The sequence below is a fragment of the Chelonoidis abingdonii genome, chromosome 1 (assembly GCF_003597395.2).
Source record: "Chelonoidis abingdonii isolate Lonesome George chromosome 1, CheloAbing_2.0, whole genome shotgun sequence".
NCBI classification, from domain to species: Eukaryota; Metazoa; Chordata; order Testudines; family Testudinidae; genus Chelonoidis; species Chelonoidis abingdonii.
This window is the reverse complement of record NC_133769.1, coordinates 255672286-255800583: the sequence shown is the minus strand read 5'-3', so window position 1 is coordinate 255800583 and position 128298 is coordinate 255672286. Positions and strand designations below refer to the sequence as shown.

Genomic DNA, 128298 nt, shown 5'->3' with positions numbered 1-128298 from the left:
AATATCAGCCCTAAAAAGTGAATGTTCAGGACATTATGAACATGTTAAAACAAAGCTTCATAAAGGAAACTGCTTTGCACCATCAATTATAATGGTTGCTACTGGTGACAGCTGTAATGCAGTTTGCAAAGCACTACCTGTTTCACTAGTAAAAGCTGCTTTTAATTCTATCTATTTATAGCTCAAATTATTAAGTAAAACATATACTTAAAACTGTTTTGCACTGTTGAATGGAAGGATGTTACTGCTACCAGGCTTCAACTACAGCATGGAAAAACAGAAGGGGAGAGATGTTATGTCAGCATGATGAATAAGCTCCTTATGTTTGCTCCTGTCACTCAGCACGGCTGAGCTTCTGTTGAGAAGCTGGTGCTGAATTATGCAGGGGAGAGCGTGAGAGGAGGAAATAATGACCATGCAGCAGGTCTTGGCTTCACTGTTAAAATTCCCCTGTCAATTATTGCCTGATAGCAGGGATGTTTTCCCTTCTCCAGACTCATTCCTCAGGCAGGTCACAGGGTCACTGTTATCTGTTTCTATCTAAATGTAAAATAACCCTTTTGTTTAATTGAGACATTCTGTACAAATTCAGCACATACTGAAAGTTCAGTATGCAGTTTTGAAATTCTCCTCTTTGCTAAATCGGGAAAGAAGCTCTAATAAGGAGTTTACTTTTATGATTGTTCATTTATTCAGTAACTTTCTAGGCTTTGCTGCTGTTTACTCCACTGGCTTATTGTCACAGGGCAGTCCCACTTGAGGTGCCCTCGGCCCTTTTGTTATCTAAGAAAGGTATTGAAAAACGCTGTTTAAAACTGCACTAGTACCCATTTAAAGAGTTAATATTGTCAATTATTGCTAGTTCCTACAGGGAGGTCCTATGTTAACTGTAGGAGAGAACTGTTCTAATGTCAAAGATCAATGTATTGTAACAGTGGCAAATTCTGACTCTAATGGCAGTCATATGATCTCCCTGTTCTATAGGGACACTGCAAATTGCAACATTCCAACAGGAAATCTAGGAAATACAATTTGAGTAAAATATATAGTATCTATGATAAATCAGTGACAAATTTATATCCTGCTCCTGGCTGCTCTAATCACCAATTGCATATAGCCCAACAATGATAGGCACCTGACCAAGGTATAGTGCCATACTTAGCAATGAGGGTTGCAGCAGTTTTTGACCTGCATATCAAAGTGAAAGGCATATTGCACAATTCATTGCTTAGTCTCTAAGACTGTGTCTACACTAAAGAACGGCACCCGTGTGAGTTACAATGGTGCAGTGCATCCACCCCCAGCATCTTTTTTCATGTGGGCACACAGAAATATTATAGGGGCTATGAATGGTTGCATCTATCTCTCAATGCCTGGCATTCCAGGAGCAGGGGCACAATGTCTATGAATATTCTTAATGCAGTGTTTCCCACCGTGTGAGGAGTGTCCCCTTGGGAGGCCATTAAGGAATATCCAGGAGGTGCAGACAAACTTTTCAATTGTGCTCCAGAGTCCAGGTTTTCATTTTTAAAGCAACTCCTTAGCAGTTTTGGTTGTGGGGAAATGTGAAGTGAGAGTAACCAGTGCAGCTACAACTGCCTGAATTTGCAGAGAGCCTGAAAAATAGTTCTAAGGTGTGAACTGCCCCTATTCATTTCAAAGGGGACTAACTGAGATGCCACTGATTCTTTAAATGTCAATGTTAACTATTTTACTGCTCATCAAATCATGTAAGAAAGAAGTATCATATAGTGATAATCCACACAGTCTACTGTGAGTAACCACTCATTTTGTATGGGCTTTTCACCCACAGCAGGACTGAAGTGAGGCATCATTGGTTCAGGTTTCCTCGAGGGAGGCTCAGCCTTTGCAGAGTCTTAGAAATGTTGTTATAATGTCTGTTTATACATTTCTGTTCACATTTGCAATCTGCTCTGTTGCCTGTTTCAAATGGTTCTGTCCTGCATGTAGATTGTCGCCTGCATTGTGAAGCAAGGGCTACATCCTTCTAGGCCCTCATACTTTCACACCAATGGCTGGGGAATCAGCAGCTCAGACTGTATCATGTGCCAACCACTTGTGGGACTGCAGGAGTCGATCAGTGTTGTGATGAGCTAGGGCAGTTTTGAATGACTGTAATCAAAGAGGTAAGGAGCAAAGCTGGTCAAATCACTTGAAACATTCAAAGTTTTGATAATTATTTTTCCCATGGCACAATTTCAGAATTTTGCCTCCAACTCTAATAAAGAGCTTACTTTTATTATGTTCATTCATTTATCCTGTAATGTTAAACCCTTTGCTGTTTACTTTTCTGGCTTATTGTCATAGGGCAGCCCAGCTTGAAGATCATCTGCACCAAACCACAGCACAGCTAGTGAGTCTGCTTCAGCTTCCCCTCTAGGGTAATTCAAGGACTGCATGTCTGTCTGTCTGTCTCTCTCACACACCTCCAGCTACATACTCCTTAAAATTCCATGATGCAACATACCACATTCTGGCATCTTCTGCCACTCCTAGGCTACTCATTGGCCTTCTCTTGTCCCTCTGCCAGGACAGCTACCTGAGCCCTTCCAACTGGCTTGCAATCCCACTCTTGGCAGCAAGGACCCCCAGAGCCTCTCTGCTGGGAGATCACCCTTTCCAGAGAAGCCTCCCTCGCTCCCCCTGGGCTTCTTGCTGTTGTGCTGGGTCCAATTTTTCAGTGGGGAGATGTCAGCCAGTAAGCCCCTTCACTGCTCCCCTGACTTCAGACCTCTCTAGTTTTAGAGCCAGCAGGCACCTCCCTCTGCTGCTTCTCCCATCTTCAGCCTTCCAGTCCAGGCTTGGAGGGTTCACCTAGCAAATCCTTCTTGCTGTTCCTTTTGCGTTCAGCCTTCCCTCAGGAAACACTTTCTGGCTCTGGCAGCTCTCACCCGCCCCTTTTCCCAACTACAGCCTCAGTCTCACTGGGTCTCTCTGACTCACCACGTCTTTTCCCTCTCTGATTCCTCCTGGTCCTTTATAACTCCCAAGTGCTGCCCAGCCCTCTTAATTGACCAAAAGGGAGCACCTGTTCTGGCACAGGGGTGCAGAACCTACTTCATTTACTGGGGCCAGCAACCTTGTGACCCTTTTTGCTTTCTTTTGTAGCTGAACTAACAGTTTAATCAGGATTTTGGAGAGACATAGGAAAAAAAGACAGCAATGACCCAGGCCTGGGTCCATAGAGCAGACATACTTCCAGCAGGGTGATGTGTTTTCCTTTAACCTTTCCCATTTTTTCCTTATTTTTTTTAATTGATTGCTGTTTAATAAATTGTATTTGCTTTGAACTGTATGCAATGATCAGTGGCTCAGGGAATTATCCAGTGCAGACAGAGCACCCCAGAGTGGGACACCCTAGCCCCTGCCCTAAGTGACCATGACAAGGTTGGGGGTCAAGCCTCCTAGCAATCCTGGGCTCAGCCTTGTTGGGGTTACAAGGACTCTGCCACACAGGAGAGTGGAAGAGGAGTCCTCTAGGTTAGGCAGGGCTCTGGGTAAAGGAAGTGGGAGCGAGGCCTCAGATCCTTTTGCTAGCCCATTTCACTGGGGTAGTGAATAAGCCAGGAAAGTTCCCCATAATAGAGGAATCATTTCCCCGCTTACATTCTTAGTTCCTACACTCCTTTTCCTCCCCTGGGTCTGACCCCTTGACTCTCACAAAGAAGCATCAGGACACAGGTAGCTAACACAAGAAGCAGTGGCTGAGCAGTAGAATCAGTAGAGAGCCTACAGTGACTCCATGCCAAGGAAGCCAGAAGGAAAGGTGGTAATACAGCAGGTTGGGAGCATAGATTGTTGCCCACTGCAATGAGAAGATACTTCCAATCTCTCTGAGTGAGTTTGAGGGGTGGGGAGTTATTAGGAGATTGCTACAATGCTTGGGAAGAGAGGAGAGATAGGAAAGCAGTTATATTGGCTCCCATCTATTGCTTTAGAATACTAAGGACCAGTATAGTTGTTCCTAGAGTAGACGGGTTAATCTGTTTTACAAGTATTGGTACTATCCCTACACTCAGCTAGCATTGTCTGGGCAGACAATATACCAGTCAAGTTGCAGAAAGATGACGCCATTTATAACTCCATGTAGGTTACTGTGAATGTCTTTCTGACACTATAATTGATACAACACACTTCCACTATTTTTTCCCTGATAAATGGAAGGGTCGGGGACATGCACAAGCTTAAATTTTTTATAAAAATATAAATATTATACATATTAGAGCTGGTTGGGAATTTTCCAAACAAATGCTTTCATCAGGAAATGCCAATATGTTGAAATCAAAATGGTTTGCAGGAAAGGGTCAGCTTAGATCGGGGCAGGCAATCTATGGCACGTGTGCCAAAGGTGGCAAGCGAGCTGATTTCCAGTGGCACTCACACTGCCCGGGTCCTGGCCACCGGTCCGGGGGGGCTCTGCATTTTAATTTCATTTTAAATGAAGCTTCTTAAACATTTTAAAAACCTTATTTGCTTTACATACAACAATAGCTTAGTTATATATTATGGACTTATAGAAAGAGACCTTCGAAAAATGTTAAAATGTATTACTGGCATGCAAAACCCTAAATCAGAGTGAATAAATGAAGACTTGGCACACCACTTCTGAAAGGTTGCCGACCCCTAGCTTAGATGAATCTCCAGATTTGGAAAGGGGAGAAGTTCCAAAAATGACAAAACAAGAAGTTTTGGATCATAATGCCGTTTTGTTTTGAAGTTTTAGCTCGATTTATACTAAAAAATAGTTTAAAAATAACTATAAAAGTCAAAATCAAAATGAAACACTTAGAAATGTTTTCATTCCCTGACCCAAATGAAATGTCAGATTATCGGTTCATGACAATGTTTGAGATTTCAGTTTTTCATTCTGATTCAAGGAAGGAGGGCGAGGGAAATTTCACAATCTCAAATTCTCATGAGATGGGAAAACCAGACCCCACCAGCTCTAATAAATATTATATATCTTGCATGTTCAATAGTGCTTTTCATCTCAAAGTATCCCTATTTGTTGTACAAACCTAGGTCTTGGTCTATCATTGACCCTGGTGCCCATTCAAAACCCCAGTGACTCCACTAGGTTTCCAGGCAAGTACAGAGATGTGCTCTAGCTAGAGGAGGTCAGTGCAGCATCAGAGCCTTAACATAGATGCATGTTGGTTATATAACATTTGTCAATGCATGGGTGATGAGGAATTGGAGCTCTTCATTCAATAAAATAAAATATCTGACATGGGAGCCAGAGGGGCTAGTTACAGCATTCAACTCAAATTACTTTAAGGGTGCATATGTGTGTTTGTTACTAACATACATATTCATTGAAACCTACTGCCTTAAAAAGTATACGTGTTTTTCAAATGTAATATACTATTATGGCCACCCTTTGTTACTGTAGGAGCACTCTAGATCAGTGGTTCTCAACCTTTGTGAACTCAGGAACCATTTGTAAATGTTTATGGCCTGTCATGACCCAGTAAATAGTTTGGAGGTGGACAGGGGCGGCTCCAGGCCGCAGCATGCCAAGTGCTTGCTTGGGGCGGCAAGCTGTGGGGGGCGCTCTGCCGGTCGCCGGGAGGGTGGAAGGCGGCTCCGGTGGACCTCCCGCAGGTGTGGCTGTGGAGGGTCCGCTGATCCTGTGGCTTTGGTGGAGCATCCTCAGGCACGCCTGCGGGACATCCACCAGAGCCGCAGGACCAGCGGACCCTCCGCAGGCACGTCTGCGGGAGGTCCACCGGAGCCGCAGGACTGGCGACCGGCAGAGCGCCCCCTGCGGCATACTGCTGTGCTTGGGGCGGCGAAATGGCTAGAGCAGCCCCTTGGGGTGAAGGCCCTGGAGTGGTTTTGGTCTGGTCCTGCCCCTGGTGGGCTTGTGATCTGCTTGGCACTCACCCCACAGTGGCAGCTTCTGCAGCTCCTGTGCTGTGGAACTGGCTGGGTTTGGCTCTGAGTTGTGACCTCCGGGTTTGCAGTGCCCCTCAGGTTTGACCCCACCCCTCTGAGTGGACCAAGTTTGTGTGAGTGGAGGTGTGACCTGGCCCATGGGATTGCAGTGCCACTCAGTCACATTTGGCTTACCTAGGCTTCCGTCATCATGACGACTGGGCCGAAACTAAGTGGCACTGGGATCCCAGAGGTTGCAGTGCCTGGAGCAGAGAGGTGAGTCCAGCCAGCCCCATGGGACAGGAGCCATAGGAGCTGCCACCTGACCTTTGAAACATTCTCATAACCCAATTTTGGGTCCCAACCCAGCAGCTGAGAAACCCTGCTCTTAGATGGCTTTTCACTTTGCTGAGGTAATGGCTATGAGTGACATCCTCAAATATTAAGCCAAACTCAAAAGGTTATTTTTATCTGCTTTTTAGGGTGGGGTTAAAACAGACACATGCATGCCAGCAGTGTGGCTGCAGCAGTGTTGGAAGCAGATAGCAAAGCTGCTGCCAGTTAAAGATACTAAGGCAGAATTAGTCATCTCCAGCCATTCTCTCAGGCAAAAGGTTTCACCATACACTGAACGTCAACAAACCTGGGCTCTGTTGGAGCAAGAGAAGAGGAAAATTCCAGAGTTGAGGCACTTATACATCAACTACCCTTCCTTTACCCTAGAACCATGCAAAGTAAGTGGCTGGTAACACAAGCGCCTCAGCTATTGCAGTGGTGTGAAAGCACTGATTTCTCAGTAGGAGAGGGGTCTACAAATCCCTCACAAAACGCAGGCTGGAAATAGTTAAGAACCTTCCCTACCTGCAGACAGCAAAACTAGCCCCACACCAGCACACCTGTGAGAAATTTCAGTGATGGAGAGATTATTTGTTTGCAGTGTTCTTGTAGTCGTGTCGGTTCCAGGATATTAGAGATACAAGATGGGTGAGGTAATACATTTTATTGGACCAACTTCTGTTGGTGAGAGAGATAAGCTTTTGAGCTACCCAGAGCTCTTCTTCAAGTCAGAGAGACATACCCAGAGCTGTAGTGTCTGAGGGGAAACTGAGAAAATGGTGAACAAAAGATAGTTTGCCAAATAAGCAACCAATGGCATTATAAACAAGGTGCAGAGTGGAGTTATCAGAGAAAGATGCACCATATTGCATTTTGACCATATTGACCATATTGTTAAGTTGAAAACTGAAATACAAAAAAAAAGCTGAGAAACAAAGGTTTCATCATAGCTTTTTTGAAAAAGCAAATGACATGTTATGGAAGGAAGGTTGATTTTACAAAGATGGTATAATAGGGATATGGGGAAGCATGGATGAAGGAGTTAGAGAATTTTTGAGTAAAAGGACCATGCAGGTCAGAGTTTGGACAGTTATGTCAAATATATATCGAATATTAAAAATGTTACACCACAGGGAGGCAGTATCGGCCCAACCTTATTTAATATTATGATAAGACCTTCCAAAACAAATCCGTGAGGGGGTAAGTGTCACTCTGTTTGCAGATGATTGTGCTTTACAGGTTATGAGCAAGAATATTGGGGGAGCAGAACCGAGAATAACAGAGCATTATGAGAGACTTCAGATGGGGAAAATGCCTGAGGTTGCTAATTCAAAGGATTCCTCTTTACAAAAAGGAAGCTGCAAAGGAATGTAAAATGTATCTTGATGGAGAGAAGAGATAGTTAAAAGGTTTAAATTTCTAAGAGTAATATTTGGTACTAAATTATTTGGAACGATCATATAGGCTATATTAGAGATAAAAACAAAAGAAGGTAAACCTGATTAAAAGTATTTCTGAGAGTAAATGGGAGGCAGATAAGAAAACGCTGCTTATAGTATACAGAGCCTGAATCAGACCAGTTATCCTCTATGGCTGCCAAACTTTTGGTCAGCATCAAAATCAGAAACTTAAATTAGATTTAATACAACCACAGGTACTATGAGTTGCATATAGGGCATTTATTACAACACCTATGTGTGTGCTACATATGGTTCTGAGTGAAATGCCAGTTACATTATGAATGAAACTATTGGACCTACTTTGGCCCAGAAGGTTAATGGGAACTGCAAGGATGAAAGTACCAAACAAATATATGAAGATTGCTGGGAATTCAATAGGCAAACTATAGCATTGTGCCATTCTAATTATGTCAGAATACCACATGCCATTCGGGTTAAAATGTGGATGCAAGAGTTGAAAAGCTAAATGGGAAAATTAGTTATGGACGGAAAGCCACATACACAAATGTGGATTTAGATTTATTTTACAAACTTAAGGGCAAAAAGGAGACCATAGGTCTAAAAAAGGAAGTGTACCAGTATATAGATGAAAAGTGGAGTTTTGTCAAATATATACAGAAGGGTCCAAAAAAGAAAAACAAGAAGAGTACAGACAGTATATTGTATATCAACGTTTGGAATTAGTACATCTAAAAGAATACCCAATTTTATAGCAGTCATGACAGCTGAACTAGTAGCAATAATGCTGGCATTAAACCTGATCTGGGATGTATGCCGAGCAGCAGTGGTCATTTCTCTGGACTCAGTATCAGTCCTCACGGGAATAAAATATGCTGTCTCTGTACACAGAAGTGATTTAATCAATGCAATTCTATTTCTAATAACAGAGTTAGTATGGATGGGGATACATATAGCATTAGCCTGGATTCCAGTGCATATTGAGATAATGGGACTAAATGCCGGACAAACCCACTACAAATGCTGTAAGAAATGGAAGAATTGACATAGAAATATGCTTGAGTAAACAGGAATTCAAAATCCTAATACAGAAAAATTTAAAAGAGGAATGGCAAAAAAAACTGGATCAATGAAAATTAAGTTTTTTGAATTGTGTCCTAGGGTTGAGGATAATGACATACTTTCAAGTTTTGGGGTTCAGCCCAGAACAGCAAGAATCAACCAGCGTCACTGCTTGTTCTGTAACCATGAGCATTGTAAAATGTTCTGCTGCTGTAGCTCCCTGTCTGGAGCCCTAACGTGAATAAGCTATACCAATAGCAGCACCTTTATACCAGTATAACTGCATCCCCACTAGAGATTGGTCTGCTTTAACTATATCCATTTCTAAGTTATAACAATGCAAAAGGTGTGTAGACTAGCCTTTAGATTACTACTTTCTGGGAGCTGGAGGCTCATTCGCTGTCTTCCTGTGCTTGATCATGTTTTTGTTGAAAACACCACCATTTTAAATCTAAACTTTATTTTTTTCAACTGCACCTTTTAAATACTAATTTATTGGCTTGTACAACGATTCAACTGGATGCTGCATAGTGGATGCAATCTGTTTATACTAATTCTCCTATGTCACATTTTCTTTATAGGAAAATTGCAGCAATTAGTGTGGATGGGGCCATATCATCAAAAAAGCTATCCTAGAGCATGATTTGTGAACACAGGGTTGAGAGTTTATTCTGTGCCTCTAAGGCAGGGGTGGGCAAACTTTTTGAGCCGAGGGCCACATCTGGGTGGGGAAATTTTATGCAGGGCAGGGACAGGGGGCTGGGGTGTGGGAGGGAGTGCAGGGTGTGGGAGGGGGTGTGGTGTGCAAGAAGGGGCTCAGGGCAAGGGATTGGGGCAGAGTAGGAGTATAGGGTGTATGAGGGGGCCAAGGGCAGGAAGTTGGGGTGCAGGAGGGGGCTCAGGGCAGGGGTGCAAGAGGGGTGTGGACTGCAGGAAGGGGCTCAGGGCAGGGGATTGGAGTGCACAAGGGTGTAGGGTGCAGCAGGGGGCTCAGGGCAGGGGGTTGGGTGCAGGAGGGGTGTGAGGTGTATGAGGGGGCTCAGGGCAGGGAGTTGGGGTGCAGATGTGCACAGTGCAGGCAGGGGGCTTAGGGCAGGGTGCAGGAGGGGTTCAGGCTCTGGGGTGGCAGTGGCACGCACTGGGGCCAGGGCAGGCTCCCTGCATGCCTACCCTGTCCCCGGCCTTGTGCCGATCCAGGAAGCGCTGCGGCTCCTGGGAGAGAGGGGGCAGAGGGTTCCACGTGCTCTGTCCTTGTCATGCCTCCAGGTACTTCCCCCAAAGCTCCCATTGGCTGTGGTTCCCCGTTCCCAGCCAATGGGAGCTGTGAGGGATGGCGCCTGGAGGCAAGGGCCTGGAGGTCACAGGGATGTTGGGCCGGCTGCTGCTCAGAGTGATGCGGGGCCCATGGCGCCATGAGGAGCAATCCCATGGGCCAGATCCAAAGCCCTGAGGGGCCGGATCTGGCCCATGGGCCATAGTTTGCCCACCTCTGTTCTAAGGCCTGGTCTACACTACAAAGTTAGGTTGATGTATGCTGCCTTGTGCTGACCTAGTTGTGCATGTGTCTACACTTCCTTTATGCCAACATAATAACACTAGCTCCCCAAACAGTGTTGAGCCAAGGTTGACATATGGAAGTCAACACAGTGCGAGTGTAGACATTGCATTACCCTATGTTTACCCTAACTGTCCTTGAGCAGATGTCCCACAATGCCCAACACTGAATGCTTCGGTCACAGTTATGAACTCCACTGCACAGGGGTCACAGAGAACAGAAGCGTCCCCCTCCAATTAAAACCCCTGCAAATTTTTGAAATGTCTTTTCCTAGTTGTGCAGCATGGTGAGCACATCTCTATCTGCTCTCCATTGTTGTGTGCAACTACCCAGCTGACCACAAGATAGATAGGAGATAATGGATCTCCTGGGCCTGTGGGGAGAAGAGGCTGTGCAAACACAGCTGTGGACCAACCCTAGAAACATGGACATCTACGAGCAGATTGCTCAGGGGATGCATGAGAAGGAGTACAACAGGGGCAGCAGCAGTGCTACGTGAAAGCTAAAGAACTTGGGCAGGTATACAACAAGGCCAGGGAAGCCAACAATCAATCTGGTGCCAAGCCGCAGATATGCTACTTTTACAAAGATCTGTGTACCATACTTAGCCGAGACCGCACTCATGAGCCACCCTGCACACCACCGTTAATACCTCCCAGAAGCCTGAGCCACAGACGCGTGGCAGGAGGAATATGGAGGTCAGACGAGCAAGGGGTCCAGCTATGCCACTAGCCAGGGCCTCCTTGCTCCTGGAATCTTTCCCCATGGTTGGTTCACTGTCATGTGTAGCTACACAACCCAGGAAGTTTGGATGAAGCCTGCTTTTCATTGTGGCATTTAGCTACATGTGTAGTACTTGTACTCTACATGCCATCACAAGGGTAAGCAAGTGTTGACAAGGCCTTATTCAGTTCCTCCTCTCTGTTGAGAGCGAGAACCTTTTTAAAGCTCACTTTAGTTCTTTTGAGCTTGTGTGTTCCCAGGCTTTCTCTTGCTCTGGCATTGTCTCTTAACAGTCCTCAAGGGTTTGCGGATAATTGGCTTATCTTGAGCCATTTTTTCCCCTTCCTGCTTGTCTTTTCTTACAACCTCCTAGTATGCTAAACCAGTATATTCAGACAGTAAACATCCCAATAACATGTATTCAGTATTCATAAATTGTGAGAGCAGCTCCAATTCAGTCACAATCATTTTGTATTTATAAACATATAATAAGAGAATCAATGAAAACATGCTATTCGGCATTACTCTTGGAGGAATTCTGCACCATTGTGCGTGTGCAGAATTCATGTCCACCACAGATTTTTTTGCTTCCCTGCAGAAAAATTACTTTCTGACAGGGAAGCAAAGGGAAGCTACAAGAGCAGTCACATATCACTCCCTAGCTGTGCAGGTACATTGTTTCAGGCAGCTGGCAAAGAGGTAAATCACTGCAGGGCTGGGGACACCCCAGCCAGTGGCTTCTATCCTGAGTTGGGATCAGCTGATAGTCCCGGCTGGGCTGGAGGCAGGAGAGGATGGGATTTCATCTTCCCCTGCAAGGAGTGGCTGGGGCTATGTCCATTAATGGCTATTAGCCAGGATGGGGAAGGAATGGTGTCCCTAGCCTCTGTTTGTCAGAGAGTGGAGATGGATGGCAGGAGAGAGATCACTTTATCATTACCTGTTAGGTTCACTCCCTCTGGGGCACTTGGCATTGGCCACTGTCAGTAGACAGGATACTGGGCTAGATGGACCTTTGGTCTGACCCAGTATGGCCATTCTTATGTTCTTATGTATGTCAGAACCACTCCCAGAAATCTCCCCCAGCTGCAGGAAGTTCAGCATCCTCCCCTACTTCCTGCCCCCATTACTCCTCAGCTGCCCTGGGACGGGTCACTGTACAGGGAGCTGCTCCCACATCCACCCAACACCTGTGCATCTGAACCTGCTATACCCAGACACCCCTGTCAAGCCTCACCCCATATGTCCAGAACCGCCCCTAGCCCTCCAAACCCCACCCCACTGAATCTCAACCCCCACATCTGAAGCCCTCTCCATCCAGGGCCCCTGCCTCTGGACTCACAGCCCTGCTCCCAGACCACCCCCATTGAGCTCCCTGAACTTAAACTCCCACCCTGATGAGGCCCACCATCCTGAGCCCCCATATTCAGACCCCCATGCCACTTATCCCTTGTGACGCTGCAGTCTATATGATTTTATAAAAATATGCTAATGAGTGAATATAATGTAACTGGAATATGCTTCATGCAGAAGGTCTCTTGTAAGGTATCATTACAAAGCTTATAATCTACCGAGTGTGATCATCCTATTTGTATAAATGTGCTACTCTTGTATCTGAAACTAGAAATATGAAATATAACTCTGAGGGCCTATTGTAATTATGCAAAGTGTGGGCCATTAATGGTGGTTTGGAATCTTGATGACTCCCGTTAACCAGGACAATTGTCTGCAGATGGGTGTTTTACCTATAAGTCTTTCTGTATACGTGTGTGCTGGCAAGTGGGCAATGAAGTTTTGCAGTGACATGTGATCATGTCACCTAAACTGGAATCCATCTTTAACCTGGTGTCTTTCTATTGAGAAGGAGGGGTGGGAACCCAGAGAGAGACAAAGAATTCCCATCTTATGCAAAAAATATATAAAGGGGTGAAAGAGAACAAAGGGAAGAGAGGAGCCATCATGAAGAATCCCCTAGCTGGAACAAGAGCTGTATCAGGGGAAAGAATTGTGCCCAGGCCTGGAAGGTGTCCAATCGAAGGAAAAAAACTTACTGAAGCATCTCTAAGGGTGAGATTATCTGTACTCAATTTGATTATACATAGATTTGCGCATTTTATTTTATTTTGCTTAGTTACTTACTTTGTTCTGTCTTGGAACCACTTAAATCCTACTTTCTGTATTTAATAAAATCACTTTTTACTTCTTAATTAACCCAGAGTATGTATTAATACCTGGGGGAGCAAACAGCTGTGCATCTCTCTCTATCAGTGTTATAGAGGGCAAACAATGTATGAGTTTACCCTGCATAAGCTTTATACAGGGTAAAACGGAGTGTTAAAGACTAGCATACTTCTGTGAGCTGCTTTCAGGTAAACCTGCAGCTTCAGGGCAAGTAATTCAGATCCTGAGTCTTTGTTGGAGCAGATGGGAGTGTCTGGCTCAGCAAGATAGGGTGCAGGGGTCCTGAGCTGGCAGGGAAGGCAGGGGTAGGAGTAGTCTTGGCACATTGGGTGGCAGCTCCCAAGGGGAGTTCTGTGATCCAACCACTCACATCCCTAACTAGCTGCACCCAGACCCACACCCCACCAAGCCCCACTCCCCCACACCAGACCCTCCACTGAGCCCCAACCACTTTCATCTGGAAGCTCCTGCAGAGTCCCATTGCCCCTGCACCTGGAAATGCCCCCCCCCCCCAGCCTGTGTACATCCAGATCCCCCAACACCTAGACCCCCCACTGAGCTGCCTGCACCCAGATTGTCCCACACAAAATCCTCTCACCCCACAGCTGGATGCCTCCAGTTAGATCCTACCTGGTTTTGCCTGCCTGCCCTATACCTGGTGCGCCTGGCGCAGAGGAGCAGGGCCCCAGGGTGTTTCTGAGACAGGCCCAGGCCTTGTGCTATGTCAGGGTCAGATGCAAGCTCACCACTGAGTCTGTGTCCCAACGGTGGAGGATTAGGGGACTGCAGTGTGATCTCCCACCCTCATGCAGGCAGTGGTCTGTGTTCCCCACTGCCATGCTGGAGCCTCTGCATTTATTTATTGACAAATAAAACTTGCAGAATTTTGCAGAATTTTAAAATATTGTGCACAGAATTTTTATTTTTTTGGCTCAACATGCCCTCAGAAGTATCAACATGTAATAAATTATCCATGGGTCAAGTGGCTGGACTGAGGCCTTGGCTACACTGGCATTTTACAGCGCTGCAACTTTCTCACTCAGGGGTGTGAAAAAAACACCCCCCTGAGCGCTGCAAGTTACTGCGCTGTAAAGCGCCAGTGTAAACAGTGCCGCAGCGCTGGGAGCGTGGCTCCCAGCGCTGCAAGCTAATCCCCATGAGGAGGTGGAGTACGTGCAGCGCTGGGGGAGCTCTCTCCCAGCGCTGGCGCTGCGACCACACTTACACTTCAAAGCTCTCCTGCGGCAGCGCTTTGAAGTTTCAAACGTAGCTATACCTTGAGACAGACTGCATACAAAACTGGTTTTACTTACATTTTTATAATGTTATCAGTTCATCCCTCACTGGGTGGGACTGAGAGGTGAAGTGTTAAAAATACAACTACACCAAAGCTGCTTGAAGTAACTACTGTGCTGCTTGTAGAAAACTGTTATAAATTAGGACCCAGCTCCCCAAAATAATTAGAATCCCCATGTCCAATTTCACTGCTGTTGAAAGTGGGTGCAACTCCATTGAACTCTGTAGATCCTTAATATGAATGCCTTTGGCTCTTTTTCTCTGTCTGTATAAATATTCTCTTCCTTATAAATGGAAGCACTGGGTGTGGATTTCAATAAGGCTCTAAATCCTACTTTAGATCTTTATCCTTTATTTCCTGACATTGTTCTCAGGCCTTTTGTTCTGTTTTGGGGCTTGTCTGTTTGCTTGTGTTTGTAGTGAGAAACATTAATAATTAAAGCATTTGCTTTATGGTATTCAGTGACTGTTTCCTTGTTTCACAACTTTTTATTCACCCTTTTTTCTGTCACTTTCCATTTTTCTTTTGGATTTCACTCTTCTGGCAATGCAGTAATTTCTCCCGGGATGCTGGCATTCTCTGATCTGCTTTCTTGGAGCATGCTTCTGTTGCAATCACCAGCCTAAATATACATTTTTATTTTACTTTTAGCAAGCATTAGTGACTGAGGCCCAAACTCAGGTCCATCCCTATTCAGCGGAACACTTTAGCATGTTTCTAGAGTAAAGCATGTTTAACTTCCATTTAGAGATGGGCAGGAAACAGCTTTCTCATTGCAGGAGAATTTTTGAAATTTTGAAAAAAAGTGTTCTCATGCCAAATCAGGACAAAAAGTCAATCTAAAAAATTTTTGCAAACTGGAAATATGAAAAAAATTAGATTGGGTCAATCAAAACATTTTGTTCTGTTAATTTCAAAATATTTCATTTTCATTTCATTGCCTTTTTTAAAAAAATAAACTTTTTAACTTTTTTACTGTACATCAACTTAAATTTCAAAACAAAAAGTCGTTTAGAAAGAAAATCAGCTTTTTTGTTTTGAAAATGTAAAAATGGAATGTTTCAAAAATGTCAAAACTTTTTTCAAAACAGGAAATTTTTCAGAACCAACCTTTTCCCATGAACAGTTTTAGTATTGACTAATTGATCATTTTGTTAAAATATTCCCAACCAGTTCTAGTCCCAGTGGCTTCAAGCAAAGCACATGCTTAAGTACTTTTCAAAATAAGGATCCACGTATGCATTTCCTTAGATTTGCTAAGAGCTTGGAAGAGCAAATAATTTGTCACATGTGATATTGGGTTTGTTCATAAAAAACTCCTGTAGAGTTAGCATAAAGGTGATTTTATTATATAATTTATTTATTTATTATATAATTATAATTATAATTGTTCATGCACAAATAGCCCCATCTGACACCGAGGAGCTGGATCAGACCCCAGCTGTTTTATTCAGTTTACTTTCAGTGAGCAGTGAGTGATTAATAATACCTTAGTTCCTAGATGAGCATAACAAAAAAAAACCAGCATTCAAAGACAGATAGAAATATTTACATAAATTCTCACAATGATTTGACATATTTTGAAAGTCAACGGAGTTGCTCTTGTTTTCACCAGCAATGCATTTAGCCTTTGATGTGTCTGGTTGTCCAAGTTCTATACCACAGATCGGCAACCTTTGATATGCGACCCGTCAGGGAAATCCGCTGGCGAGCCAGGACTGTTTGTTTACCTGCAGCATCCGCAGATTCAGCCGATCGCAGCTCCCATTGGTCGTGGTTCACCATTCCAGGCCAATGGGGGCTGCGGGAAGCAGCAGCCAGCCCACCTCGCAGCCCATGCTGCTTCCCGTAGCCCCCATTGGCCTGGAACGGTGAACCGTGGCCAGTGGGACCTGCGATCGGCTGAACCTGCGGATGCTGCAGGTAAACAAACCATCCTGGCCCACCAGTGGGTTTCCCTGACAGGCCGCATGCCAAAGGTTGCCAATCCCTTTTCTATACCAACTTAACAAAAATAAAGAGGTTTCCCTTTTGGTTTTAACAGTGAGTTGATTGAAACTTGTAAAGTCATTTAGCAGGCATTCACCAGGTGAGTTTACTGTTTACTTCATACCATAAACTAACTTTAAAAATGCAGCCATGGAAATTTACTTGGCAAAACCTGATCATCAAACACACAATTTACCAGAAAATTCCTAGCCACTTCCTACTTTAAAATTGAAATTTGATGCTGCCTCCTGTCCCCTTTGGCTATAATTGCAAAAGAAAATAAGGTTACACAGAAGGACCCCAATCCTGCAGTCTGGTCCATGTAAGTATTTTTACTCATATGAGTAGTTCTGTTGGAAACTTTAAAACCAAAGGGATTACTCATAAGAGTAAAGTTATGTAATGTCCACAAGTCTTTGCTGGATCAGAGTCCAGAAGAGCAGTAAAAGTATTAACTCTTTAAAAGTGAGCTGCAAAGGAAAAAAGAATTGAGTTTGTGCATTTATTTGCTTGTTTTGCATTAGAAGTTCAAGTCTTGTTAACCCTGTTTTTACTGGAAGACTCTACAGATGAATGGAAAACAACTAGGATTATGACATCACTGATACCAAGGAAGTGAAACCGAATTGATGGGAGGGAAAGACTGTGTAAACTCTCAGGGCCAGATTGTACCCTCATGTGGTAATATGGGGCAGGAAACTCTGTGAGGTTCCCCTGGAAGAACCTCCTTTACACTTCTCCATCCAGGTGAGCTGGGTTTGTGCCCAGGTGGAAAAAAGTAAAGATCTGCCCCAGTAGCTATTCTGAGATCTTCAGGAGGCAGTACTAGGTTTACCATGGCGGCAATGGTACTATGACGCATGGCCCAGAGTCAGAAGGGATCCTGGCCAGCCTTATCCCCCTGCAGCAGGGGTTGGGTGTGCCCTCCACTCACGGGTGCCAGGAGGTGGAGCGACCCGGCCCCAGCTCACTCTACGCCACTGGTGAGTGCTGGGGAGTGGTTTCCCCCTGCCCCCCAGTTCCAAGGCTGGGAGCCATGGGAGCAGAGCAGAGCAGGCTGGGGCAGGGTCACTCCACTTCTCGGTGCCTGGAGAGTGCAGAGCATGTCCAACCCTGCTGCAGTCTCCTGGGACATTGCTCAGGGGAAGGGGTGGGATGGAGATGGGGCTGGGGCGAAGCAGGGATGGGAAGAGGCAGGGTGGGGGAGGGGTAGGAGCGGGGCAAGCTGGCCAGGGGATCGGGCTGGCCAGGGACCCTTCTGACTCTGGGCCTGGCGCCATGGCACCATGGGCTGCCCTGCAATCACTGGGTGGCAGGAAGCGGAGCAACCCAGCCCCAGCCCGCTCTGCCGGCTCATTCGAGGGGGTGGTTTCCCCCATACCCCCCAAGCCTGGGGAGGAGATGGAGCAGTTGGGAATCGGCATGGGATGGAGAAGAGAAGGGGAAAGCGGGGGCCCAGCATGTGGATCTCCTTGAAAGAAGCAGGAGCTCCCCTCTTAAGCAGGCCCATCAAACCCTCACCCTGACAAGCCCCACCTCCCCTGCCTCTGTACCACCCTGATAAGCCTGCCCCAGACACCCTCCCCACTGAGCCCCAACCACCTACACCTAGATCCCCACCCAAATGAACCCTACTTCCCCTGCACCCAGGTCCCCCAGCCCCCGCTGAGCACCAACCACTTTCACTTGGTCCCCACTGCAGACTCCCATTGCCCCTGCACCTGGAACCAACCTGTGAATCCAGATCCCCACTGAGCTGCCTGCACCCAGACTGCCCCACACAGAACCCTCTTACCCCCATCTGGATCCTCCCACACAAGGTCGCTCTGCACTTGGATCCTGCTGCCCGGCTGAGTCTCCCAGCCCACATCTGGTGCACCTGACGCAAAAGGGGCAGGGCCCCAGGGTGTCTTTGGGGCAGGTATGGCCCTTGTGCTGTGTCAGGTTCAGGTTCAGCATCACTGCCAAGTCTCTGTCCCAGGGGAGTTGGGGAGGCTGCAGGATGATCTCCCACCTCCATGCAACCAGTGGCCTGTGCTCCCCCACTGCCATGGTGGAGCTTCCTCATTTATTTATTGTAAAAAAAAATTGCAGAATTTTAAAATATTATGCACAGAATTTGATGCAGAATTCCCTTAGGAATATGGTATGTGGTACAGCTGTGATGGTGGGACTGTGAAGGGGGTGCTAGACAGTAGGCAATCTGTAGGTGTAGGAGCTGGGCATGTGGTATGATGTGCAGGGTGCTTTGCAGTTGTGGTGGGAGGTCAGTGGGAGGGGACTCTGGGCAGGAGGTGCTCAGCATAGTGAGTCCGGGTCATTGGGTGTAGGGATCTGTAGGGGAAGTCTCTGGGTGAGGGGGTGCTGGGCATAAGGGCAGGGCACTGGGCAGGGGGCAGGCCAATGTGCTTTTAGCACTTGTAGGTTTGTAAACAGTGCCCTTGTGCTGGGTTGAGTGCCCCATTGCACCCAGCTGGCCCCTCGCTCTTCAGACCACCCACCATCACATGCTCTATTCCCCCAATGAGGGCCCACAAATACGTTGGGCACCAGGTGCACAAAAAGTTAATCCAGCCCTGTCAGGAGGGCATGAGGCTATCTGTGCAGAGAACTGCTGCCTCCACAGCAGTACTGGCTTCTTGCAGATTTAGCTGTACTTCTTAGCAAGCACAGTTCCACTGGAGCCATGTGACCAGGGATTCCTCTGTTTGCAGCTACCCCAGTGCCGCCTTCATAAAGACCCAGAGGGGTAGGTCACGGAAATATAATCATACTTCTCTCTGTATTACATTTCCAGGTTCCAGCACGGGGCTTCTATCAAAAGGATGCTTCAGCCATTCCCCCTTCTGTTTCTGACACATGTGTGACCTGGTTCCACCCCCAAAATATGCAGGCTCTTGTTGAAGGCCTTCTGTGCTGGGGATATATAGGGGGAAAGGGAGAGTTGTGCTTACTTTATGGCTGCTTTATGCTAGCATGGGCCATAGGATAGAGATTAATTCCCCTCCAGCATGAGTAAGGATGGCAGAATCCAACCCTAATTAAAGCAGTCCAAAGTCACCGACCATAGAAACCTCCTGAATGCTTCAGGGCAGAACTATATCAATTGAAAGTCCTTTTAAGGCTCAGACAAGATAAGAAATGTGCAATAGTAGTGAGTGGTAACTTATTTGTTTGCCTACAGAAATAAGATAGTTACCTCACTGGATCAGGTGAGGACTTTTTTTGTTCGCAGCTGGAAGGTTTCTGTAATCAGTGGTTAAGGATGGCGTGTTTAAATTCTTTGTCACTTCATTCAAACCTGAATATGGAAGATTTTGTATTGGTTCCTGCACATTTTCAGAGTGGAAATGGTATTTCTAAATCTCAGGCAACTCTTTGAAAATGTATGGAGCTGTCTTCTGTTGCCTTAGGGGAAAGATGCTTTAAGAGAAACTGGTGCTTTGTTCATATAAGACTACCAGGCGATTTCTGAAATTGCACTGAGTATTATTTGACAGTATAGCATGTAAGTTTCAAAACACCTCTGGGAGCCTTAAACAATCTTCCTGTTGAGGTTGGTGGGGATAGATTTCTGTTTTCACTCTATGTAAAGAATTTTAACATCTATAGAAGGAAGTAAACTTAACCTAATACCATATACATTGTAATGCCTAGGGGAAACTGATAGAAACCAGGTACATAAGAACATAAGAATGGCCCTACTGGGTCAGACCAAAGGTCCAACTAGCCCAGTATCCCGTCTTCTGACATTGGCCAGGTGCCCTAGAGGGAATGAACAGGTAATCCTCAAGTGATCCATCCCCTGTCACTAATTCCCAGCTTCTGGCAAACAGAGGCTTAGGGCAGGGGTCGGCAACCTTTCGGAAGTGGTGTGCTGAGTCTTCATTTATTCACTCTAATTTAAGCTTGCACGTGCCAGTAATACATTTTAATGTCTTTTTATAAGTCTATAATATATAACTAAACTATCGATGTATGTAAAGTAAATAAGGTTTTTTAAATGTTTAAGAGGTTTCATTTAAAATTAAATTAAAATGCAGAGCCCCCTGGACCAGTGGCCAGGACCCGGGCAGTGTGAGAGCCACTGAAAATCAGCTCGTGTGCCATCTTCGGCACGTGTGCCATAGGTTGCCTACCCCTCTGTTAGGGACACCATTCCTGCCCACCTTAGCTAATAGCCATTGACGGACCTATTCTCCATGAATTTATCTTTTTCTTTTTTGAACCCTGTTATGGTCTTGACCTTCACAACATCCTTTGGCAAGGAGTTCCACAGGTTGACTGTGCATTTTGTAAAGAAATACTTCCTTTTATTTGTTTTAAACCTGCTGCCTATAAATTTCATTTGGTGACCCCTAGTTCTTGTGTTATGAGAAGCAGTAAACACCACTCTTACTGTACTTCTCTCTATACCAGTATTATTTTATGACTCATCATCGCTCTCCTTAGCTGTCTCTTTTCAAGCCTGAAAAAGTCCCAGTCTTATTAATCTTCTCATATGGAAGTGTCTCCTACTCCTAACATTTTTGTTGCCCTTTTCTGACCTTTTTCCAATTCCAAATATTATCTTTTTTGAGATGGGAAACCACATCTGCATACAGATAGTCAAGATGTGGGCGTCACCATGGATTTTAATATAGGGCAATATGTATTTTCGTTCCTATTATATATCCCTTCTTAATGATTCCCAGATTCTGTTCACTTTTTGACTGCCACTGCACATTGAGTGGATGTTTTCAGAGAACTATCCACAATTACTCCAAGATCTCTTCTGAGTGATAAACAATAATTAGACTCATCATTTTATATGTTAGGCTGGATAATGCTTTCCAATGTGCATACTTTGCTTTTATCAACATTGATTTCATCTGCCATTTTGTTGCCCAGTCACCCAGTTTTGAGAAATTCTTTTGTAGCTCTTTGCAGTCTGCCCGGGTCTTAACTATCTTTAGTAATTTTGTATCATCTGCAAATTTTGCCATCTCACTGTTTACCCCTTTTTCCAGATCATTTATGAATATGTTGACTAGGACATATTCCTATTCATAGGTAGGTGGGAAAGAGACTTCCGGAATGTATTTTAGTTATTTGTTTATACCTTATTTATTCTTTTTTTTTTAAACTAATTCCAACCTGTTTATCTATGGACCTGCCTGGCCTTTGCAAATACATGTTCTTATTACTCTTCCCATGTCCCACCTTCACTGTTCATTCTGATTGATTGATTGTTTATATTCACTTGCTGATTCTTGTCTTAATTAGATGGTAAGATTTCAGGGCAACGATGGGTTTTTATTCTGTATTTGTACAGCACCTAGAACATTTGTAGTCCTATTCTGATTGGGGCTATTCCATGCTACCACAATCCACATAATAAATACAAATTAATTTAGGTACTTAATAGTACTTTTTTTCTTTTTAGATTCTAATATTGAAGTATTGAATCAGTTCCCAGAATTGAGGGTTCTGTTTTCGTTTGTCTTCAGAAAATGATAATAACTAGACCCAGAATTTTGCCTTATGAGACACATTATCACTCACATTTTTGTCACTTTCCCCCTATTGTTACAAGTAGAACTGCTCTAAAAAAAGCTCAAACTTCAAAAAAAGTTGAAGAAAAAGACCATTTTTAACAAAAAAAGTTCCCATTTTTTGACCAGCTCTAGCTGCAGGTAATGCCTTATGCCCTAACGGTTTTTGAAAATAAGCCCCATGCAAGTGGACCCCTGTGCCTTTGCAAAACCCCCGAGGGCCTCTGTACTAGCCCAGAGCTCTGCCTGTTCAGAGTTCGTTGCAGAGACGAAAGGAAAATTGTAATATCTTTTTTCCTAATTACGTTATTACTAGCACATGTGTTGGTGCTTTGTGTATCACTTCCTGGTCTTGTGCACTAGCATGGTGGTTCTTTCTGATTTGGTTCTGGGAGCCCAGTGCCCACTGTTTCCTAGCTCACATGGAAGAGTGTAGCAGTGCAGTCTCTCATATTCCCAGAATCCTTACACAGAGCCAAGAGAGGGAAGGGAGAGGCCAATGGGGGCAGACAGGTGCCTTCTCATGAGGCAGGGAAGGCCAGATGAATCCAGGCAGGGAAGCAGATCACCTTCCATGATTCTGGAGAGACAGCTGGCTAATTACACTGCTGTAATCTGATTGGCATCAGTGAAAATGAAAACTGTTCCAGAAATGCTGTCAGTTGTAGAAGCCTTGAGGTCTTCAGGTAGGTAATCCTAAAGATTGCCACTTACTATGATTTTATAGGCAATTGCCCAGTGAAAAATAAAAGTAATCTATTAAACAGCTTTGAGATCTACAGATAAAAAGCACTATATGAGAGCTAGGTAATATTATTTTATTATTAATTGACTATTTCTCTGAGAAAATCTTTCAGTGAGACCTTCCCATTCTTCCCCCTTCATTTTTGCAAGTCAAATCCTGCAATTGGTTCTCCCAGTTATTTTATTGTCAGTTTTGCCTGAGTAAGGACTGCAGGACCAAGTCCTGGAAGGAGAAAAAGTTTGAGTCTATTATATTGATTTATCCCATACGGACAAGTATTTTCTTCTCATGTGAATTTTCCCAGCTTAATCCCTAATGGTCATATTTATTCCTGGTATAAAACTCTATAGCTCTTTGTGATTATACCAAAGGTCAGTTTGGCCCAAGGTTTGTTTTATCTCTATTTTCTTTTCCCTACATAGGAAACAATAAGTACATCAAAACACAAAACAAGGGAAACGAAAATTAATAAGGAAGAATAGTCTTATTACTAAAACACAGGACTGGGAGATAGGAAACGTTAGTTCTCCAGCACTACCACCGGCTTCCGGTATGTCACTTAGAGTACGTCCTTACAGCAAAAAAAATCCCATGGCAGCAAGTCTCAGAGCGCAGGTCAACTGTGCGGGACTCACAGCAGCACCAAAAATAACAGTGTAGGCATTGGGCTTGGAAACTAAACAATGGAGGAGAATCTCGGAGCGCAGGCTTCAGCCCAAGCCGGAATGTCTTCATTGCTATTTTTAGTTGACCCCCTGAGATTTGCTTCTGTGGTTTTGTCTTGCTTTGTTTTTGTTTTTTTTGCTGTGTAGATGTACCCTAATCTTTCCAGAGAAGATTCCGATATGCTCATTCATGCTAAATAGCTAACTTTACACACATTACATTACTCACAAATAGAGCTGGGTGAAATGTTTTGACCAAAAAAAATGTTCACGAAAAAAATGCAGATTCAGGTCGCCTGAAACATTTTGCAAATGTGGATCTATTGTGGCACATTGTTGCAGTCAAAACAAAACAAAAGAATTGCAGACACAAATTATTGAAGAGGGGACTGGAAGCTAGGTGTCCCCTCTCCCAGCTCAGGGTTGTAATCACTGTAGACTCACTCTTATTTCTCTCTCTGGCCCAATAACTTTTCAGGTAATATACACAAAGTGGAACAGCTTCAGCAGGAGAGATTGAGAGAGTCCCACCCCAGACTAGCCAATAGCTTGGCAATTAGGCCCATCCCGTAGGAAGAGGAGGCCTAGGTTCAAGTCCCTGTTTCAGAGCTGAGATTCAAATCTGAGTCTCTCACATCCCAGGTAAGTACTCTAAGTGCTAGGCTATGGGGGACACCCTTTCTCCACCTTGATTTTGTGAATCTAGCCCTTCATTTCTTTTGCTTTTATTTAAAAATGGTTAAAAATGCCCCGAAACATAAGAAACTTTTCATTTGACCCACATGAAATGTTTCAACTCTTTGAATTTACCAAATTTCTGTTTGATCTGAACATTTTTTTTAACTGACTGTGAACCAAAAATCAGTTATTCACACAGCTATATTGACAGAGCATATGAGTAAGTGTTTGCAGTAAGTGTTTGTAGGCCACCCAATGTCATACCTTCCAATTTGTCTACCATTCTTAATGTCCAATTTAAAAACACAATGGAAAGCAATGGTGATTCTATGCCCCTTTATTTTACACCAAACTTTGACTTGAATCAGTTGCTTAATTTTCCACCAATTCTTACAGCACTACAGAAGTCTCTGTCCATGACATTTATCATTGCAGTTATCCTATCTGGAATGCAATATGACTTTATTATTTCTATAATGCTTGTGTCCAAACTGAATCAAATGCCTTCGTGAAGTGGATGAAAACAGCAAACATCCTCATTCTCACTTTTCCCCCCCGCCCATCAACAGTGGGAGCATGAATATCTGATCAATGTAACTTTGGCCTAGTCCGAAGCCACACTGTTCCTTTGCCTACTACTTCCTTTAAATCTAGCCTTAATCTGTTGACAATAACTTTCATCAAGATTTTTCCTAGTATTGATCATGATCTTATACTTCTATAAGTATTTGGATCAGCAGGATCTCCTTTCAGGACCAATACAACTGTTGCCTGTAGCTAGTCATCCAGTACCTCCTCTTGTGCCCACACCTTATATATTTTTTCTGATGCCTGGATAGTCCCACAGGCTTTGGCAGCTCAGCTGTTATACTGTCTGTTCTGGCAGCTTCTCTATTTTTAACTGCTTCACTGCTCTTTCTATTTCCCCTTCTTATGATGGTCCAGCCTGCCCTGAAAGCTGCCCCATTCATCTAGTAAGTGTAGAATGCTTGCATATGGATGACCTATAGCTTTCAGTACTTTGTCAAAAGGCTCTTTCCATGCTTCCAGCACTGCTTTGGCATTTGTTATTTGTTCACTGGTAGAGTTTCTTACTGCTTACATCATTGGCCTGATTGTGTTTCCATACAACTTAACTTTATTTAATATAGTTTTCATATCTTGTTTTCTTGACACATCCTCTAGTTGTTGAGCCTCTTCTTTCCAGAAATTTAGCTTTTCCAGTCTTTCTTTGTGATTTGTTCAGTGCTTTGGGCAATGCTTTTACTTCTGCTTTCTCAGCACTCTTGGTTTGCTTGCACTTTTCCAGTACAGTTCTGCTTATGCCTTCCACTAACTTCCTCTGCCAGGGGCGCCAGAGCCTTCCCAAAAGTGGCCCCACCAAAGCCCTGCCCCTGCCCTTGTCCCCGACCCTCGAGTTCCCCGCCCAGAACAAGTGGAGGAACCCAGGCTCCACACAGCTGCCCGTGAGGCTCTCCCTGACCTGGGTCCCCACAGCTGTCCGCATGGCTCATACCATGGCTGGGCTGTGGCTCCAAGGCTCCGCGCCTCCTCCTCGCCTCCCCGGACGGAGCTAGGTTAGAGAGAGCTGCGTGGGCAGCTGTGGTGAGCCGGAACGGAGTCGTGGATCCCTCCACTTCCACCTGCCCTGGGCTGACACAGGACATGGGCCACGGGCTGCTCTCAGCCCCCCTCATTGTGGGCAGGTAGAGGGTTTGGGTGCACGACTCCCACAATTGCCTGGACTCCCCATCCTGGCTGGGCTCTACACTGACCTGTCTGGTGGGTGGGGCCTTGGGGGGAAGAGGAGGGGAAGGGGGCAGGGTGTGCCCTAGCAAAAAGTGGGAGAGCCAGCCCCATCCACTTTCAAAAAGTGGGAGGGCCATGGCCCCCTGGCCTAAGTTCCCTCTAAGCCAGGGGTAGGCAACCTATGGCACAGGTGCCGAAGGCAGCATGCAAGCTGATTTTCAGTGGCACTCACGCTGCCCAGATCCTGGCCACTGGTCTGGGGGGCTCTCCATTTTAATTTAATTTTAAATGAAGCTTCTTAAACATTTTTAAAACCTTATTTACTTTATATACAACAATGGCTTAGTTATATATTATAGACTTATAGAAAGACACTTTCTAAACAGGGTCAGCTCTAGGCATTTTGCGGCCCCAAGCACGCGCTTGGCGTGCTAGGGCCTGGAGCTGCCCCTGCTTCTAAAAATGTTGAAATGTATTACTGGCATGCAAAACCTTAAATTAAAGTGAATAAATGAAGACTCAGCACAGTACTTCTGAAAGGTTGCTGACCTTTGCTCTAAGCTGTGCAGCCACAAGGCTGCACAGCAGCCTATTAAGTGCACAGGCACTCAGGGCTGCGGCAGGGAGATATGCCTCTCCCCCAGCCTTGGACCTATTGCTTCTTGTCTATCCCAAGCGTTCTGTCATTTCTTTCCAAGTTGGACCCTCTCAACCTGTATGATTGTAAGAGGAAGGGTATTATTGGACAGATATTATTTTTCATAATTGTTTTGTATTTTAATATACAGCACCAAAGCTTTAAAATTAGCATTTATTTATCTTTGTTTACAATACTGCTACTTTGCATTCCTATAGTGCCTTCCGTCTGAAGGCTTTGGCATGCTCTACAAATGCTATACATTTACACTGGTTTCTCTAGAATGCTAAGTGCCAGACATTTAAAAACATGTTTTGTTTTTTAGCAATATACAATTACTTGATCTTAAAACTAATTTATTTTGCTTAAAAAAAACAAAATGTTTTTAAATGTCTGAAAGGCATTGTGCTGTACATTGAAAAATACACTATTATGAAAAATATTATCAGTCTGGTCAAACCCTTCCTCTTGCAGGCTGTGAATGATCTGGCTTTCCCTGTGAGCTGGATAGTGTGGATTGGTCTACTAAGGCCTTTAGGTCTGAAACTTATTTGTTATAGAAACAGTATACTGTCTTACAAGGATTCTGCTCCAGGCCGGATCAAAGCAGGACTAATCCCCAGACAGATTTTTACACCAGTTCCCTAAATGCCCCCCTCAGTGGGGCGGGGGCTGGTGTGGCACTCGGAGGGGGGGCGAGGACTTGGGGCAGCGAGGCACTTGGAGGGGGTGGGGCTTTGGGGGCGGGGCTTGCCATTAGAGGGCCTTGGGGCGCTGCAGAAGCCGTTACGGGGCCTGTGGAGGCGGCGCTGGGCCTTCGGGGGGCTTTGGGGGCGGGGCTTCCGGCAGCATGGCACTCAGGGGGCTGGGTTTTCGTGGCACGGCACTGGGGGGGCACGGTGGGGCGGCACTCTTCTTTTCTGCTTGGGGCGGCAAAAAAGTTAAATCCGGCCCTGATTCTGATGAACTAGTTAGGATTAACACTTGTTCTCTCAGGTTTCAGAGTGGTAGCTGTGTTAGTCTGTATCAGCAAAAACAAGGAGGAGTCCTTGTGACACCTTAGAGACTAACAAATTTATTTGGGCTTGTTCTCTCTTTCTTGATGGTTAATTTTCAGGGTTTGTGATCAAAATGATTCTAAAATCCAGCAAGCTGTAATAGTATTCAGAGGCCAGGTCTACACGGAAAACTTTTGCTGACTAGTTGCACTAGCTCTGGTTTTGCGGGTATTTTTGCACCAGGATCTGGGTTGTTTTTGGTGTAGTAGGAACAGCTAAATATGCTCTTAGTGAAATTTGGGGTTAAAAAAGTCAACAAGATCTGTATTTAATGTTAAGTTACATTGGTTAATGGTGTTGATGAGGTGTAGTCTCTGATGTAAGCGAGACAATAGAAACATATAGGGTGGAAAATTATGCCATCAAAATTGCACTTTTGACGGTAATGCTTATTTTGCACCGAGATGGTGTTGGAATAAGCTGTACAGGTAAAAAGCAGTTTTGCTGATATAAACAGCATAGTTATGCCAGCAAAGTGCAACTAGTATAAACCAGGCCAGATACTGGAGCTGTTGGGTCAGATACACAGTGATGCCTAGGGCGGCAAGTGGGGCAATTTGCCCCAGCCCTCCACAAGAATATAATAGTCTATAGTATTGCAACTTTTTTTTATGGAAAGGGCCCCCAAAATTGCTTTGCCCCACGCCCCCTGAATCCTCTGGGCAGCCCTGCAGATACATGCTGTTAGCCCAGCATGTTTTGGAGTCTGGATATTTAAGGTGCATTACAAATGGTAAAAGAGATGTCTTTAGGCTATGGCTACACTTGAAACTTCAAAGCGCTGCTGCAGCAGCGCTTTGAGTGTGAGTTTGGTCGCAGCGCCAGCGCTGGGAGAGAGGTCTCCCAGCGCTGTGCGTACTCCACATCCTCTACGGGTGTAGCTTGCAGTGCTGGGAGCTGTGCTCCCAGCGCTGCGGCACTGTTTACACTGAGGCTTTACAGCGCTGTATCTTGCAGTGCTCAGGGGGGTGTTTTTTCCGCACCCCTAAGCGTGAAAGTTTCAGTGCTGTAAAGTGCCAGTGTAGCCATGGCCAAGTCGCAGAATGCACCTTTGTTTTGTTTTGCTGGAATCGGACAGCAGCTAAAAGTGCTTCTCCATTTCAGGCGGGTGGGACGCAGCAAGAGCCAGACCAGAGTGTATTTGCAGGGCTGTTGCGGCCGGACGCTGCAGGGTCTGGATTATTTGGGTGTATTTATTCTATTCTCTCCTGCGGCAATAAAATCACTGACGCTGGGACAAGACAGGCTGGCTCCATGGGAAAGACCCAGGGCCTCACAGCACCGTAGGGCGGGGCTGCACCAGGGGCGCGGAGAGGCTAACGCGCCGGGATCACGGGCGCTGGAATTTGAGAGGCCGGGTCCAAAGCAGCCAGTGACCCCTCCGCCCGCCTGCTCCCCAGTGCCAGCGGCGCGCGGCCCCAGCCGTCACGCGGCCCCGCTGTGCCCGCCTCGCGCAGGCGCGCTGAGACACGAGCAGCGCTTCCTCCTTCCCCTGCAGAACACACCTCTCACGCCGAGAGCTACGCCGGCCTGCGCATGCGCCCAGGCCGAGGCTGGGGCAGAAACTGAGTGGTGGAGGCGGCAGCTGCTGTTGCTGCTGCTGCTGCGGGCGGAGTTCGCGCCGCGCGCCCCGCCGGGGATGGTGAGCTCGGGCCCGCTGCTGCGCCTGCTGACCGCCATCAACCGCCGGAGGATGAAGCTGCTCATGGCGCTCGCCCTCGCCGCCTACGTGGCCTGTGAGTGGGGCGCGCTGCGCTGCTGCCCCTCCGGTCGGGGCCCCGCCGAGAGGCTCCGCCGTGCATCGCCCCTCTGCCCTCCCCAGCAGCGGCAGGTTGCACTTCATGCAGCTGTGCCCGGCTGCGCTGCATGCAGCTGTGCCCGGCGCTGCAGCCCGGCTGGGTCCCGCCCAGCCGCTCGAGTCTCCCTTGGAGGAGTTTTGGGGAGCGGGTAGGGGCCCTCCCCGGCCCATGTGCTGCCTTCGAGTGGCGGGGGACGGAGTGCCGAGGGCAGCCCCGGCCCCAGAAGCAGGGCGCAAGCCGGTGTGCCCTTGGCAGGAGAGCGCCAGGCGCGTTTGCCGGGTTGCTCAGCATTTGAAAAATTCAGTGCCCCACCCCCACCCCCACCCCCCGGTGTGTTGTTTTCAGAAGTTGAAGTTGCCCTGCCGGGGTGGGGAACACCTCTCCCTACACACAGCTGATGGTGCAGAACTGCAAACATATGGCTCAGCTGCTTAGTAGTGTGCTTGTAACTTACACAGAATCAAACCCAACAAGAGGTGGCCTAGGCATTGGGGGTGCACCTCTTCAGGGCTGACGAGAAGGGGGACAGTTGTACCAGGGTCCTAAGCTCTGCCCTCCTCGCCCCCAAGTCTAACTCCTGCCTAAATAAAGAAAAGGGAGGGAATGGGACCTCAGCAAACATGGTGTACCTGCGCACAACATTTCTTCTGATGGGCCTGACCCTAATGATACCTGGATTTACTTACTGATCTTAACTGTTATAACATAACTGTTGAATGTTTTATCTTCTCTTTCTTCAGTTATTTTTGTGTTGAGCTGTTTGAATTACTCAGTGATGCCATGCACAAAAAACAGTGTAAGACCGAATGTGTTCATGGCGTGGGGCAGGGGTTCTCAACCTTTTTCTTTCTGAGGCCTCCCCAACATGCTGTACAAAGTCCATGGGCCATCTGTGCCCCAACAATTGTTTTCCTGTATATAAAAGCCAGGGTCAGTGTTAGGGGCTAGCAAGCAATGCAGTTGCTCAGTGCCCTGTGAAGCTAAGTTGCTCAGGCTTCGGGTTCAGCTCCAAGTTGCGGGGCGCTCCAGGCTGCAGCTCCATGTGGTGGGGCTTTGGTTTTCTGCCTCCTGGGCCCCAGCATGTCTAATGCTAGCCCTGCTTGGCAGATCCCGTTATACCTGATTGTGGCCCTCCAGGGGGGCCCAGACCCTGGTTGAGAACCTTTGATGTGGGTATAGCTAAGAAGTTCTCCAGGAGGACAGGGACCATATCTCTGTTCATTTCTGTATAGTACCTAATACCTTTTGAGTGCAAGTAAATAGTGCTCTAACATTGTGTTTTGTGCAGTACTGAGCATGTTGGGTTCTAAGATCCTGGATTAAAGCATAAAAATAGATGGGAGAATATTAAGATAATTATTGAAAAGAACCCAGGTGGCTCATTGGACCTGAATTAAGTTGTAAAGCTCCAGAATTACATGGCCCCTCTTAAGTCGTCTCCTCCTGGCTGCCCAGTTCAGTCTATTCGTTAGTTTTCTGTGGGCAATTTGTGTGTATTTAAATTCAATTTATTTTATGCTAGCTCACATTTTTTTTTATTTTCAGTGTGGTGCAGATCTTCCTGTGCAGCTACTTGTTGTCAGTTATAGAAGTTGGCTGGGATGATGCTGGAGACTCTGGCATTTGGGTTGAGGACAGTTGGAGCTTTTGATACCCACCAGAGAGACAGGGGTGTGCAGGAGGTAGTTTTAGGCCTTCTTTTGAGATGGAATGGGATGTACGCATTTCTTTTTTCCTTCTCCGGCAGAAGTGATTATATGTCTTGGGAGAAAAGATGTTTGACTTCCATGTTCCCCACCCCCACCAACTGTTGGTAGCAACTAGCTGCCCCACTGCATCTCAGTAGCTGCAGCTACACCAGTGAAGCACACAGTTTCAACTAAAATGGGACCATTAAAATAATTCAGTTGCCAACAATAATTATCATTAGGTGCCATAGGACAATTCACATCTCACTAAGTTATTTCAGGTTGCCTGCAAACTCAGGCAAGCATCAGTATGTTGCTTTATATCCATTAACAATTTGAAGGTTTTCTTCATAGTCATAAGAACTAGAGACTTTATTAAAATGAAAACATAATGTCTAGAGCACTGTTAAATAGGCAATGTAAAAAATAAACCAGAATTGGGTGGCAATTTATGTGGCCACATGATTATGTTGTCTAGGGACTCCTGGCTCTGGGTAAAATGTTGGCTAGGTTGTTTTTTCAGCAGTTCATGTCTACCTTCTAGTGCGTGGATTAAAGGGAGAAGAGGAAACAGTGTGAGACTTGCTGTGTGGACCTATAGGATCAGAGATTGTCTGCTCATTTTTTGTGACTCACGTGAATAAGGGGGAAGAGAGAGACTAGTTTCACACGTGACTAAGTGTAGCCTGAAATGAAATAGGTAGCTGTGTAATCCTGCAGGTGGTTGTAAGAGGAGGCTTTTTGCAGGTCTGTCATGTCTAATATTATACTTCTAAATCTTTTGACTGGTTCTGCAGTAAATATGATGATTCTTGCATTTTCAGTATTTTATGACAAGGTGCTCTACTGCACTGATCTGATAGTTTCTTGAGAAACTAAATGTTTGTTGTCTTTACTGTAGAAGGTGTCTATCCCTTCCCTGATTCTTTAAAGTATATTTGTTAGAATATTACTGAATCAATACAGTGCACTGGAGTGATCAGACAATGCCAGACTGAAGTAGTGTGGCAGTTGAGAAAACTGAACTACTTGAGAGGGCGCATGTTCTGGCACAATTTTTTCAAGTACTATTTCCAGTGATTAAGTGTTTGAAGGCTATGGACGTCCTTCACATTTTTTTTCCTATTCCCATGTGTTGAGTTGACTGTTCTTACAAGATGAACCGTATTTGGAATACAGTACAATATTAAAACTGAACATAAATGTTTAATAAGTATTCCAAACATTGTTTATATAGAGTTCATACTTCGTGCTTCACATACGTGTTGTGAAATTTTGGTGGAATATTGCTTGTGGGCGTGTGTGTGGAAGCCCCCCAAAATACTGAGAGAATATGATTCTTCTAGGATGGCTCTACCCTGCAAGACTGTTTTGGCAGCATGTATTGTACATACACACTTAGTCCCCCTCTCCACAGTGTGGGCATATGTAGCAATGTAGATGATGAGGTACAGGTTAAGCCATAGAGCCATAGCCATGCCTGAAGAGTGTGGGTATGTAGCCTGGAGTACATACCCTTCATGTTCTCTACTGGCCCATGCTGTGTCTCCCTCTGCCCTGATATTTTTAGTAGCTGTCCCACTACTGGAGCCTTTCCCTCCCCAGAAAAGACTCCAGCAGTGGGGGAAGACTCTGGCAACAGGGAAGGGCTTCGGCAGCAGGGGGTGACTGGGGAAAGGCTGGGGGAAAGCTGCTGCTGGTGAGCGTGGTGCTCACCCCAGTAAGTGGGGTTGTGGGTAGTACAGCCACACTGGAGGAGCTGCTGGTGTAGGGTGCTGGCTCCTGGGAGCGGCAATCTGGCACTGCGCTTCCTGGGAGAGCCCTGCCGTTCCGCAGATACTGACTTATATCTGTATCCTCAGATATAAATTTGTATCCGTGCAGGGCTCTATAAATCTGCATAATTTGCTTTAATCTCAATATTTTCTTAAATCACCTAGAGATGTCTTGATATGATAAAGTGATCAGATGTTCTTTATTTTCTTTAAGATGCAAGAATTCTGCTTCCAGTATACTGTACTTCAATAATTTTTTGATCATTCACAAACCTTATAATTCTAAGAATGCATATTAGTGGTCTCCCTCCATTTTGCCTCAAAAATGTTAGTAATTTTCCATAGTGAGGTCTAGTATTTCTACGACTTCATTACTTTTGCAAAATATATCACAGTATGTTTACTGCTACAAAAAGCAAGGTAATGTGCAAAGTACATTTTTGGAGGGTATTTTGATTTTTTCCTAGTAGTGTTTGTTTACTTAATTGTTAAATTGCAAAATTAAGTGAATTGCTATGATCACCAAATTTGTGTTAGTGAGACTCTAATGTATATTCCAACACAGCAAATAATATAACCTATAACTAAACCCCTGTGTTTTCAGTTTTAAATGATTTTTTACCAAACCTCCCCCAGGTTTTACAAAAAGTATTATTAGTGTTTTTCCAATTTTCTTTCTACTTTCTTATCATTCAAATAAATATAAATATTTGTGCAGAGAGGCCTCAGAGACAGTCCAACACATAGTGGCAGGATGTAAGATGCAGGCAGGAACAGCATACACTGAACGGCACAACCAAGTGGCTGGCATTATGTACAGGAACATCTGCACAGCGTATGGGCTGGACCCTCCCAAGACCAGATGGGAGATTCCACAGAAGGTTGTGGAGAATAGCAGGGCTAAGATTCTGTGGGACTTCCAGATCCAGACGGACAGGCAGGTACTGGCCAATCAACCAGACATCGTGGTAATAGACAAGGAGCAGAAGACAGCGGTGGTGATAGATATAGCAGTGCCAAGTGACAGCAACATCAGGAAGAAGGAATATGAGAAGCTGGAGAAGTACCAGGGCCTGAAAGAGGAACTAGAGAGGATGTGGAAAGTGAAGGCCAAAGTGGTCCCAGTGGTGGTAGGAGCACTCGGGGCTGTGACTCCTAAGCTGGGTGAGTGGCTCCAACAGATCCCAGGAACAACATCAGAGCTCTCTGTCCAGAAGAGTGCGGTGCTAGGAACAGCTAAGATACTGCGCAGAACCCTCAAACTCCCAGGCCTCTGGTAGAGGAAGACACATACCACCCATAGGGGTGAGAGGGGAATTTTTTTTTTTAATAAACTTATGCAATGTATTGTGTTTTCCTAAATGAATGGGATGTGTATTACCGTAATACAGCAGTCTGTGTATATGCAAAGCTGCCTGTTGAAATAAAACTGTGTATTAGTCTAGATCTAGAAGATGTACACAATAAACAAATAGGCATGCATGCAAGCTCTGACGTGCGTGAGTATCTGAATGTGCAGCAACTCCCCACTTAATGTCCTCTTGCTTAATGTTTTTTCGATGTTACGGCCCTACTCTATTACAGAACATGGTTGCTTAAAGTTGTGCAATGTTCCCCTATCACGTCATTTGGCCGCCTGCTTTCTTCACGGCTGGCAGTCCCCCTGTCTGATACTTCACTTGCCTCTGTCAGCCTTTCAATTTTCGTGGTTTAACAATCACAGTTTTCTAATATTTTATAAGTGATGTGCTTCACACAGCGGCACAGGAGAAAGAATCACACAAATGAGGAGTGACTGACTATATCTAGGTAAACGCTCACCTTGACCATACACATTTCAAATGAACAAAGTAAACTAACTGGAAAAAAAAGTAGATAAAGGTTTTTTCCCCTTCTGTTCCCTTAATAGTAATTTTAGGGGTTTCCCAGCAACAACTGTAGGTTTAAAAAAAAAAAAAAAAGGTTAAAAAAGGAGTGATATTTATGGTGGCTATGTTCCTTCAGTGTTTTTCAACCTGAAAAGTGGGAAGGACTGAAAATCAAAATTAGGATGCCTGAAATGTGGACCTGAAAATTTGTATTGCCATCCTTTGTCTGAAGTATTGTTCAATGCAAATGATTATTAGTGGCAATACTTGGTACAATAAGTCAAATACAAGCACTTTGTTGATGACATTTTCTTTGTAAAGCACCTTGAGATCTTTGGATGAAAAGCATGATATGAAAGTGTTGGGGAAATATTGTTAAATATGAAGTAAGTGTTCCAGTTACATGGACAACTAGCTTGTATTAATCGTTAGATTCCAGGTACTCAAACACTTAGACAAAGGGCCTGATTCTCCACTACTTTCCACTAATTCCACTTAGGCACTAATTTTCACTTGTGCAAAGTCAGTGTGAAACACTGCTAAAATGAGAATAGTGGCGTTTCACACTCACTTGGAAAATAAGTAAATGACTACACAAGGTGCAAGGCAGTGGAGAATCAGACCTGTAAAAAAAGTGTTTGACTATCTGGAGGTTATTAATAAAATCTAGTTCTAAATGACTGAGTTATAGCTCCTCCCCCGCAGCCTCCTGAATGCTGCGAGACAGCTGATGCTGTGGGCAGGAGGTAGGGGGAGCAGGGAGAAGGTGCTGAACCATAGGGTCTGCCAGTGGGTGGGAGGTGTGGGGGAGTGCATAGAGGAGCTCTGGGATCACAAAGACTACTCCATATTCTGTGGGGGTGAAGAGGAAGATGCAGCACTCCATGTCAAGTAGCTAAGACATCAGACTATGGCCACGTCTACACTACACAGTTTTGTTAACATAAGGCAGCTTACACCTCCATATTTAGGTTGACGTACACGCTGCAGTGCTCCTCCCGCTGCTTGTCCCTCGGCCCATACCGCTTCCCGCAGCCCCCATTGGCCTGGAGCAGTGAACCGTGGCCAGTGGGAGCCGCGATTGGCCGGACCTGTGGATGTGGCAGGTAAACAAACCGGCCCAGCCCGCCAGGGGCTTTCCCTAAACAAGTAGCGTCCCAAGTTTGGGAAACACCTCCATAGGAACATAAGAAAATGACTAAAAATTGATGTTGTCATTTAGGGGGAAGATGGAGGGAAGGGGCAACGTGATGGGCAAAATTACCAATGTACAGTTAAATTTCACTTAGACTAGAGATCGTGAATGATTTTTCATAATTCAGAATTGGTGCAGATGTACAGAATGTAATCATTTAGAAAGGAAATCTTTTTTTGTCTAATGTTATCACGGTGATCCCTTTTCATACCTGGAATTACATAACCAAGGACAATCAGATTTCAATTGTCCTTGCAAAGTATTTTAATTGAGGAGATTCCTAAATAAAATATCTGGTTCTGAATTTTAATAATTCTTAAATTAATGTACTGGTTGAAGATTTGAAATTATAAATATGGTGCTTTTAATTCATGTCTCTGATTTTTGTTTTTTTGTTTTTTGGTGATGGTTCTTCTGTTTTTTCATAAAGACTCGAGTCCTCACGATGGACTAAGACTTGCTTTTAAGAAATATTTCGGGGGGAGGGTGATATAGAGAAGAAGGATAAACTTGTGGGTACTGACACTGGCACAGACTTCCTGTGTGACATTCGGCAAGTCATTCTTACCTTCATTTTACAGATGGGGAACAAAGGTAACATTATTTCCTTACTTCACCAGGGCAGTGAGGATTAATTAGTTAATGTGTACGAGGTGCTGACTATGGTGAGGAATGCCTTAGAAAAATCTATAAATAGACAAACAGTAAATGCACTGTGTATTAATGAACTGCAGTCACTCCAACCAAGTACAAAAGAATCAAAACATATGCACATAAATCTTTGTTCTTGATTCCAAGTATTTAAAAAGCTGATGTCTTCTTGCTGTAAACAGCATCTACTCAGAGCAGTGACTTTGGCAAATGTAAGCAGATATCAGTTTAATGGTGGATCATTTTTTAAAGTATGGCATATTTTTCATATTCCAGTTTGAGCGCTAAATTTTTTACCTTTGAGCCTATAGATCAGATGTGGCCTGCAGGACCATCCTGCCTGGCTCCTGAGCCTAGTCCCCGGCCCCTCCTCTGCTGTCCCCCGTCCTCCGTAGCCACACCGCTGCGCAGGCTGCACTCTGGCCCGCCACTCCTGCTGGGCAGCGTGGGGAGTGCAACTGGCTCTGTCCGGGTGTCGCGACGGCGAGCTCCTGCTGCTTGTAAGGGAGTCCCGGGGTGCCTGTCAGGGAGCAGGGATGTGGATAAGGGTTGGGAGGGCAGTCAGGGGACAGGGAGCCGGGGCTGTTGAATAAGGGGTGGGATGCTGGGGGACAGTTAGGGGTGGGGGTCCTGGGAGGGGATGGCCAGGGGATGAGCAGAGGGAGGTTGGGTGGGGGTGGGAGTCCTGGGGGGCTGCCAGGTGGTGGGGATGTGGACAGGGAGCAGGGGGGTTGGATAGGGGGAAGGGGTCCTGGGAGGGGGCAGTCAGGGGAAAATGAGCAGAGGGGGTTGGATGGGTTGGAGGTTCTGAGGGGGGCAATCAGAGGGCGGATGGGGGTAGGAGCCAGGCTGTTTGGGGAGGCACAGCCTTCTCTGCCCAGCCCTCCATACAGTTGCATAACCCCGATGTGGCCCACTGGCCAAAAAGTTTGCCCACCCCTGCTATAGATCTCATATTTAACCCACATGCCCCTCCACTGAATAAAGTCTCCAAACAGCCTGTAATGTTCCTTCAACATAAGAACCAAGTGGCAAGATCTCTGTTAATATGCATCCGTTAGCATAATTACAGAAATGGCTCCTCCAGGCAAATTGAACAACTTATAAAATTCCCAGAGATATCAGCTACTCATTAGAAAGAAAACCATCTTTTGTTGGACTATACCTCTTGGACCTCTCTTGTTGATGGGGGCTTATCTGAATCAGTGTTTATCCGGAGAAGAGAGCCTTTGGTAACTCATCAGATATTACAGCTAAGTGACTGGACTTGCTGTGTGGCCATGACATTAGTCTTGTTTGGGTTTTTTTACACTTGTGGGGCAGGAGGAAAAAGGGGGGTTGTGAGCTGGGACTCATGAGAAACAAGAGTGCTAATATTTGGATGTAAAATTTTAAGCCGCTTGGCTGTGTAGAACTGTGATGTCTTATTTTAGAAACTGCCCTCCTCCCAGTCGCAAGGACCTTCATTCTCACCCCTCATTCCCCCAAAATAGATTAGGTAGGTTCATGGAATGTTTGCTTTTCTGGAAGCCATAGCTTTAAACATATGATGTCTGTAGTATTGATTAGCTCTTGATTGACAGTCTTCAAAGCACTTTACAGTTAATATAGCACCCCTCCGTTTTTTTCCTGAAGGTGAAATAGAGCCAGAGAGATTCGTCCTGGATCAGAGGGAGTCAGAACAGGATTTCAGCTCCTCACTCCTTTGTGCAGTCCATTTAAAACACACTCAAAACACTCTAGAACCTTTAAGTTTTCTTTTGAACTTTAACATTTTTTTTATTTTCATTGTGGAAAACCCACTTAGGTAAATACAAGCTTTCAGTGGGACGCCAGAGACATTCTTCTTTCTGGCTGTTTTGAACTCAGTTAAGGGCCTGAAAAATCCAATTATTTTCTTTCCTTCTCAGGGTACATCTGCACTGCATGTGGGAGGTGTGATTCGCAGCATGGGTAAGCAGACTTAGGCTAGCTCAGCTCAAGCTAGAATGCTAGTAGTGACCGCGTGGACCTTGCAGCACTGCAAGGTGGGGATGGGGTCTGGGGCAAAGCAGCGGGTTAAGTACCTCCTGGGCCCTCAGGAAGCCGGTGCCTATAGCTCAGGTGACTAGCTCAAGCCACTGCCTGTGCTGCAGTGTCATCACTGCTATTTTTAGTGTCTTAGCTTGAGCTGAGCTAGTGCAAGTTTGTCTGCCTGTGCTGGGAATCACAACGACCTACTGCAGTGGTAGATATACCATCATAGGTCACAGAGATACTGCAGGCCAGTTTATGACCTTAGCTACATCTCTGCAGATTCACTGAATGCTACTGATCTGGTCTTTACTCCTTACCTGTGAAATGAGCAAATTGGACTTGAAGCCAATGGGATGAGGTAATCTTGGAACCATAATGGTCCAGTTCTTTCAGAGTTATGTTTCTGTATGTCACTGCCCTTTACATCCCATCAGAATGGTTACGGAACAAAATCCCACTAACTCTTTCAGTAAGTTTTCTGTACTGATGAATCCAGACACAGTTCTTAATTTTAGACTTTCTTATTAATTTACATATTTGTTTATATCAATAGCTTCCTATTTGTGATCTCTTCTCTAATTAATTGTCACAGAATAGCTGCTTATGTGCTTTGCTCAGATCTCTAATTGAGTAGAGGTCCTGTGTGTGTGGTGGGGTGTCTGTCTTCCATCAGTCAGAAACCCGGAGTGCTCTTCCTAGTTTACGTACAAGGGCTTGCTTTGTCTGTCTGCCTGTCTTAGTATCAGCCTCTGGCTAGTAGGTGTCTAATTAGTTAAAAAGCCCTTCTCCCCTCTTTCTCCCCATGATTGCAGGGAAGGAGAAGTTGCTTTTCTTATTCCCCCAGTGGGGATGGGAGGATAAATGCAGATCCTCTTACCCATGTTGCTGTACTCAGCCTCCTACTGGCTGCTGATCTTGGGTCATATATAATATAAGAAATTTTACTAGCTCCAGTTCCTTACTCAGCTGCCAGTGCCTTTCTCTCCTGCATGTTTCCTTTCATACTGTTCTGCAGCTGAATGGGGAGTAATTCATGTTTTTGGCTGCCAAGTTCTGTACAGCTCAGTGTGAGACACTTCTTGATGGTGAGAACAAATCACTGAATAGCGGGACAGTTGTGTGGGAGATGAATCTGTTCTCACATACTGGTGGGGATGTTGGAAGACGTAGGATCAGCTGAGAGGGGCCAGGTTGACCATAAGGAAGAAGGACTGAGGAGCAGGCATGACCAGAAACCTGATTAGAGCATTGGGTTGTTGGAAGGAAACTGGAGAGAAGTTTGAGAGAAGCTAGGAGAGCCTAAGGCAGCCTCTCACTTCAGTCTACCTCTGACTCTTCTATTACCTGCCTTTCAGCCCCTGTCATCTCCCTGTAGCCCAGTGGCTCTCAAACTTTTATTACTGGTGACCTTTTTAACATAGCAAGTCTCTGGGTGCGACCCCCCCCCCCAAAATTAAAAACACTTTTTTATATATTTAACACCATTATAAATGCTGGAAGCAAAGCGGGGTTTGAGGTGGAGGTTGACAGCTTGCGACTCCCCATGTAATAACCTTGTGACCCCCTGAGGGGTCCCGACCCCCAGTTTGAGAACCCTGCTGTAGCCCATACCTTCTATCCTGCCATGCCCTCCCCCACACCTCTGCAGTGTTCTCTGCACAGCTGACTTCCACCACCCCCTGTATTGTGTCCTCCTGGGGTTCAGCAGGGGTAGCATTGAATGTGAAGAGACAACCTGGCTGCCTTTGATTAGTGCACTTCAGCATCCTCCTCTCACTACTTCTCCCCTCCCCCTGCTCCTCCCCCCCCCCCAAAACCCCAAACAACAAAGCATCTGGAAAGAGGACTACTAGGGAATTCCTGTTTGTCTTGCCTCATTGCTGGGTGAGGGAATCCAATTCGGATGTGTGACAGGTAGAAACTGTCTGAAATTTTTCAAGACTGAAATTTTGGCAAGCAGCAGCAGCCAAAAAAACCAAACCAAACACCACCACAACGTTTACCCAAATGTATTGCGTTTTGACCAGCTGTAGATATCTCCCTGTGAACAGTCATGACACTGGACAACCTGGAGGGGGGAAGTGATTTTGATGTAATATGTAACATTTACCATAACCTCAAATAAAGAGAGTAGTTTTTTGACCTGAGACGGTGTTTGATTCTCAAAATGAAAACTGTATCTTACTGGATGTTGTGTACAGCACCTGAAAAAGTGCATAGACACAAACAAAGTCCTTACTGAGAATGTGAATGTACTGTTTCTTTTGTCATTTCTAGCAACAATAACTTGCCTTTAGGGAAAGTGAACCGTCCTCAGAACTTATAAAGATAAAGTAGGGTCAGGCATTTGTGTCGATGTCGGATTCAGCCTTTATTGGTGTTATGGCAGACTCTATACCAAGGAGCGCCTAGTTTTTTCCTTATGAAAAGCGTGTGAGATTAGGAAGGAAGTGCTGAGTGAATTCATTGCTTGCTCAGTTGTGTAGTCTGGAGACCTTAGATTTCCCCCCCCCCCCAATCAATTGGTTAGAATAATAGCATGAATTAAATGCCAACTGTGAATTAGTTTCAAGCATATGGGATTAACAGATAATCAGTTAGAAAAAATAATAGCCCAGAGTTCAGACTTTCAGAGAGTAAGGAGACAAATAACCTTAGTTTACTGTAATGTACCATTCCACTGGCATCAGTACACTACTTGGCATTGTGAAAAGTGTTTATGTAAATATTTAATTGTTCATCTTGAGGTGGGGGTGGGGGGAAGCTTACTAGTGGAAGCTCAAGTCTGGTAAATTCAGATGGGGCATCTATTCTGGGCTTAGCTGTGGACCTTTCCTGGCAGTGATCAGGAAGTCATTTACAACTCTTATTCTGCTCAGTTGAAACCAGAACAAGCCAATTCAGGGAAGAGGTTAACTGCCCTTCAAGGACAGATGTGAGAGGCTTTGTCTTGTGGAAGACCTTAAATCAGGGGTTCTCACAATAAAATTTTTGGTGGCCTCAGAGTGCAGCCACCCACTCTTGCTGGTGGCTGCGCTGACAATTTTTCCTAAAATACTTCATTAACTTTAGGAAAAACAAACAAATATGCACATACGTATTTGCAAATCATTGTAATTTATTGCATCTTTTTGCTGACTCAGTAAAAATCATATACAGTTGTCTATTGTTTACTGGACCTAAACAGAATAGAAACACAAATAAGGGGCTCAGCAGGTTCTTGTCTTTTTTGTTGTTGTTTCTTTTGCCTCTTTTTTTTGGTTGCTTTTTTAAAGACTTTCTAGCTAGTAAGTCTGCTGCTGTGAAAAGTGAGCCCGGGGACGAATTAAGCCTTGGATAGGGAGGTCAATAGGGGGAATGTGGGGGCTGGAGGGGAGGCATAATGGGCCGGCAGAGGCAGTAGGGGCCAGCGGCGATGTGGGGATGAGCCCCACCGCTGGGGCTTGTAGCCCTGTGGTCAGAGCCTGCTGCCTGCCACCCCAGGGCTGGAGCCTGACTCTACGTGCCCAGGAAGGTGGGGAACTCACTGCCTGCTCCTCCAGCATTCCGCTCTCCAGAGGGGGGCATGGTCCAGCCCCTGCTGGTGGCCTGGGGGAGGGACCACTACTTTGCTTTTCCTCATACCACTGCCCAGGAGGCTGTGGCTGCAAGAAAAGCCCCTGGTGGGCGCATGTGGGAAAAGCTGCACTTAAAGCCTTGTAAATGTTGTTGTAAGCTTTGTCTTCTATATATCTCTGTAAAGCACCCGGCACACACTTGGGTACTGTAAACAAACAAATAAGAGTCCTAAGGAATTACATACAAGCTTGAAGCTACATTTTGTTATACTTAAGTGTCTTTTATTTGGCAGACTAGTTTATTAACCACCACTCTAGGTCTGAAGCAGCCTCCAGGCAATTGAGATTACTGCAGAAACTTTTTGTACTCCATAGCATATTCTAATACCGTAACTGAACAAGACTTTTCTCCCCCTTAAGAATGAAGGAATTTATGTAATTACCCTGAGGCTTGTTGTGCAAGGACTTCTGGAGAGACTTAGACTTTATGAGATTCTGTGTCTTGCTTATTAGGCAACTCGCCCTTCATGTTCAGCTTTCCCACAACACCTACAATTGCCTAGTGCCTAGTTCAGTCCTCTTAATAATTGAGGGATTTCTCTTTTCTCAGTTCATCTCACTCCTTTTCCTAGTCAAAAGTATTAAGAAAATATAAGGGACCTGACACTCTTAATATAATCACATAAGCACTGAACAGGTTCAGAAAAACAATTTGAATAGTGAATAGTTTCATCAGACTGATATTCCATATCTCTGTATCTCACTATAGAAATGGAAAAGCTGACATCTGTTTGTTTACTGTTCTGCATTGTATTGTGGCTTATATCCAAAAAGAGATTACTTTAAAAACTCTCTCTCTCCCATGTTTATATACCTGTGCATATATGTATGTATATAAATAAAAAGAGGGTTAAGGTTGCCAAGGAAAGCATTCAGAATTAAGAAATGCCACTTGTGATGAATCAGTCTTCTCCGCATGATACAGTCTTTAAGTGATCATGTGCTGTTTTTAATGCAGGATCCTTTCCTCATCCAGTGCCCTGGTTGGATACTGCTGTAAATAAGGCAGCTTATTGTTCAGTCTTTGTCTTTGACGTTCAACAATGGTCAACTGCCTCATTCACTGCACACCACCCAACCCTTCAGGCTGGGGTCCATAGGACCCCTTTCTTGCTCACTACACATTGTCCAGTTTCTTTAATGAATAAAGCATTATATCATATCCACTTTGACAAATCATCATTCAGTGACTGCTGACATGGTTTACTCTATTCTATAATGGTTGTGGGATTGGTATATAGAAGGGAAGTATATTAGCTGATCATCCTTTCATATAACCGCAGATCTGTCTGTTTGGAGTATCTCACAATCTGATGTACTGAATGCTTGTTGTTTGTTTGACACGCGTTATTCAAAATTTTTCCCTTTAATAGCGCAGGAGAGCCTCATCTAACTTCATCAGTTTTGTTTGACTCATACACAGGGTTCTGATCACTTGGCATGTGACCTGTTCTTAGAATAAATAAGTTTTTAATATAGATTTAATGAAGTCTAATTTTGTTAGTTTTAAATTTCTTATTAGGATGACATAAACATTGAGAAATAAGTAATGGTTTGTTAAATGGCACTATAATGTTCTCTCTCTCTCTCTCTCTCTCTTTTAGCTGTATGGGGCAACTTTATCAACATGAGGTAATACATTATTTTGTATCAGTATCTTTATCTGAAACAAGGTTATTTCCACTACCATCCCATCACGCAACAATAGGAAGAAATCAGAAAAAGCAGCTCACAAAGTTGTTGAAATGTCAGCTCTTAACAATGGTAGATGTAGAATCCATTCCTGTATTAAAAATGCCTTCAACATCAGAGAAGTACCATAGAGCTGTGGATGTCCTCACTGGCAGGGGACAAGAAATGCTGAGTTTCTCTTCCTCATTCCACTGGAGTGGAAGGACATTCCAGGATAACCAGCAAAGGATTTATACCTCCTTAACCCTTTGGAGATGCCTTAACTGCAGAGTTAGATGAACTATTGACTGTAATGCACCTTCTGTTCACACAAGGAAAAAACGTCTATCTAAGGCTTGAGGGTGCTTTCAGACTAGGCTAGCAGACATGTCTGAGGGTATAGGCTTTAGCTTAGGTTTTTTTCAATGCAGGCTGGCAACCCACCTGTTTTGTAATAAGACTGCAGGCAAAGCAAGCCCAGTTGCTGTTAGTGCTCTAGTGCTTTCCTCCAATTTCACCTGACCTGAACTTCCTTGTCTGCCTCCTTGCTTTTACTGAACTGTTAGTCAACTACATTGGCTCAGCATTTTAACCCTGCATGTGCCTGTTTCATTTCTGCTGCGTTTTCCACAGCATTTGAACGGAGGCGCTATCAGAGTGTGGTACAAATCACACTGTGGTTTGCCAGCTGAATTCCTTAATGACCTTCCCATTAAAAGTTCTTGCTCTCAAATAGTGCTTGCTTATGCCTTCAGAGCCATTTGCATTAATAATGAATAGCTTCTCTTGGAAGTTATTTACATGAAGTATTATTCTCCTGTCACTGCCACGGATAGCAGCTCCATGCTAGGGGTAGGGGCAAGAATGCATCCTGTGAATAATAGGTATAATAGAACAGCCCACCAAAAACCTATCCTAGCACACATGCTAGTACAGCACCATTGTGGACCTGGCCACCCAGGTCTGACACAAGTAGGGCTTTATGATGGTGACAGTCCATTCGGGCTAATTCTGCGGTGAAGGCATATGCTCGGATGTATGGAAGATTCCTGCTGCCACTCCCTCAACACCTGCTACCTTGAATCAGGGAGAGTTCACTGTGTGATGAGGCAACCCAAGGAAACTAATTTTGATTGAGAAAGCATGATCTTATATGAGAATATCCCCATAGAGTTGTAAGGGAAGGGAGATGAACCTTTAGGAGAGAGACCATCCGCGTAGCTTCCGTCCATAGAAGTGGAGTGCTCAGACCAGCCCTCTATAACTAAAATGGTATGTTAAGGAGGGGAAAACTCACTTAACATAAAGCTGCAATTTGCCTGTGTTCAAACCTACAGCATGTGAACACACTACAACAGATTTGACTTTTTAAGATTACTTTAAGAACCTCTTAATATGTTGTGTTTTCTATTAAGTTTTTCCTTAATCGCTTACCACAAAGGAAAAGATTCTCTGTTCTCAGATGCCTGTTCAAAGTTGTGTGCATTGTCTATTTTCAGGAAAATGTCTAATACAGTAATTATTGTGAATTAGTCAGTGTTACTCCGAGTCCTATTCTAATGCTGCAATGTTAACCTATAGTCAGTTTTTGCTGCTGGTGGTACAGTAAGTGGCTGTCTTTTGTGAGAAGAATCTCTAGAACCTGAATGGTTCTACTCAATACTGCACTCCTTCCTGAGGCAAAAGTACTGAAGTCAATGAGAGTTTTGCCTGAGTGGGGCATGCTGGACTGACTGACTTAGTAAGCTTTTTTTTTTTCTTTTTTTTCCCCAGAATGGTGTGAGGAGGATTGTTGTTCTGATTTCTAACACTGTGGTATGTGTGTGTCTACTTAACAAACAGCCTTCTGTTTCTCTAGGTGTAATGACTGCAGGTCCCAAGTAAAGGAGCTCTGTTCTACTTGAAAACTCCATTTTGCATTGGCCGCCCATGAAACCTCTAGTATGCAAAAACTTGCCACTGTAAATCATGTTGAATAGTTTCATAAGCCGTCTGAAACGAAAATTAAGTTGAAACAAGAACTAATGCAAACTTAAGTGAAATCACGTAGGCTTGGACTACACTAGCAAATTATGTTGGTATAACTATGTTGCTCAGGATATGGAAAATCCACACACCTGAGCGACACAGTTATACTGACCTAATTCCTGGTATACACAGCTTTATGTTGATGGGAGAAGTCCTTCCATCAACATAGCTGCCACCTCTCGGGGAGGTGGAGTAGCTACACTGACAGGGGATACCCTTCTGTTGGCTTCACTGAAGCACTACAGTGGTGCATCTGGAGCCATTTCAGAGTAGACAAGCCCTTAGCCAGAAGAATGTGTATACTAAGTGGCATGCTCAGAGGAAGAACATCACTAATCATTTGAGATGTTTCATACGTTTAAATACTAAATTAGATTACAATGAAATCTGTATAAGAGACCAGCTTTATTCTGCAACCTCCTTGTCTTAAGAGGCTACACTAAAGTATCCCCAAATATATTGGCATGGCTCCACCTTTACTAAGCAACCTTTGTTTAAGTATGTTTTTGTCCGTAGAGTGGTTACTTAAAACAATCTTCAGTGTGCTGATTTTGCTTTTAAAAAAATTCAAACCTGCCTTAAACTTTTTTATTAATTTAAAAAGTTCAAAGCCAAAGTTAGAAATATGTGTCCATGTTTAAGTCCCATTAATATGTTGATTGGCTTGCCATCTGTGTGGACTGCTATTTTGAGGAGAGGGGCCTCTGTCTGATGCAAACAGTGACTGACGGAATTAAATTTTCTGTTGTGGAGCACTTGAAATCTGTTTCAATTCTGTGTTTACAAAACTTAATTGTTTTGTTTTTGACAAAGATAATTTAACAAAAAATATTTATAATTGTAGAACATGGCTCTCATCTAGTGCAAAATTCCAGTGCATTCTAACAGGAATTCTTATTCTTTGTGTGTCTTAAATATTTCCTATACAAAGACAGAGTGTATGCTTTGGAAAATGGCTGAGTAAAAATGACACCTTCCTACTCAACTGATGTGGTTTTTGTCTGTATTTAGAGTCAGATCTGATTGGTCCATTGACAAAAATAAGTGTTTACTCCCCATAGCCACTTTAGAGTCAACCCAGATGAAAGAGTGAGCTGGATTCTACCGTTCCTTATTCCACAGAACTGTTTACCATGTTCCAGTCAGTTAAACTTTTGTATCACCCCACTAACTGCACTGGAATTTCACAGGTTCAGCTGAAGCCCTTATTTGGTCCATAGAATCTTTATTACAGGTGGAAAATGAAGAACCTATCTTAACTCTCTGATCCTAGATTGAGTTTGGAAATTCAGCAGTTGGAAAAAATATTTTTTATTTGTACACTTGATACGGAGTCGAGACAATAAATATGGACCCTCACAAGTCATTTTAGTCACGTTTCCTGGTAGAATTGCACTACAAAAATACTTTTGGGGGAGGTGACTTACCGCGTGATGAGTGAATAGATTATTTTTTTATATTGCATTGACTTTTTAATATAATGTTGAATCTACTATGTTGATCAAGACTGCTAACTTTGAACCTGATTTAAAGGCCATTAGAGTTAATGGAAAGACTCCAGTTGACTTCAGTAAGCATTGAATCAGGCCATGGTGGTCATTTGCTCTGTGTTTGTGTATCTCTAGAGAACACATTCTGAAGTAGTAAACTTTTTAAAGGAACTTAAAAAAAAAAAAATTAAGAACATATTGAAAATGGCACTTAGTTCATGACTCTTTTTCCCCAGCAGGTCTATCCAAGACAACGGGGATCAGAAAGTTGAAAGTAAGATAGAGGAGGTTAGTTTATTAGGTGGTTAATATCCTCTTTATTTCTGCTTTTTTAAAAATTAATTTTCTTTCTAACTAAAATATTTTACTTTATTATTCTCGCACTAATGTAATCCTCAGCATTTGGTTTCATGTCTATACTGTTCCTCATTAGAGTGTACCCAAACAGCTTCCACCACTATTCAATGGCTTCCCTCTGTTTTCCCTAAACTCCATCAGAAGATCATAATTCCAAAGATCCAGTCCTGTTTGCCACAGTGTCTTCCTAACTATCCCAGTCCTGCTGGGAATTGAGCCTTTGTTACCAAGTTTAGGACTGCTGTACTAACTCCTTTCTCTGTCACTCCTCCAAAAAGTTAAGTGTATTTAACTTTTAACAAGCATTTACTATTTTAAAATTTCCACATATGTGCATTGCTTTGTTCTTAACTCTTATGCAGATTAACCAGTTATATCTCATCGTCAAAATACTATGCTGATGAGCACAACGGAAAAACCTAAAAGATTTGTACTAGGTTTCCAGTTCATAATTCCGAAAAATGAAAGTTTAGTAGCATATATAGACACTGTTAATTGCCTCACCTAAAAATGAATACAGTCAGTCATAGAACAATGTGTTTGATTTACCAGATTTCTTATATCTCAAGTGAACTGTATACCTACTGTTACTTTGGAGATGATTTGAAGCCTATTAAATTCACTTGAAGTCTTTTCATTGACTTCATTAGGCATTGGAACAGGCTCTTAGTTATGTCTTACATGTGTCTTTTTTTCATTTTGGGTACAACTGCAATAGGTTTTTTGGATTTGGAAATGCTGTTTTTAACTTTTTTTTTTTTTTAAGTAAGATTTACAAATCTGTGAATACCCAACATGCAAAAGATACTGTAAAATTCCTGAGAAATAAAAATTCTCTGGAGCTTGCTGAAAGTACCTAGCCCCTAATTATGCTGTCTTTATTCACATTGTGTAACACCTTTCTCCGCTGGAATCAATGGGATTCTTGTTAAAGTACTACTCAGCATGAGTTACTGAATTAATAAGCCTAAATTATAGGACATAGGGGGGAATAACACAATACACAGTTCATTTCCATTCTGGAGGCTTTCAGTTGTCAAAATTGAACCTGTCAGTATTTTTTACAGTAAGTAAATCTACAGCTTGTTAAAGAGCACTTGGTGCTAGTGATACTGTTTCAGGTGATCCTAAAGAGATGATGTCAACTTATATTTGCCCCATATTTAAATTTTGTAAAGAGCATTTATAAAACCTAAAACCAAAAGTAGTATGTTCAGACTTCATCTTCCTTGTTTAAAACTCAAGCCTTCATTACATGATAAAGAATCTGGAAGTGAAACTAACTTTTTTATTTATATATCACTGTCCAAGTTCAGAGAAATGCAGAGAGTTAAAAAAAAAAAAAAAAAAAAAAAAGCATAGATATTAGTAGGTAAACTGCATTTTTAAATTTCTTTCTCTTTAATAATCCAGGGTGGTTGTAACAACCCAGTTGAAGAAATGTGTTTAGAACCTGATTATTTTTTAATGTGTCATTGTCTCTTCAAAACTGAGGCCCTGGCAACTTTTAGTCGTTAAAGGCAATTTTCACAAGAACTGACAGGGTTAGTCTTGGTGTGATGGCTATATTCTAGTATGTATAATTATATTCTGGCTGCCTAAACTTCCCCAACAATGTAAGTTGACTATTTCATGTGTAGTCCTAAACTGTTTACTGTTGCTACATACTTCTTAAACAGCTACTCTGCATGTGCTGCATGTCAGTGGTAGGTGAAGTAATTTCCTGTATTTATAGCAGATCCTTCCTTTTTTGTAATATGCTTTGGGATCCGTTGGCACAAAAGACTCTCTATAAATGTCAGTTGTTCTGATCTTGGTGTCTTAAATAAATTTATTTAGATAAGATGTAAGATTGCCATCCCTATTTTTACTTGTATAATAGTCTGAGTAGGCATTGTTTTTCTTTGTCTGAGATGTCAATTCTTGCAACTTTCTTTAAAGAATTACTTTTATTCCTACTTTAGGCTGTTGCACCGTTAAGAGAGAAAATCAGAGACCTGGAAAAAAGGTACATCTGTTCTTGCGGGGTTGGGGTTCAGTCAGCAGAGCTATGTTTGTTTTGTTCTGAGTGAGTCTCAAGGTCTTCAGTACGCTCACGTGAATATTATGTGCTCAGTAATGTTGTACGTCTCCTGTTTGTTAGTAAGCACTGAGGCCTGATCAGTACTGCACAGGTAGGTTGACATAAGGCAGGTTATGTTGACCTAAATTAGGTCAGTGTGCACGTTGCAGCCTTTCTCCCGCTGATGTAAGTGCCCTACTACACAAACATAATAATTCCTCCTCCAGAAGAGGCGTAGCGCTTATGTAGCTGTAGTTAGGGCGACGTGGTATCTGTGTAGACACTGCAGCCGTATAACTGTGTGCACTGGGAGTGGTCTCTTTGAAGTTAATGGGACTACTCACTGTTCGTGAAGTTAAGCTCCTACATAGGGATTTTCAGGACTAAGGCCTATAACGGTACACTTCGGCAGCACTCTGAGCACACATTAAAAACCTGTATGAGATGCCCTAAAGTGACGGTGTGTTTTTTGCCTGAAACAATTAAAAAACAAAACAAAAATAAAACCTGTTGTTCAGATCTCTGCTGTTAACTCAAGAAGGGTTCAGTTAAGTAAAAATTACGAAGAACTAAAAGATGAATTGATCACTCTGGATTTAGGAAGGTTTTCAGCATTTGTCAGTTTGGATGAACCGCTGTTCTCAGGGCTATTAGCTCTGTCCCCCTCCCATATTTTGAACCCATGCCATATCCCACAGTCTGTACAGTGTCAGTAAGCATGTGAGGCTATCACTGCGCCTCTCCCATGCATAAAGAGTGAAACTGTTCTGCTCCTGGAATTGAGCATACACAATGTCTGCACAGTTTGTAGGATGCTGCATGCTTTGTCTTGGGTGCAAACAATACTGTGCTCAAATACAGATGTCAGGTTTTATTTTACAGCTGATTTCCAGATTTACTGACCTGCCACTTACCATTTTTGCTGAGAATATGTGACCCTCATTTACTAAATCCTAATGAGCACTGATTTGACAGATCAAACAGGGTGACCTTATTGGCAACATGCAGACACTGACTACACGAGGCCACCAGTAGGTACTGTACCTGCTACTGCTATTTTTATTAAACTGTAGTCATGAATGAATGGCTTTAAAAAAAAGTCCTATACATTCTCTCTTGTCTTCAAGTGATTTGTTATGAAACTAAGTACAGTAGAACCCTGTTTATCTGAGCCTTCATTATTTGGCTGTCTGTAATAACCAAACCAGCAGTGCATAAAGGAATATGAGTAATTGACGGTTCAGCCCCGGATGGCGCGACTTGGGCTGTCAGCCTGGGGCTGAAGCTCTTTGCCCATTCTCCTAATTATCCAAATTTCTCATTATCTGATCCAGTCTCAATCCCAGTTAGATTGGATAAACGGGGTTCCACTGTATTTTTCATTTTTAACAGTAGCAGAAGTGTTTCTTAGTGGGTTTTTTATCTACCTGACTTGAGCTGCTGTCTGTTCTGTCCTTCGTGGATGGCCTGTGTGACGTGATGGCTTGATCAGTATTAATTTTTGAGTAATGTTACATTTTGGTGCAATATGTCAAACTGAGATCTATTTTTTTTTTTTTTTTTTTTGCATCAGAGCCAGTAGGTTATTCAGCCTTTGGTGAGGATGCGCTTGAATGACTTTGCGTTTGGAGTGTGCGTGCAGTATATTGTTAATGGGTTATATTTCAGATATCATTGTGTGCCTGCCATTGAGGGGAAAAAATATGTACATGTACCCCTCTCCATACACCCAATTTTGGCATTGTGAAATCACAAGAGATGAGCCCGACTCTCCACTCTTGTGTATGTGTAGTTATTTACACTCTCGCAAGTGAGTGTAAAATGCTATCCACTGGCGAATTTTGACCAGGTAGCATTTCACACTCACTTTGCAAGAACATAGAGAGCCACACAAGGGCCCTCTGAGTCTGTAGTTGTTAGAGGATTGAGGCCGGTGAATAGTGAGCTTTTAAGCTAATTCTTCGCTACTGGTTTTGTGGGTGTTGTGTTGTGTGAAAAGTGTTTATCTTGTACAATCCAAAGGCATCCCATCCTCATGGTTCTGGGGAGGAGGAAATGAAGGCATTCTTTAATACTTAGCCCCTGAGAGTTCATATCAGTAACTTAAAGCATTATCAGAGTGGCATAGTGATCAGAAACAATCGCTAGAAATCAGGAAAATCAGAGTTAAACCTGGAGAGAGCCAATTAATTCAAAGCATGAAAATGTCCAGTTAAAGGATCCAAACAACCAGAACTGTCCTGGTTCCCTGTACTGGTGACCTGAGGACAAACATATGGAGACATCCTTGTGGTCAGGGAAGGAATGGATTCCATTATTTTCCCTACCTCATCCCCCCCGTTTGGATCAAAGAGGTTTTGTTACCATTGGAGAACACTTCGACGGTGAGGTGTTTGTGTGTGGAGAGTCTGCAGCCAACCTCCAGGCATGGGAACGTTTGAGGGTTGTGCTACTGCCTGGCTTCCACACATAGGAAACTGAAGATAGTATCACATGCACTCTGAGGGTGAAGGGTTGAAGATGCCTTTCAAGTACACAGCATCTGTGCTCCTAAGCGTCAACTTTCCCTGGCGCTGGTGGATGCTTCTGTCCCCCCACCCCGACTCCACCCTTTCCCTGCCCCGCCCCCATTCCAACCCCTTCCTCAAAGTTCCTGCCCCAACTCTGCTCCCTCTCTGCCCCTATTGGACCCTTTCCCCAAATCCCTGCCGCAGCCCCACGTCTTCCCCGAGTGTTGGGAGCTAGGGGGAAAAAGGCAGGCACGCAGCACACTCAGGGGAGGAGGCGGAGGTGAGCTGGGGTGGGGAAGGCAGGGAGCTGCTGGTAAGCTAAGCACAAATCAATTTTTCCTCGTGGGTGCTCCACGCCTGGAGCACCCATGGAGTCGGCGTCTATGTCTGTGCTCTGCCTCTTGGAGATCCCCGTTGAAACAGAGTTGTGGATGAGAGGTAGTTGAGGCATGGTGCTTCAGACCTCAGGGCATGGTGTCAATCCAGTGGCATTCTGTTTGTTTACGGATGAAAAAGTAATCTGTCAAGGAGAATTCTTGGCATATATGCAGTTCCGTTCGCTCCACTGACTCGACTCATCTACAAGTTGCAGCATGCAAACTAACTGGAGAGGAAGGGTGAAGAATATTTGAGTTACCTTTTATGACATTTATTTAAGAATTACCTGAGCTACTGAAATATTGGCAAGATTAAACTGCTTCTTAACTGAAACTCAACACAACCTTACTTGTTGCTTCCATAATACAGTACACAAACAGGTGAAAAAAACCATTGAGGGGTGATAGCTCAGTGTCCGTAATTCTTTATGCTCTTGAGCATCACTTGTAAGCTTACTATTTTCAGGCCTAGTAGTTTTGCAGAAAATGAGAATCCCTGGCAAATATGTTTTTTATTTTAGTTCTCACACCCCCATCTCAGGAACGCTTACCTTTTGTGTTTATGGATGAAGAGTGCAAAAAATGGTACGTGAAATGGTAACAAAGCAGTGGTAGTCGTCTGAGTCATCGCTGGGAAAACATCCTTAACTCCTGACATTGTCACTCTGTGAAAGCTATCCTAATTTAAAAATAAGATTTCCTTGACTTCCTGGTTTTTAAATTTTACATAAATGAAATGTAAAGGAAAAGTAGATACACAAAGGAAAAGTTGTCAGTCACCTAAATAAATCTTAATTTAGTTTTTCTTCTTCCTGTTTTGAAATGTTCTGTAGTTTCACCCAGAAGTATCCACCAGTGAAATTTCTATCAGAAAAGGACCGTAAAAGAATTTTGGTAAGTCAATATTTCATCAGGGCTCATGCTGTAGAAATAAGAGAGATTGGTTTAGAATTGTATAAAACTTAAATTAGGGTCACCGGATTAATTAAAAGAGAGACTTTTATAATTTTATTGTGCAGCTTGATACGTGCTACATAGGTTCAGGAGCAACTACTCTAATTTCTTTCACCCTGTAATGGTGAGGTGCTCAGTCACAGCATGTGGATAACAGGCTTGGGCTCTGGATTGGTGGTGTGACTCGTTAATTGGGTTTCTGCTGTCAGCCTGCAATACCTTGGAACTACATTAACTTGGCTCTAAGATGTATTTTTTCAGAAGGGTCTTTGTCCATGTTCACAGCTGGTGAAAATTTTCTAACGTTGGGATTCTTCTGAAGAGGGGCAGTGGTTTAGAAAGTTCAAAGTGTTGGTAAAACCTGTCCGACCGAGGCTTGGCGAGAGAGCCTGACATGGGGCCAGATTCCTTGATGCCCTGTGGTCCCTTTTGCACAGTCATAGAACAGATATGAGACAGACAAACATAAAGATAGAAGAATACGCCAGGCTCAGGGAACCTGTGTGTGCTAGGAGATCCTAGAAAGTGTAGAAAACATTCCAGGGTGCACCACAGAAAGAAGAGGGCATGTTGAGACAGAGTGTTCTGATGCACCAGTGAATCTGTCCTGTTGCAGTGGCTCATAGATGCTACTGAAACAAGGTGGAGGTGAGCTCTGTCTTTAGGTTCTTTGGTTCCCTGTGCTGGCCCTTGCTGTGGTGCAGGGATGAATTTGACCGGGGATTCTAAAGAGGTACAGAACAAACAGATTCCATATCGTGGGCAAATACATGGTTCAAGTTTTTGCCGCCCTGGTAGGGAGTGGGGAGTAGTACAGATCCCTATTTAGTGCTCTTATGCTTAACATGTCTAATGTTCGCTTTGATCTCAACTCCTTGCCATTTAGAAAATTCAGTGGAATGAAAACAAAAGGCTTGTTTTCTCTATTAAAAATGAAGTTCCCAGAGCATGGATAACAGCTTACATATGAACAAAAATTCTTCTGTATTCTCTTTTCGGTATATGCAAAGTTTAATAAAGTTTAGTTAAGAAAAGCCTGTGCAAAGAAAAAGACCAATGATCTGAAACCATTACCTTTTGACAGTTGTCTATCTGTAGTTGAGAGGTTTGAGGGCTGTATTATCAAAGCCTGCTCTAAAGCTCCGTGACGGTAAATGGAATGGCTGCAGTTGACTTTAATCAGCTTTGAATCAGGCCAATAGAGACTGACTTGACTTTGGACAGAATGGCCTTGTCTTTAGATCTTTGTAATCAAGTCTGCTAATAAGAGTGCATTGCTGATATTGCAGCCTCATTGCAAACATCTCTTCCAACCGTTGTCCGTATTATATTGCAAGCCCTGCATACTCTGCATGAAACTAGATTTGAGCTTTGCATCAAGATCCTTGGATTCTGGTGCATAACGCAGGAAATTCTGTGGCTGCATTTTCAGTTCTCAAGTGTTCAGATAATGCATAGCTGCACTATGGAAATTGTCAGTGACTAAGATGTAGATGTAGGGGGTCACTTGAGACTTTTGGCCCCTGCAGAAAGCACTAGAGGCAATTTGAAATTGTGGATAGCACCCTACCAGGGTGGTTCTGCTAAATAATCAGTAGTGTAATAGCTAACAACAATAGTCAAAATTTCATCTTCAAGTTTGAGTCCGTGCCCTATAGACATGGAAGGGGGAAATTAGCAGCTCTCAGAGTTGTTGTTTCAGGTGACTGCAAACTCAGATATCATTGCACCAGTTTATGCATGGTTTGCAACTCCACAATAGCAAGAGCTAGAAATATAACTTTTACTTTCAAGCAAAATTTTAATTTCTAGATAATAGCTCTTTGGCAAGGTGTAAATTCCACAGCACGTTCTGAGGTTGCAGAATACATTATACATTATATGCATTATATGTATGATAAATCTTCACGGTATATAAGTGGCACGCATTAAAACCAGTAACCAAAAAAAAAAAAATGCACAGGGCCTGATATTGTCTGGTCCTCTTGGCAAATTGTCTGGTCATGGCATAACTCTCATTCCCTGGAGTAGGATTGGGCTGAGAATCTTGGAATGTAAGCAGTCCTGTAGTATGTTTGTCACTTATAGGTGTGACTGGTAATGCTATTTACTAAGGTTTCCCAACAGCTCCTGTTGGAAGATCCTGTTTTCACTTACTTACAACTTTAGCCCAAATGGTTAATATTTGGCAAACTTTTCCATGCTTTCTGAGTGAGGCTGAATTTTTTTTTTCTTGAGAAAATTTTCACCAAAATGGTTGCCTTTTCAGAGAACAAGGCTAGAAAAAAAGTTTTTTAAAAAATTCTGGCAACCTTTCATTTGAGAAGTTATAACATAGCTTTGTAATAGGTACTGAAATTTGACCTCTTTGTCAGGGATGTGCCCACTAGACCACAATCCCCGCTAGAGCCTGGAATCACCATTCCTCTGATGTCAGCAAATATCTGTGGATCTCACTGGCAAAGTGTGTCTCCTCCCCTGATAGTTCTGGTTCACATAGAAGATAACAGCCTACTACTATATCAGGTACTCCATTAGCTCAAGTGGCAGAGAGCTGTGCAGTGGATCTCCAGGTTTCAACCCTGTTGATGAAACTGTCTGTGATACCATAGGATGGAATTTGTTTTTCCATTTTGTTTTTTGAAAAAAGTAAGAAACTGAACGCAGAAATCTATATTAAGAACATTAAGGTTGCAAAGTCAAGCACTCAAAAATTAGAAAATGCCAGAATTAAGGTTGCCTGTACAAACAGTTTTGCCCCCTGGGACATATGCATTATGATGCAGGCCTTAATTATATGACCACATGCTATTTTTTCCCTCAGGTCCTCTTCCTTATTCAGTGCACAGACTGGACACACACAATTAGTGGATACTTTTGACCTTAATCTCTGTCTGAAAAATGGGGATAATACCAGTGTTTTATCTCGTGGAGGTGCTGTGAAAATTAATTCATTCATTCACTGCTTTGAAGTGAAAATTGTTGATCAGGAATGTTCGTGCAGCACTCAGATACTATACTGATGAGCACCTTAGAATTATTACTTTTCTGTCTTCAGGGTGGAGTTTGAAAAGTCTGTAGTAAATAAGAAGCAATATATTGAATAGCTGATCATTAAGTGAGCACTCTCCATTCTCTGCACTGAATGAGACAGAGTCTTTTGGAAAAAAAAATTCTCATAATCCATTAGCACAGTGGGGCTGACACGAGACTGCACAGGCATTTCCCAGTTTGTGAGATTTTGCAACCTTCATTTTAATGTAGTTTTTTGTGTGTGTTGCTGTGTTGAGGCAGTTCAAGCTGTTGTGTATAGGCTTTTTAGATGCTATCTTCAAACGATGGATAACAGAATAACTAAAAGATATTGGATGTTTGGTTCAATTCTGAATTAAAGTAGGCAGAATAGTGCCTTTCTCTCACCTGTAGGAGAAATAGTTTGATTGCACATGGCAGAAGAAATCGCTGAAAGGGAAAGCCAAGTGAAAAACCTGAGCTCTGCAGTCAGTTTTGAGCATTTATGGGAGTGAATTCCATAAAGTAAGGCCAGCACCTTTGAAAGTTGGGTCTTCTATGTTCACCAGGCTCTCCATTGTCTGACAGTTTCATTGTGTTGGTATAATGTAGCTGTCAAGAAGGGTCATGGTCCCAGAGGAAGAAATGCTCTTTCAGGCAGCTGAGGTCAATGCAGGGCTTGCTTTGGGTATTAAGAGTGCAAATCTTAAACTAGGCATTGAATTCAGTGGGGAGCAAGTGCAGAAGGAAAAGCAAGGAGGTGAGGTGTTCACAGTGACCTGTGAGCCAAGGATGTGGGTTGCTGTATATACCACCTGTACTCTGGAGTCTGCTCATGTTCCCAGATGCAATTCAAGGTGTGTTTAAACCTAAAAAGTTCTTTATGGTTTGGATCCTGGGTACCTTAGAGACAGCTTTTCTGCTCATACTCTTGTCCAGCAGTTGAGCTTACTCAAGCTGACAGCTCCAAGATGTGTCCATTTAGGACTTTAGATTTATTCTCAGTGGAGGGTTCTTCACTGAGTTCATTTCCACTACCACACTGGTCCAACAGAGCCCAAGTCTTGTAAACTCTGTGCCTTGCAGCTAGACCTGTCTGTTTACCCTGCTTTTTCCGAGAAGATGGGTAGGTAGCAGGCTTCTTGCTTGGAAATTTTCTTAATATGGTTGATGTCAATTTAGGCTCAGCTCTCTAAGTCTTGTGTAATGTACCTATAAAATTATAAAATGAAAAAATAATGTAATTTTGACATGGGATATTAGCTGTCCTGAATCTGACTGAAAGCACCAGCTATGACTGCAATGAGAAGGAAATGGACCTGCATGGCAAATACACAAACATCTGAATGTTCCAGATAGAGATGAATTATACGCTGTTTTTAATGCATTTTAGTAAATGTTGAAGTCATCAGCCATTTTTTTAATACTATTAAAGTAAGTGTATTCTGTCCAGATGGTGCTAGTGTATCCTCCCGGGCACTAGGTATTGGATCTGCAGCTTTGAAGTGACAATTGTTGATCTGCAATATAATGAATTTGGGGTCTGTTGTGATTTGTAAGCAGCTGTGTTTTGAAATGAAGTGTGTCCACCCTGTCTTTCTGAACTGCTGTGATTGCTGGATGATTATGTATAGACAACTTGGGTGCTTAAATCATCCTTTCTTTCCTTTTGATGTAGCCTGAAATGAATGAAAATGACATTAAATAAATTCAACAATTGTTTACTTTTGTGGGGAAATTCAACTCCTTTTCTAAATAATTTTTCATCTAATCTTTACAGAAGCCGTAAATTAATCAAGATAATTTAGATTTATCATAAAATCCCTTGGTAACATTTCAAGATGACTGCAAAGTTTAAAAAAAACAAAAATTGGGTTTGTGCCATATTGTGCTTGCTTATAATGTTAAGAGAGCCTAAACACCTGCCTGTTTTTTTCAAAATTTTGTTTTCTCACTGTACCTAAGAAATATCAGGAATTTTGAGTCCAATCTTCTCTAGATCCTTGCATAGAAGTGGTACCAGAGTTTCTTGCACCTTAGTCAAAGGTGGTGAGTTGTGGAGTCTTCCACAGAAACAGATATTTGTCCCACACAGTGCGGAGAGGCAAGTCACCTGGAGTGTGGTTTTACTAGATTTTATCCTTCTTTTGTTGTTCATTCTACCTCGTGGAGGGCTGCTGTCAGTCCCAGTACCATTGCTGAGACCCCACCGTACTCTCCTTGCTGTACTAGATTTGAGAAGCCATAACCCCATACCCCACCTTCTTGCACAGATAACTTTTTCTAATCTTTCAATCCCAGTTTATCTGGGAACTGGGTCCTTACTGAATGATTACCTGCACTGGGTGCCTGCCCCCAGTAGATGCCAGCGAAAAAAGAAATTTAAATAATCTAACTAAAAATTCCTCCTCAATTGTTCAGATTTCACTGTTTTTTTTATTTACCGTGCCATCATCATATCAATAATCCTGAATTCCTAATTTGAAGTAAAACAAGTGTGAGAGGATGGGAAGGGAACTTTCAGGCCTTTTATGGAAGAAAATAGGATAGAAACAATATTTCCTCTGTAGGTCACCTGTCAGGTAAATAACAAAGGCAAACAGAAAATTATTTATTTATTTTAAAGTTTGCATGAGTCTTTTTTTAATTCAGTATTTCGGGAAAATTGAATATTTTGGCTTTTATTAAACAGAAGTAAAAGGCTTTCACTAATATATATGATCCTACTGATGACATTTTATCAGTTGTCACATTATTCAGTAGTTTGATTCATTTCTTGACAATTACAGCAAATCCTTTCACTGTGTAGTTTGCAGGGCGCTGCTAATCACTGAAGTGCACTGATACAGTAACTATATAGTTAAATCACCTTGTTAAATCTGATCTTGATCATAAAGTCACATAAAAGTACATTTCCTATGAGATGTCATACTGAATCAGGTCAATTTATTTTGCTTAATTGTCTTTGGCAGTGGCCAACTTCTGTTTCCTTCATTAAAACTGCTTGTGAAGCCTAGAGAAAATAACTGCTTCCACGGACATGTCCCTTTGAACATGTCATGCAGCATGGTTCTTGTTGAAGCAGTCATACAATTACTGTGTTCAGTGATTCATTGCTCTTTAAGAATGAGTTGCAAAAGCTAAAAATAGTCTTTTTATACTTTATGGAAAGGGTGTGAAAGTTAACTTCCAAAGTGTTTTTTTTTTCTTGTTTCTTTACAATAGAGCTTCAGAGCTTGTCTGTCCTGTAACTCTGTGGGTGACAGAAGAACTAGTTAGATTAAAATATAAGCTGAAAACTGAGCAATAGTGATCAAGCAATATAAGACAGTTTGGAGCTTGTTTCTTTTTCACTCTTTCACACTTCACAGCCACATGGAAGAAAAAAGGTCTTTAAAGATTCAACTCCTTTGAATAAGATGAGAGCATTTAGAATATTTCTTTAAGCCCACCCCTCCCCAAAACATCCTCCATCAAAACCAGGAGAAGGCCAGGCTTAATTGTAGTAATATCAGGAATGTTGTGGGTTTTTTTCCGCAGTGCATGAAGGGCACAAGCTCAATTTAAAGGGCAGGGGGGCGGGGAGGGTCCAGATGGGAAGAAAAATATTGAATCCTCTAATCTTCTCCACAGTGGTCTTTGTTCAACATTTTCAAACCAGGTGAAGTATTTCTCTTGAAATGTTATGTGTTACCTAAATATTGGGCCTGAAATTTAAAGAAATCAATTTAAAATGAAAATGGAGTTGTCCCCCTGGTGGTAAGCAAAGTTTTGAAAGCTGCTGTTCTTCTGTCTTCATGTTTGTGGACTTTGTCTGGTGTTTCTGTAAAAAGAAAAAAAAATTCATACCCACTGTCCTAACGCAGATAACTGGAGGAGCAGGGTTTGTGGGTTCTCATCTTACTGACAAACTAATGATGGATGGCCATGAGGTTACAGTTGTGGACAACTTCTTTACGGGCAGGAAAAGAAATGTGGAACACTGGATTGGCCACGAGAACTTTGAACTGATTAATCATGATGTCGTTGAACCCCTGTACATTGAAGGTGAGTAGCCTGCTTAACCATTTATATGCTTTGATCTCTGCACTTAATCACACTTTCCCATCAGAAGTACATTTAGAAATTGGATTTATATGCAATTTTGTGGCTTGATCTAGGTAGGTGTGGTCCACCCTGCTCTGTCAAGCTAGTGGTCATGACTTCTAAGGGGTCGCAGAGAGGTTCAAAGAAGTTGTCACATTATGAATGCCCTCTTTCTTCCTGACTAAATGGGAGGGGGATCCCAAAAACATCTTTTATCATATAACATGAGAATGACCATACTGGGTCAGACCAAGGGTCCATCTAGCCCAGTAGCCTGTCTTCCGACGGTGGCTAGTGCCAGATGCTTCAGAGGGAATGAACAAAACAAATCTATTATTAAGTGACCCTGTTGTCCAGTCGCAGTTTCTGGCGGTCACAGGTTTAGGTTCACCCACAGCATGGGTTTGCATCCCTGACCATCTTAGCTAATAGCTATTGATAGATCTACCCTCCATGAACGTGCCCTTTTTTTTTTTTTTTTGAACCCAGTTATATTTTGTTGTACCATGACGTCATGTTATGGCAAAGGTGGAGATCCCTGGTTCTTAATCATTTCTTTGCAAGCCCCCTGTGAGGTAGGGACATGATGTCACTGTATTCTCCACCTATCCAAAAAAACCCTCTCCTTATAAAAAGTGTAAGCAATCCTACACCTAAATTACCATAAGCAGCAGAACATTGTTCTGTTTTGTAAACAAACTGATGTTTTAGTTAATTGCAGGATATTGCACGAGATGTGTGTGTTATTACAGACTTCCTTTGGAATAGAAAAGCATGTGGTGAAGTGATTAGAACTTTATTTTAGCCACAGTGGTGGCTTTTTCATTCCTTTTGTGATTTGAAACTGTGCAGCTATATAATAGTTATAGATTAAAAGAAGAATGTAGTGGAAACCTTGTTTGCTCTACTTTTGCTGTATTTCTGATGGATGGAACTTTGCAGAAAAAAATCTTGTAAATGCATCTCCTTAGAAGTCTTGTAATGGGCTTCTGACTATATCAAAGCATTTTATGCTGAAATAGTTCTGCAGGTGCACACTCGTTCTCTGTTCTGACAATGCATGAGTTCAGTTACTGTCTGTTTTAATTCAGGCCGTGCTTCCGCTGAAGGATAATGAGACTAGAATCTGATTAACTGGATCTGTGTTCACTGCAGGTACTAGTAGCTTGTACCTCAGCTAGTTCACTCATGTCAGCTTTCCTTATCTCGTCCCCCAGTATTACCTTCATTTTACCCGATTATACTTGATATAGCTACTGAGGCTTAGCAATTTTGCTAATACTGTGGACAAATTACTAAGCACTAATGAATGGGAATATTGAAAAGTTTCTACTCTCCTGTGGTGCACATAATTAAGACATCAGCAAGCAGTTTCATGCATTTTAATATGGTATTCAGTGAGCAGTTTGCCAGATCTCTTCTCTGTGTTCCAATCCTGTCAATTCAGACAGGCAAAGTAAAGTTTTTAAGAAAAGAGTCCACTTGTTTTATTTTGATATTAGTTATGACACACCTAGAATGTGTTTAGAGGATACATTAAAAATAATCCCTGAAGAGCTTACAGTCAACTTTAGATGTGCCGCAGTAAGTGTAAGTAATAAACTTGGTGGTGTGGTTACTGTAGTAAGGTCACCTGTGCTTGTTTTTGTTTGTTGTCTTGGGCACATTCCATCTCTGGATGGGACTATAAAAATTAGGATAACTTTGCATAGCATTGGGTTTTTAAGAAAGAATTTGTGTGCAGGTTTGGCGAAGAGTGGTATGGGAGGATGATCCATGCATAGGGAGCAGCCGTTTATTTGCTGCTTTCCAGAAACTAGACCAATTTTAAAATGTTTAACATGATAGCTTTTCTGTGATATAGCAATTATTTAATAAGGAGACTTAATTCCTTATCTAGAAAGAAGGATATGTTCTTGATTGCATGTGATTTTGAATTTCATCCCCAGCTATATATCCTCCTTGTATGTTTAAATGAGTCTCAATGGTAATTAGCTTTGCAGAAGTTTCTAGGGGAAGGCTGTGCTGAAGTCCAGCTCTTTGATTCCCAAGAGGTAACCAGTGTTTTCTCATAAATATAAAGCAACACCCAACTTTTTGGGATGCATTTGTCCTTGACTGACGCAGAGATACTAGCAGATGGCCTAAAAGCACTCATTTTGTTCTCTGTTTTGTGAATGTCTTGGCTCAGGGTTATCATTTCACACAGGAATTGCCTTCACTTTCAAATTCATTGACTATAACACCAACAGAAGACTTACAGAATTGTAAAGCTTTCATGTAGGCTGTCTAAGTGGAAACTAAGGACAATTACTACTTTAATTAAATTAGAACAGTATATGAGTTTTGCAAATTATTGAAACTGTCCAGAGAATGTTGTCTGAAAATTCACAGTACTCTTACAAAACTGGGAGGGCAAACCTGATTTTATGGTAATTGACTTACCGCTTTAAAACTTTATAGCTGTTTACTCTCTTCAGAATGCTGCTGCCAAGATTCTTATATGTCTTGGTATTTAGGAAGAAAAAATGGCAATCCTGCCTGCTCTGTATGGCTAATAAAGACCCCATATATTACTTGTGAGAGGGTGGGTTAGTACCTGTGTCTTTGGGATCTGAACAAAACCATACTAATAGATCTAAATTGTATTGGAAGTGATTGAATGGATCCAGTGTAAACCTGTGGGGAGAAAATAACACATTTGACTTTTTCATAGTTGCATTAAGATCTAATACTGTCTTTGTCAAGACCCCAGACTAATTAGTAGTGGTTATCTATCAGATTCCAATGTAACTATAGAAGAAACTTCAACATATTTTTTTAAATAAGCACAAATTGTGCTTATGTGATGCAGCATTATTACAATGGTAGGCTTAATTTGTGGAAGAATCACAGCCAAACTCTGTACATTGCAAGGTAGTGTCAAGAGATGACCATCAGATTCTAGTTTGGATTCTTAAAAACTGGTTTAGCATCTCTAAATGTTCAGGACTGCTGCTTGCAGACTAGTCCTCCTGTCACATGTGCGCACACAGGGAGGCAAGTGTTTTCTCAGGTAGTTGCTGCATTTGGCTTGTCTACTGCATTGGAAGAAATGGATTGCTTTGAGGGCAGCTGTCAGAACAGCCCCATCACTCTTCTACTTTTCCTAAATAGAACTCTTGGAAGGCTTCAAATGTGCTCCTGAGCAGGATAATTTGCACACATTATCTCCCCCTTGTTTCTCTCTGTATTTCATGGCCAGCAAGTACCGTCTCTCAAGTGAGATGGCTGTGGGTAAGGATAACAAAAAAGTGACTCTGAAGTATAAAACCCCCAAAGTATTTTTGTGTGTGTGTGGTGCGCATGATGGCCATGAGGAAAACTACCATAAAGCAGTAGAAACTGAAATGAATGGTGCCCTGCAATATTTAGGGGCAGTATGGTGTTTAATACTAGTAAATCTTTGAGCATCCAAGGATTTCAGTGGACTTTGCAATATTTGTTAAGCCCCACAGAACTCTTGAGACAGATAAATATTATCCCGTTACTACATCAGGGAGTTCAGCATGAATTGCCAGTCCATTAACACTTGTGAAATGTGACCCTTTGTTGTACTCAAAGTACTATACGGGATCTTTTCAGGGGGATTAAGGCAAAACGCCACATTTATTAGTAATACAGGTATTAATTAATAGTCTATCATATGCATATGATATATTACAGTCATGCGTTGACACACACACCCACCCACACACCCATCTTGCTGCTGTTACCAACTAGTTGCTCCCCTTAACTGCACTGGCCAGGTGAGTTAGATGGGGGAGGGGTGGAGCCGGGCTTCTGCCGATCTGGATCGATGCTCCGATGGTGACAAGACGAGACCCAGGATTGGTCCCTTGCAAGGACACACTGCTTCCCTCTTATGCAAATCCAGACCAGATTACAAAATCTGGTCTGTGTCCGTTGGTCTGTTGCTTTGTGGCTGCTTTTTTTTCTGGGTGTACGTCCCAAAGAGGGGCTTTTCTAAAGAAGGTTGCTTGCTTCTAATCCCTGAGGTCGTCAATATGTCTGCTTTTCTTTGATTGGGGCCACTTGACAAGTTGTATTGTCCTTTGCTCTGGCTTCCATTCCCTCCTTAACTGTTGGTAGCTGTCTGGAGGTGTGGTGTCTTCCAAGCCTCACTCATTCACACCTCATTCAGTTCAAATGGGGCAATGATTACAGAGTGTGGGGGGGGGTGAGATTTTATTCTACTTCTAGCAAAAAGGCACATGTTTCTTTCACTTGGGTAACCTATACTATCCTTAGGGACTATAACATTTGATTACAAAGTTTTCTACCAATTTTCTAATACAAAGTTGTATAGAGATGAGAGAGGCACAATGCCAAGTCATATGAAATACAAATTAAAAACAGTGAACAGAAGTTACAATGCAGGCAAGTGTAGTGAATGGTGAACAGAACTTACGTTAATAAAGTGAACAATTAAAAACAATTTCATTTATCGGTTCTACACCTTCTGTATATAGTCAAGGACTACCATACAAAAAGCATCCCGTACAATCATCTTGGCTTTGAAGCTTTGGTGTATAGGAATGCAGTAGTTTACTTCTCCCTTCCCCCCCTCTCCTCCCTGTACCAAAAATAGGCCTGGAGAGGCTGCAAACAAAGTCTTCAGCACTTCCAAACAATGAATGGATTATACATTTTTCATGACCATAATCACAAGTGCAGAGTACTCTGTGAATGCGTTGTCATTACAGCAAGCACATAATACCATGGGAGCATGGTTGCACAGTAGGAATTTTACTAATGGCCTCCAGCATTTCATTGTACAGTTAGGCACTTTAAGTAAAACAATATCAGTTGGACATTGTTGAAGTTGTAATCTATTTTAGTGTGAATATTGTGTCTTGGCTGGATGTGAAATATGGTCTATTTGCAGCATGTAATGAAAGGCAATTTCAGAATGACTCTCAAAGATGAGAAGAGACTCTTCAAAATCTAATCAAAGTGTCTGCCTACACTACATAGCGTGAAGTAGCTAAAGGAGGCAGAGTTCCTGCATGGAGAAGATCCTATGGAAGTTGGTTTAAAACCTTAGACCCTAATTAGATGAATCAATTGTATTTCCAGAGTTATTGGAAGGCGTGCTCTGAGTTAATTACAAATCTGTACAGGTTTTTCAGTCTAGCCATTTTTCACGATTTCAGCATGGGAACATAACTCATGGCAGGTCATTTATTAATTTCACATCTATTTTCTGTAGGCATATATGACGAGTAGTTTTTTTTATTTAAAAGACACTATCAACTTAAATTTGGCTCAAAATTAAATCAAACTTTTTAAGAATAGGAAGTATGTATCCCTCTCTGAATTGTACCATAGAAGTGCCTGAATGATGGCATAAGAATTTAGGTAGATGTGGCCATTGTAGCACTAAGAACCTGAAGGTGGAGAAAGCTAAGGGAAATGCCAAAAATAAACAGCATAAACAGGGTGTAGTAACAAGTACATGGATTTTCAAAATTTTTACTGTATATATGGTTAATAGCACAGGCAAATACATTTATTTGCAATATACTTTTAAAACAGTGACTCAAATGGAATTTAAACATGTTCTTAAAGTTATTAATGTTCTTAAGTGCTTTGCAAGATCAAGGCTTAGGTTGACTGATCCTTTTAAATAAGGATTTTAATTTTTTATGCTGGGTGTCTTCAATGGCTGAGAATTATTTTTTGCAGAAGTTTGAGCTGTTAACTTCATGAATGAGAAATACTAAATAAATTAGTAGTGCATGTTTATTCCTTTCCTTAGATATTTTCCTAGAACAGGCTGTACCAAAACAACTGACATGCCCTTGAGCTGGGATAAGATCTGTGTTAAATGCTCTGGAATTTCTCAGGCCACTTTGTCAAATACAAGAGAGTTATCAATGCTTCAGTAGTTGCCTCCTTATTCAGTTTTATCCCATTGTTTTCCCCCCATCTGCTAAATAATTATTTTATTCTGCTTAATAGTTTGTAACTCATTAAGTTAAGATAGTGTTAGGGTCATTTTAAGGGAGCAGGTAGTACAATAGGACAAAAGCGGTCTTTGTTTTGTTTGTGCATTGCCTAGTGTGGCGGGCTCCTAGGCACTACTGCAGTACAAATATTTGTTAATCTCTCATTTCTAGGAACTGTCATTCCATCTTACTTTATAGGTCACAGGTACAGTAAATTGGGTGTTTTGAGAAGTTCTTGCTCCTGGGGCACTGTGGATCAACTTTAAGGATCTTGCTGTGAAAAATGTTGTGGGGATAGCCTAGTCCCCAGTGAGTTTTGGCCCATGTCAGATACAGGACAGGTAGCAATCTTCTGCTCAGGAGAATCTAGTGGTGGAATAGTGATTGTTGCAAGCCAGGTATCAAGAAGAGACCAGTGTGGATAATGTAGCACTCTGTGTTCAGATGGTGTGTGACTCTAATCAGTGATGTCAGTCTAATTTTATTAAACACACACAAAAAAAACACTAAAGTAAAATTTTGCATGTTATGGATTGGTATTAGTAGGGTTTTACCAACAGTATAAGTGATTCTGCTGAAACTTAAGATATGGATTTCAGTATAATTAATACTTGAATGAAAAAAATAACCTGTAGCTTGCGGTTTTACCACCTCACACAGTACAAACTGCACCTGCATCCAATCTAACCTGGGGCTTCCCCTGTCTGAGCGATGTCTGTACTAGACCAGCAGTGGGAGAACTGCTAAAATTCAGTATGGATGCTGCCTTACAGGGAATCCCATCTACCTAAGATGCAAAGAATTTCTTGTGTTCCTGAATAAAGTTCATCTTTTTGCTTAATATTTGTTGCCTGAAGTTTGCTGTGATTTATATAGAATGTTTATTGTATTTGTACCAGTATGCTGAGATGTGTTGAAGACATGAGCTATTGATTATTGCAGATAAATTGTCAAGTAGCAGAGGGGTAGCCATGTTAGTCTGGATCTGTAAAAGCAGCAAAGAATCCTGTGGCACCTTATAGACCTAACAGACGTCTTGGAGCATGAGCTTTCGTGGATGAATACACGCATGCATCTGACGAAGTGGGTATTCACCCACGAAAGCTCGTGCTCCAAAACGTCTGTTGGTCTATAAGGTGCCACAGGATTCTTTGCTGCTTTTACAGATAAATTGTTACTCTCCCAACTCTGCCTCTTTTTGGAAGGCACTTGGATACCATCTTGATAAGTGTGGGGAAAAGTGGATAGCATTTAATTATCAAAGACTTCTGTCCTCCAAGGAAGGTTTTTCTAAGTCACAGCATCTAGTTGATCAGTGCCCCAAGTAGAGAGGTTGATTACCTTCATTCAGCCTTAAAGACATAACTGAAGACTAAATAATATGTGGGCATTTGGTTTTAATGTTCCTCACTTGTTCATATTTTAATTAAAATCTAAAATTTCAATTTTTTAAAAATTGGACAACTGACATTTCACTCTAGTTATTATTCTTCTGTGACAATCAAAGACAAAAGCTGTTGTTGGTGCTGATGCTGGGCCCTTGTTTTAAAGGGGTATTGTCAACTTCAAAAAAATCAAACTTCTTTCTGGAATTTTTTTACCTGCTATTGTTACAAATGACCCTTAAGATCACGATGACAGAAAAAGATTTTTGTTCACATTGTGTCTTTGACAACACTTTGTGTAGTCAGTTTCAGTGTTTGCTCTGTTAAATAAGTTCCACTGTTATTTGTGTGGGTCTTTAACATTGCAGCAGAGGGAGAGGCAAATGAAAGCGTTTGATCGTTAAAACTACTAACTCGACAAGGGCATATAGGCATGTGTAGGTACCTCAAACTAGTTCTGACTTACTTTTTAAATGACCAGATTCCTAGCTGAGAAGGTGACTTTTTAAGAATCAGATTTGAAGAACTACTCTTTCCTTTTGGTTTTCAAAGATGTTATAGAACCTCACACTTTTGTGGCCCGTTGGCTACAGGTAAAGCTTGTGGGTGCACCAGTTACAGAACCTCATTGATGCATGTGAGCATTAAAACACCTTATATAACGCTTTCATTTTAAGGTGGAATCTTTTGCTTTTCAGCACAATTCTGATTTGAGAAGTTCATTGGGTTTTCCCACATAGGGCCTTGTAATAACGATTCTATTGTAACTCCTAAGGAGAACTTGCACTTTGTGGGTATTTTGGCTGTTCTTAAACAAAGGTGTTGTCTAAATACACAAGTTGCACCATTTCAACTAAAGCTGTTTTAAAAAACAAAAACAAAAACAAACACCCCCTCCAAACGGTGTAGTTGAAATGATGCAAACCTTTTTCTGTAGAAACTTAAATTGATTGCACCTGGCTTGTACTGATTCGAAAAATGATTTTGGTTAATCAGGTGTAACTTTTGTGTGAAGTCTAAGTTTGCACTTAATTTAGCTGCTCTTTTTAAAATCAACTGGATAGATTTATAACTTTTAATCATTTACACTTATTTCATTCTTCGAAAGACTCTCCTGTATGCATGTGAAGAAACCTGGAGCATCTGAAATGACATACCCTTTCAGTTTTCATAATGTCTGTTTTAATAATCACCATAAATTACTAAAATTAATTTCCCAAAGTAACCCATAGATAATAAACATGTAAACTCTAGCCTAAGCCCTTTTCCCAGAGTTGACGGCCTAGATTTCCTGCCTTATGACCAATCTGTCTCTAGTTTCTTCTGGCTGGTGATCCATTTCCATCTTTTATGTTCAGGGTATTGAGCCAAATTCCCACACCTGCTAAGAGTGAGTCAACAGCAAACACCTGCCATTCTTTTGGATAGCTCTTTCACTGTTGTTCTTTTATCACTCTTACTTGGGTACTTCAGTGCTTGCATATACTTGAGCATGCACACTTTCATGTTGCATCTGCTTATTGTACCACAGTTACCATCTGGCTTGGTATATTGCGTAGTTGACATGCAATGTTGAGCTTGTCATATAAGAGCGTGACAAATGCAGAGTGTTTGCTGCATTTGTAATATGCATTCCTGTGACTACAGTCTAGGTCCAGCTTGCAGTCATGGAAAACAAGCATCTTAGGGAAAGGATAGAAACATGTTTAAATACTGAAACGCTTGAAAGAGGGAAAACAGAGCTAGAGAGGCAGCTATATTTGTCTTACAATGCTGAGATTGTGGGCCTGTTTGGTCACCTGCATTACAGTATATGAGTGACATCCATAAATTGCTTTTACCCTTTCCCCTCCAAAATGGTTCAGTTGCCTGCATCTTTAAATCTTTTGGAGAGGGCCTGGAGCTGGCTGCTTTCCTATCCATCTGACCTGATAAGACAACCATCTGTCCCATGGCGAATACTCCATCACCCTTCTACCTGCTAGCCCTGGCCTTCCTAAGTCCTTTGCATAATATTGTCACTGTCTGCAAAAGAAGCAGCACTCTGCGTTGTACCCAGGTGCTAAAACATTCCCTCTCCTCTGGCAAGTGAAGCAGTTCCTAGGACAGACTATTTAGGGCTGTGGTTCTTCTTCTGGTCCACATTTTCCTGTGGTGCTGCAGCAACTAACAACTGGAGAAAAAGACTCAGAGAGGAAGGGATTAAAAATGAAGGAGACATTGCTTTCCCAGACCCATCTCTGTGTATGCTTCTGTTGCACTTTTTCTGTCTGGAATGAGATTGAGTAACTGAAAGGAATTTTTTTGATTCTTGCATATGGTTACTTTTTTGTTAGCATTTATATAACAGTTATGGATAAGTGTCCTCTCAAATATATCTTCATTCACTCATGCCAAGGCAGGAATGTTCACTCTTAATGGGCCACTGTTCTAAACATCAATGTACCATTGTAACGTTAAACTTGTACTAGCTGTTACATGTAGGAAATTCTAGTGAGGTCTTTTGAGAAACATGCACATTGGTCATTCAGTAGTAATAACGTTTATCTGGATGACAAAAATGCCGTTTAAAAATGTCATTGTGGCACATAATTCACTAAAATATCACAAAGTAATCTTAGTATGAAATGGCAAAACCAGTCTTTGGGCTGTAAGGGTTGAGGGGAGATTATGTATCTAAAGCCCTGATAATAGGGGTCTTGCAAATCTTCTCAAAATTTGGGACCTGTCTGCCACAAAAATAAGAATCGGCAAAATCTTTGTGATTTAATTAAACTTGGCTTAAAATAATTATGTATATTAAATACCCTGATCATTTTTAACAGTGTTTTTAAAGTAGTAAGTGAAACTTAAACCTTATACCTGTTTCCACTCTGAATTTTTTCCTGCACCATGGAAATGCACTAACTTGTTGCAGGGTTGTTTTTAGAATTGTTTTGTGTGTCAGAAATAAAAGCATGTATATTTTCCTAACATTTTGTATTTATGATTAATAAACAATTTATAGTACGATAGCTCCCAGAGGAACTTATCAGAACAAGGGATCCTTTTGTGTGGCTGTCATGGAAAAAATGAGTATCCCATTTCTAGAGGGCTTGTGGTTTTAAGAAGAGCACTTTGTAGCTCAAAAGCTTTTCTCTCTCACCAACAGAAGTTGGTCCAATAAAGTATACTGCCTCACTCACTTTGTCCCTCATTTTGACATTCTCTTTCAACCTCAGCTAGCAGATTTTATATTCTGGCCTTTTAGTTTGTAAGCTTGTTTGACATCAGTCATGCAGTGGTAGAACAAAATTAGCTATGCAACTTATATTCTTTAAACAGGTAGCTATATTTAAATGAGACCTTTTATCCATTAATATGGCAGTAAAATGGCTATTTCTATGTTAGAGTTGTTGAGCTTGAGTTGGTAATTTGACATAACTGCCATACCGAGTCATACCAATGGTCCATCTAATCTAGTAGCCTGTCTTCCAACAGTAGCCAGTGACTGATGCTTCAGAGGGAATGAACAGAACAAGACAATTGCTGGCTGATCCATCACTCATCGCTCAGCACCAGCTTCTGGCAATCAGAGGTTTAGGGACATGCAGAGCATAGGATTGCATCCCTGACCATCTTGGCTAATAGGTCCATCAATGGCTATCTTCCATGAACTTACCTATTTTTTTTAAATACATTTATACTTTTTGCCTTCACAACATCCCCTGGCAATGAGTTCCACAGGTTGACCATGTTGTGTGAAGAAGTACTTTCTTATGTTTGTTTCAAAACTGCTGCCTTTTAATTTCATCGAGTGACCCCTGGTGCCTGTGAAACATTGCCTATGATCAGACTTCCAGTGTGAGGTGCCTGTAAGGCACAGCAGTACTATGGATTGAAAAGGGATTGTAAAGTGGCTAAGTTTGCATCTTTGCCATTTTTTGAAGGGAAGGGGTGGTGAAATGGGTCTGTGCCGTCTTTTGTTGCTTACGACATATGAAGAATGCCTAGAAAAATGTGTTCTACTTTTTTTTATTTTAATTGAAAATGAGGGTTTGTCTACCCTATTTTTGCTTGAAGATTCAGTGGATAACTTAAGTCAGTGAAGTTGCAGATGTCATGGAAGTTAAGCCTGAATGAGCGGGGAGTGAGATTTATTCACTGTGCAAAGAGTGCATTTTATTTTGAAGTGGTGGTTTTTCTTATCTGTCTCGTATAAACACCTGACTAAACAATTGAAAGAAGAGCCCGGTTAGAGCTTTAACATTGTTACCCTACCGGTAAAGATTGACAGCATCACACTGTTAGATCATCAGCAAAACAGGGACCAGACTGGATCCTTCTGGTATCTTAAGGTTTAAAAACAAACAGGTTTTTTTAAAAAAATAAGCATCATGAGGAAGCAAAAAAGGCATGGCACCCTTTTGGTTTTATCCCTTCTTAAATAACCTTTAAGTGTTTTCTTAGGTGTCCTTGTAGGAGATCTGTTTTTTTCGTGTCCAAATTGAACTCTTCCCATTTAATTTTTGGCATCCTCTGGTACACACAGTCTCTTTTTTAAACAAGAAAAAGATACAGGGTGCTCTGAATATACTGTGGGTGAGACACTAAAAAAATATCTTTCTGCTCTCTATGTGCTATATTACGAATAGCTTGTTAATCTGATTTTGTTGAATCATTCACGTTGGGTTTGATAGGCATCTTCAGTTAAGGCTCAGCGTTGTTCGTTTTGTTTCTAACAAACCATTTTTTCCATCAGCTGCAGTCTTCAAACTCCTGTTTCATTCAGTGAAACCTGTAACCTTATTAGGCAACATCTTGTCTTCAGAGATCACCCAACGTATCCTTGTTCCCTTTCTGTGGGAAAATCACTTGCCTCTATTAAGAACCGGTCTATGTTGGTCCCTTGAATGGTCATGTATGACAGATTTTGCTGTATTGCACAACTAGTTGTAGGTTTCCTTCAGTTCCTTTGACTTGTGCTTCTATTATACTTTCTCTCCTGAGCTGGCTATTCTCTTACAATTTCTGAAATGAATAGGTACCGACTTCTCTGATATAGAAGGATTCCAATACCCATCACAAAAACTCCATGAATATGTACGGGCTGCGTGGAATCCAGTTGCGTCACTTTCACTCTTCACTATTCAGTACCTTGGTCATATAGCCTATCAGGCCACTAACAGGAAACCTAAGATGAGCAGAAGCATGCATGCATATCTAATCTATATAAGTCTCTTGACCCACCTTACCAGAAACAACTAAAATTGCATGTTTTGGAAATGAGGTTTATAAAGTGCATTTCCTAGGTACAGTAAGAAAGATTAATGTAATTTTGACCTTGCTCTTCTGCAGCTATCGTGCATGGCTGTGCAGTGCTGGCAGAAGTAAAATGTTTTACTTGTAGGCTATGCATTCTGCAAACACACCAGGAGCATCTATATATCTATGTGAACAAGTGCTAACAATGTTGCTGTGATTAAAAATCTTAATCTGTTTAATTCTAAGTTTATTTTGCTGTGTTTTTACTATGGATTTGCATGTATGATCTCTGTGGATAACAGTGTTAAGAACTAGGGTTTGAAGTTGAGACACAGACGCAGAAAGTGAAGAGTTTGATAAGGCATTCATTGCAGTGATAGCTTCCTGTAGCCCTGCTGCTTTTTTCCTTTAGTTTATTATATTGGGATTTTTTTCTCCATTATCTCACAGTGGACCAGATCTATCATCTAGCATCTCCTGCTTCCCCTCCAAATTACATGTATAATCCTATCAAGACATTAAAGACCAATACTATTGGGACGTTAAACATGTTAGGTGAGTTGAAATCCTTTTTTTTTCTTCTTACTGCGTTCATTTTGCTTGAAATACTCAGAACTGCTAACGACTGTTGTGCTCACAATTATGTTCCACTTAAGCTTTAAGGCCAGGTTCCACTTATATACTTAAGTAGAGGCTTAATGAAAGGCACATGAGTAGTTCCATTAAAGTCAATTATGAAAAATCAAAGGAACTATTTGTATTTTTTAGTGCGACGCACGTTTAAGTACCTGGATGAATCTGCAGCACTGCCATCTGCGCTGAATTGATTCTGTCTATTGTACCATGTAAGACTGAATTCATTAGCCCAGTTTGTTTACTAGCAAGCTAGCAAGAAAGTTCAGCTTGCTGTTCCACTAAAATTTTAAATTCAGTATTTAAATGAGTATAAAATGTGCAAACAGAACTCTCGCTAGTATTGAAAGAAAGTGGTTTTAGGGTAAAAAAGGTATGCTTTTTTTCCCCTTCATTCTCTGTCTCAGAATAACTCGTATATATTCATGTTGGATTAAAAACAGAATTGGAAAGGAGGAGCTAATATTTTCTTAACGTAAACACAAATACTGACAGCTATTCTAAGACCAAGAAAGAGCCTTCTTATCTGGCACAAGAGAAGGAAGAGTTCGGCGAGGGATGAGAAGAAGGGGGAATGAGTCAAAAATCATATAAAAAATAAATTTTCCTTGAAAGATCCACTTTCTTCTAGGATGGTTACCTCTTCATGTGGATATTTCAGCTGAGACTATTTACAAACAGCATGAAAATCTTGAGTATAGGAGCCAACCAGGGCCGGCGCTTCCATTTAGGCGACCTAGGCGGTCACCTCGGGCACCCGGATTTGGGAGGGCGGCAGACTGCTCCAGTGGACCTCCCGCAGGCGTGCCTGCGGACGGTCCACTGGTCCCGCGGCTTCAGTGGAGCATCCGCAGGCATGCCTGTGGCAGGTCCACCGGAGCAGCTGGACCAACGGACTGTCCGCAGGAATGCCTGCGGGAGGTCCATCGGAGCCGCGGGACCGGCGAGCCGGCCCTGCGCCTAGGGCGCCAAAAACCCTGGTGCCGCTTCTGGAGCCAACCAGAGTACAAGAGTTTCCACAGTCATGGCCCAATTATTGAGTAATATCTATGAAGCAATTATGCAGATCAGGCACGCAATCAGAGTGCAACTTTGGAGGAAACACTGCTGTTGTGTCTCAGTGACTGTGGAGCATCCCTGGGTTCAGAGTGACAGCTGATTCCATTTCAGTAAAATGAGTGTTTAAAGTATGTAGAATTGCAATAACTCCATAGTATTGGTACCTCCCATTGTGGAGATCTCTTCTTCCCCCCCTCCCTGGCCAATTCTGAGAGTCCTATGCTGGTGCTGAGGTCATATACAGTGTCAGGGACAAATTCTCAGCTATATTAATTTGTATTTAGTTCAGCTGAGAGTCAAGGGGTATGGAGGCAGCAAAGTGGCTTCAAGCCTCTTCTTTTGTTATCCAGTCCTTTACATCCTAATGTCGATCCAGTTGCCACTGCTTTAGCTTGCACAGGTTGCCAACGGCCCGTGGGATTTTTTGAAGTAGTGGGTATTTGCTGAGACATGGGGACCCTCTGGCCTCACTTCTTTTCCCCAACCAGGAAATGCTGCACTGGGCACAGTTCAGGAAAGAAGACGACTTAAAAGCTACTGTCTCTCAGTTCTGTGCCATCAAATTGTCCCTCTAGCCAGGGAAAAATTTCTGTCACTAGCTCTGCCATCTTGAGGGTCAGTGTGTCAGCAGAGCATTGCAAAGCCTCCCTTACGCTGGGCAGAATCAGGTCCACTACGTTCAGTTTCAAGAGGAGCTACAAAGGTCTAATGAACTTACACGGGGAATATGACACACTTTTCTCCTAAACCACATAGCTCCACTTAGCTCCCACCCAGCTTCCTATTGATGTTTCTAACTCTTGTGGTTCACAGGATATCAGACCTTAAAACAGTAGCTATTCCTTCAGGCTAGCAGTACTTTTCTGGCCCCAGTCCCAGACTTAATATAGCAAATTTTTAATAGGAGGATGATTATCCATTAGAACAATGTACCAAGGGCTCTAGTGGACTTTTCATCACTGGCAATTTTTAAATCAAGACTGGCTGTTGTCCTAAAATATATTCTTTAGTTCAAAGAGGAGTTAATTCAGGGAAGTCCTATGGCCTTGTGTTATGCAGGAGGTCAGAGTAGATGATCACAATTGTCCCTTGTGATCTGTGGAAAAAAGTCCTGCACTTTAGTTCAGTGTAACTTTCAATCCACAAAATAAGTGTATGTAAGATCTGACAGTCAGCCAGCTGTGTGGTATGAGTAGCTGCAGAAAAGCTCAGTCATGTTGCTTCCAGCTTGAAGTTGAGTACTGGAGACTTGGAGGAAGAGAGGCTAGATCTGAAAAAAACTGATTAGGGAAGCCCTGAATTCTCTTCTTCCTTAGACAAAGTGGGGTCTAAATAAAGCAATGAATGTAACTGAAAGTCTTTTGTATTCGCTAAAATTCACTGTTTCCTTTTTCTCAATGTTCAGGATTAGCAAAACGTGTTGGAGCACGGCTTCTGTTGGCCTCCACCTCTGAGGTGTATGGAGGTAAGACATGAGCATTGCTAGAGTATCTATGGTGTGACTGATCAAGGAAGATTTACAATAACTTTTGTAGATTGTGTTGTAGCATCAAGTATTTCCGTAGTTGTCATACTTGGACTTGCTAGCTTTCATCTTAATGTTTAAAATGTAGATGGTAATCTTCACTTTAAGGCTCCTTTGCGCTGCCAGGGTGGAATAAAGCAACCCGAGTGTAAATGAAAATCAGGCCCTAAATGCTATGTGTAAGAGTTGACCTATAAGAGAATGTTAGCATTCTTTGTAATAAAGGGGTCTACATGTTCAACTCGTAGATTCCAGAGGCCATAGTGGGAACGCATTGGAGGAAAACAGGCAGCAGGTTTGACTCTTCTTCCCCAGACTGTTTGGAAACTGAATTATGATGATGATTAAGCAGAAGCAATGGTGTGTGTTCAGTGCTGAACAAGCCACACGCCCTGCTCTATAACAGCATACAAAGAAAAGGTCTGTCTCCATTGGAAAATGACCTACTGACAACATGACTATCAGCAATGAGCCCCTGGCTACTTCCTGCCTTCCCCTCTTTTTAAATCATGTCAAGAATTATTTAACTAGTGCAGATGCAGCAAAATGCTCTTTGGTTACATCAGGGACCATGATTGGCCTTGCTGGTGTCAGATAAACTTTCTAAAAATTTCCCTGTGTTGTGAATACCAGTTCTACTCCGCTAGTACTGACATTTGTGTGAGCACTAGTATAGATAGGTTACTAGTTACTACAGGCATTTTCAGCATTGAGCTGATCTAACTAACACAGCAGGCAGCATGATGTTGTTAATAGCTGAGCACTTTAAAGACCTTTTCATTAAAAGTTCCTTAAGTCTCCCCTCTTCCTCTAAACAGAAAGAATGAGATGTGCTCTTTTTACTCCCCTCATGTTCACTTTTTGGATGAAATAACTTTAGGCAGGCAGGTACACCACAAATATCACAAGCAAGAACTCCACCAGTGATGAGACAGTCACTGAAAATGAGATGACTGTGTCTTATCTCACATTCCTGCCTCCCTATTTCTGTTATGCAAGGGTCAGTTCCTTTATGGGGAAAGCGCTGGGGGAAGAGGCACTACCTAACTGAACAAGAAACCATATTCTCTCTTCCAGAAGGTGGAACATTGCTACAGGCAGACCAAGTGTACAAGTTCCGGAGCAGCATCTCTCCCCAGCAGTCTGATTGCTGCGGGGGAAAACTTAAAGAAACACAGATTGTCAGACTTTATGCATAAAATCCAGTCAGGCAAAGGGGTCTACCATCTTCATATAGTAGGTGTAACTAAATGGAAAAGAGTTACTGTTTTTGAGTTCTTGGCAGGATAAACCTCTTGAAAATGTCCTTCAGCTGTTTCCACTTCTTACAGAGGTTCTCAAACTGTGCTCTGTTTCCAGGTGACTGGCAGAGTTGCTTCTGTCAGAGTATTGAAGCATCTGCGTGAATTAAAGCTGCACTGTAACTTGAACACAGTCCGGGACCGCCTTAGGGTTTCCACAGATTTATGATCAACTAAAATATCTGGTGTCTTTTCACTGTCACATGTTTCATTTGGCATGAATTTAACCATCATAGAATCTGAGAACAGCTTAAAAATTAGTGGTAGCAAACATACATGGGAACAGAACTAAAACTCAGTGGCCTAGAAAAAGTAGAGCAGTGGGACAGCGGGATGACAATAGGAATTTGGTAATATATGCAAACTTCAAACCCAGGGAGGAGGAAAACACAGCACAGATAAAGTGGGTGTTGTAATAAACAATGGTATCGTGTCTATTTTATCCTGCCTTAACTATAATTTTTCTTTATGAAGTCAAGCTCTGTTGTTGAAGCAGGGATGATGTGGAACTGGGCTTGGACCTTGAGAAGGGAGGAGAGGAGAAAGTAATCCATGCTGTGGTCTCAATTTTAAAAACAATGAAATGACTTAGGACCACAATTTTGATTGACTTTCAATGGGGCATTTTCTCATAAGTCACTTGGATACTTTTAAAAATCCTGTCTTAGTCTATAATGTGCAAAGATTCGTGAACCATTGTCTTTTGATCAGGGCTTTGGAGCTGTGCTCCGGCTCTGCTCCAACTCCAGGCAAAAACCTGTAGCTCCACTGCTCTGGAGCTGCTCCAGGCTCCACTCCAAAGCCCTGGTTTTGATGTGTTCTGTGAAATATGGCTGAGTATATTTGTCGTTAGTATTTGTCTTCAGGGAGGTTATGAAAAAAAATTAAATTTCCTGTGAGATTTGGCCATAGAGGACGTTTTAATCAGTTAGAACCTTAGTTTGGAACTATAAAGACAATGAAAAAATTCTTTTTATACTGTATCCTTTATAAAAAGCATCAAAAAGTTATAGCATGACAAAGGCAAAGCTGTGTGTAGCTCCTGGCAGAGGAGGCATTTTAATTATAACCCATTATTTGGTAGTGTCTTAATTTTTTAAAAAGGAAAGTTTGAAATCCAGGCCACAAATAGAGGGGGGAAAATATGCTCCTATGAGCAGTGTCAGTGCAACTATTTATTTCAGTATATGTGATGTCCCAGAACATGGTTTTCTTGAATGCTTACAGCAAATCTGAACTGACCAGATTTCTTCCAAGGAGCTACAGTTCAGTCTCACCCTCTGCCAGCCAGCTCTAGAGAGGAATGATTAATACCATTTTGAACACTAACTTTCAAATATTTCTAACATTCATTTTTAAATTGAATAAATCTTGGCTGAAAAAGTAACCTCTGTGCCACTTGCTGTCCTCAGAGTATCAGGTTCAGAGAAGGGCAAGGCATGCACACCATTTTTGTTTGTGGGGCTGTTCCCCACCTTCACCAAACCAGATTCTTTATGGCATATCTAGATCTCCACCTCCTGGTTATTTAAAATGAATGAATTGGATATTGGTCTGTAAAACTCTTAGGACCATTTATATTAGACAGTAAAAGCCTCAGGGTCTGTGCTGGTCTCTGCTCGAGCAGGGCTCTTTTGATCCAGAGCAGTAGCGTCCAGAAAGCAATAAACCTTGGACAGAACTGTAACTTTCAGTCTCTGCATATGTAAACAAGCATATTACCTATCCAAATGAAATTGTTTCCACTTTACGTCATGCTGCTCTATCGGGATAATAAGAATCTGGAGAGAACTGGGCACAACTGATGATCATGTTGTGATCTGTTTGTACTTGAAGATCAGAATAAGAATTGTGATCTGTAACACTTCTGTTTTTCTTCCTTGGTTATAACTCTTACTGCTGAGCAATGCTAAGCATTCTGGGATTCATGGGTAACTTTTCACAGGTAACCAAAGAAACTAGGGTAGGCAATCTAAGGTGTGTGTTTAATATTCAATATAAATAGTGTCAGTAAAAAAGAAAAATGCTTCCATAGCGGGGATACCTTTCATCCATGCAGGAATGCTAGTCAAGGTGTTGTAAAAAGAGAATTTACCTCTGGGCATGCCAACAAGAATCTGTTTTTTACGACTATTAATTCAAGAGATGAATGGTTGCTTACTAGAAAAGATTGTGGGGCGAGGGGAGCAAAATCTTCATGGAACTTGTAAGTGGCATGGAGGAGATTCTGCTAATGTATTAAGTATTCATTAGTGGCGGTGATGGTAATGACAGCTGTCTATTATATAACATTTGTCCTGGCCTCCTCATATTTGTATTTCAGCATGTATTGGAGGTGATGGGAAGGCAGGTATGACTCTCCCAGTAGCATCAAAGGGTTCTCTTTTCCCTTGTCACAGCTTTTGCTCAGCAACTCCTAAGAATGCTGCCACCATCAACCAATCTATTTGCACCTGACCTGCACCTCCAGGTGTATCATACCAGTGAGTCACAAGGATACAGACAAGGCTGAAAGCGAGCCAGAGCAGCATGTTTGTAACTTTTTTTTGTTAGGAGGATAGAGGGAAATTTAAAGTAACTCTAGATAAAGCACCTTGCCCTTCCTTATGCGCAGCTGCCTCTACTTTGTCTACTCAGAATCATCTTGGCTGAAAAAGTAACTTCTCTGTGCCACTTGCTGGTCCCAGAGTATCAGGCCAAGAGAAGAACAAGCCGCGCACACACCATTTTTGTTTGCAGGGCCGCCTCACACCGTCACCAAACCAGATTCTCTATGGCATGTCTAGATTTCCACCTCTTGCCTCCTTTTCCCCCCCAGCTCTTTTTTGAATGCCAAGATGTCGTAGCTCCTTTTGCAAACTAAATAGAAATTGCCAGTGAACTCTAAATAACCTATAATCTCTCTTCATTTATCTTAAATGAGAATCTTGGTTTTGCATCTAGAGTTATTCCATCTTTAAGATCTATTTCCAGACAAACATTCAACTCAGCCTGCCATGAGTAGTGGCTCTTATGAGGAGACACATCCATCGAGGAGGTTGCTTTGTTTAATACGCTCAATTTGGGGATTTTATAGATTTTCAGATTGTTCTTAATAGTTATCCCTTTGGGATTCTATTTGATGAATCTATTGGAGTGAAAGATGTTGGAGTTTAATATTTAAAAATTAGATAATTTGAAGAAAAATTAACACTATACATACTAAAACAAGCTCTATCAAAAGAGCCGTATATAAAAGGAGTTACAGTCCCTCTTCCTGTTACTAGAAAGAAAGTCATTCAAGTGTTTTCTCTCCATAGATCCTGAAGTTCACCCTCAGAATGAAGATTACTGGGGCCACGTGAACCCCATAGGACCTAGGGCCTGCTACGATGAAGGAAAGAGAGTTGCGGAAACAATGTGCTATGCCTACATGAAGCAGGTATTTGGCTGTCAGATTCAGTGGCCTTGCTCTTCTTGCTGAGAACAAGTGCAGAACAAAACTGGAATGAATAAATGTATATGTTAGCGGTGGAGGAAGGTAGAGGATGGCTTGAGTAAGGGTATTCTTGCAATTGTAAAATCTGTTTTCTTTAACATGGAAGTTTTATTGCTCCCATCTTTTGTTGTGATTCAAGTGAGCAACGCTCTCCACGAAAGTGCTTTGCTGATCAAGACCTTAATGATTATTTTGGAGCAGTGCAAAGGCAGAATAACTCTCCAAATGCATGGACTGTATTGTATAATGGTCAGATGTGTCAGTCTGTTGATATAATTGATATAAAAGCACATGAAGTCAGTATTAAGGTTTTGTCTTAGCGTGTCGGTTTGGTGAAGTTGGGGTACATTCTGCTTTTGGGTATCTGTTGGTGCTAGAAGTGAAAGCCTTATGGAGGCACAGATGAAAAGCGTTATATAATAGCTAGGTATTGTAATGGAGTTAGTTATTGACCGTGTTATGGGCAATGTAAAGGTGGAAAGAATGCACAGGCTTTTTCCCTTTCTTAAACTTCCATCTTTTGTCTGTTTCCATATTTTTAAGGTTTTAGCTTTGATGGGATCTGACCGTCACAGATCAACTGTCACTAAATATCATCTTTGTTTCTAATACATATTCAAGTGTTAGTTTAATTCTCCCTATCCTTCATATGGTGTTTTAAATTGTAAACTTTGGGACATATACTGTCTTTCTCAGTTTGCACAAGGGAGTCTTGGTTGCCATCTTGGCCCCTTGGAGTTAATATAACATTAATATTAAATACCAATTTGGTGATTTGTTTCTGGTAACAGAAGGTGGCAGCTAACACTTACCTTCTGGTAGCCCAAAGGAATCTGTAAAAAGGCACTCTTGTATGCACTGATTTTTCCCTGCCTTATCACTCCCCCAGCATCCTCACTTTAAAATGTCATTTGATATTGCACAAAAGCAAGAATTTGGTAACTGAGTTTGTGAGCACATGAGATCTTGCATGATGATACGTTCTCAGAGGAAAAACAGATGCTGCTCTGTACACATGGTTTCTTTACTGTTGCACCTTACTCACTGGAAGCTTTTCTGGGCATTTTATATGGTTTAGGATTGTGTGAAGGTGACTTTTGTTTTAGAGCATGTTAGATAAAGTTCACAATGTGATAAAATGAGCTCTCAGCCCTGCAATGACTGTGCCTATTGCTGTGACTGTTGTTCTTGCACGGAGGTGATTCACTTTTGTAGTAATTTTTAAATGTTTTCTGCTCTTTTTGTAATGGGTCAGGAGAAACATGTATTGGTTAAACTCAAAAATATAAACAGACATGCTGCTGGTGTGTTAAATGTTTGTAACTGCACTGGAGTACCTGCAGATATTCAAATCGTGCAGAGTCAAACTCTTAAGCACAGTCACGTGCAGATAGGTATGTCTTACTGTTTAAAATCATATGTTCATATGTGCCATTCTAATAAAAGCTGCATATTTGTAATGTGTCCAATCAGTTTTTTCTAATGTCTGTTCATAACTACTTGGTATCCCTACTTAACAGTAGTAATCTTAGGCTCTAATTTATGAGGTTCAGTGACATCTGCACTTCCCAGAATCTTAGCAAGCATATTTTTTATCCACTACTCAGGGCAGGAGAAAGATATCCTTCCTGGCTTTTTTCCGCTACATGTACACTGGAATATATTGTTCACTTCCTGGTTTTGTTTGGAAATTGCCGCTCGGCCTGCGCTCAGTCTCTTGAATTATGATGGGAACTGTGAGGTTGTGTAGGACTCCCACAATTATAGGAAGTGAGGTGTGGGCAGTCAGAAGTCCAGAATCAAGCCAGGGCTCAGAGATAGGGTCAGGGGCCAAGCCAAAGGTCAGAGCTGGAGGCAGAGTCACAAGTCAAGCCAGGGGTCAAAGCCGGAATCAGCATGAGGGGTAGGTCATAGGAGCAGGAACTTGGAGCGAAGGAGGAAGTGGGAACAGGTGAGTGTCTGAGGTAAGGAAGGTAGGAGCCAGGCCATGTAGGCAGGGTCTATAGTAGCAGCTAGCTCGGGATTCACCTAGTTGCATGGATCAACTTTCTGTGCCTCTTTCTGGGTTAAGTACTGGGTCCCAGCCAATCAGTGGGGCTAGATGTCTCCCCCAGTCAGGAGCTTCATGTAGGGTGACCAGACAGCAAGTGAGAAAAATCGGGATGGGAGTGGGGGGTACTAGGAGCCTATATAAGAAAGACCCAAAAATGGAGACTGTCCCTATAAAATCAGAACATCTGGTCACCCTAGCTTCATGGGTGTGGCCTTTGTGAGCTAGAGCTTTGCGAGTCCCCTTCTTCTCTGGTTTGGGTGAGCTTCTGTGTGGCAGCCACAGCCTGAGCACGGCCTATAGACCTGGGCCTGGGTTCGAGCCCTACCATCTCTCACTAATATGATTATGCATATCCCAGCTGCACCAGTTTAAGTTGAAACCTGTTCAGAATTTGTTTTCCATTCCCCACGTAATGTGAATCAAATATTTTCTTCTGTACTGTTGTGAAACTATACAAAATCGTCGTTTTATTAATGTAAACTAGGTTAAATACTTAGTTTTACACTTTCCTTGACACTGTTTGAAAGATGTAGTGTGGTTAGGGTCTGATTTCTTCTTTTTACAATTAAAAAATAAACTCTACTTCTTGGTGACCTGAAGTCTTGTTTCAGACCTTAATGATCTAGAAATTCACAATCTTCCTTTTTAAACCCACATTTTCATACCATTAAATTGTTCTTTCTGCTTGTGATTCTGTTTAATTGGCGGAGCAGTATTACTTGTGGGTGCCAGATTAAAAACACTATGTAGTTTCACAAGTGCAGTGCTATTAAGTAATCATCTAGTCTTATCTTATTTTTGTGAAGTGATAGCTTCCAAACTGCCTCAGGATACCTCCATTCTCTAATTAGAAATCACAATTTCTGTATTCCTAACTTCCCTACAAATGTATTGGAAGAGATTGGATGTAGTGATTATCGTATCAAGATATTTAGGATTACAGAATTGTTTGTCATCCTTAAATATATCTAGAAGGTTCGTGTTTGGCCTGGAGAATAATAATTTATTGCTTAAGTTTATCAGACTTACTGGGCAAAAACTAAATAGTGGGTGGAAGGATAGAGACAACTAAATGGAAAAGATGAGGTTTACAAAATAAAGATTAAAGAGCGTGGGTTTCAAATAGATAAGCAAACACATATTGAATAAATATATCGTGAACACAGCTTTTTTGTAATGCACTTCCTGTTTTGTTTTTATGCATTGCACTCGTTTCTGTAATCCTTGTTTTGTTAATGCACAATTTGAGTTGGTTTCAGTATTCATAAGCAGTTGAGATATAAAATTTAAGGAGAATGAAAATAGTTGATTAAATTGTTAATAAAACTACATTGTAATTAGTAACACTAAGTATAATTACTCAGTAATTCTCATAATTAGGGCTTGTCTATGCTGGCACTTTACAGCGCTGTAACATTCTTGCTATGGGGTGTGAAAAAACACACCCCTGAGCTCAGTAAGTTTCAGCACTGTAAAATTACACTTTGTTAGGATTCCATAGAAGAATTTTTGTGGATTATGCATCATGTCAAAAGTAAGTACTAACAAATACTGAAAACTGCCAAAGTTACGTGGAGGAGCACACTAATTCATATTAGCAATGAAAATGAGTTGAATTTCCAAGGGCAGCTAGGTGGGTCACAGGCCAAGTCGGGGGATGGCTGTGCTACAGCAGACATGACCTCTCCTTAGAGCAGGCAGTTAGCCATCCTAATTATTGATCCTGAAACAGGAGGGAAGGTGGTGATGCATTGACTCAGATCAAAAGTTTTTCTGAAAGCCTTTGTACGGCTCTGCCATACTCAACACTGGACCTTAAGGTGCCCAATTAACTCAAGGGTGCTCACCTGGCTCAGTCGGTAGCGCATGAGACTCAATCTCAGGGTTGTGAGTAAGAGCCCAATGCTGGGCATGTTATTGTCTATCCACTGGAGCCACTTACCAAGAGTTGTGGTGCATTCTTCATCATGGGCAATTTTTAAATCAAGATTGGATGTTTCTCTAACAGATGTGCTGTAAATCAAGCAGGAATTAATTCAGGGAAGTCTGGCCAGTGATATGGAGGAAATCAGACTAGAAGATCAGAGTGGTCCTGTAACAGGGTTCACTCAGCACTCTGGCACCTCCTGCTGGCTGTCCTGGGAATTAGCCCTGCATGGTAGCTCACACTCTTCGGGTGGTGCCCATTTCTCCTGCTCTAGGACCCACGTCTCTCCAAGGACCGCAGTGTCCTCTTCAGCCCTTCCGGGGGACCTGCAGTCCTCTATCCAGCCACTCCCCTTAGTGGCTTTTGCAGCAGATTGTCTGGCCACTTCCTCGTAACCCCAGCATCATCTTTGCCCTTGCCTTGGGGCCTCAGCCTGTGAATCCCAGCAGTCAGCCAGGAGCTGTCTCTTGCTCCCCTGGTTCCTGCTCGCAGCACTGCTCTGTCCAGGGGGCTGGCAGTTCTTTCAGCCCTCCAGAGACAGTCCTTCCTCCCTGGGCTCCCAGCAGAGAACTGCCTTTCTCTGCTCTGCTGCTTCCTTTTATTGTGGGCCTGCTGGGCCCTGATTGGCCGCTCCCTTCAGCCCTTCTCTGATTTGCTGCCTCCTGCACAGCCTCCCTAGGGCTCTATTAACCCCTTTTGACCCAGTGTGAGGCAGGCACCCCATCACAGGTCTTTTGAGGCTTTAATAATCTATGAAGATGCACATTGACTCTAGTGTTGGTATATTTGATCTCTGAATACTGCGCACCAGTCTGGGCAGGCAGATCACATAACTAATCTCTAGCCGTGCAGCTTAATGCTACAGTGAGGATTAGCACTGGAACATACTGCTGTTCAATGGTTCGCCACTTTGGGCATATACAACCCCACCCTTGGTCCGGAGAGAGAGAGAGAGCTCACAAGTGCAAGCAAACCATGGCCAACCTGAACTTACCAATTCATGACAACCTCCAGAACCTTCCAAAGACACCCCTGAAATCTTGCAAGCCTTTTGGGGGTCGGGCTTAAGTTCTTAAAGCCGAGGCATACTGGGATAATGCTCATATTCCAAGCAAACACCTGGTTGCTGATCTCACAGAAAAACTTCCAGGCTTCAACCTATCCCAGAAACAATGGCCCACATTGAACCGTTTCAGAGCATCATTCAGCAGATGCTGTCATCTCTTATACCTGTGGAAGATTAGACAGTTCATAATGTGACTGTGGACCACGCTTTAAATCAATGCCCATTTGCCAGTAGCATCTCAGGCTCATACTGTGTGACTCACTAACCTGGGTTTGGCTCTATGAACTTTGCTAATCACTTCCCTTGCCATACAAAGAAGAAAACGGAGATGATGTGATAGTAAGGCCTAATGTCTTATTGCACCACCAGCACTAGAATACATTACACTCTTTCTTACCATTGAAAAGCAGGGATTTTAGTCTTTCTGGCAGTGTACAGAGAAATAATTTCGTTTCTCTTGGTTCATGAGACATTTTATGTTGAAGTGATCACTAAAAGTGTGGATCAGACAAATACAGGACATTTATCAGATAAGCCCCAGCATACTTTCAGCAACTTGAGCTATGCCACTTTTTCTTTTTCACTACACAGTGAAGAATAAATCGGTCTGAATTCCCTCCACTAGTCAGAGGAGAACTTAAAGCCCCTTTTCTTTATCTTGCTATGTTTTCTTTCCAAGGATGGAAAAGTGATTTCTAAAGTCTTCAAGATTTAAACACTTTGTAAGGATGTCTATTCCCAAAAGCCATATCCAATACCTCAGTCACTCTTTGAGGCTTTGGAATGCATCCATTGCAATTATTTGTGTCCCAGGGTGCAAAATATGTAATCTGTGGCATCTTTCACCTACAATAGCTTTCTTATTTTGATAAAAAGATGCTTCCTTTTTGGACATCCACTTTGGCTCTGTTACTGTTACCCAGGGTTTTCTGAATCCACAGCTCTTGATAACTATATTCTGTGAGAAAATGTCAGAAAATAAATCAGTGGGGGCACAGCACATCCATAGCACAGCGTGTCCATAGATGGTTGGCACAAGCAGTACAACGCAAGACTACTTTCACTTTATTTTAGTCTCAAGCACATACACACATAAGCAACAGGTTAGCAGCCCCCAAAAATCAATAGTTACCTCAAAAGTCTGGAGGGTCCTTCAAGTGCAACAAATTTCTGGTAACCAACCTTCTGTCTGCTGCTGGGGATATTGAGATGTGTCTCGAAGAGTGCACTCAACACAGACCTTTTCCCCTTTTTATGCTTTTAAATGTCTCGCTGCTTGTCAATCACCAATAACTGCTGAATAAGCAGCCGAAGCAAGAAGTTTCAAGCGATTGGTTGTACAGCTGTTTCTGCAGAGTCACACACATGTGCGCACAAACCAGAAGTATAGATGGACTTCCTGTCTTTCAAAACTGCATACTTCAACAGTTTAAAGGAAAGCCCAACAAGATGGCATAGGGTCACATGCTCAGTTCTCATCATCGCTTCGCTCCCTTCCTGGCCTGCCTAGTTATGCTAAGATTACTGCAAAGGCCTACTAGTTTAACTGCTTTTGGCAATAAGCATTCCAGTAGATATTCTAGTTACTGGCTGTGGCCTTGGCACTTTGCTAGGCTCTTAAAATCTCTCCTTACATTAGCACAGGCAGGATCTAATCATGTATCCATTATTGCTCTAATCACATCAATTAATGAGTAAGTATAATACTATCCAGAACTTTCACACTCATGTCTAAAATGAGATTAAGCTATTTAGGACAAGAACCTCGGATCAAATCCTGGCCCCACTGAAGTCAATGGCAAAACACTCTCAGACTTCAGTAGAGCCAGGTTTTCCCCCGTAGTTTTTTGCTCTGTAAAGTGCATAGCATGCTTGGGTGCTGTAAAATTGATTATCAAGGCAATGATGTGGGGAATAAAATTTAGATTTAGAGTTCCACTAATGGCCTGATGCATATTACAAATCACCATGATATTGGAACGCTAGCTTCACACACAGTTTTTAGTGCATATAATCTTTATGTGAGTGTGGTAATATCAATATATTGCATGTTATGAGGTATGTCACTAGAATTATTACATATGCTCTCTTGCCATTAACAGTAGCACCAACACATGAGTTGACACACTAAGAACATTTCACCAGTCACTCACTTTCTGCATTTTTGGTTGTGTCTATCTAACCAAGTGGAGTAGTAATTGGAGTAGTTGTGAGCAAACCAGTGTTTCATGGTACTTTTTAGGCCATTTCAGATTTAGAATTGATACAAACAGTCCTTTCATAAGAAAACCAATCTTTCTTGTTAATATACGAAATCCCAATTTGACATTATACCTGTTTAGTACAGTACTGGTAAAGGATGTATATTGAAGATACGTATTTAAAATAACTTACTAAATTCTCCATAGGATTTCTTTCTCCCGTTGATCTTATTCTCAGGGTAACCAGAAGGCGACTTTCTCATGAGACTCTCAGACTCAGGGATGACTGAAGGTTTTTTCTTACTCTCTCAGAAGGAGGTATTTCAGGAGGTGCTTTTCAGAAGGTAAAGAAAGGAGGAGAGTGGTGATAGGAAGAAATAGTCCATGTCAGAGGAATCTGTAAAAGGAAATTATTAAGCAAACTATCTCCTGCAAGTGTGGCTTTATCCACTCACTTGTGCGTCTTCATTACTCATCTCCAAAGCTCCCACTTCGTATCTGGTGTATAGGCAGTTCAGTCCATCCATAGGAACCTGGTAATTATTGATGACCATTTTCATTTTCGTTCTGCAATCAACAAATGAGGTAGCCAGAAAATGAGCTCCCAGTGTGATACTGTGTCATAAAAGAGCTAATATTTGGTTGTGTTAACAAGAGAATATTGAGCAGAATTAGGTGATATAATTTTGGAATATGGCATGAGTGAACCACTGCTGGAATATTGTGTGCAGTTCTGGTGTCCATATTTTTTAAAGGATGTTAAAAAAGTGAAGAGGGTTCAGAGAATAATTTTTGGTTTGGAAGCCAGCCTTACAATGAGAAACTAAAAATTCAATCAGTTTATTTTATTGAAGAGAAGGTTAAGAGGCAACTTGATCACAACCTATAATTACCAATGCAAAAAGAAGGTATGATACTAAAGGGTTCCTTAATGCCTCAGATAAAGGCATAACAAGGTTTAGCGGCTTGAAGTTGAAGTCAGCAAAGTTTAAGGTGGACACCAGGCAAAATTTTAGGTGTGGGGAATTAGCTATTGGAAGGGTCCTTCACAGTATATCAAATTTTACAACACTTGCAGTGTTCTAAATCAGGAGTAGGCGTCTCTAAAAGATATAATCTAGTTCAACCACAAGCTGTGATAAATGCAGGAATTGCCAACTGAAATTCTGAGGCCTGTATTATATAGGAGTTCAGACTAGATGATTGTAATGGTCCCTCCTGGCCTTAAAATCTATGAACTCTTAATTCCAGGCAGTGTAAGTCATAGTGAAAAACAATCTTAAATGTTAACATGCAAGGGTGAATCCAATTTGCTAATGTCGTGGCCATTAGATCAAGTCTTTGTGTATATTTGTATATTCAGGATTGGATTTTGTATTTGTAGGACCCATTGGTGACATTTTCTAAAATGAACGCCTGCAAATAATTGCACTGTGATTACTGTTCAAAATTGTAGGTGGTATAATTTTTAAATGTGTGTATTTCAAACACCAACAATTATATCTTTTGTAGTTGACTGCTAGTCAAGATTTTCACACAGATAATACATGCTAGTCAAAAGAATTTCAAGGGATGCAGGCAGCGATTTTAATAACTTTATCTGAAAGAGAGTAATTAGCCTAGTTTTGCTCACTATGGTAGCTCTGCAGGTTTCTGGTCTTTCTCTGGCAGGTTGTTTACGCATTTTGTTGTAAGGATTTTTGATGCCAGTGAGTCACCACGTCAGTCGCTTTGCAGCTCCTTATGTCCTGGTTTTGTGCAAGTAGAGTTTTTCGTCTTTCTTGTTTAAATCTTTGCTTACTTGCTGGTGATTCATAGTAGAAGAATTTGCAACATTGGTGCAGAACTTGCAAATTGTGAGCATTAAAGTTAATTAATAAGAATGATTCACCTGTTACCCTGCTTCTGCATTGCAGCCTTAGGCCTGGTCTACACTGTGGGAGGATCGATCTAAGATATGCAACTTCAGCTGTGAGAATAGTGTAGCTCAAGTCGACATATCTTAGATCAACTTGGGGTTTGACTACACTTGCAGGTGTGCAGCGCTGGGAGTTAAAGCTGTCTTCGTCCAGCTGTGTAGGGAAAGCGCTGCAGTGTGGCCACATTTGCAGCGGTGTTGGGAATGGTGCATTATAGGCAGCTATCCCACAGAGTGCCTCTTCCCATTCTGGCACCGTAGATTGTGGGAAGGGGGCGGAGGGGGCGGGTCATTCTACTTCCTGTCCCAATGCTCCGTGATGCATTGCTTCACATCCCAGCAATCCCTGTTTTTCCATCCACGTTTGGCGACATCTTGCCTCTTTCAACGGTTTCTGTGCAGCGCAATTTCTGTGGGAAATGGAGTCCGAACTGCTGAGGAGTATGCTGACAAGTCTCACCAGCACATCACGTTTGGCAGTTGAGCTATTCCTTAAGATCCAAAGTGACAGTGACGATGATAGCGAGTCGCGTAATACATACGACACGAAATTGCTTGTGGCATTGACAGACATGCTCAGCACCGTGAAACGCCACTTTTGGGCTCAGGAAACAAGCACTGAGTGGTGGGATCACATCGTCATGGAAGTCTGGGATGACGAGCAATGGCTGCAGAACTTTCGGATGAAAAAAGCCACTTTCATGGGACTGTGTGCTGAGCTCGCCCCCACCCTGCGGCTTAAGGACATGAGATTGAGAGCTGCCCTACCGATGGAGAAGCGGATGGCTATTGCAGTCTGGAAGCCGGCAACTCCAGACAGCTACGAATTGGTTGGGAACCAGTTTGGAGTGGGAAAGTTGACTGTTGGAATCGTGTTGATGCAAGTTTGCAGGGCCATTAATCACATCCTGCTAAGATGTGTGACTCTGGGGAACATGCAGGACATTCTGGATGTCTTTGCCCAAATGGGTTTCCCTAACTGTGGAGGGGCAATAGATGGGACGCATATTCCTATTCTAGCACCACCCCACTTAGCATCCATGTACATTAATCGGAAGGGGAATTTCTCCATGGTTCTCCAGGAGCTTGTGGATCACCATGGGCGTTTCATTGACATTAACACAGGCTGGCCCATAAAGGTGCATGATGCACGCATCTTTCGGAACACTTGCCTATTCAGGAAGATGCAGGCCAGGACTTTTTTCCCCAGACCGGAAGATCACAGCAGGGGACATCGAAATGCCCATTGTGATCCTTGGAGACCCCACTTACCCATTAATGCTGTGGCTCATGAAACCGTACACAGGGAGCCTTGACAGCAGCAAGGAACAGTTGAACTACAGGCTAAGCCGGTGCCGAATGACTGTGGAGTGTGCTTTTGGCCATTTAAAGGGTCGCTGGCGATCTCTGTATGGGAAGCTGGACTTGGAGGGGGGGGGGGGGGAAGCGGCATCCCTGCGTTATTCGCGTCTGACCCTCCTTAATATTTGTGAAGGGAAAGGCGTGAAAGATCAGTCAGGCATGGACCTCCGAGGTTCAACGCCTGGATGCTGAATTTGCACAGCCAGAGAGCAGGGCTACTAGAGAGGCCCAACACAGGGCTGCAAGGATTAGGGATGGCTTGAGGGAGAAATTTGAGGCTGAAAACCAACAGTAATGTTTGGTGCCTTGCACAGGAGTGAAGTACAGTGGTTACAGTGTTAGTAGGAATCTGTGTTTGCTAAGCTGATTTGCAGTGCCTGTTTCTTTCCTGGTCTAAGGTATCTTTGACTTTCTGCAATAATAAACACTCTTTTTTTTCAAAGCCAAGAATTCATTTATTGAAAAGAAAATAACTTTGACAGACATACAAGTTTTTGGGAACCTAAAAGGGCAGGGGGGTGGGATGGGGAACTGTACAGTCACAGGTTTGAATATGTCCTGTCTGGAGTGCTGTGCAATGACTGCTGCAATTCAGGATGGCTATACTGCATGGTGATGGGGGTTGAGCGCAGAGGGTAAGGGTCATAGTTCTCAGGGCTGCTTGGTGAACGTACAGGTGTTGGAGGCAGCTGGTGGTGGTAAGAACCTGGATGCTGGGGAAGGGGGTTTTGAGCTGACATGGGGACACAAGGAAAAGAGCTTTGGGACAAGGGCGGCAGGGGTGGGGCGGGCGCGGTAGTGCTCCACCTGCATGGCTACGAGCGCCTGGATAGAGTCCGCTTGACGCTCCAGGATGCTTATCAGCTGCTTTGCGCTTTTCTTCCTGTCCGCTGCATTTCTGTGGCGGATCCTGCTTTCCCTTTCCCTCCAGTCCTGCACTTTTGGATTATCTGTGACAGAGTGCTGCATAACTACTTGCAGCATATCGTCTTTGCTTTTTCGTGGCTTCTTCCATAGGTTTTGTAGTCTCTCAGCCATTGATAACACGGGCAGCCGAAATCTCAAGGTTGCATCTGTAAAGGCAAAAATGCAACACTTAACAGAGGCAGCATTGTTTATGCCAGACAGTTATTCCCCCGTAGTTAAGGAGGGTAACAGTCTTCCCAATAGCATAATTTTCCCATCCCAAAGAATGCACATAACCCACGGGAGCCCTGAAATAGTGAGTAAGGGGGACTGATTGTTTCAGGGCTGTACTGTCCTCGGGGTTTCTGTGCGTTGGGGAAAGCAAACAGCTGCAGGGGGCACCTACACTGAACACTATCCCAACATTTTCCACAGGAGTTTATCCTGGAAGATGTCTCGCTGCTGCGGGTCACCTGGGAAGCACGGGAGGGTCTTCTACTGCAGGCCTGCACAACTTGTAAAGCGGCGAGGGCCACATTACTCCAAAGAAAACAGCTGAGGGCCGAAACCTCCCGGCCCTGCAGAAACACCCTGCCCCAGGGCCCCCCAGCCTTGCGAAAACAAGCCCTCCTTCCCCAGTGCTGCCCCACCAAAACAGCTGTGGGCCAAAAAGGAAGGTTGGGGGTGGGGAGGTGATACTTTATTTTAAGTCAACCAGGGACTCCCAGCTGAAGAGGTGGCTGGGATCCCACAGGGTCAAATTAAAGGGCTCGGAGCTCCGGCGGCGGGGGAAACCCGGCAGGGCTGGCTCTAGGTTGTTTGCTGCCCCAAGCAAAACAAAATTTGGCTGCCTCCCGTCCCAGCCCTGGGCTCCCCCCTGTACCTCCTTGCTGCCTCAGTCCTGGGCTCTCCCGCCACCCACCCACACACCCACCGTGCCGCCTCAGCCCTGGGTCACTGGGGTAACTCGCTCCCAGGGCGGATCATTGAGCAGGAATTTTGGATGTGCACAAAACACAGACAGGATTGGTTCCCATATGGTTACAGTGCTTCAGTAAAGTGGAACAATTTTCAACTTGTGTGACTTGAGGATATCTGGATGCATATTATAAGACTGTCCTCCATAAATGAGGAGAAGTTGAGGTGTCTTTATTATTCTTTTGTTCTACTCTTTCTTTCTGTGGGGAATTTGCCAATGGAATATCACTGTCTTCCTTTTAAAAACAAACAAAAAGGCAATGGCTGTTGAAAATAGCAATTCCAGTCCTAATAAGCATTTCTTGCTCAATTTTATCCTACTTTTTCTACAGCAAGTTACAGTGGATCAGTATATTTGATTTGGGAGAAATGAAGTAACAGCTGCCCAAACTGAGATTGAGCACTACTGAATTTTGACGTGTTCAAATCTGGAAGGCAGGTGCTGGGGGCAGTGGGGTTGGGCTCCGTGGGGGAGCATGGCAGCAACGTGTCTGGAGCTGCATGGAGCCAGACACGCTGGTTTGAGTGGCACTGTAAGAGGGTTGGGGGTTGAAGAAGGGATCGGGGGGTTCCGGGGGGGCATCAAGGGACAGGAACAGTGGGGGTGGGATGGGTGGAGTTCGGGGGGGCATGCATGGGACAGGCAGCAGTTGGATAGGCAGGGAGCCAGGGGTTTATCATGAGGACAGGGTAGGGTTTGGGGTCCTGAGGGTGAAGTTGGGGAAGTCTCAGGAGGGGGGCAAGTTTGGAGACAAGAGAAAAGGGCAGGCGTAGATAGGGGGGTGGAGGTCCTGGGTCGGGTAGCGGTCTGGAGAGTAGGGGACAATCAGTTGTCCACGGGCGGTATTAAAGGGCTCTGGGTGCCTGCAGCATGGGTAGCTCTGAGGGCCTTTAAATCCCAGCCACGGCCAGGAATTCAAAGACCTGGGCTGCGGTCGCTGCAGGGCACGCCTGATGCCTTTAAATCGCCAGCTATGGCCTGCTACTGGAACACGGCCAGGATTCAAAGGGCTCTGGGGTGCCCGAAGCCGTGGGGACCGCTGGAGCCCTTAATGCAGCTGCGGCTGGGAATCTCTGCTGGCAAGCCGAGAGCCTTGATTCCCGGCCGTGACTGGGATTCAAAGGGCTCTGGGCTGTCCACAGAGCACCGGGTCGGGGGATTTAGAATCCCCCCGCGGCCGCACATGGAGGCTCCGTGGCCGCATGTTGTCCAGGCCTGTTTCTGCTGCAATGCGGATTCCGCTGTGGCCCTATGCAGCTTGCCTGTGTCTTGCAATGATCCCCCACCACTCGTGGTGCGGACCGTTAGCCTGACTGGGACAAAGGACCACAGTGGCTCTCCCAAGAAACCCTGCGCAAGCGCATTCCCATGCTCTGGCTGAAACTTTTGAAGAGATTACCGAGGCTGATTACCGTGACGTGATAAGACCACATCCAATACGCGTGTTCCGCATCTAGGCGTGCATGCATGCAGCCCTAATCCTCCCTCCTCTCTGAAAAATTTCAATCCTGAAAATAAAAGCCACTTACCAGAACCCACTCCTCTGTTTGTCCTCCACCAAGTACCGGCTGCTGCCGACTGGCTGCCTTTCCCTGGTTGAGAAGAGCTTCTGGCTGCATGCTCCTGGGACTCCAGGGTGTCTCTCCCCACCCCAGTACCCTCACTCTTGCTTTCCTCTTCCCCCTGCTCTGAAGTGTCCATCGTGGTCCTCAGAGTGGAGGTGGGGTCACTGCCAAGTATCGCGTCCAGCTCTTTGTAAAAAGGGCAGGTCGTGGGGGCAGCACTGGAGCAGCGGTTTCCTCATGGGCTTTGCAGTAGTCACTACGCAGCTCTTTCACTTTAACCCTGCACTGCAGTGTGTCCCAGTCATGGCCCCTTTCCAGCATGGCCCTTGATATCTGTCCATAGGCGTCATAATTCCTACGGCTGGAGCGCAGCTGGGACTGCACAGCTTCCTCCCCCTAAACACTGATGAGGTCCAGCAACTTGCCATTGCTCCATGCTGGGGCTCGTTTGCCACGTGGAGCCATGGTCACCTGGAAAGATTCACTGATTGCACTCTACACGTGGCTGAGCAAACAGGAAGGGGATTTTTAAAATTCCCGGGGCATTTAAAGGGAGGATCTGACGCTTGGTCACCTGAGGCCAGGGCAGTAGAGTTCGAACTGATGAGCAGAGTGGCTGAACTGGCATTCTGGGATACCGCCGAATACCTCTGGAGGCCAATAACAGCACTTTTGGTGGCCACACTGGTGGAGCAGCGCTGCATCAGCACTGTAGTCGTTATTCCCCAGGTCGAGGTGGAGTACAACCAGCGCTGTAGCCAGGGAGATACAGCGCTGGATGTGCCTTGCAAGTGCGGCCACTGAGTGAGTTGCAGCGCTGTAAAGCCACCACCAGCGCTGAAACCCTCCAGTGTAGCCAAGCCCTTAGATTGACTTACTTTGCGTCCTTGCGGCGTGGGATCGGTGGCCGCTGCTCCCCCGTCGACTCCACTTCCACCTCTCGCCCTGGTGGAGTTCTGGAGTCGACAGGAAGCGTGTTCTGGGATCGATGTATCGCGTCTAGATGAGACGCAATACATGGATCCCCGATACATTGGTCACTACCTGCCGATCCGGCGGGTAATGTAGACATACCTCAAGTGTATGTTGAAGCTATTTCAGTTAAAACCTTTAGACTCCTAAGTTGCGTTCTGTGTTGATCTATTTTCTGAACGTGCAGACCACTCATCTTTTACTAAAGGTAGATTTGTTAATCTAAAATATGGCATGTTTATTCTTTTAAGAAAAATATACATTGATATCATCCTGCCATGCTTTGCTATAGACGTTATTGGAGCCCAGACTTTCGAAAATAAGTACCTACAGTTAGAGTTCCTCACTCCGTATTTAGTGCCTAAACTAGTGGCCTAACTTTCAAAGGTGCTCTGTACCCTACATCTCTCAGTGAGGCATGGTGAGTACTCATCACCTTGGAAAATGAAGCCACTGATTTATTAGCCTAACCTTAGTCACTTAGTTTTGAAAATTTTGGTTTGGGGTAATTTCATAGGAGCCCTGACAATATCTGTTGGCTAGTACATGCAAGGCTTTGGCTGTCATTAATGGTCCCCTTAAACAGATTTATTTATTTTTTTGTTAACAAAAGACAGAGAAGGAAATAAAAAATCACTAAGAACTTTAGATGTCAGTATAATTTTTCATAACTTAGGCCTAGTCTACATTAGAAAAGATTTTCAGGTATAGCTATATCACTATAGCTATACTGGCAAATCCCTCTTAATGTAGATGCAGTTTTTATGCCATCAACAAAGTGCGTTTGCTGGGACAACTTACACTGGTTTAGTCACATGAGCAAAATAAACTATACCAGCAAAAGCATTTCTGTGTCAATACAACACATTTGTGATTTGAAATATTGTGTGTTTAAAAAAAAAAAAAAGTCACAACTCTAAATAATATTGCTGTACCAGCAAAAGTTTCTAGTGTAGAGCTGACTTAAAATAAATGCCTTTGTGTACGCATCCCTTGGAAATCTGAAGTTGGAATCTGTTGTTCTGTTTTATACATATGTAAAACTGTATATACAATGTGCTTTTATCAAGTTTTGTAAAAGCACCGAGCATATTTTAAAGGATTTGAAAAACAGGTCTAAATACATAGACAACAGGAAAGGTTTAAGGTTTCTAGGAGGCCGGAATGAAATCAGAGAGATGTAAGATTTAAAACTGAAAGATTAGCACAAGTTGTCTATTTTGTACAGCTATGGGGTGTGGTTCACCTAGTAAAGAGTGAGTGTTAGTCTAAGGGTATGTCTGCGCTGGGCTGTAAACCCACAGCAGTGAGTCTCAGATCCCAGCTCTGCAGACTTGGGCATGCACTATGGTGCTAAAACCAGCAGTGTGGACATTGGGGGGTGGGCTGGAGCTCAGGCTGTGAACCCTGGGGAGCAGGGTGGACTTCAGAGCCCAAGCTCCAGCCTGAGATGTTTACACTGCAGTTTTTAGCGCTATATTGTGAGCCCCATGAACCAGAGTCTGTAGACCTGGGCTCTGAGATTCGCTGCCATGAGTTTTATAACAGAGTAGACGTACCCTAAAAGACAGAGGGAAATTGCAGTGGTGATCACTGTTCTTTTTAAATCAAGGACAGCAAGCTGCTCTTGTCATTAACTGTCCAACGCTGCAGATGCTTAAAGGCATCTATCAGTTTTATGGCTCTGGATGTGCCCACGATCAAGATGCCTTCAACTTAAGTGTTCAGTTTGAACACTTGTGTCTCCTTATTGACTCATCCCACCACCTTCTTTGCTCTGGGAAACTTACAACTCACAGCTGGATTGAGTCTTCCTTCTTCCCTTCCCGTGTCAGCAAATAAATACAGTAATTCCTCACTTAAAGTCATCCCACTTAATGTTGTTTCGTTGTTATGTCACTGATCAATTAGGGAACATACTCATTTAAAGTTGTGCAGTGCTCCACCCACTCTTATGTTGTTTGGCTGCCTGCTTTCTCCACAGCTGACAGCCTCCCTGCCTACACACCCCTCCCAATGCCTCCTGCCCCTGGCAGACCCCGCAGATCAGCACCTTCCCTCACCTCCTTCCGCTTCCTGCCCACGGCAATCAGCTGGCTTGCAGCGTTTTGGGGTGGGGGAGGAGCGAGGACTCGACGTGCAGGCTCCCCCTGCCTCCCGAATGCCGCAAGCCAGCTGATTGCCCTGGGCATGAGGGAGGAGTGAGGACTTGGCATGCCTCTGCCCACCCTCCTGCCCAGGGGAGGGAGGGGGGAGGAGCCAGGACACAGTGTGCGAAGTAAAGAGGGAGAAGATGGGGCGCGGGGGAGAAGAGGCGGGTCAAGGGTGGGGGCTTGGGAGAAGGGGTGGAGTGGGCGGGCTGAGAGTTGAGCCCCCCGCCCCTGGTGCTTGCAGAGTAGGGGAAGCTGCCCTGGAACCTAGCCCCCCCATTTACGTTAATTCTAATGGGGAAATTTGATTCACTTAACATCGTTTCACTTAGTCCCATCTTTCAGGAGCATAACTACAATGTTAAGTGAGGAGTTACTGTACATGGTGTAGTATTGAGTTGGCAGCAGCATATGGTGAAATAACTGCCCAGGCCCGAGGTGTTGGTGTGCTGTCCTGAGGTGAGGGAGGTCACAGCTAGTGCCGTATGGGTTTGGAGCTGTTCACACTAATGATGGGGCATGGCTAGGAGTGTAACATTCTACAAATATTTGATGCCTCAGAGAAATTATTCCAGAAGAATATGGGGAGGGGGGAGTTACTAAAAATAATGAGCTGAAAATGAGGGGGGGAATTTACGCTGAGTATTTGGGATAAGATTCCCAACACTGAGATCTATTCATTTGTGTAATAGTTTCCCAAGGGAATGGGTGGAGGCCTGATTTTCTTGGGAGACTTCAAAACTAGGCTGCATAAAACACTCTAAAATAAACTTTAGGAATGGTACTCCATTGGGACATGAGTGGAACTACGTGATCTATCTCTAGCTTCTATGCTAGTCTACTTGAATCAGTTGTGTTGCTTGAAAAATCTCCCAGCAGAGGAGGGGATGGTGGTTTTCCCTAATGTGTCTTGAATCTTGAGCATTAGGTACTCTCTCCCCCTTGTACTGTGAGCTCTGCTGACAGGCACTGTCTTGCGTGTGTTTCTCTATCACACACATGCTGCCATTTTGTAACCTATATTGGATAACAGAAGCCAGTTGACCCACTGTCTGCAGTACAAAGAGGCTTTGTAGATCAACCAATAGCTATTTTTTCCTAAGGAGCTAGCTTCTAAATACCTTACTTTTAAATACATGTTGTTAATAAGTATAACTAGTGTTGAGAAGCCTGTGTGAAATATAGTTCACAGTTGGAAGACTGTCTATTACGAATAATGGGAGTAAGGAACATGTGGGGAACATGAAGGGACGAGAAACCAGAGGGGACTGTTTGCAGATGCAGTGGAGGTGTTCATAAATATGGTGTAATGTACTCTGTAAACTACTGTTAAAAGTATAAAGCTTGACACGTTGCATTGCAAAGTCCTTTCAACAGTTTCCGATCAGATATGCCAAACCTGTGGAAAAAACACAGATATTGGGCTTGTTTTTGGCTTAATTGGCTTGTGACTTGCTTGTTGGCTAATTTTTGGCCAACTTGCTTGCTTGGATTGTAGCTTGTTGCTTCTCTTTTTTGATTGGTTCCTGGCAAGCAGAGGCAATGAGGCGGGAGAGTCAGGGTGCACAGTTGGCCCACCACAGTCCCATACTGCACGCCAGGGGGATCTAGTCACATAGTGTTGGGGTTCTTAGGGATTGGCTTGTTTTGCCTTTGTTTTGAAATAGATTAGCTTGATTTTTGGCTTATTGTGAAAGTCGGGGTGCTTATTTAGTGCATGAAAGTTGGCAGCTGTGCTTCCGATGAAGCACACTTGGCTGATTGCCGCTCCCTTGGTGTGGATAGAGAACATGCTCGCAAGTGTCAGTATGGTCTTTGGGGTAGAGCACAGGATTGGAAGTCAGGAGAGCTGTATTGTGTTTATAGTAACTAAAACTAACTTGCTCTTACCACCTTGGCCAAGAGACAGCAACTTTTTCTGTTACAAAAATTACCCATTGTTGACTGTGAGTGCCAGCTGAACACAGGTTAGCTGCAAGTGTAAACAAGGGCAGACTGTGCTCAGCACTGTTTAAACCTTACCCACAGTTTCTGAAATGGTGCAAAACACTGTTCGTTCTTATTTATTTGTTGCAGTTAAACCATGGGTACCTGCGTCCCTTGGTGACACGTGCTGCAAGCAATGGATAATTTTTATAATGTTGCCAAGTTGTTAACCGCTCTCTAATCCTTTTTCTTCCATCTGTGAAATAAATACCACCTTTTTCATAAGGCTGTTTGTGAATGTTTATTTATAAATGTAAGGATTAATTTGTTCATTTATAAATGATTCTGAGTTCCTGGGGCAGGCAGTTAAATATTCTTATAACTGAATCTACTTTCAGGCTAACCTGTTTCAAGGAAAATCATGGTCTTTAGATGTCCCTTGAACGAGGGATGTGTGAGCACAGGCTGCAATCTTCTGAAGAGAAGCTGAAAATGTGTGCAGCACACTGTGTATCCTCTTATAATGTGAAAATCCACAAGCATAGTGTCACCATGTCTTCAAGTCCCATTTTTCCAGGCAGTGGCAACCAACCATAATCTGTTGGCAAACTGTTTGTTTGAAAACATAAAATTCTATGTTTTCATTGAAAGCCTCAAGAATATTGTAACACATTACATGATTTGTGTAACCTTAGGAGTTTGTGCTTGTGACTTTTGCTGCCTTTCAGTCAGCGGCAAGAAGTTTACTTTCAGAGATGATGTTTCTACATGTTGTCACGGTGAACTGTTGAGTGCATCAAAAGCCAACCCTGTGAATTAGTTCACCATGGTTTAACGTTTTCCTTGCCATAAAGGCTGAGGATTTGACTCTTGCAGAATTTAGGTGAAACACAGTTGATTCTCAGGCCACGTCTACACTACAGGATAAAATCGAATTTGCTAAAATCGGTTTTATAAAACTGATATTATAAATTCGATTTCATGCGGCCACACTATGCACAGTAATTCGGCGTTGTGCGTCCATGGTCCGAGGCTAACGTCGATTTCTGAAGCGTTGCATTGTGGGTAGCTCTTCCGTAGCTATCCCATAGTTCCCGCAGTCTCCCCCGCCCCTTGGAATTCTGGGTTGAATCATTATTGTCGCGGGTGGTTCTGGGTAAATGTCGTCAGTCATTCCTTCCTCCGGGAAAACATCAGCTGACAATCCTTTCGCGCCGTTTTTCCCTGGATTGCCCTGGCAGACGCCATAGCACGGCAACCATGGAGCCCGTTCAGCTTTTTTTTTTTCCGGCACCGTATGTGTACTGGATGCCGCGGAGAGAGAGGCGATACTCCAGCGCTACACAGCAGCATTCACTTGCTTTTGCAAGATAGCAGAGATGGTTACCTGTCGTTCTGTACCGTCTACTGCCGGAGAAAACTGGCAATGAGATGACGGTTATCTCTCCCCCTCTGTACTGTCCGCTGCTATCATGAGTGCCCCTGGCTGAAATCGGCCGGGGGCGCAACGCAAAAGCAAAATTGGGATTGACTCACTTGGGACTGAGTCAATCCCTCCCTTATGGTTTCTAAAAATAGAGTCAGTCCTGCCTAGAATAAGGGGCAAGTGTATTAGAGGACCAGTGTATCAGAGCACAGCTGCTCCGTGTCAGTATTCACAGGGGGTGCCCCTGCAACAACCCCACCCGTTGCTTCCCTCCTCCCCCAACCTTCCTGGGCTACCGTGGCAGTGTCCCCCCCCATTTGTGTCATGAAGTTATAAAGAATACAGGAATAAGAAACAGAGACTTGTTAGTGAGATAAAATGAGGGGGAGGCAGCCTCCCGGGGCTATGACAGTCCAGGCAGTACAGAATCTTTTCTTTACACATGAAAGGGAGGGGGCTGATTGAAGCTCAGCCCCCAGTTGCTATGATGAAGACAGTTACCAGCCGTTCTGTACCATCTACTGGGAGTAACTGGGAGTCATTCCCATTTTTACCCAGGCGCCCCCGGCCAGCCTCACCTGAGGCCAGCCAGGAGCACTCACGGGCTGATGGCGACGACGGATATCAGTCATATTGTACCGTCTACCACCGGGGAGGGGGAGAGGAGCGGATACTGCTCTTCACTGCTGCAGCATCGCGTCTACCAGCAGCATTCAGTACACATAGGGTGACATTGAAAGAAGTCAAGAAATGATTTCTTTCCCTTTTCTTTCACATGGTGGTGGTGGTGGTGGGGAAATGAGGAGCTATTCCCTGAACCACGCCAGACACTGTGTTTGAACCTACAGACATTGGGAGCTCAGCCAAGAATGCAAATACTTTTCAGAGACTGCTGTGGACTGTGGGATAGCTGGAGTCCTCAGTACCCCCTCCATCCATGAGCGTCCATTTGAGTCTCTGGCTTCCCGTTACGCTTGTCACGCAGCGCTGTGTATCCTGGAGATTTTTTTTCAAACGCTTTGGCATTTCGTGTTCTGTAATGGAGCTCTGATACAACAGATTTGTCTCCCCATACAGCGATCAGATCTAGTATCTCCCGTACGGTCCATGCTGGAGCTCTTTTTGGATTTGAGACTGCATCGCCACCCGTGCTGATCAGAGCTCCACGCTGGGCAAACAGGAAATGTAATTCAAAAGTTCGCGGGGCTTTTCCTGTTTACCTGCCCACTGCATCCGAGTTCAGATTGCTGTCCAGAGCGGTCAGTGTTGCACTCTGGGATACCGCCCGGAGGCCAATAACGTCGATTTCCGTCCACACTAACCGTAATCCAAATTGTTAATATCGAATTTAGCGCTACTCCTCTCGTCGGGGTGGAGTACAGAAATCGATTTAAAGAGCCCTTTATATTGATGTAAAGGGCATTGTAGTGTGGACGGGTACAGCGTTAAATCGATTTAAACGCATAGTGTAGACCAGGCCTCAGTGATGGGTTCCAGCCTTGCAATTTCACATGGTCATGATGCCATCTACAGACCGCATTTGGTTCTGCTTGCTAAACTCAGTTGAATGCACTGATTATCTGAAGATGGATTTACATAACATCCACACAAAGCATTACTGGGTATAATGGAAAAAATTCTCAGAATCAAATAAAATTTCTGTAGTATTAAAGTTGTGAGACATATAATACCTGTATTTGAACAGCCTGTCAATAAACAATGGGAATCTGAGAAATAAACTGGCCCATAAACTTCCTGTAGGCGAATGCAAAATAGTAAAGTTATGGCTATGGTTAGGAGGTCACTTTATTATAAGCATCAGTTCAGCACCTTTGAAATATCGGGATCCTTTAAGATAGCTCACAATGGGCACCCAAAAATCTCTAAACACTTTTATAAAAATTTCTCACTGTGCTTAGTCATGGATTATTCTGTGGCCTTGGCAAGTCACTTGATTGATGTTCTCCTGTCTGTGAAAATACTTCTCTGGCGTCTCATTGCTAAATCCTTAGAGCCTCTGATGGAAGACCCTATTGAATTGCAAAGTATTTCTTTAAAGAAAAATTCATTAGGGTAAAGAACTGTCTTCATATTTTCTATCAGTGGTTCATATTGCATTATGAATGTAGATAATTAGGGAAAATTCTCCTACCATATGCTCTGTGGTTTATGTGAAGTTACAAGAATCTCAAGGCGAGAAAGCAGCATGTGTATAAAAAGTGTATATTGGCATTCTTATACGTACGGAAATATCACTGTTTTAAAAAAACACCATCTGCTAAATATGAAAGTCTGCACTTTGAAGGGGTTGGGGGAGGGAGGATTATAGAATCTTCATTAAGTACAAGTTTTGTTTGTTTTCTTTCTTTTGCGTACAGGAAGGGGTTGAGGTGCGAGTTGCTAGAATATTCAATACCTTTGGTCCTCGGATGCACATGAACGATGGCAGAGTTGTCAGTAACTTTATCTTACAGGCTCTTCAGGGAGAACCTCTAACAGTAAGTAATTGGCACTTGGTCCTGGGCTTAGAACAAAACCACTTAACGAGTGCTATGGCCAAGATTTTCAAAAGTGACTGATGATTTAGTGATCCCCTAGCTTTTGGATGCACAACCTGAAACACTTGAAAGAGGCTAGATTTTTAAAAAGTGCTGAGCCTCCCACTCTCTGAAAACCAGGCCTCTAAATGTCTCAACCTGGGTGTCCAAAAATAACTAGTCATTCTTGAAAATGTTAGCCTGTATCTATAAACCTTTACAAGTGTGCATAGTACTGTACTGTCAAAGATGTGTTCTCTCCATAAGAAGGATGGTCGTGTGGTTCAGTCATTAGCCTAGGATCCAGGAGACCTCAAATCCTTGCTCTACCACAGCCTTTCATTGTGACCTTTGGCAAGGTCTCTTTCTGCCTCAGTTCCCCATCTGTAAAATGGAGATAATAGCACTGCCCTGCCTCGCATGGGTGTTGTGAGGAGAAATACACTAAGGATTGTGAGGCACTCAGATAATTCAGTAATAGGGGCCTTATAAGTGCCAAAGATATAGATAGAAGCATACATCCTAAATTAATCATAATTCAAAACGGGTGGTGGAGGGGTATTTGAGGTCAAGGATGAGGTCATGAGATATGTAATTTCATACACATGGCAACTTGTTAAATTTCACATATAAAAGTTGCGACTATATCTGGAGCAAAGAGTGAAGTGAATGGTACTAGGAAATCACTGAAGGGTTTTCTAGGATTTTATTGTTTAAATTAGGTATCTATTTTTTTTTTTTAAAGAAAGCGTGCCACAGGGTATATATGGGACAGTTAGAGTTCAATACGTTTGAGTACTCAACAGAGCACACCCTTGTTGAGGGCTTTGCTGCACTGGGTAGACAACCCCAAGATTGAAGTGCATTGTTTGTGGACAGTAATAATTTGTGTGTTGTCTGCATGCTAGCAGAGCTCCTGTTTGTTTGGAAAGAAGAGTTGCTCAGGCAATAAATGTGCCTAGTCAGTAAGGAGAGGGGAGCTGAAGTCAATTTTATCAAGGTATCTAACGGTCAGGAAAGATGTCGGGGGGGCCAGCATTCTTTCTTGAATTTTATCACATTACTTGTTCCTCTTTTTCCGTCTTCCACTAAAACAACAAAAATACCAATTTATAATAATAGAGGGATGTGTTGCCCTTGTGAGAAAACCTTCAAAAGTGACTATACTTGCCTGTCCTTAGATGGGGCAGGGTAGCTAAGTGTCCAAGCACTGCTTATTTCAGTTCTTCCTACAGTTGCGCTGGGAAAGAGTTGCAGTGTTTTGGGGCTGGGGATAGAAGAAATCTATGTAAAGGTATGTTCCAAAACTAGTTGTTTCTTGGTATGATTCTTCTGATTTTACATGGCTATGGTGAGTCATTCCCATTGTGCTGCCCCATGAGCATGCCCACATTTATCACCTTGGGTTAAACCCAAGAATAGTAGCACAAAAGACAGCAGCCTCCACCCAAGAATGTATTTTACATATGGGTTTTCAAAGGACTTTTGTAAATTGTTTTGAAAGGGCCTTCACTCTCCTGTCCACCCCACTATACGCTCCTGGGGTGATATACAGGGGACACAAAGCATAGGTCTCTCTAGGTAGCGTTTAGAAGTTTTGCATAGAGCATCAGAGGTCAGATGTTGCTGTGTGTTTTATTTGATCATTTTCTTATTGCTTATACTGTGCTGGTCAAGTGGTTGATATGCCAGCTTGGCATCTGAATACATCACATAGTAGTTCTGAGCTTCTCTGACATATCCAGCAGAGCCTTGACTTCTTTGTAACTACAAACTTAGAAGGTAATCATTGCAGAGACACACAATTCTCTGACAGCTTTCCTAAAAAGTGTTTTTATGTGGCATATTTATCTAGATTTAAAACAATTCATAGTTCACGATATTTCAAAATGTCATCAAGAAAAGCTTAGAGTAGTGCAGTCCTGTGGGAGGAGAGTTGAAGTCTTGTCTGTTGGATATTTTTTAACTTCAACGGCTATTCTGTAGTTGAGCTCCCGCTGTTGCAGCTGCACCTGTGGGAGGAACGGAGAAATGTTAAACAAATAAGTTAGTGTGGGCATACCCAAAGTCGAATAATGACTCCCTTTAATTCTTTGGAGTCTGACAAGTCACTGGGGAAGAGGATGAGGGTACCAGTGATGCTTCAGCATCCTGACTAGGTGGTGGATGCTGGTTAACTGGAACATAAGGAATGCAGCTCTCCATTTGAATGAATGGGAGGTCAGATTTTTAAAGTTGTCGTAAGTTATTGCTATTGTTTATATTACAGTGTCACCTAGAGACCCAACCTAGGATCAGGTCTCCATTGTGCTAAGCATTGACATGTCACAAAGACGGCCCCTACCCCAAAAGTGTTCTCTATCCAAGTATAAAATGAGACAACAGGTGGATGCAGCAGGCAAGGGGAGCACGTGGTAATAGCGGAACATTTCAGTTCAGTTTAACACGTAGCAATCCCTGCACCCATCCGTTACCCTAACCATTGTCGGATGTTTTGCAGCCATCACAGCAGAGGAGCGTTACAAGGAAAAGTTTGAAGGAGGCCTTGTGGTAGACTTAGTTATAATTTGTAAAAGTCTCTAACCATGGATAAAATAATAATAAATAAAAGCTTGACCCAAGATCACTGGACTACTAGTGCATAAGTATCAAAAAGCAAAGTCGATTAGGCATAAGAGTGAGACTGAAGTTTTGTTGAATTGGCCATGCTCAAGTAAAATAAATCAACAGCCAGCAGAAAAACAGTGAAAAGTGAATCAGAAATCAAAAACTTTGACTTAATTTTTTACAACTTTTGCTGTTAAAATTAAAATCTGTTATCAAATTAACTATTTTAAAACATGAGTGTATTCAATTTTTATCTCCCCCCCCCCCCAACAAAACAAAAATAAATGCATAAAGGCACTTGTTGTTTAAAGAGAAGTTCAAATGTGGGAACTAATTCTACAAAATGGGAACATCTCTTTATTATTCCTCATTAGTCAAATGTTTTTGTCCCATGCGAACAGTCATCTTAGTTTTATTGTTAAAATATTTATACGAGAAGTTGTGGGAGTAGGGGTGAACACAGCGTAATCCCAGACTGCCTTTAAAACATGTGGCAGTGAAGATCACTGAATAGGAAACATGCACAAAATGAATTCCCCTCCTCCTGCCCAGTCTGTCTGTCTGTCTCTATTAAATCACTCTATCGATCTATCAACAATGTTAAAACAGAGGCTGGAAAGCTGTGTGGGGCATGCTGTCAAGTCACCAGTGCACTCTCCCACATTTCTTTCAGAATAAGATATAAAGTAAACTCTGTTAGACTTCTAAATGTTTAGGGCTTCATCCAAAGCCCACTGAACTGAAGACTGCCTTTGAGATTAGTGGAGTTTGGGTCAGACCCTTAAAACAGGCTTAACCTATGACAGATGTTGGCATATCCATCAGATGTGTCCCTGTTTTCTGAGCTTAAATATTCTATCTACTATTTCCAAAAAACGTTTCTAATTCAGTGTATGTCCATGTCAAGAGATGTAGCCCCATTTTTATCCTTAAACATACCTAGATATAGCTTTCAAATATTATCGATTTATACTGGAAATTTCAAAAGTATGCTGATTTATTGCCTTAACTTCACAGCCAACCTGTGTAAAAACAGTACTATGTTGAAGCCATTGCAATGCCTTAGTTATTTCCACGTAACGTGAGAGGAGTGTTTTGTTTTTGGTGGTTTTTTGTTTTTCTTTGTTGTTGTATGAAAAATAGTAGATCTGCTTCAGATTTTCACTGCATAGTCAGTGTAGAGATTCAGACAGCTGAATGTCATGGTCAGGCATGGAAGGTGATATTAGCAGCTGCATTTTCTGTGGAGTAAAGAGGAGGGACACTGGTGGGTCCTGGGAAGACCAGAGAGAAGTAGGCTATAATCCTCAAGACAAAAGATAAGCATTCTACCTGTAGATAGTGAAAAGGGGTTGAATTTTAGAAAAGTAGCGTATGAAGAATTGCCAAGATTAGGATTTGGCCTGGCACTCATGACGTACAGTCTGACAACCAGCTAAGATTGTAACTTGATTTTGTGTCCCATATTCATGCCTCAAGTGGTCCTGGCAGCCTACTTATGGTGATGATGAGGCATACCATACATTTTCATGTTCTTGTAACGTTGATTTTCATTATTTTTTAGGTCTATGGTCCTGGAACTCAGACTAGAGCATTCCAGTATGTCAGGTAAGGCTTGCTTGTTCTCTCTACCACTTTTCTGCTGAGTCTGATACCTATCATCATATTCTGGTAGACTCAGACATTCTACAAACTGGATCAAGCCAGTAAAATATAAAGCAAAATGGGAAATGTACAAACAGTTCTGTTTCTTAGATATGAAGTAGTGTTCTAGAACACAAATTGTACTTTCACAGAGAAGTTGAATATATAAATAGTCCCTAGCCAGGTGAGAACTTTAAATTCAGACATAGCTAGTAATTTGTGGTGATCCTCACCAGTGGATGCAGGTGGTTCTGTTATCATTTTTCTGCTTTATAAAATCTCAAGTTTCATGTCTTTGTAACTGAATACACTGCTGCCATCTTATGTTTTTAGCCTGTGTTAGTAATACAAGGAATTCTGTTGATTAATATCTTGGCAGCTTCTCTCTAAAGCTGCCTGCCAAAATATGACTTCACATCTTCAAGCTTTCCTCTGAACAGTTTAGGGTAATATCAAACATGGCAAGTAGTGATTTAATTTGTATTATATTACAACATTTGTGCTATATTCGTGTCCATCAGCATTTCCCATGGCTTGTACAATTCAAAGTGTTGTCCCATAATATTAGAGGAGAACTGGTTTTTAGCTCATTTAGTGCTGAGACAAAATCCTCCCTTGTTTTAAAGTGACAAAAGTGTAATATTTCATGTATTATAATTGCTCATTCCATGTTAAAATTAGATTTTTTTTTTTTTTTTTTGGTACCAAAAACCAGTATGGTCAGAACTCGATCGTTTCTAATAAGGTGAAGCGTTAGTTTACTAAAAATACACCTTAAGCAGCCATTTAAAATTACTAATTGGTTTTCATTTATTATTTATTTTGCTGTATCATACTGTTTCTTATATCTAGGACAATTCCCCCTTTATCCCTCCGTTCCCATCCCCTCGCACACATCTTGAAGTCTTCTTCACTATATCCAAAAAACAGACCCCCTTCTTCTAAAGCTGAGGTCCCCAATAACCTGTATAAAAACTTAAGGCCTGATTGCACACTTCTCATTTAGATCTAAAATCCTATTTTCCTCAATACATAAGTAAAGGCTGTAGAAGTAGTTCCCTTGAATAATCTTTACTCATTACATCCATTTTTAAATCACTTCAAAAACACTTCAGGCATGAGATACAGGATAAATATATTTCACATACAGGTTTAATATAAACAATGCCATTTTATGGTTAAGAGAACACATTGCACAACACAGTTTGCTATACATAATTACCTAATAGTGCAGCATGATAACTTATTGTTTGCAACGGATGGTTGGGACTGACTGTAGCAGAATTACGATGCATTTATAGAAAACCACATGGTTGTGTTGTCATTGCTGTGATGCAAAACTATGGAGCCTCCTATGGAGTTGAAGGGACTCTATACCTTTACTTCAGTGTGAGTTAATTATCCAAACACCTCAAAATATTGTTAACAATACACTTCAAAACAAGCTTTTATTCAGTTTATTATATCTGATGAAAGCATTACTATCTAATCAACAAAAATCCACTTTTATTTATATAGTGCCATAAAAATGCATGGCACTTAAGAAACTAGTATGCTCTTTTTTGGCTTCAAGAAGCTTACATCAGAGGTCTTGCACTCTGATCCTGATGGCCAGAACCTTACACCCATGCAAAGTTGCTGGGACTTGTACAGACACAGAAGTCTGTCTGTTCAGATCAGATTCAAGATTGTGACCTATATTTATTGAACAGCATGTCCATATCTCCTTGCCAGCTAAACCAAAGTTCCAGGGTTTTTTTGTTTTTGTTTTTTGTTTTTGACAAACTCCTTTTAAAAATCTCTTTTCCCCCTTGCCTTCTGCAGTAGTAGTAAATGGTCTAGAAATTTGTAGCATCTTGATTTGATACCTCATTTGAACCTGTAGTGCAGAAAAGAGCTGAAACCTTTTGTTGTTCCTATTAATTAGTCTGGACCTAGGACCCAGGAGGAGGATTTAGTGTGTAACACCAAGATATCATTTTTACCAAGTAAACTTGTTTTAACAGAGTCTTTTTAAAGCTTCTGAAAGTAAGGACAAACTTGGTAAGCAGCAGTGTACTTGCTTCTTTTCACCATCATGAGCCAATCTATTACAATCCATCTGAAAAATTGGCAGTTACCTCATTTTAAATGAGTGGGAGGCCTAGAGGCCAGAGGAAATAAAGTATTAATTGTTTTTTGGTAATCTATTAATATTTCTTGGTTTGTTTTTCATATAACTAGAGGAACTGAATCTTGTGCCTCCCCAATGTAAATGCTCTCACTGCTGCAAATTACTGTCTAAAACTAACAGCAAGTCCTCCACTGGTTTTGATTTATTGAAATGAATAACTATGGAGCTAACCAGCCAGCAAATTACCAGCTGGTATGAAATGTGGACTTCCACTTGAAATCTACAAAATGCATAAAATCCATTTTAATTGCAGGATTTGATTTCTCCATTCTTCATCTAATTATATTGCTTCAGTGTGGTTCTAGCGAGATGGATCTCTTTGAATAAAATATGACTGTTTAAAGAGAAATGGATATCTACTCAATCCCCGCTTTCCCTTTTGCAGTGATCTTGTGAATGGCTTGGTGGCCTTAATGAACAGCAATGTCAGCAGTCCTGTCAACTTGGTGAGCACACAGTTCTGTTCTGCTACAATTACTTCACAGTAGTCTAGTTTTTTCTTTCTTGCTTGTCATTGGTGTTAACTTTTACAAGAATTAAATGCAGTAAAAATACTTTCCATCATACACAAAAAACCCTATGTTCACTTTACGTATAAGAGATTTGGCATAGTGCTTGCTGGGCTCCTAGACCTTAGATCTGATCACTGTCTCAAGAATCAGAGAATTTTGCAATACGTTTTGAGTATTAATTGAATTAAGCTTTTTGCTCAATATGCAATACAGCAGAGCCCTGTTTATCGGATCTAATTGAGACTGGGAGCAGATTGGATAATCAAAAATCTGGAAAAACCAGAGAATGGGAAAGTGCAATGCTGCAGCACCATCTAGCGGCCACTGGAGAGATCACTCCCCTTGGATCTGTGTGTTCTGGTTGTCCAGTTAACACAGAGAGCCGGATAATGGAGAGTCAGATAAATGGGGTTCTACTGTATTAGAAAGAGGGGGCAGGGAGTAAGTTATTTTAAGACACTTTAGAAAGTCAGTTGAAGACTACCCTCGTTTCTATACATCAAAAGTGCGATCTGAAACCATTGGTGACACACTGTTGTAATTTATTAACCTGCTTAACCTTTATTAACCTTCATTTTTTATTGTCGTTGTGATACATGCCCTTCCCCTGATGGCAATTGTGCTAAAGTATCATCGGTAATAAAGATTAAATGTGGATGGCTATTTCCAAAGCAGGTATAACATATCCATGGTTTATCTAGTCACAGTTTGAAATTATAATATTTAGAAGCGTATGGCATACTGCTGAGGTCAGCTCTTGAAAAACTGTGATGGTTTTTCCCTTGGGATTCTCATGGAAAGCAAAATGTGCATCTCATGAAGCTAAAGCATATGGAAAAAACGGGGACATGCACAATTAAAGAACACCTGAAAACCTGTGAAAACCTAGTTTCTTTTTTGGATGACTAAATAGACTCAACTTGGAAGCCGGGTTTTCAGTAATGCTCTGTTGGCTTAACTCTGCTGCTATTGAAGTGGTAAAACTTCCATTGACTTCATTGGGAGCAAGAGTTAGGCCACCAATGAATGCTTTTAAAATCGCACCCTAGAAAATGCATTTTGTTATGTCTCTGAAGACACATTGCGTACCATGTTGTTTTAAAAGATGTGGGAGACCAGAAAATTTTTGTTTAAGTGGTTCTGGTTACTTTTCAAAGTAGAATTGAGATGTTGTGCCTCTTTGAGGATAATTAACCCTTGGAACAATTTACCAAATTTGGTGGTGCATTTTCCATCACTGGCAATTTTTAAATCAAGTTTCGCTGTCTCTTCAAAGAGATGCTCTCGTTCAAACAGGAATTATATTGGGACAGTTTTCTGGCCTGTTATACAGGAGGTCAGACCCTTCTGGCCTTGTAATCTATGAATTTTAGTTCATTCACACATTTGGTTACTATTCTCATAGTGATTCCTGGCAAATCACAAATATGCATTTTTAGAGATGCTTTGTAATTTCTCTTGTAACCTGTATCCGTTTCCTTCTTAGGGGAACCCAGAAGAGCACAGTATCCTAGAATTTGCCCAATTAATTAAAAAACTTGTTGGTGAGTATGACAAGTAATTATTGGGTGAAGTTCATAGAGGGCTTATATTATCGGCTGATAATTACTTAGTTAAAGTATGTATAATATATAAGACTAATTGAATCTATTTCTTTCTGTTGCTAAACAGCAGTTTTACCAAGGACATTTAATTGTCTACTGATTCTGTAATTAAATATTAGATTAAAAATTTAGAATTTAGTTCAGATTTTCAGTTATACATAAAATGCTGTATGAAGAAAAATGAATATTTAATTTTTATGTGGTAGTTTGTCATGTACTGGTAACTTACATATAGTTTATGCAAGTGAATGGGTTCATTGTGGACAAATGAAGAGCCTGTTGTATTCTTCCTCATTACATGTTACCTTTCCTTCAAGGGAGTGGCAAATGTGTATTACTTTTTTCCTCCCAACAATGAACTTGGCAAAGAGCACTAAGAAACACGGGTAGGAAAGGCAGTTCATGCCCATTCTGAGAGGGAGTACCAGGTAGTTCTGAATATTGCTCCCCATTCTGGTCTGTGCATGGGTTTTTGTCTTTTAAGATGTAAGCTGATCCCTGGCAGGCATACTACACAAAATTCTGGCAGCAGTAGGAAGGAGAGATGCTATGACTATTTTAGATGAAAGTTCAGTACAAGACCCACACAGCAACTCCTGCCGTAAATGCAATCATTGAAAAAAGTCTAAACTGAGCTGAATGTGAATGAAATATATCATGTCCTGAACTAAAATACAAATAGTGTTTGGGTAGATTTGTCCAGGAATCCTCTTCACATTTTCTCCATGAGTTTCTCTCTATACCACCCTCAAAAGTCTTATGCTGTGATGACTGTTTTTCTTCCCGTATACCGACCTGGCCACTAGAGGCTAGAACTGATTCATTCCAGTTCCCATCAGAGTCTCCCTTTCACTTGGCTGGAGGGGATGCTGGAGAACACTTGGCAGTCTCTACCTGTCACCCTGTGTTCCTGCTGTTGTGTGTGCTGCCTTTACAGCATTATTGAATCCCAAATTTAGGCTGCTAGGTAAGAGATTGAAGTCCAGGACCTCCATGGTAGCATTCTCTGAAATGCTTCCAGTTCCACACGCAGGGCCAGTTAGGCAGAACTGCAGGATGAGTTGATGATGTAGGGAGGTGAGGTTTAGATTTATTAGGAACTGGGAAATCTTTTGGGAAAGGGGGAACCTATACAGGAAGGGTGGGCTCCACCTTAAACCAAAATGAAATCAGGTTGTTGGCACTTAACACTAAAAAGGTCATAGAGCAGTTTTTAAACTAAGGGTGGGGGAAAGTTGACAGGTGCGGAGGAGCACGTGGGTCAGACAAAGACGTCCCTTATAGGAGGATCTACTAATGGAGATTCTCTATGCCCTAGTAAGCAGGAGAGTATGGAGGATGATAAAATACAAGTAGGATCTGATGAGTAACAGTCAAATCAGAAAAAGTCTCATTCAATTACATCATGTAATGGGAGACAGCTGAAAAGTGACAAGTTTTTAAATTGCTTATATATCAATGCTATATGTCTGAATAATGAGATGGGTGACCTAGAGTGCCTCGTATTAAATGAGGATATTGATATAAGAGACGTCACAAAAAGTTGGTGGAATGAGAATAATCCATGGGACACAGTAATACCAGGGTGCAAAATATATCAGGAGGACAGAACAGTTGGTGCTGGTGTGGGAATGGCACTATATGTGATAGTGTAGAATCAATTGAAATAAAAATCTTAAATCACCCAAACTGTACCATAGAATCTCAAATAATAAGAATATAGTAGTAGGGATATATTACCGACCCCCTGACCGGAATGATGATAGTGACTGAAATGCTCAGGGAGACTAGAGGGGCTATTAAAATTAAAAACTCAATAATAATGGAGGTTTCAACTATCCTCACAATGACTGGGTAAATGTCACCTCAGGACGGGATGCAGAGATAGTTTCTTGACAACTTAAATGACTTCTTGGAGCAGCTGGTCCTGGAACCCACGAGAGGAGAGGGAATTCTTGATTTATTACTAAATGGAGCACAGGATCAGGGCCAAGAGGTGAATATAGCTGGACTGCTTGGTAATAGTGACCATAATGTAATTAAATTTAATATCCCTGTGGCGAGGAAAACACCACAGTGGCCCAACACTGTAGCATTTAATTTCAGAAAGGAGAACTACACAACAATGATGATTTTAGTTAAACAGAAATTAAAGTCACAGCACTAAAGTAAAAGCCCTGCAAGCTGCAGGGAAACTTCTTAAAGACACCATAATAGAGGCTCAACTTAAATGTATACCCCAAATTAAAAAACATAGTAAGAGAACCAAAAAAGTACCACTGTGGCTAAACAACAAAGTAAGAGAAGCAATGATAGGCAAAAAGGCTTTAAAAAGTGGAAGTTAAATCTTAGTGAGAAAAATAGAAAGGAGCATAAACTCTGGTAAATGAAGTGTAAAAATATAATTAGGAAAGCCAAAAAAAAATTTGAAGAACAGCTAGCCAAAGACTCAAAGTAATAGAAAAAAAAAAATGTTAAGTACGTGAGAAGCAGGAAACCTGCTAAACAACTAGGGAGGCCACTTGATGATCAACTGCTAAGGCTACGTCTTGCTACCTGCCAATACAGCGGGTAGTGAATCGATTTCTCGGGGATCGATATATCGCGTCTCATCTAGACACGATATATCGATCCCAGAACGCGCTCCTGTTGACTCCAGAACTCCACCGGAGCGAGCGGCGATAGCGGAGTCGACGGGGAGCCGCGGACGTTGATCCCGTGCCGTGAGGATGGTAGGTAATTCGATCTAAGATACTTTGACTTCAGCTATGTTATTCACGTAGCTGAAGTTGCATATCTTAGATCGATCCCCTCCCCTAGTGTAGACCAGCCCTAAAGGAGCACTCCAGGACAACAAGGCCATTTCAGAGAAACTAAATTAATTCATCTAAACTAAATAAAATGCATGAGTCTTCACTGAGGATGTGAGGGAGATTCGCAATCCTTTTTTTTAGGTGTTCCAAATGACTGGAAGATAGCTAATGTGACGCCAATTTTTAAAAAGGGCTCTAGAGGTAACCCCGGCAATTACAGGCTGGTAAGCCTGATTTCAGTACTGGTCAAACTAGTTGAAACTGTATACTAAAAAACAAAATTGTCAGACACACAGAATTGTTGCAGGAGTCAACATGGTTTTTGTAAAGGGAAATCATGCCTCACCAATCTACTAGAATTCTTTAAGGGGGTCAACAAGCATGTGGACAAGGGGGATCCAGTGTATTTAGGTTTCATACAGCCTTTGACATGGTCCCTCACCAAAGGCTCTTAAGCAAAGTAAGCTGTCATAGGATAAGAGGGAAGGTCCTCTCATGGATTGTTAACTGGTTAAAAGGTAGGAATAAATGGTCAGTTTTCAGAATGCATAGAGGTAAATAGTGGTGTCCCCCAGGGGTCTGTACTGCGCCCCATCCTATTTAGCATATTCATAAATGATCTGGAAAAAGGGATAAACAGCAAGATGGCAAAATGTGCAGATAATACAGAACTGCTCAAGATAGTTAAGTCCCAGGCAGACTGCAAAGAGCTACAAAAGGATCTCTCAAAACTGGGTGACTGGGCAACAAAATGGCAGCTGAAATTCAGTGTTGATAAATGCAAATAATGCACATTGGAAAATAAAATCCCAACTGTACATATAAAATGATGAGGTCTAAATTAGCTGTTACCACTCAAGAAAGAGATCTTGGAGTCATTGTGGATAGTTCTCTGAAAACATCCGCTCAATGTTCAGCGACAGTCAAAAAAGCGAATGGAATGTTGGGAATTATTAAGAAAGGCATAGATAATAAGACAGAAAATATCATATTGCCTCTAAATCCATGGTACGCCCACATCTTGAATACTGCGTGGAGATGTGGTCACCACATCTCAAAAAAATATATAGGAATTGGAAAAGATTCAGAAAAGGGCAACAAAAATTATTAGAGTTCTGGAATGGCTGCCGTATGAGGAGAGATTAATAAGACTGAGACTTTTCAGCTTGGAAAAGAGATGACTAATGGGGGATATGATTTGAGGTCTATAAAATCATGACTCGTGTGGAGAAGGTAAATAAGGAAGTGTTATTTACTCCTCATTACAGAAGAACTAGGGGTCACTAAGTGAAATTAATAGTCAGCAGGTTTAAAACAATCAAAAGGAAGTACTTTTTCACACAGCACACAATCAACCTGTGGAACTCCTTGCCACCAGAGGATGTTGTGAAGGCCAAGACTATAAAAGTGTTCAAAAAATAACTGATAAATTCATAGAGGATAAGTCCATCAATGGCTATTAGCCAGGATGGCCAGGGACAGTGTCTCTAGCCTCTTGTTTGCCAGAAGCTGGAAATGAGTGACCAGATGGATCACTTGATGATTACCTGTTCTGTTTATTCCCTCTGGAGCACCTGGCATTGGCCACTGTCGGAAGGCAAGATATTCGGCTAGATGGACCTTTGGTCTGATCCTGTATAGCTGTTCTTATGTCTTATCTGAGATTTTGCTCATAGCTTGTTTTTGTGGTAGAACACTATGGTGCCACTAGATTACCTGGTAGACAAAATAAGTTCTCTCTCACTATCTAACTAGCTCTGTTTTGCTCTGCCCACAAATTTTTAAACTCAAATAAACATTTGTATACAATAATGCAGAATGTTTTGGGCTTGCATAGTAAGTTTTCAATGTGCTACTATGAAGAGATCTGCATACAAGATTCACGCCTGGTTCTTCACTCCACAGACAGTAGGAATGGATAGTACTGGGGAGGAGGAAGTGTTTCTGAGTCACTTTGCAGTGCCACTCCTGGATGGTTTATCCCACCTTTGTGGGAAGGAGGGGGAAATTGGGGAATAATCTAAATAGATTTAAGAGGGACACCATACCACCACTGGGGAAGAGTGTAACTTGAAAGCATAGCAAACAAAGGATAATAAATTGCATTGTTTTTTTCAACAGGTAGTGGCAGTGAGATCCAGTTTCTCACAGAAGCTCAAGATGACCCGCAGAAAAGAAGGCCTGACATCAAGAAAGCCAAGTTATTGCTTGGTTGGGAACCTGTGGTATGTAAAGCTGAATTAATAGTGTCGTATGTAAACCTGTGGTTTTTGTGATGATTATCTTGCCTTTATAAAAGAAGATATCCTGCAGTTGTTAGAGCATCTTAAAGAACTAGGGAAAGTGGAGGAAAGAATTCCAAGGGCAATTATTGTAAAGGTTATAAAGTGCCTTGAGTCTTAGATGGACACTCAATAAATGTGTACCGGGGGAAGTTCTATGACCTGTGTTGTGCAGGAGGTCAAACTAGATCAGGGGTTGGCAACTTCTCGCAAGCGGCTCCTGGCGGGCTGGGCCAGTTTGTCTACCTGCCACATCGGCAGGTTCGGCTGACCGTGGCTCCCATTAGCCTCAATCCACTGTTGCAGGCCAATGGGGGTGGCAGGAAGCCGCAGCTAGCACTTCCCTCGGCCTTCACCGCTTCTCGCCACCCCCATTGGCCTGGGACGGCAAACTGTGGCCATTGGGAGCCGCGATTGGCCGAACCTGCAAACACAGCAGGTGAACAAACTGGCCCGGCCAGCCAGGGTGCTTACCCTGGCAAGCCGCGTGCCAGAGGTTGATGACCCCTGAAATAAGGTACAAAGACACTGATACACAGAAAAAAGAGACTTCCTTACTATCCTAAGAATCATGTGTGTTGATATTTATTTTCTTGTCTGCACTGCGAGAATTTCCTTACAAAACAGTTTGGACTGGAGAACTTCAGTCATTCTCTTCTTGGCGCTGGGATTTGTGACCACTGTGTGAAATGATGATAATCACCAATCATAACACTGAAAATGAGAGAGAATATTGTTTGCCCATTTCAAATCTTTCCACAAGTGAACTCCTCCTAAATAAACTAAGCTAGCTCTAGGAGAACTTTGGGCTTGTTGCAGAAATAAATGGGTGAGGCTATGTGGCACGTATCGTATGGGAGGTCAGACAAGATGACCACAATGGTCCTTTCTGGCCTTAAAAGCTATGAAACTGTCTCCATAAGAAAATGACAACACAGTTATGGACTAAATAGGTGAGAACTATTATTAAAATAAATTCCACATCTATTTTCCAGCTTCATCAAGTTGTAAGGTATCTATATTTAGGTGCTCATTTGTGTCCGTTGGGATCTGAACACTTCTCTGCCTCGTTTGATTAAGCTCTGCTTGTTTTCTACCTATACTCTTCCTAATTACTTTTTAATCAAAAATCCCCAGCTTAATTTTGATGGGACTGCATAGTTTACACTTCAGTACCTAGCTCAGGGATCGGCAACCTCTGGCACACGGCTTGCCAAGGTAAGCACCCTGGCGGGCCGGGCCAGTTCATTTACTTACCGTGTCGGCAGGTTCGGTGTACCGCGGCTCCCACTGGCCGTGGTTTGCCTCTCTAGGCCAATGGGGGCAGCGGGAAGCGATGTAGGCCAAGGATGTGCTTTCTGTGACTTCCCGCCACCCCAATTGGACTGGGACAGCGAACCGCAGCCAGTGGGAGCCGCGATCGGCCAAACCTGCCCATGCAAACTGACCCGGTCCGGCAGGGTGCTTATGCTGGCGAGCCGCGTGCCAGAGGTTGCTGACCCCTGGACTAGGTGATCACAGGTCCCTGGCCTTAAAATCTATCAACCTATGAAATATGTGACACAGCATTGTAATAAAAATTAACCTCATTCATATAAGAGCTCATACCAAGACAATAGTCCTTCATATGCCTGTCATATACCTGGGAATGTGTGGTACATAATGAATTACCCCTCCACTTATCCTGTTGTTAAAGAGAAATTAGCTTTTATTATGTGGATGTTGTTCAATACAAAATGAATTAAAACATTTAAGGGTTGAGGTTTTTAAGATCCTTTTAAAGATATACAAATGTTACTGCACTTATTAGGTTTAATCTAGTCACTAGGGAGGATTGTGAGGAATAGCAGAAGAACCCAATAAAAACTAGGTAGTTGGACAAAGCGGTAATATGCTAACAATGGGATTTTGAGAACCTGCTCGGGTTGGCCTACCTCTGCTCCCATTGAAATTAATGGGAGTTTTATCATTGACTTCAGTGAGAACAGATTTAAACCTTTTGAAATTCCACCCTGACTTTGCTGTAGACAAAAATAATTTAATACATATTGGAAGAATTAATTAAGCTACTTGTTCAGTGTGGTTAAGAATTAGTTGTATATGCTCTTTTGGTAAAGGTGGGGGAGGTCTGGGATTTATTGAAGGCAGCAGTGAAAATTGCTTAATAGAAGTTGCTGTGCAAAAAAGCTTTTAAATACTTGTGGTGCATTAAGAGGCTGGGAATAATACAGATAGTATTGTAACACCATTGTATCACTCAGTGATGTGTATTCTTCCTTGAATACCTCCCTTCTGCGCACACACTGACTCATCACCCTTTCTTAAAGGCCTCCCAAGCCGACATTACACAGTCTTTTCTCCCTACGTTACCGTGAGGCTAGCTGGCCACACTACACAGAGTCACTCGAGTGGCCAGGACAAGTGTTACAACCTGGCCTTGATTCTTAAGCCTTGATTTCACTAGAGAACTTTGCTGGGAAACTGTTTTAAAAACAACAGTGCTGCTGGAAAACAGATACTGGTTCTAGGGTAGGTGCACCATTAATGGCTACAAACCCTTCAGCCTTTCATGACCCAGCCCCCTTCGTCCCCGCCTCAATGGAATACCTAGAAATTAGCCAATACTCAGGTGATACTAGCATAAAGATTTGCTGTTTTCCTAAGAATTAAAGTCTGCAAAGTGAAGTACATCTGTGATTGATACTGAGCCAAATGATGAAACACCCTAGTTACGTTTCACTCACACACACAGCTGAAAGGAAGAGCTTAGTTTACCTCTGAGGGAAAGTGTCATAAACAGATAGCTAAGGGTTAATGTTTCTTTTACTTGTAAAGAGTTAACAAAGGGAACCAAACACCTGACCAGAGGACTAATCAGGATTTTTCAAAGCTCAGGGACGGAATGTTTGGGTCTGTGTCTTTTGTCTGTCTCTCAGCTGTGAGAGGGGTCTTTATATCTTCAAGCTTCTAATCTTCAGTTTCAAAGTTGTGAGTACAAAGGTAGCAAAACAAGAGGCTTTTATATGTTTTGTTTGTATTTTACATGTGATGTAGTTCTGTTGGAATGTTTTAAATTGACATGTCTGTATTTGAAATAAGACTGTTTAATTCATATTTTTTTCTTTTAAGCAATAGCCCTGTGTATTGTCACCTTAATGCAAGAGATCATGTTTTTATGTCTTTTCTTTCTTTTTATATAAGCTTTCTTTTTAAAACCTGTTGGATTCTTTTCTTGTTTGCCATTGTTTTATCCCAGGGAATTGGGATAACTCATTAGGACTGGTGGGGGGAGACGGGAGGGGGGAGAGGTAGAATCTCTTCCGTTTTCCTTGAATCTGTGTGCCTCTGGGAAAGGGATTAGATTCAAAGAGTTTGGATCAGTAATCTCTCAGGGTAGCCCGGCGAGGGAACCTGGGAGGGGTAAAGGAGGGGGGGAATGGTTTATTCTCCTTGTTTTAAGATCCAAGGGATTTGGGTTCTTGGGGTCTCCAGGAAGGTTTTGGGGGGACCAGAGTGTACCAAGCACTGGAATTCCTGGTTGGTGCAGGCTATCAGATCTAAGTTGGTAATTAAGCTTAGAGGGTTCATGCTAGCTCTCAGTTTATGAACACTAAGGTTCAAAATCTGAGTAGGAAACTATGACATGAGTGGCAGCGATTGGGAAAGATAAGAATCCAGAAGCCAGTAGGAATATTATTTTCTTTCTCTGCTAGGGCTTTTAGCAAGAGAGAAAGGGTTTTGGTTTAAAAGGAGCCAGAGAGAAACATTTTTTTTTCTGTTTCTCTCAGTATGCTCAGGTGGCTTGCATATTAAGCAAGGAGACATTAAGGTGACATTAAGGGCTTTTGTTAAACAATAGAATTCCGATTGGGAATCAAGTACCCAGCAACCTTAGCGTTCATAAACTGAGAAGCCTAGCATGAACCTTAAGCTTAATTACCAACTTAGATCTGATAGCCTGCCCACCACCAGGGAATTCCAGTGCCTGGTACACTTGGTCCCCCAAAACCTTCCCTGGGGACCCCAAGAACCCAAATCCCTTGGATTCTTAAAACAAGGAGAAATAAACCATTCCCCTCCTCCTTTTACCCTCCCAGGCTTCCCTCGCAGGCTACCTGAGAGATTATGATCCAAACTCTTTGAAATCTAATCCCTTCCCCAGAGGCCACACAGATTCAAGGAAAACGGAGAAGATTCTACCTCTCTGTCTCCCCTCCACCAGTCCAAATGAGTTATCCCAATTCCCTGGGATAAAACAAGCAAACAAGAAAGAAATCCAACAGGTTTTAAAAAGAAAGCTTATATAAAAAGAAAGAAAAAGACATAAAAACATGATCTCTGCATTAAGGTGAACAATACACGGGCTATTGCTTAAAAGAAAAATATGAATAAACAGTCTTATTCAAAAAGACATCCAATTTAAAACATTCCAGCAAACTACACACATGTAAATACAAAACATATAAAAGCCTCTTGTTTTGCTACCTTTGTACTTACAACTTTGAAACTGAAGATTAGAAGCTTGAAGATATAAAGACCCCTCTCATAGCTGAGAGACAGACAAAAGACACAGACCCAAACATTCCGTCCCTGAGCTTTGAAAAATCCGGTTTCCTGATTGGTCCTCTGGTCAGGTGTTTGGTTCCCTTTGTTAACCCTTTACAGGTAAAAGAAACATTAACCTTAGCTATCTGTTTATGACAGAAAGGGCTTAGTTTAGGCTATTTTTTAGTAGACCAATTTAGAGAAGTATTGTACTTTAAACCTCGTTAGGCCTCACCATTTACACAGATTATCTATAGGATGTTCTCTTAATATAATTCAAAACAAGCCAAAAACCATTCTTTTTCCTCTTTAGTTCCTTACAAACATATTAAGGAATTCTCCAAGTTTGTATTTGGGCATAAACTGGGTTAAGTGTTACTGCCTGGTACAAAATGTGGTATTTCCAGACTGAGCTGACTGTTTCTAATTTAGTGAATGATAGCTAGATATTACAGTGATAGGTGCATTAGAAATTCATAGACTGTAACCAGTTGGTGAGGCTCTGTATTTTTATTGATAAAGAAGTAAAGGATTTCAAAACAGTGTTTTCATAGCTTAGAAGATAGTCACAATAATGCAGTCTTATGAGAGTACCCAGAATCTTAGCCTGATGTGACCATCTCTTCTTTCTTTAAACAGGTCCCCTTGGAAGAAGGCTTAAATAAAGCAATTCACTACTTTCGTAAAGAACTCGAATATCAGGCAAACAATCAATATATTCCCAAACCAAAACCTGCAAGGATAAAAAAAGGAAGAACAAGACATAACTGAAAACAGTTACTTTGGACAGGAGATTCCCTACTTTACATTTGACAGGATGTAATTTTTTTTCTTTTTTAAAGAGAGACTTAACAGGTATCATGAAGAACAAACTGGAATTTCATTCTGAAGCTTGCTTTAAAGAAGTGGATGTGCCTAAAAATTTTAAAAAAAAAAACTGCAAATCTTGCCTTGCACTTTTTAAATCTGTCTTTTTATGTAAAATAGAGTAGAAAAATCTTTGAGTATCTTCAAGTTTTATATCTTGCTGTGAGATCATTTGTTGTGACTGTCTTTGACAGTTTTATTTACTGGTTTCTTTGTGAAGCTGAAGATGAATATAAACAGGATGGGATATGCCAATTTATTTATAAAATGGGTACTATAAATGAGACGTTACACTATGCATAAGAGAAAAAGCTAGCAGTATTGTCAGGTGAGTGAAACACTGGCATTTAGTATATAGGGTATAAAAGAATTCTGTATGAGAGCTTTATGTATTCTTTAAATCAGAGTTTTTTCAGAGGTTTAGTTTTAGTTGCACACTTGAATTTGGACTATTTTCATTGATTATCATGGATAAGGATATTTTAAATTGCTACTGTGTTGTGCATACTCTTGGGGGGGAAAGTTAATGTATTATTGGTTACCAGTGGTTGAATATGCTATTTTAATAAAATATGGGAAGTTCTACTTACAGGTTTCAGTTTTTCAATTAAAGTAGTTCTCTAGTTTGTGTTTTATCTGTACATATTGCAAATGTTAATTTTTAAAAAATCCATAATCAGTTATTAAAAACAAGTCATCCTGTTTGAAGGTTAATGATGATGATTTTTCACTTTTCAAATCACATTTATTTTTTAAATGATTCTTGGGAAAAGGCTCTAAGATGCTCATGTAAAAAAAAAAAAAAAAACCCTCAAGTTATTATAATTAAGCTTATGTCATTGTTTGCATTAGACCCAGATTGTCACAGTGCAAAAGTGTAAGATGCCTTTAAAACATAAAATAGAACTTTAGCGTCCCCAACATGAGGGAAATCATGTATTTTATTTAGAAACAAAACTTTCTATTGTTTTTTACCAGGAAATACACTTGTTCAATATCTGCACTTATTGCAACTGTCTGGTGTTGGGAAGCATAGGCCTAGATTTTTTTAAAGATATTGAGGCATTCCTCTGCTCAGAGTTTCAAAGCCTAAGTCTCATTGAAAGTCAGTGGAACTTAAGCGCCTAAGTCCGTTTTGAAAATGGGATTTAGCTGTTTAAATCCCCTGGACTTCGCCACACTGAGCAGAGGAATGCCCAAAAACCTTTAAAAATCAGGGCTGTGGTCCGGCCCTCAAGAGCTGACATTTTATCGGCACTGCAAACCAACAAGCATGCTTCCTGATGGTGTAGAAAAGAAATAATGATAAAAGTCCACTTTCAAGAATGGTCACAGAATGTCTCAATGGTTTGCTATTAAAGATGTTAGGTTTGCTCACTACCTAGTCTGTCTTCATAAGGGGTGAGAATTAGAGGAGGTCTGTCTGGTGCTTTTGTAACTCAGTGGTTTGTGTATGTTGTCCTCAGTGCTTGATCTGCAGAGAAGATTAGTGTGTTTCGGCTCTCTCGCTCAAGCTGTAAACTTGTGCGTTTAGCTCTGGAGGTCCCTGGTTCAATCCCTTGTCTCTGCCAAAATGACATCCTTCACACTTGCTCAAACACAAAATCTTGAGATTGTAGCAGAAGCATAGATTTGAAAAAACAGTAGCTTTGTGATGGTTAGTGGCTTAATGGTAGTTTCAAATCAGTATTATAGTGCTGATGGTTCATACTGAAATTCAGGTATAATTTCAGGCTGTTTACGCAGGACTTGACATAGCTGGCGCCTGTGAGATAGAGTACATGGGGCTGCTTGTGATCGTTTGTGTGACGTTACACACATCCTCAGTAGGTGGAATGGGGAGAGATGTCAAAGAGAAGCCTGAGCTAGCTGCTGCTCCCACCCCAAAGAGTCATCAGTGGAAGGAAGATGCCAGACCTAATAAGATTGGAGGCTGGGAAATCTGGAGATTTTAGGTAAATGAAGGCATGCCCTACTTTGCATATCTCAGTATGGATGACCTCATGTTGTGTTATTTGCTGGAGTTCTTTGTTTTCTATGCCTACTCCCAGCTCTCACGGCAGTGTCAGGTGCACCAAGCAGAGGCATGCCATAAAGCTCACTGTTGCTAGACTTGAGGTGCCTGTAAGTCCTAAGTGAAACTGAAACCTCTAAACTGAAATAAAATAGTGGGTTATTTTCAAGTATCATTCGCTGACAGTCTGATGGTGTCATAAACAGATGTATCTTGTCCTCATCTTTAAGAGCTACACAACTCTACTCTTGACTCACCCACTCTTGTCTTCACATTGCTCCCCAACCTCTCTGCTCTGGCATGATGCTAGCCTTACCTGCCAGTTTGTCCTCTGCTCCTGCTTTCTTCTACAGCATCTCTTCTGTATAGAAGACCATCTATGAAACAGTCTGAAAGGCCAGTGTCCTCTTCTTTTTCAGATCCCTCCTGAAGAGACACTTCTGCTGTGACCGCTACAAGAAACTGGCTAATCAGTGATGTCTAGTTTGAAGGGAAGTTGGTTTTAGCTTGTCATAAACAGATAGTTATGGGTTAATGCCTCTTTTACCTGTAAAGGGTTAAGAAGTTCACCTAGCCTAGCTGACACCTGACCAGAGGAACCAGTGGGGGAACAAGATGTTTCAAAAGGAAGGAGGGAAGTTTTTCCTTTGTTTAGAGTTTCAACCAGAGTGAAAAAGATCAAGGAACCAGCCTCTTATCAGAGTAGTAAGTTTTAGAAAGGGATAAATTTATGTTTTTTCTTTGTAACCTGTCTTATGCAATTAGAGGTAGAATCAAATTGGATATTTGGGTATTTTTTTGTGTAACTAAATTTGTGCCCAGGGGGAACATCCTCTGTGTGTTTGAATCTGTTGTCTGTGAGAGTAGCTGGTATGCTAATCTCTCCCAGAGGGTTTTCTTTTACCTTTCTTTTCTTTAATTAAAAGCCTTTTTCTTAATACCTGATTGATTTTTCCTTGTTTTTAGATCCAAGGGATTGGATCTGGACTCACCAGGGATTGGTGGGGAAAGGAGGGGGATGGTTAATTTCTCCTTGTTTTAAGATCCAAGGGGTTTGGATCTGTGTTCACCAGGGAACTTGGTGAAGTCCCTCAAGGCTACCCAGGGAGGGGAAGTTTTTTGCCTGGGGAGGAGTGATCCAGACACTGAAAATTCTGGTGGTACCAGTGATACCAGATCTAAGCTATAATTAAGCTTAGAAGTGTCCATGCAAGTCCCCACATCTGGCTTGCCCCTGTCATAGTATTCTTTCCCAAATCTGAACCTTAGAGTCCAGAAAGCTTAATTACCAGCTTAGATCCTGTAGTGCTGCCACCAATCAGGACTTTGGGTGAGCCCCTGATTAGCTCTGGTCTCCCCAAAACCTTCCCTGGGGACCCCAAGACTCAGATTCCTTGAGTCTCACAACAAAGGGAATAACCATTTCCCTTCCCTTCCCTCCCCTCTTCTTCAGATTGAGAGAGAGAAACACAGAGAGCAGATTTCCCTCCCCCCGTCTTTCCCTTTCTCCCACCAATTCCCTGCAGACTCCCTTATACAAGATAACCAAAAGATCAATTAGATTCTAAAAAAAAAAGGAAAACTTTAATAAAAGAAAGAAAACATAAAAATTGTCTCTGTAATCAAGATGAAATATTACAGGGTCTTTAGCTTATAACAAATGGATAAACAGCCTTATCCAGAAAAATACAATTTAAAAATTTCCAGCAAACTACACATTTGCACAAAAAACAGAAAAAACAAAATAAAAAGACTATAACCGCCTTTTACTTACCTATTCTGAATAGATAAGAGACTGTAGCAGGGAGATTGCAGAAACCTGGTTGCACCTCTAGTCCTGTCCAGGACCCAGAGAGAACAAAGCCAAACCCAAAAAACCACAAACAAAGGCTTCCCTCCCTTGAGATTTGAAAGTATCTTGTTTCCTGATTGGTCCTCTGGTCAGGTGTTGTTTGTTAACCCTTTCCAGGTGAAAGAGACATTAACCCTTAGCTATCTGTTATGACACGCCCCCCAAATCGCAGACAGTGGGAACGTCACTGGCGGTGATTTCTTCCTAGAACTTTAGAATAAACAGATTAATACAACACATGCACCTTTACATATACTACTAAGTATGTAAACTACAAGACTTTCCACATTTCAAGGACAATTTTTAACCAGTGGATTCTGGGAAACTTTCACGAGAGAGTGCATCAGCTACTTTGTTAGAAGCTCCTGAAATGTGTTGAATTTTAAAAAATCAAAATCTTGGAGAGCTAAACTCCATCGAAGCAGTTTTTTGTTGTTTCCCTTGGCAGTAAGAAGCCATTTTCACGCAGCATGGTCGGTTTGTAGCTAGAACCGCTATCCCCAAACGTATGGGCGTAGCTTTTTCAGGGCGTACACAATGGCATAGTATTCCTTTTCACTGATTGACCAGTGACTTTTCCTCTCAGACAGTTTCTTGCTGAGAAACATGACAGGGTGGAAGTTGTGATCCGGTCCTTCCTGCATGAGAATTGCTCCCACACCACGCTCAGAGGCATCGGTGGTTACCAGGAATGGTTTGTCAAAGTCCGGGGCCCTTAACAAAGGGTCAGACATGAGCGTCGCCTTAAGCTGGGTAAAGGCCTTCTGACACTCATCAGTCCACTTAACTGCATTCGGCTGGGTCTTTTTGGTCAGTTCGGTCAGTGGGGCAGCGATTTGGCTGTAATGTGGTACAAATCGCCTGTAATACCAGGCCAAGCCTAAGAAGGACTGGACCTGTTTTTTTGACCTTGGGACAGGCCACTTTTGGATAGCATCCATCTTGGCCTATAGGGGGTTTATGGTTGCTCGACCCACCTGGTGTCCCAGGTAAGTCACTCTGTTTTGGCCTATTTGACACTTTTTGGCCTTTATATGTCCCAGTTCATTTAAAGCATCGTCCAGCTGACTGGTCACTGGGCCGAGGTGGGTTACTGGAGAC

General features: G+C 42.5%; 1 protein-coding gene across 6 annotated transcripts; it reads left to right on the top strand.

Moving 5' to 3' along the window:
• Window positions 1-29062: 29062 nt before the first annotated feature.
• Window positions 29063-123920, top strand: UXS1 (UDP-glucuronate decarboxylase 1). Of its 6 annotated transcripts, none has more exons than XM_032790963.2 (15): window positions 29063-29261; window positions 43739-43766; window positions 47563-47611; window positions 49645-49688; window positions 53463-53523; window positions 60462-60642; window positions 73751-73855; window positions 76398-76457; window positions 81118-81239; window positions 104126-104245; window positions 108456-108499; window positions 111094-111154; window positions 112707-112764; window positions 117759-117862; window positions 123104-123920. In XM_032790963.2, the coding sequence occupies exons 1-15, from the start codon at window positions 29165-29167 to the stop codon at window positions 123233-123235; spliced, it is 1266 nt and encodes a 421-aa protein (XP_032646854.1). In that variant the 5' UTR covers window positions 29063-29164; the 3' UTR covers window positions 123236-123920. The 6 variants fall into 6 exon arrangements, with proteins under 6 accessions (XP_032646854.1, XP_074917376.1, XP_032646855.1 ...); XM_075061275.1 differs by having other exon boundaries at window positions 60429-60642; XM_032790964.2 differs by having other exon boundaries at window positions 47560-47611.
• The last annotated feature ends 4378 nt before the right edge of the window (window positions 123921-128298 follow it).

Excerpts from the sequence above, each read along its gene's own strand:
- UXS1 (XM_075061272.1), top strand. The coding sequence starts at position 29,165 with ATGGTGAGCTCGGGCCCGCTGCTGCGCCTGCTGACCGCCATCAACCGC. Across the intron at positions 53,524-60,428 it reads AGGACCGTAAAAGAATTTTG|AAAAAAAAATTCATACCCAC; the intron begins GTAAGTCAATAT and ends TTCTGTAAAAAG. Across the intron at positions 73,856-76,397 it reads TGGGACGTTAAACATGTTAG|GATTAGCAAAACGTGTTGGA; the intron begins GTGAGTTGAAAT and ends CTCAATGTTCAG.